The sequence below is a fragment of the Pyrus communis genome, chromosome 15 (assembly GCF_963583255.1).
Source record: "Pyrus communis chromosome 15, drPyrComm1.1, whole genome shotgun sequence".
NCBI lineage: Eukaryota > Viridiplantae > Streptophyta > Magnoliopsida > Rosales > Rosaceae > Pyrus > Pyrus communis.
The window spans coordinates 23,407,268-23,522,917 of record NC_084817.1 but is presented as its reverse complement, the minus strand read 5'-3'; the positions used below and the strand labels follow the sequence as shown (position 1 = coordinate 23,522,917).

Below are 115,650 nucleotides of genomic sequence, written 5' to 3'. Positions count from 1 at the left end.
ATAAGAAAATTATTTGTTTTTACACGTAAGACATCGATAAAATTATACTTAGAAAAGCACTTCAAATTTAATAATTTATAAACACGGAAAAACTAATTTATTTTGTATCGTGAGAAGGAAACAAAAAAAAAACTCCAGGTTTACAAGTAGATAGATATGAGTTTTGTTTTCTATATGAACTTTTAAATTGTTTTTGTATAAATCGTGAGGTGTTTTTTCTTATTTACTAACCCTGTCAATACGGGACTAAAAAAATAATGATGTTTTTGGGTCTTTAATTGATATGTATAAGTAATAAATGGGTACTAACTTAAACTTTTTTATGACAAGTCATATAATTTGCAAATTTGGTCTAAAAATTTGGTCAACGCATTACTCTTTGTTGAAGATTAGACTTGAATTGAAACAAATATTTAAAAATAACAACCCACATAGCTACTAGCTACTAATTAAGAATAAATTAACAACCAAACAAAAATTCGTAAAAATTGAAAAGAATAAACATGCACTTAGCATTTCGAACTTAGGATCTCTCGTTAATTTTAAACAACAAAAATCATTGATTCTAATTAAACTGCTTGATCATTTAGCCAAATTTTATATATTTACACTCTTATGAAAAGAAATTTGTAAAAATTGAAAAGTAAATAAGCACACATGGTGTTTTGAACTCAAGACCTCCTCATTAATTTCAAACAACAAAACCACCGGTTCTAGTTAAATTTATCTATCATTGATCCAAATTTTATAAATTTATAATCTTATGAAAATATATATAAATATATCATCCTAATAATTTTGGTGCCCCCAATTATGTTGGGCCCCGAACGGTCGCCCTGCCAGCACTGAGCCTGGGCCGGCCCTAAGCGATACATACCCTTTTATATCGAGGTTCACAATGTTAATATTGCAATCTATTTACATCTATTTAATTTTATGAGTGATGATGCTAGGTAGATTTAATTTGTAAACTAAATGACATGAAAGTTAGTGATTAGATTATTACTTAATTGCTGATAAACGTGCTCATTTTTTTATTGGTGACACCTCATTTAGTTTATTAATTTAATCTACAAATTTAGTCTCCGTACCATTACTCTAATTTTATTGCATGTTGTTTTTAGTGCTTGAAAAAAGTCATTGTACACTTCAGACTCTCTAAATTTAGAAATTCAAATACACTTACGAATAATGCACACAAACTTTTTTTGGATTATCAATGTTGTTTGTACCATACTTGACCAATCGCGAAACTACCAAGCACTGGTTAACTTCATACCTTCAAGGACCCACTGAGGGATTCATGCTGAGGCATCCCTACTGAAGCACAAGAGTTTCCCTCCACCCAGGAGGCCAATCACATCACAACACATGTCAACATCAGAATAAAGCTCTTAGAGTCCCACATCAACTGCGAACGAAAGCTGGATACTCTCCTCAACTTTAAAAGAAGACCATTCTCTTACAATTAAGGAGGAATGTCATTATTGTACTTAAACTAGTCATTAGAACCCACTCATGATGATTATGCTTAAACTTATGTAATTGTGTAAACCCTTCACTATCAATGAGAACTCCTGTACTCCGTGGACATAGCCAGACTTAGGGTGAACCACGTACATCTTGTGTTTGCTTCCATATCTCTATCTCTTTACATATTATCATCACTAGGTGACCGAAACAACTGAACAAGGGTTACAAATTTGACACTTTACGTTGTTCTGAAGTCTTCATTGATTTTGTGCATCAACAAATGTCATCTCCAATTTTATTAAAGCTAGCCTTGTTATGTGAGGATGATACAAAGATATAATTACACTAAGGGGTGAGAGAATAAATTGCTTTCGAACTTATGATTCACGAGATTCGAAAATGGGACATCTCACTAACAAATGAAGAGGATTACCACTACGCCGTAGTACTAAGTGACACCCTTATATTTGACGGTTAAGTGAAGGAATATGTGTTCATCAATTAAATAGGAGACATATATGAAATATGCATAATAAACACAGGAAATAAAGATAAAAGTGTTGAGAACGAGTCCCACAATGATGGGAGGAGAGATCTTGCATGGACTTATAAGAAGTTGGGCTACTCATATTGCCAATTGGTTTTATGGTGGAACCCCAACTTTTTTCATGGTATCAAAGCAAGTTGTTACACGTGTGAAGCCAAACGGTCATACGCGCTCCACATCACCTTATTATGTTGTCCACGTGTTAGGCTCGAAAATTCGCCACAAGTGAAGTGGCGTGCTAAGAATGAGTCCTACATTGATGATGGGAGGAAAGACGTTGCATAGGCTTATAAGAGGTTGGGCTACTCCTTATATTGCCAATTGGTTTTATAATAAATGCATCATTATTTCTAAACCTCCCACCTTCTTATGCTCCATCTACAAACGTCGTTTTTCGTTGTCGTTTTGAGAGTTAATGGCATACTTTTCCGGTATTTATCATCGTTTTGTATTGTCTTCATTTCCTTACATTTCCACTCTCCCTACTTTCATGCCATTCTTTTTCACCCCACACAACCACCTTCCCTCATCCCATCCCTCTATCTCATACTCACAATCCATCCCCCCCACAACCTTCGCTACCCACCCCCCAGCTGGAGTGCTGAAATTCCCTTGAGGTCTAGTGTGATGTGGCTTTAGCCAAAGCAAGGGTATTTCACATACCCTCTTAACTTCACTCCCTTTCAAATAGTTTGGATCATGTGGCTCTTTCTCAATGTAGCATGCCACTTATGGTGACCAATCCAATTGTAATATACTTCTTGTTGCAGATTTGTAATTTTTGTGCAACGGTGCATTGATCAAATTGACCACTCCGTCGCTTTCTTCGTTGTAGTTGCCAAAGTAGCCGCTGGCAAGACGTTTGCTCCCTTTTCCCTCTCATTCCCTTTCTTTCTATTTGAACGGTCACCGTTAAACCACGTCAACATTTTATATTAATTTTTTATAGAAAGAGAAAGAGAAAATAAAAAATGTGAAAGAAGAAGATAAAAAAGAATGAAAAGGGGAAGGAAGAAAATCCTAACCGTAGCTCTCGGCCTTTGGCCACGATGATTTGGTGAAAGGTCATGTCCTCAAACTATATTGCTAAAAATGGAGCGGAGTAGAACGAGCAAAATATTCATAAAACCGACCCGAAAGAACAAATTTTAAATCCCTCCAAACAAACAACAAACGGGAAACTAATGAGAAAGCCCAATTCCCAAAACGTCGGCACCCGCTACTCTGACCTCACTAATCCAACGGCCCCAAAACCTTCTTCAGAAAACTAGGAACTAATCCTGACCCTCCGATCCTTCCTTTGTTTCTTAAGGGCTTACACCACACAGTACGTCAGTGCCGGTTCCCCTCCCACTCCTTCTGCAGTCGACTCACACACTCGTCTCACTAATTCCGTCTCTCTCCTCAGTCTCTCTCTCTCTAGAATTCCAATCGCAGAAGCGGTTCTGCCTGATCGGCCTCACTCGTTTCGATCCGCGTTTCTTAGGTTCGTTTCTCTTCGCAGCTTTATCCTTTTTTGTTCGTTTAAATCAAATTTTCGCTTCGTTGGCTGTTTTGATTGGTGGAAGCGGCTTGTTTTTGTGTGAAAATTAAATTAAAATTTCAACTTTTAATTTTTCAGTTCTTGCGTTTAACATGAAATTCGACTATGAACCCCCCTTGATTTTCTTTTTTTTTTTTTTGTGCGGAATTTATTGTTTGTTCCTAGTTTGGATTTTGTTTGTTTGGATTTTTCTGCGTTGAAACCAGAGAGATTTTCTTGGGAAAAAAGGAAATTTCCTGGAAAATATCTTATCCTGAGATATTTTCTTTTGAAAATTCTTATTTATTTGTCCTCGTATTTTTCCGCTGAGTTTTTTTTTTTATTTTTTTTCAAAGAAAAAAGGAAGACGAAGACGACCCATCCATATCAGAAGGAAAAAGGGTATCTAATGCCAAAATCGAATCTTTTTTTAGGCGCACCTAATTTCATGGCTTTGCTAATGTGCGCCTGTTGCATACATTGCCCCCTCTTATTTTATTGAATCTCATTTAAAGTATAATCCCTAGTGTACTGGTAAAATTTTGTTAAAATAAGAAAAGAAGTGGGTTAATTTCATATTGAATTTTTAATTAGAATTAATTAATTAATTTAATTGGAGAGTTTATTCAGTTGGGGTCACACACAACTAAGGCTGATAAACCCTAGGAAGATAGTAGTGGTGTTACTCTTTACTAACCCTAATTCTTTTTTCCTTCTCTTTTTTTGTTCGTCTTTGTTGTTCGGTTTTAGGCTGAGTTGGGTTTTAAAGATTGGTAATGGCGGGCGAAAAGAAAATTGAGAAAGGTAATTATTGACCAACTCTTAGCCTTTAGTGGAATTTGGTTGAAGTTTGAGTAGACAATCATATTTGCAGGGTTTTATAGGTTTAAAGAAATTCTGGGTTTGTTTTAAATTATCAATTAAGTGTTGGGAGCAAATTATTTTCGAAAAGCCATTGGTATGTGCTGTCATGGAAGAAAATTTCATGAACTGTTTGTATTGGAGTGAAATTATATATTTTGACACTGTTGTTGTATTTGATTTGCATAGCTGTTATGAAATTATTTTCTGTTTAGTCCCGCGTTTTTTCCTCTTCTTGAGCTTGTCTTTGCAAGTCTGTGATGATTTTCTTGAAGTTCTATTCATATGATTGACCGGTTGATTTCAATTTTTGCCTACCTAATTGAAAATTTTCTTTTGGATTAATAGGTTTATCTTTTTTTTATAATTGCATGGGCAAAGATCTTATGTTTTTCTTGACTATCTGTTTCCAGGAGAGCCTGTATCCACTGTAGTGACGGCAGATCCTGTTACTGGATTGAGTGATCAAGAAGTGGTATGTAAAACCTTTCTTTTCATGATGTTTCAATTTTTAACGATTTCTCTTTTTGTCCCTACTTCAACCCCCCAAAAAAAAAAAAAAAGCCAAACAACAAATGTCTTGATTGGATTTTGTATTCCAATACCAATGTAGCATGTGTGTTTTTAATTGTATCCTTAAAGTTTGAATTTGCCGGTTGTGATGATTATGTGTTTGGTGCTGAAAACACTAAAACATTCTCTGTTGTATAGAGAAGTGCATAACTTGAGTGGGAAAGGTTTGGTTCTAGTAGTTTGATGTATTGTTGGCTTAAATGAGATTAGCTGCAACTAGAATTCTTAATCATTCATAGTAGAAGACCCGAACAAACCCAAATAGCTTTGTTCTTTTGATTTGGATTTTCTTACCTTCTGGTCTGGGTCAGAGTACAACCGACCTGCTTTGTTGCTTGATCCCTTGTTGGATGATCCAACTGATTGGACTGTACGTGTACATAAAAATAAAAATTAGTCCCATGTTGGTATTGGAAAACTTCAACTGTATGTGATACCCATTTTTTACTAGTCAGGTTGTTTCCTCATGATTCTTTGGTGCATCTCTGGTATGCCTCATGTGAATTTTCTGAACAATTTTTGTTGGCTGTCCATCTTCTCAAAGTGTTCTATTAAGCTTTTTATTGGATTGCTTTATCTCATTCAAAAAAGTACTTTTGTTTTCTACATTTTATTTGTTTGTTTGCTTATTTATTTGGTCATGAGTGAGTTTTAGGTAATGTGTTGAGGTTCGGTCTTGACTATAATATTCATAGTTCTGTTCTTCTCTATGTATCTCTCTTCCAGGTTTCTGGGAAAGACGGAATAGCATCTGATTCAAAGTCCATGTCTGCTTTATTGGATGCCACCTCTAGCATCAAAGGTGAGACCGATCAAGTCTCAGTTGGAGAGCATGGTGTTTACTATCCACCTACTAGCTGTTACAATTATTATTACCCAGGTTAGATGTCAAAATGGTTCTTTGTAATTGATCTGAATTTATTAGTGTAATAGAGTTCTACTAAAGCCGTGAATTTAGTGGAGTTTTTAGTGGCGAATTGTATTAGTTTTGATCACTTAACTTCTATAGAATGCTTAACTTGAGGTTCTAATTATATTTCAATTGTAACTTCTTACTTGGGAAGAAATAATTTCTTCTTTATGCATGTAAGCAGCGTAAGATCTTTGTTGTTATCATCTTTTGCACGTATAATTTTATTGCATTCTGATTATTTTTCAGTGGCGATTACCATTGAAGAATACAATTTGTTTTTTAAGGAAACCTTTGCTGCTGTACTAAAACTTACGTGTTCTGCAATCCATCTGTCTATTGTCACTAAAATAAACAAATACGTAGGAAGAGTGGTAAATGTCTATTCTTTAAGTGAGCTTGATTCCTGAATGTTTGTTTTGGATGTTTTGTTATTTGTAATGGTTGCAACTAGGCAATTAGCATGAGTATACAGTTCAAACGTGAAACCCACAATAAAGTTTTTGTTGTTGAAGAAGTGAAGCTGTATATTTCATCAAAACATGAAACCCTGTTATCAAATCGTGGAATAAAAAACGGGAACACATTCAGAAGAGTGTTTAATATAGTCTGGTTTGTCTAAATTGTGCTTTAGTCAAAGTACCTGTTATTTCTTCAACTTAGATCCATTTTGGTACTCAAATTTCGAATTTCTTGCGGGTGCAGGATATACTGGATCGTTTACACAGATGGATGATCATGGTTATATGCACGCTAATAGTTCACATACGGTATGGCTGTTTCAATCAGGCCTTGGATGCTTAAATTTATTCATCAATGTGACCACTTCTAATTGAGCATGCAGTAATTTTATTCTTTTCCTTGATGATGATCCAGGGTGCTCAGTCAGACAGTGGTTCAATGTTGTATTACCTTCCCAGCTATAACCCATATGCCCCAGGAACTCTAATGGGAATGGACGGGCAAGGTGTTGGCCAACAGCAGTATTATCCTTCCTCAGGATATATGCAACCACCTATTTCATACGGATCAGAAGCTGCGCCTAGTTATTCTTGGGACTCAACATTTGGTGGAGACGTCTCGACTGCAGCAAATGCTGGTTCTGGAAATGTTAAGGCTGGACCTGGGTCAACTGCTTTATCTAGGTCAAATGGTTTTACATCGACTAAAGCCAGTGGCCCTCTTGCAAGCAAGTTTTCCAAGCCTCTACCTCTGACACAACCTGGCAAGTCATTAAACAAGGTTCGGAAAAGAATTTCTGCAACTTTGGTTCAGGAATTTCTAAGTGTTAGAAAAGATTCCGGCATTTGCTTGAGCCATTAAATGGATGTTATGTGTTGCATTGCATGATAACTTTCCATATTTATTTGCTGATATATAACAAGAACCATCTAACTGTTAGTATAAATTTTATTCTATAGGTTCCTCATCTGGGCAATGATTTTTCAGCGGGTCTTTTGAAGGGCTACCCACCAGCAGGAAGATTCTCATCATTTACTAACCAGAAATATGGTTTGTTTCCTCCTACTGGTCAAACATACTACCAATCAAATGGTAGAATTCTGAATGGAAATGATAGATTCAAGTCAAGGGAAAAATATAACAGGAATGAAGATTTTGAATCTTCAGCTGAGTTGACACGTGGTCCAAGGTCCCGCAACAATAGTTCTCCATTAGACTCACCAATTGAGAAGGAAGAACTAGGAATCACTGTTCGTAGGGATAAATATAACTTACCAGATTTTCAGACAGATCATGAAAAAGCGAAGTTTTATGTCATCAAGTCTTACAGTGAAGATGATGTCCATAAGTCCATTAAATATGATGTTTGGGCCAGCACTCCCAACGGCAATAAGAAATTAGATGCAGCATTTCATGATGCAGAGTTGAAATTGAGGGAGACAAACACTCAGTGCCCCATCTTTCTCTTCTTCTCGGTGAGTTTGGTATATGCAATTTCTCTTGATTTTTGGGTTATAGGGTTTCATTATGTAGTATGCCCGGTCATGCACTGAGAATAAACTTTTATTATTGTTCTCAGGTAAACGGAAGCGGACAGTTTGTTGGTGTAGCTGAGATGATTGGACGGGTAGATTTTAATAAAGATATGGATTTCTGGCAAGTTGACAAGTGGAGTGGATTCTTTCCAGTAAAGTGGCATGTAATAAAGGACATACCGAACCCTCAGTTGCGGCACATTATCCTGGAAAACAATGACAACAGACCAGTAACTTTTACCCGGGACACTCAGGAGGTATAATTTTTATTTTTGATCTCATTGGCTGCTGCATTTTTTCGTGACACATTATAGCTTCATTTTCCTTGTTTGCTCTATTGGATGTTCTCTGTTTCATTGTTATGACATGATTGTAATTAAGACTCTTTTTCACATGTATTATAATGTTCAGATTGGACACAAGCAAGGTTTGGAAATGCTGAACATTTTTAAAAGTTACACAGCTAAAACATCTTTGCTAGATGACTTTACGTTCTATGAAAATCGGGAGAAGTCTCTGCAAGCCAAAAGGGGCAATAAACCCGCAACTTTGAAGATGGAAAATTACGATAATGGTGATATCACTGTAAGTTTTATTTTCTTTGATTAATGTATATTATAGTACGATATCTATTTTATTGAGTTTAAGAGCTGTGTTGGTTTTTGCAAACTACTTTTTTCTTGTGTATAGTGTTTACATATTGTACTTTTAGATACGACTTCCCTCAACTTTAATGAACGAAAAGTTGCGGCTAATTAAAGTTTGAATTTCCTTTTCCATTAACCTCCTTTTGCAGAAGCATATGAATGCTGGAGGGAGAAACATTGATGTCGAGTCTGGTGGGATGAGGATGGGTTCTCTCATCTCGCTCACGAAAAATATGTCCCTCAACGCCTGCCAGTGACGTGAATGGGTTCTCTCACATCGCCTTAGGTCTGGAAGGTTTTGATTCTTAGGATGTTTTTTTTGAGCTATATTTTTGTTTTCAATTTTTCTATCTAAGCTGGTTTGTGAGTTTAGTTTTTGTGCTTGGCTTATTTTTCTGTTGAGTCTTAAGTCGAATTTCTTGTGAGCAAATTGTCCTAGAAATCGATGTTTTTCTTTTCGCTCTATCATGAAAGATTGATTTTTTTTCAATACACAGTTTGTGTTGTTCCTTGCTTTTACTTTTGGAAGCAGCATAGGCCCACTCGATTTATTTAAGATTGCCCCAATCGTGCTTTGTCTTGTGCTCGGGTTTTTACGCTCCCATCGTGCTCTGTTGTGTGCTCGTGTGGTTACGCTGTTGCATTACCAAAAATTCACCTAACTTCTAGTCTCAATTTTGTGAAACCATGAGAATGCCGAAATCGTTCTTTGAAATGGTTGTGATCTACGTGGGAAGGAAGGAATTGGATTTACTGGATTTCTGGTAATGGTTAAATGGTGGGCAGCAAACGGCGCCGAACCATCATTGGTTCGGTGCTTTGGTCTCCGCCCTGGTATCAATCCTGACACCAACAAGGTGTATTTATACATTCAAAACGCAAAACCAAACCCTAATAGGACTTAGTGTTCAAATAGAAAAGGAATTAAACCATTAACAAATTTCCAAAGTAGTATTCCTAAAACCCAAAACGTTGCTTTGGTATAGTACGATGGTTTTTGGCAAAAATTGCCCTTATGTCACGAGTGAAGCTGATGTGTTTTGATCATTGCGTCGTTTTCTTCAAAAGACAAATTAGAAGCCCTATTTCCGACAACCAAACCTACATACCAGCAGCCTTGCTGCCAGTTTTGCGTCTTCCGCGCTACCCTTCAATCCACTCTGCCATCCGTTCTACATCAATCTTATTTGAGTTTGTTCCTCCTAGGTCTCTCCATACACAATGGTTTACTAGTTTGACTCTCATTCGGATGATGAATTTAGATTGTTTTGACATTTACCGGGAAGGGGTTGTGGCTGCGGATTATTTCACTGGCATCAATTTATCTTCTTCATCATTGGTTGTGACTCTCCGTCAGTGGTTCTTGCTTCTTTGCATTCGGATTTTGTTGGCTCGCCTAGTTTTTTATTTTTGAATTAGTGTGGATCATACGAGTTAGGCACGCTCTGATGTGATTTTTTTTCCCAAAACCATTCATTATTATAATCATGTTGCAATTAATTACAATTATTCCATAGTCTTCCAACTTCTTGATACTAGCTACGATCCTCAGGGCCTCAGTAAATTGGCAGCGGTTTATAGTCTTCCGTGACGGCGGCGCCAAGTTGCTTGTATGGAAGAAGCTGCTAAGAGCTCCCACTGCTCCGGCCTAGGATCCTCCGAGTTGGACATCTCCTTGCTGAAATGCCACCAGAGTCTAGAGACTACACACTTCACGTCGACGGCCATGAGAGCAAAGGCTTCAACTTTGGTGTGGGACTTAACAGTTCTGGTCGAGATGGGAATATCAGAAAACGAGGAAGATTTTAGTGCCCAACTTAGAAGTTGTTCGCCATAGAAGTCGGTTTTCTGAAGACATCCATTGCCTCCAGTGTTGCTAGACGACGATGCGTAGATCCATGCAATGCCTTGTGTGATGAATAACATCTTATCAAGTGGCTCCCCTTCTCGGACAATAAAACTATCCTCGGCATACATTACCTGCTTAAGGTTTCCACATACTGCTTGCAATACTTGTTCATCCAAATTATGAAGCAAAGGAACCTAATCAAGATTAAGATTCAATTCATATCATGCATAGGTTTAAGAAAAAAGAGAGGAATGAATTCAATAGGAGCATCAATATTAAACGCTTTTTTTTTTCTTCGATCATTTCCAAATTACAATTGAATTTCTTAAATGATCAAATTCTCATCATGGATATCTGATCTGATCATTATTTCTTTTGGTAAACTGTGTGTCAAAAGACCCTTAGAAAAACAACTAATTATTAACAAAATGGGTCTAAGGAAACCCCATCATCCTAAAAAATCAACCTATCCACAAAAGCAGGAGGCTCATAAAAAACATGGAGACCATTATTTCCTTGATAAATATTCAATATATCATAGATAATTGATTTTGATCACCTTAGCAATTGTTATTTGTTTTTCAATGATTTTTGCTGATTTCCCTCTTTATTTGATTCTTTTGATAATTAAGAAGAAGAGTTTAGACTAAATAATCATCGAATTGTTCAATGAAAAATTTCTTAGATTCTTCAGAATAAGCTATTAAACACTGAAAAAGAAGCAAATTTTACTAAAATCATTAGATAAGAAATGACAATTACTGAATAGATCAAAATAAAAAATCACCAAAATACCGATTAAAGATTGATGAAATACCAATCAGATATTAACGAAATATTGATAACTTATATCATTTTAGAAATTGGATTTGATCATCTATTAAGTTTTCCAGTAAAATAAATCTTCAATTTCTTATCTAAACAAAAGCAACTTACTTTCTTGATCGTATCCATGCAGAGATGGTGCTTTATGGATTTTCTGACACGCCAGTGTAGCATAGAGAATAAGTGCACCATATCAACATCTTCGTTTCCTTTCAATATTTGTTCTATGTTTTTCATGATTCCTGTCTTCATATGCTTATCACGGATACCATTTCTGTCCATCCACATATGTATATCTACCCTTTTCCTTTGCATCTTCATAGATAACACTGAATTTAGTCTTTTTTCCTCTGATTTCATAGTTGCCAACTGAAGGAATGTCTGCAATTCTTACACGAAAACACGTTCTTTTGTTATTCATAAAATGTTGGACTATTAGGGAATATGCATGCATGCATTAATGGGATTTAAGGCTGATTTAGAAGTGCTTTCAAAATGGCTAAAAGTGTTTTTGATGAAAATGTTTTTGGAGTCAATCTTGGAAAAGCATTTGAATTGCTCATACAAGAAACACATAACTGATCCTTTGCAGCAACCATTTCTGGTGGCTTTGAAACCCAAAAACATTTTTTTTTTTTAAAAGTGCTTTCAATTATTTAAAATGCACTTCCAAATTAGCTCTTAATGAAATTGAGTTTTATGTTGAAAGGCAAACAACACAAAATTAATAAAGTTCATATGAGTAGTTTGGCAATGGTTAGACAATAACCATGGTTTTTTTTTTTTTCCTAAATATAACGATATAATTATATTTTAACGATATATTCATATTAAGGGGTCGGAATTTGGACTAAGCAACACAATAGGTCTTTCATGATAATTTGGTTCGAACTCGTTATCGATAAAAGTCAAACTTAAAACCTTCCACTTACACTTAAAAAGAATATCACTAGTCCATATTATTGAATGAAAGATCATGTACTCATTCAATTAAACATTGAACACCAGTTGTTCTGTGTGACCCTAATACAATCAAGTGGTGTTACTTAGTCCACTTGTTAATTGTTATAATATAGATGTACGATACAATATATTTTTGTCATTTTAGGCATAATGCATAAATAAAAAGAAGATGTATTTTAATATGAGTAGATTAATAACACGTATGCTAATGAAACTGAGAAGTCTCAAGTATGAGAGTCGGAACCTGCCCGTGTTATAACTTGAAATTAATTACCTTTTTTCTAATAACACCATTATAGTAAACACGTCTTTTAACTTGAAAATGTCATAAAACCCTATTACGGTGTTCCTAAAACCCTACAATAAGTACCTAATACCATATACAATAAGAAAAAGATACGAAAAACAAACGTTGGACGGATTAATTTGTTACCAACCTGCACATTCCCAATAAGGTGTAGAAACAGTAGCAAACCCATGACACAAATAAGAATTGCAAGTCCGTTTTCCCACACATAAGTAGTTGTTTGAAGATTCTGACCAAAAGAACTGCAAAATTTCACTGCAAAATTTCATAAAGAATGTTTGAAATACTAATGTCAAAAGCTTATTATAAAGACTGCATACGTATATAATGAGTATAAGTTCCGTTCTCTCGGTCACCAAGCATAAAAAATTCGTAGTCATTCACTTTGTATTTAATAACAAAAGTTGAGATTGAAACATAAAAAACACATCGATTTATCATTCACTTTTAATATCAAATTCAAAAATGTATACTCAGGCTTCTATTAGTTACTTGATGAAAAATAAAATATTTATGTTGTAAGTAAATCTACGAACCTTAAATTTCGCAGAGCCCACCAAAAACAGTAAAAGATCCTTGGTGGAATGTTCATTGACTGCGTGGTACCAGACTCGAGGGCGCTACTAAACATTCCAAAATCAAATAGGGTTGCATTTGTTGGATTGGTAGGGCACTTTTCACCAAGGAAGGATATATTTCTTGAAGTTGTAGGAGTGGCGCCATCACATAAATATGTAGACATGCATGCTGGAGTCGTAGGATGATGCATACAAGCACGATGCCAACATGATATCTCTAGTTGAATAGAATAGAAGTACCAAAAGGCTCCTGTTATCTAAAACACCAGCAAGGTACGTAGTTAGTAATTAAAACAAGCACAAAAAGGCTAAGTTCTTGAAAAATAAAGGATTAATCACATTTTGCTCTTTTGTGTGATTTTGGACCAATAACAATTTGGTTCTTATTCATTAAAATTGGCAAAATGAATTAAAAACATATTAGACTAGCTATTGGTTTCTTGGTCCACTAAAACTATCAAGCTGACTACTATTTTTTTTTCTCTGATTGGTGTCATGTGTTGCCATATTTATGGGGTTAACTAGGGTTCTCTTTAGAAAGTTTCTTATATATTGTTCATAGGTTTTTTTTTAGGATTATTTTTTTGATACAATGATATTGGAGTCTAGAGTTTGACTAAGCTACATAGTGGACCAAAATTTGCTGTTGTTTATGAAAGTCGAACCTAAGACTTCTCACTTACAAAATGAAGATGAATGTTACTAGACAACATTTTTAAGAGAAAACTTTGAGCAAAGAAAAAAAAATACTAAAATAAAAGGAAAGATTAAAGAAATTATATATGAGAATTAATGTAATTGAAACTTACATGACTAGCAAGGATGTAGAGGAAGAAATTGAATGCCCCTTTAGCCCATTTTCCAGCCTTTGGCTTAAGTTTCTTAGAGGTCAAGTGAATCCGATACACCTTTGGTAGATATTGAAGGAGAAGAAACGCATTCAAAATCTTACTCCTTTTGTAAAAATACTCAGAGCCATTCAGATCTAGAAAGAACAACAATATTGCCACCTAAACAAATTGAAAGGATTTAAATTAGAGTCAAGGGTGTTATATATCGAAGAGAAATCATCTAGTTACACATTGGATAATATGATTTGTTTGTACCCTATATACTTTATCAATTCCGAAATTATCGAGTACCTGTGAACTTTATACCTTCAGAGATTCATGGAAGGATTCGTGTTGAGGCATCCCTGCCAAAGCACATGAGTTTTGCTCCAACCGAGAGGCCATTCACAACACGGTACGTGTCAACATCAGAATAAAGCTCATAAAGTTCCACATCAACCACGAACGAGAGTGAGCGACTCTCTTCAACTATAAAAGGAGACCATTCTCCTAGAATTACTCCCTAATGCTATTATTCCACTTAATCCATTATTAGAACTTACTACTAATGATTGTGCTTAAACCTTTGTGTTAGTAAATTTTACATTATTAATGAGAACTCTACCCTTGTGGACGTAGCCCAACTTGGGGTGAACCATGTATATCTTGTGTTGGTTTCCAAATCTCTATCTCAATCATGTATATCTTGTGTTTGTTTCCTTATCTCTATCTCTTTACATATTTACCTACACTTAGTGACCGAAACAACCTTGCGAAGGTCATAACTTGACACTTTACGTTGTTCCAAAGTTCATCCGTTTTGTGCATCACAATGAGCTAGCAATAATGTGGTTCAAAAGTTATAAAGAAAATTATGACAATATTAACGAAAAAAAAAAGTTTTTCGTCCTAATGTAGAGTGACATAAACAGTTAAAAACGGTGTGTCTTTAAATGGGCACATGTCATCTAAACTGCATGTTTTAGCCACTCACCGTCATATAGCAGAAACAGCCAATCGATAAAGTTTTTCTCGGGAAACATTTTACTTATCAAAATGTTTAGGTTTACCTGTGGGATGGGAAGAATGGCGAGAAAGTCAACTAAGATGGAGATGGCCACAGCAGTAGTGTTGGTACTAGTAACACGAACTTCATGTAAAATATGTATTATGAAGGTCATATCCGTGAGTGAACGTAAGAGGAGAGCTACAGTCATCAAACTCGTGTCCTTCCTTATGCATTTCTTCTCCTCAACAACGACCGGAATGTAAAAGAAGAAAGGATCGAGCGAGACTGCAATCACACATGAAATCACAAACATCTTAGACCATATTACGCCGAAGCGTCCCCGTGGATCAAGAATTTCCTTCACGGTTGCCCCTTTTCCCGTCTCGGTTGATGAACGCGAACGTCCTTCATCTATTCTCATGTAATTAGTTAATTGTCTCCCGATGCTGTTATTTTGAGAACCTGCAGTGCTGCATAAACAATAGAAAGACAAATAAAAGTATAAATATATATTTATCGCAAAAACAATTGCAGTCTCATCGAATTGGATAAAAAAGAATGCACGAACGAATTAATCCGTCGTAGAACTGTGCTGGGAACCAACAAAAGTGAGCTTAATGCAATTGAAATGAAAGTACACTTGTTCATATATATCGAATATATATACAAGTAAATTTTTTTTACAAGCCTATGAAATAGTCAGAAATATGTAAACAATGAAATACTCAGTTTCATATGATTACGTTGAAAGGAATCGAATTTTAAACCTATTCTTATTCAGTTGAAAAAAAAAAAAAAAAAAAAAAAGATGAAAAAAAGGAAGAAGCATATTAATTATTCGTCGACTAACCTCTCGGTTCCCCGTGTCCAGTTCTCAATATCTAACGCCACTGTGGGGGCAGCCATAAGCTCAAAGTACTAGCTCAAGCTGCTACACCGAATTAACGAGCTTAAGAATTCTTAAAAGGGTAATATTTATTGGGGTCTCAGGATCCCATACACTAACTTCTGAAGCGGATAAGGTCAACTGGTCAACCACGTTTCATTTCGAAACCCTTTAAACGACATTAAGCCAAACACCCGTTAGTATTTTTGCTATATCCAAACACCCCTCTTCTCTCACACCAGAAAATGACTAAACAAAACAGACATCTCCCATCATGACCAGCCACAGTACTCGTCCCTACCGAAAATGCAAAATAATGTATTATATAACGAACAACTTGCCTGTACAAAGATTCGATTCTTTTCAACGTAATCATATGGAACCAAGCATTTCACTGTTTACTTAGACTATTTCTTAGGCTTGTAAAATTTTTTTACTTGTATATATATTCGATATATATGAACAAATGTAATTCGTTGTTTGACCTATTCATTACAAATTGGAGTTAAAGACTTAGAATACTTGGATCTAATAGAAGATGTGACACAGAATCAAGCGTAATGACGTTATAAAATTCATATAGCCGACTCCAATTAGTGGGAAAAGACTTCGTTGTTATTGTATATAACGAACTCAAAGCATGTGATGCAGTATAGCATCTGGAAGATCTGTAATAAATTTGTGTTACTTCAAGACCAAGACTCCAATTTGTACAGCATCTGGAAGATAAGTAATAAATTTTTGTAGATACATCTTTTTCCCTATTTTTTCTCTATTTTGCCCTCACTTTTGAAACACATTATAGACAAAAGGAGGGCAAAATAGTAATTTTGTACATTTTGACAAAATGACAATCATATCCCTATTTTTCCTATTTTACCCTTTTTTTTTTTAGAAAATGACAATCATATACTTATTTTTCTAATTTTTACCCTCACTTTTGATACACAATATTTACATAAGAATGACAAAACAGTAATTATGTAATATTTTAAAAAATATGCACTTATTACTTATTAAAAGAAATTGTTCATACACACAAAGTGTGTGCTCTCTGTTAGGGGTGAGCAAACGGGTATAGGAACCGCGGGTAAGGGCGGGTAATTCAGGTTCGAGGTGGGTACGGGGCGAGTTCAAAATTTCTAAACACAAACGGGGCGGGGCGGTTTGGGTATATGAAATTATCGGGGCGGGGCGGGTCTTGAAATGGGAGGAAACGGGCCCCCGGCTCGGCCCGTTTCTTGTCCTCATCCCTAGTCTTCTCTATCTCTCCTCCCCGACTCCTTTCATTTCTCTCATACCTCGAGACCTTCTCCTAACTCATTCCCAGCCTTCCACCGTCCCAGCTCCGTACCCCACCACCATCATCGTCAGACCTCCATCTCTCTTAACTCGCTCCCAGCCTTCTGCCGTCCGCTGCCATCATCATTAGGCCTCAATCTATCCCGACTCATTATCTGGAAATCAGTCACTCTCTCTCTGACGAACTCAAAGGGACGAACGAAGTCAAACAACTCGAAATGACGTCTTCTCCGTCTGACTTAGACCCATATCTGCAGCGCACGACGTCTCATTCGTCCTCTTCAGTTTTAAGGTATTACATTTTAGGGATTTAGGTTTGAAAATTAAATTAAGGTTTCTAGATTTAGGGATTTTGTTGGGTTCTTGAACCTTGACCTCTGTAATGTTTCAATTTCAAATCTTTTATTGAATTGAATTTGAATCGACTGGGTTTGAAACTTTTGTTGAATTAAATTGAATTTAAGCATGAGAAGAGGCAGATCTGAGTTGGGTAGCGTTGAATCTCATTGTGCGTGGCTATTTGGAACTGGGTTTGGATCTAATGGTGAGGTGGCATGGGTGGAGATAGCATTGAGTGGCGGTGGTTCGGGCGCTGTTATTGAGTTGCAAAAGAATACGAAGGAGGCGTGTGGGCATGGATGGATACCTTAATCTCAATTGAATTTTTTTTCTGGTTTTGTTTGTGTTTAATTGCTTGTTTATGATAGTTATTGATAGATCTTGACATGCCCATTAATTTGATTGTTATTGTCAAAGCTGGCTTGATTGTATCAAATTCAAATCGATTGAATTGTATCCCAAAAAAGAAAAAAGAAAAAAAGAAAAAAAAGCAAAGGAATCGTTGACCCGACCTGAATCGGCTCGTTTCAACTAGGCCGGGTTAGGTTCGGTTCCTATATTAGAAAATGTTGCCCCCGGCCCGGCCCGGCCCGTTTCTCTTAAGCTCGGGTCCAGTTCGGTCCTTTCAAAATTGGGCCCGACCCGGCCCGTGCACACCCCTACTCTCTGCTAGTACTATTATTAAGAGAACCCTCCTTGTCACCTTTTTGCCCATTTTTCTATTTTGCCCTCACTTTTGATCCACAACACTTACATAAGGAGGGCAAAATAGTGATTTTGTATCTTTTGAGAAAATAACAATCATATCCCTATTTTTCCTATTTTACTCTCACTTTTGATACACAATATTTACATAAGATAAAACATATGCACTTATTAAGAGAAATTGTCCCACCATTATTTTTTTATACAGATAAGTGAAATCATGATGTTTTTTGGATAATTTGAATGAACATAAGCGGTTGCGTTTGAAGAGAATGTGAGAAGAGGTGGACGGTTGAAGAAGCTTTTGACGAGAGGCCAAATAAAAAATATATGCATGTATACTCCCAAGACCAAGACTCCAATTTGTATATGCACCATGCTAATTAATTAGTAATTAACCCGACAAGTTGGATATAATAAATACATTTTACCTGTTCATGCCAGCAGGGCAAGTTGTTTTAATTCTGGAGCAGCTGGTCAAGAAATGTACAAAGAATATTGACAATGTGAGCAGTAGCCCTCTTGTCCCCCATGGCTCACTGCTAGTATATTCCCCCTTCACCAACCAAAATAATTAGTTTACTCCTTACCAACACGAAAAATAAATTAGTTTGGTCAAATTGAAAAGATTAATGCTTGGGAGATCCAATAATTATATCATATTTGTGTACCATTACATGTGGCAGGAGATTCATAAAATTAATATATTTATTTAAATAAACTCATTAATTGATGTGGCATGTACAAATCACTTGTCACATGTGATGATGCACCAATGTGGCCTCCCAAACATTTTTCAATTGAAAATCATTTAGCCAATTGATTGTTGACCTGATCGTTTCATTGCGAATTGGTCTTGTCTATATTTTCTATGTCACAATTAGATACTAAAACGCTTTTTCGATTTGGATGAATTTATATAAGGATGATCTTTAAATGAAGATTTACAAAGTGAACAGTTCAAATCATGCGAAAATATTGTAGAGTCAACCCCAATGCGCGGTCACCATCGTATTAAATTTGTTTATGCTCAAAACTACTGGGTGGCCAACAAAAACCAGTACGATCAACCGTTTTTTGGGCTCGGAATATAAAGTTACTTTATGAACAAAAGAATTTAAGTGGTTCACCTAGATATATGGGTTACGTCCATTGTAGTGATCTGATATACATTTGTTGTGGATTAGAATAACACTTTACCATCTTGTATAGGCCCTAAGTGAGCCACAAAGGTCTTGGGTCTTTAATTTTCTCACTGCCCTATCATTTAATGGGCCGAAGACGTAGATACGACCTATAAGCTATTTCTCTATTATCTATATGACACGTGGAGAGAAGTGATATTTGCTCAAAGCTAATTGCATGGTTTTCCGGGTTGACTTGTACTGAGTGGTGTGCGCACTGATCCCCCAAGAGTGGTTGGAAAGTACTTTAGCCGAGAGTTATGCTTGACAACATTTACATCTCTTCATAGACTTTTTTTCCCATCGATGGCCAACACATGGCTTGGAGTTATGTTTGCACAAACCTATCCTTGGAACTTCGTGCTAGATAGTTATCAAATCTGCCAACCAGCTCGAACGATCAGAAAGTACTTTTAGGTTATGTGCTCATCTCTTCTTATTAGTAGACAATCCAAAACTATGAGTGATCGGTGGTGGCGGTCGACTTTTGTTCTTATGATTGGTGTTCTGTCATCTGGGTGATGGATTCTTTAGTGGATTTTTTTTACTTTTTTTTTGGCATTTTCAATTTTTTTGCAATGCGGGTCGGGTTTGGTACAACCCTGCATTCAAACGGTAAGCTAAAGCCCTTAAACCCTGATTTGCCAACGTTCGAAACTTTGCAATCCCAAAACCCTAGAGCCCAATTCACTGTTTGGGGCCGAAGAAATTACGAAGATAAAATCAATGTCAGAAAATCTTAAGCACCCACTCGAACTAGATAGCATCAGTAACTCCCAATCTCCCCAAAGGCCTCCAAAGGTCTCCAAAACCGCCGACGATCTCAGCGTCGGCGATCAGGAGTCACAGAAACCTCAACCGATGAGCCAACAGGCTCGAATCCAGCGGTATCTATTGGCAATCGAGTACATTGGTACTCGCTTTTCGGGCTCGCAGCAGCAGTCCAATTGCCGCACAGTTGTTGGAGTCCTTGAGGTGATTTCTGTGAAATTTAAGATTTGAGTGATAAATGCTACGTCTTTTTTCGTTACCAATGAAAATTTCATTGCTTTTGAATTGTATTGTCCTTTCATTTCCTCCGTCATGGGATCGTTGAGTTGCGGTGTACGAATTGTTCGAAATGTTCATTTTGTTGCAAATCAAGTGGTTGGTTGATTGATTTTTTTTGAATTTTGTAGGAGGCATTTCGTAAATTTATTGGCCAGCCGGTTTCGATATTCTGTTCCAGTCGAACTGTAAGTCTACTTGTGACTTCGTTGTATTTGGAATTTACTATCACTAGTTTTCTTCGACTTGTTATTTCGTAACTCGGAAGAAGTATAAGAGTGACAGTATTAAGTGTCACTTTGTGGTCTTTATTTTCTAGCAAGCATTATATTAACTGGGAGATGGGGTGGATGTATTCCCTTTTATTGTTGTAGGATGCAGGAGTCCATGCCTTGTCGAATGTTTGTCATGTAGATGTCGAGCGCATAAGCAAAAGGAAGCCTGGTGAAGTGGTATGTCATTTAAAAATAATGTGTTATAACAGTGATGCACTGCATATAATATGGGACAAGAGAAGTGAAGTAGTGCAGTTAAATTAGCATTCTTGGTTGTTCTGTTATGGAAGCCGTTTCATTCCCATGAGGTTGCAGTAAATTTGATGTTTATCAATGTGTTAAAAAAATCATATTCTGAAGCCAAAGACTAGGCCTTTGAGCCGCCCTCAAATTTCAAGGACCTTTTAGTTAAAGAAAGTGTGTCGGTGATAATTGTTGTCTTTTAATAGCCCTATGTTGGTATTCAGCGTGGGTAGACGAACATTTGTTGATTGCATACACAGAGACACCTACACTCAACCAATTTAAATTTCCTTTGTACTTTTTGGTAAAAGAATTATAAAGATATCATATTTGAACGGTTCTGGTTGCTATAAAAGTTACTTTTGTTTGTGTTTAAATGCAGTTAGAACCCCATGAACCTTCAGTTGTCAAAAGAGCTGTGAATCATTTCTTACAGGTGTGCTTTCTTTTAATTGTTCGAATCACAAAAATATCATTTTGGAGACTTAGTTGGACTGTATATGTGGATTGCAGATTTAAAACCAGAGCCAATTGAAATTTTATAGTTTTGTTCTAATGAGGAGATCCTGACACTTTGTTTTTGTTCCATCAGAAGAATGAAGGTGATGTAATGGTGATAGATGTTCGAAGTGTTCCAGCTGATTTTCATGCTCGATATAAAGCCCAAGAGCGCACGTAAGTACTCATGAATCTCGATTATGGAGAAAACAAATGCAATCTTATGTATGGGGACTCATATATATGTTAGTAACAGTATGCATGAAGATTTTTCCATGCTTATTTGACTAGATGGTAGTACATTCAAGTTAGTCTGGCAAATGTCAACAAGATTGCAGCTATCTATCATTTCACATGGTACGGTGGTATCCACCAATGAAACTTCTGTAGAATTGATCATAACCTTCCAATGGTTGGGTTACTGTACGCTAATTGCTGTTAGAATGTTTAACATGGCAGTTTTGTTTTGGATTGTGTCAGAATAATGTAGTTAGGCCCGATTCATGTATAATTAAATTCAGTGACTAGAACCATACATGATTTATTGTTTCACAGGCTTCGTTTAAATTTCTTCAGGTATTTCTACCGTCTTCTGTTTGGACCAGAGCCTTTGTCAACCTTTGAAAAAGACCGCGCATGGCATGTACCCGAGGAGCTGGATCTTTTTGCTATGCAGGTTCCTTAGCAGTTTTCCAAATATTATGTTTGCTCTAAATATATCTGGTCATTAATTTTCCGTCTAATGCAATTTCCTTGATTCAAATTGATGCAGGAAGCATGCAAAGTTTTGGTTGGACATCATGATTTTAGTTCCTTTAGGGCAGCGGGTTGTCAGGTTGTTCCTCACCTCCCAATTAGCTAGGATTTAATGTTCTTCCCCTTGTTTGCTTTTGACACTGATATTATATTATGAGGGTTTTGTTTCTTTTCAACCCAAAAAAAAAAAGTGTGTACTATGAGATGTATCTTTATTGGTTGAAGAAGCATCTATTATATTCCCATCTCTTTATGGTCTTTGGTATCCACTGTCTCTTGAGATATTCCTTTTCTTAATCTTCATTCAGATTGACGAAGCATCTGTGAGTTAAAGTTCACCAAAAGGTTGGCAAGAACTTATCTGCGAGTTTAAGTTGTTTTTGGTTCCTGCTATCATAGGCAAGACTGGAATAGAAACAGTCCTAAGTGTCCGTACTCCACGGTTAAACTCATTGAAGACTTGATTAGGTGATACGGATTTCTATTTCTAATTTAATGTTTTTAAATTATGTTATCTATAGGCAAAATCACCGATCAGAACGTTGGATGAACTTAATGTTTCTGAGGTAGTGTCAAGTCCTTATTTTCCATCAATAATGGAGAGGAAACAAAACAATTTGGTGGAGGAAGATCCTCATGCCCACGCTAACAAATCTGAGACTGATACATCCTCTAGTTTCAATGGAGGACTAGGATTTGGCATGAGAAAAAAGCACCGTTGCTTTGTGGTAACCGCACGAGCACGTTCTTTTCTGTACCACCAGGTTGAGCTCTTCTTCCTAAACCTCTTGCATATTATTTCCTTTTATTTCCTGTATGTGTTGGATGCTCTGTAATTACACACACACATATATATATGTGTGTGTGTATATATATATATATATTTTAAAGACAAAAGACTAATGCTCTAAAATTATGTAACTGTACACAATGTTAACTTGCTGTTTAAATATAAATGTTCTTTCTTCCTAAACGTCTTTTTCTAATTTTTTTTTATTAACACCTGCTGTTTATGTGATCTTGATTTCTGTTCACAGGGAGAGGGTAATGTTTCTCGAGTTTGCACTGTTTTTGGTTACTTTTTGAGTGTGTACTTTGCTAGTTTAAAAGTATTTCAGTGTTCAGGTCCCTAATGACCATACCACCATCCCCCGTAAAATAACTTAAAAAATATATCATTAGGAACTTCGGTGAAAATGAACAGGGATTCAGTTGCAGTATACGTATTAATAATGTTTTTGTTTATGTTGACTTGAAAATTTTTCTTCTCCTTTCTGAGTTTTCAAAATTTTCACGTTGTAAACCTCTCATGTAAATGATTTGTGCCCTCTTTAACAGTTGTCATGAGTTCTACAGAACCGTTTATAGTCCATCTACCTCCAGTTCAAGCAGTTACAATCTGTTTACTGATTGTCGAGATTTACGCAGGTTAGACTGCTTGTTGGTGTACTCAAATGTGTTGGCACCGGAGATTTAAGAATACCTGATGGTGGGCAGCATCGATTCTTCCATGCTTTTTATTCTTTGCAGTTTGATCCTTCTCTTGTAATGATCTAACCCCTTGTTCTGTCCTAATGAAATGGAATTTACAGTTGAGAGGATCTTGAATGCAAAGATGGTGACTGCTGCTAGTCCCATGGCGCCTGCTTGTGGTCTGTACCTTGGACAAGTGAAATACGATTTGCCATGAGATGAAGACGGCAACCCTGTCTGATGCTTGCGGTGGACTTCTGTGGACTCTTAGAGAAGATGTGTCTTCGGGGTTTGCATTAAGGGTAAACATTCTATGTTTGCACCAGTTCATGGGACTCTCGCGTGACTGCACCAAAGCCGACAGTTATCCTACAGTGGATGTTTGTTGATTCAACTTTCTGGGTTATACCGGGCGCCAATTTTCACAGCCCATGGTGCAGTCATTGTCGATCCAAATTTCTCAAAAAGTTCATGAACACCGAAGCATTTTTAAGCAGTAGATGTCAAGTTAATGGTTGTAAATCGATGACCATGTAAACGATGTTTTATTTTCCAAATTAAGGATTGCCTCATTGCCAATACTAATGCCTCCATTTTTTCGTAGTACCAAAGGCAAGCGGCTTGGATCTGATGACTGTAAGTGAAACTAAGTTGACTATAGCAATGCACTCTACACGTAATTCGTTTAAATTAACCTAGTGAGAATTCATAGACAACGAATGCCAACTTTAAACATTCTAATTACTCCTGTAGTTATTATGAAAATCGTACACAACCGAAGGCACGAGTTTTTCCCTCACCGTCCTAGAGTGCCAAAACGATGTCAGGTAAGTATATATATAATGGATACAAGATTTCGAGATGCTCCTTGAGACGGCCAATTTAGCACCTCTTGCTGCTGCTGCATCATTGGTAAATTAACAGGTCTCTGGCTTGCTCTTGGGTCACCCTCATAGGCAAGAACCACAATCCTTTTCCTTTCGGTCAACGAGGAATATGCCATCGAAAAATCTTGAGCTATTACTTCACAAACATAACTCGAAAGAAAGTAGAGAATGACTGGAACTGGAAGACAACTATCTAGAACATTTGTCACCATAGCTGAGTTTCCATCCTCCGCTCGATTTTCCATTACGCATCAGTAACAACTAAAACTGCACTGCCCAAGCATGCATGTACAGGGATATTTCAGTTACCTCATATGCCCAAAAGATAGGGACTTACTTCATGAGCATGTTAATAGCTGTGTGAAGAGGAATACCACCAGACTGTAGTACTGAGTGGCAGATAGACTTACTATTGTTAGGGAAGAGAGTCCCACAAAGGTACAATAGCATGGGATTTTCAAACTGCAGGCTTTCATATGCTTTTAACTTTCTTTTGCCTTTCTCGCGATTCCTGCGACTGAATTAGGCCAATAAGTGAGTAAATTTTTATATACTGCTTCGAAATTGACTAAATTTCAGATGCAAATTTCAAACCTCCTGAAAAACAAGAATTAAAATGCTCTCCTTTTGCAGTAGCAACTTTTGTTAAACTTCACAATTAGACTGTTAAAACGAATACAAAAAACGGTGTGTATCCATTGATACCTCGACTCTATTCCATGATAGAAAATTTTCATTTTCAATTTTGTTCGATATATGTTCAACCAGGACACCAACCATTATATCGCCAGCTATTCCGGTTGCCTACTTAAGTGAAAAAATTAATAATATTTTGAGCGTCTACTTTCTATTGATTTTATTAAATATTGAAGACAACTTACGAAAAGATTTTTCTTTGAAGTTGAATAAGCCGTTTTCTCCTCTTTTTTCTTTTGCATATATTGTAAATGAGTAAAAACTTAAGTAAAATCAACACATGGTTGATGCCAAAGAAACAAAAATGTTATACCTTAGGTTGTATATCTGCAACAATTCCTTCCTCATGGTGCACCGATGCACTCTCTTTCTTTGTATCAGTTTGGACTCCGGCGGAAGCATATGCTGTTATTGGTTGCAATTGCTTATTAGGCTCTTCTCTTGCCTTCTCAAACTGCTCTAGTGCTTCACCATCATCTTCGTCTTTCATCTCTGTGTCACTATCTTCCTCCTCCTTCCCCTCATCATCCTCTTTCTCTTGCTTATCCCCTGAAGGACCATACTGCTGTCTGCATACCCCCATTTTTGCATCCTCTCCTTTTTCTTCTACCTCCGCATTGATATTGGGCTCCAATGATCCATCCATATCCGAAGATGAAATCCCACCACGACTTTCCGCAAGTGAAGATTCCTAATGAGAGATCAATTTTATTAACCAAAAGGAGATTCAAAAGTAATAAGGTAAGAATCGTCTAACAATAATAGTAGTATTAGCAGCAGCAGCTTAGTAATAATGAAAATAAATACATAAATAATAGGTAATAAGAACTTATATTCACCAAGTTTGCAATTTAACTATCAAGGGCCTTTTTTTCACTAGTAAAAGGCTACTGTCCAAAACAGTCCTTTATTATGTTACTCTTCCTAATTTCGAATTCCTGTTACTCTTCCTAATTTCAATACTGTATGCAAATGAAAACACCCTCCATTGAGTACATTAGATCTGTAAACTTCAACGCTGAATCAAAATTGCAATTTTTTTTTTTTTGAACGAAGATCTTACAAGTTCATGACATCTCTTAAAATTTCTCGCGTAGTCTTTATATATTTATTAATTTACTTGATTACGTACTTAGCAATGCATCTGATTGCAGGAATTCAAAGGGAAAACCCACTTTAAAATCATTTTCTGAATGGATCCATTGGCTAAAAGTTTAAAACTTCCAGTTTACCTCTTGCTTGAGTTCTTGAACAAGACTATTATCACTAGCTCCATGGCTCTTTGCAATTCGATCATTCTCCTCACGCTCCCTTCTACAGCGCTTTAAAACACAGATAGGACATAAGCAATCCGCTTTATGATGCCTTCTGAAAACGGAAGAAATCTCAAAACATAAGAAAAGCTTTTCTAGTATCGCGCTATAAAAGTGAAGACTAAAATGTATCAACAAGGGGAAAAGGCGAAGCTGTAAAACACTCACCATTAGTTCCTCTTGGTTGTCCATTATACAACCCAGCTGCAGTCCAATACTTGGTGAAATTCTTCTTCACCCGCCTCATAAGATCCAAAATGTAGTCACCCTTACTGTTATAACAATTGTTCCAAATGTACTCCACATCTCTGAAAACATCCTCGGAATTATTATACTTGCGACCCTGTTCAAGATTACTGCATATTGTTCCAAAATCCATTGGTGTATCTATCACATCAAAATAATCCTGATTCCAGACAAACCCCAAGCCCACAAAACAAAACACAATGTCATTAATAAAAGCATGAAGAAAGGAAATTAGGTATGATGCAGTATTCATAGCATAACAGTCGGAAATCGAACCTCAAAGAGATGAAATGGAGCACACCAAAAAAAAAAAAAAAAAAACCAAGAAAAAGAAAAGGCATTGTTCAAGACTTCAAGTTCAAATTTTGTGCAATGTGTATCCGACAAGAGTCGCATGAAACAAATATAAACAAACAACTATTGAATAATCTTATCAATAGAGTTCCTAAAGACTAAGCACGTTTGATGGACTTGAGTCGCAAAATGAACTTCTACGAGCGTTGTGATCATCTCATTGAGGCACACAGACGTCTAGCAAATCATTGAGAGCATAGCCAAATCAATCAACCGACTTTTCAGTATGCATATGCTTTCTACATTATGGAGCATGGTTACACTTTGAAAGGATCCATACAAAATCATTTCTTGATTCTAGCTCCGAAGACCAACCCCTCATGCCCACATGTAACCACATCCCATTAAAAGCATATGCGTAAAACAATGGGCTATACAACTGAATTAAGCCTCAGGCTTATAAAATATAATTTACAATGTCTACTTCTTGGAAAAGGAATAGGTATTCCCAAAGCTTCAGGATTCATAGGGACATTAAAGGGTTCAGAAGCATCCATTTTCATCACCTTCTTTACCATCTGTGTAAGTGATAAGTGAAGACAAGTATAAGCACGTACACCAAAGCACACTTGAAACAGAAACCGACGACACTAAATTAAAGGTTTACATGACCCAAAAGAAACACGATTTATTTCAAAATTCTTAACATACCGTCGGTGCAGTATCTAATTCTTGCTTGTTATAACGAGAATCTTCACCAGCCTCCTTCGATTCTCTTTTATGTGGACTCTCAGTCCGTGCAGGAACAGGATCAATACTGTGGTTGACACTAGACCCCAACTCCTTTGATGTTTTAATCTTTACACTCCCAGTTTTCTTCGACGCGTTCCCAGAAGCACCAACGTTTACTTCATGCAATGATTTGGCACTATCCTCCATTTTCTCAGAAACCACACCTTGTCTTTCCAAACCAACTTGTTGGCCACTCTTATCTGTATCACTTTCTGTGTATGCATCAGAAGTAGGCTGAGAATCCATTGTTCTCAAAGTCCTAAGCTTCACTTTAACTCTTCCCACTGATTTCCCAACTCCCCTATCAATTGAGCCGTCAGGATTTAATATTGGCAAGATTGATATGCTGATCAGTCCTGGTCGACCATTCCAGACTCATACTTATTATAGTAATTACCATCTTCATCCATACTTGTACCATCCTCCAAATTTACAATTGCCCCACTTGAAATTGCCTCATTTCCTCCTGCTACAGACCCTTTGGGCTTTCCTTTTTTGTTCTTTCGCTTCCGCTTCATCTCCTAACCAAAAACTAATCTGTCCCTGCTCCACACTGCACATAACCATTCACCAAAGCTAATTAAGGTATAATTTCATTTAAGTACAGCTTCATTCTTTTTTAAGCAAAAATTAATTTAAAAAAAAAAGAAACCAGTCTCCTTTTATACAGACTAACAAAAACAAATCCAAGAAATTAAATTGCAATTGGAGAAACCAAAACATAAAAAAATTTCAACTTTTTCGGTGAATTAAAACTTTCAAATTACATGTAAAACGTCTCCAATTTAAACCAATCATAAACCATTGATAAAAACAACCCAAACAAACTTCAGTAACTTAAGAAAAAATGTGCTTTTTTTTTTCCCAGCAATTCTCTAACCCAAATTCAGTCAAAGCAACACAAAACCCTAAAAACAAGTAAATTAAACAATTGCAGAAAACCCTAGATTCATCAACAACCAAGGAACTAATAAAAATTCAAACTTTAGTCGAAAGAGGGAGAGAAAGATACTGTACCACTGCAGGAGCAGCTGATTATTTGAAGAAGTAAACCGTTTCGCAACTTTTCAAAAAACGGGTACAGCACGAGCGTTCCCGCGAGACCGAGGGGGGAGGGAGAGAGAGAGGCGGAGCGACAAGTGTATTGATACTGTTGGGCCCTCCAATTGGGCTAAAATGAGCCCATTTAATGGTTACTCCTAACCGAATCAGACTGATTGTTCAATACTTTTAACTTTTTATGTAAACGTTTCTATTCGAATTTAATAATATTTCACTTAAAAAAATTGTTCACTCCCGAGAGAGGATCCTCACTAGATCCTCCAATCATATTCATTCATCGTACATCATAGAATCAATTTTCGTCAATAACTGTTTATATTCAATTTTAAATAAAATAATTTACAATAATTTTTTACTACACGATGTGTGATTATGTAAATTCCAAATAGATATTATGTAAGAATTCTAAAGGATTTTGAAGACCTTTCATGTTAGTGTTTGTATTAATAGAATTTCTTTCCGTTTATAGTATTAAATAATCCAGGTGTCTAATTTCTATTGGTCGGGAACACCACTGACATAAGTGAGTTGGAGTTGCGGAACTCTAAAATCTCTCCTTAACGGCGTCGTGTGGTTTGGCGTCTTAATTTTTTTGTTTTTCTCTCTTCCTCCCGTCGCTGCAACCTTTTTCCCAGCCGCCGTCGCTTCAACCTTCTTTCAAGCCACTCCGCAGCCGTTTCCAAGCCGGTCATAGTGTTTGTCTCGGCTTCTGGCGGCCGAGTTGGCTGGTGAGTTGGGAAATTTGGATTTTCTAGAACAATTTTTCCGTTGCTAGTTTTGGTATTCCCTTAATTTCATACTGAAGAAGCTCATACTTGTTCTGTCAATTTGAGTGTTAAATTTGGAATCTTTCTTTTATCTTGATTGCTATTCAGTAAAATTAAAATTGTTTTTTTGTGTGGATGGTTTTGCAGTTTTTGCAGGAAAAAAAAATTGAATTTGAATCCTAGAGAGAAAAAAAAATGGTAATTGGATTTGATAGGTGATTCTTTTTGCATTGGGTGTAAATTTTGAAATGGGTTTATAGTTGGTGAACTGAAGTTGAACAAGCTCTCATAGCCTAACTCCAACCTCCTATATAATCCTTAATGATAGCATAATTTTGGTGGGGATGAAGTTGGAGGACTGAGAAAATGCTACCAATGTTTCTTACTTTTTTTCATTTGACATGGCATACTGTGCACAATTATTCGTTAAACGGTTATCGAGTAGGTTAAATGTTGAGATTGGCTTCTCTCTCTTGTTTTTTCCTACCCTTGGTGTGCCTTACTTTCATAGTTATAACTTAGGATATCCTTTAGGGTCAGTCGATCGAGTGCCTTCTAGTTTGGGACGAGAGGGTGGTCAAAAGTCTAATTGATATACAAAAGTTCTCATTCTTTGTGTCCATATATGATATCATGAATGTGTTGGAATAAATGTCCTCCGCATGAAGGATGAAGTTCTTCACGTTGGTTTAGTTTAGAAATCAGACAACGAGGATCTTGAAGGTCTCAACGTTTTGATTTCGTTTATTTTAGGGTGAACTGAGAAAATGAAGAAACAGTTCTCTCTAAGACATCAATGTTTATTTCATGATTGTAATGATTCTTGTGCTACCTTGTTAGCTAGGAAACTGTGCTGACATCTACTTTCGCCTAATGTGTGCAGCTGTACTCTTGGTGTTAATTGTCATCTTTTCTGCCATCTCCTTCTTTTGTTTATATGGTCCATTATTATATCATAATCAATCACAAGTGAAACTAGAGATGGTTTGTTGTGTTGTTGGTTTTGTGTTAGGTTATTATTGAAGCTAGTGGTGCCTGAGTTTTGATTCAACAAGGTAACTGAAAGATATATAAAGCTGTCTTTTTCTTTTAAGGTAGCTTGTCAGTTTTATTCAAGCATTAGGGCTTTTGGATTGATCCAGAGCTGCAGTAGCAATAGCAGTTTTAATTAGTGCATATAAAACCAAAAGAATTGGACAATCATGTTAATACTTCAGTTGGGGCTGAATTTCTGATATTGTGTGCTTTAAATAGGATAGAGAATGTAAAGTATCGTGCATCAGAGCTCAGAATTATAGCTACCTCTTTTGAGTTTTAATCTGGGAATTTATTTTGTATTTCGTATAAAACTTCCTATTGTTATTCTCTCATTTGTACGTTTTTTTTGTTATTAGTTGTGTAGAGCGGGTGGAAGAGTTCTAATGGAGGAACTTTTAGGGTTTACGGAAGAATCAAGAGATAATGAGGAGCTGGGTATATCGTCGTTGTCATCATCATCATCATCGTACAGCTACAAATTGGTTCCCTGGTTGAGCTGGGATGAATGGTTTTTTGTTGAAGAATCTCTCTTTTCTAATTCACCTGATATTGTGGCCTCCGCTTTGAGAAGAGTAAGAGAAACCCAACTTCATGTTTTCATTTTGCTTACCATGGAATGTTTTTCAAAGATAATGTTATGTTAGAAATTTCACGTGGATATGCCTCCTTGTTTTGTTAGTCTCTCTAGTAGTAAAGGAAATAATTGTTTGGACGGGCTCATAATTAAATTCTTAGCGTATTGTTGAATCTGTTTGAATCTTGTGTATGGTGGCTATGATTTTGAAAATAATGAACACAATTATTTTTTTGAAGAGGTTTTTCCTTCTTATTGAATTTTTTTGGAGGTTTCTGGCATTGACATAAATTCTTTTGATGTTTGAATTGTTGTTTGCAGATATCAACATGGAGAAGCAGAGGCTGTCTTCCTATTGTGATTGAAGTTACAGCATCAATTATTGAAATTCAGCAAAAAGATCCTCACTTTAGGTACCCTTTACTCCCAACTCCTCTGCGCCTGTTTGGATCAACTTCTTCTATCCTTTTTTACCCAGTGGGGGTAGGGATGGGGGAGGGGATTCTTCATGCTAAATGTTGTTTTCTTTGTGGTTTTGTTTGTATATCTATCTCATATATTGTTTTGAATTTCTTCAAAAGATTGTCCTACTTTGCCAACTTCGTGTATGTGTTTTTGACTTACAGAAAGGACCAGTCAAATGATGCTTTAGATAATTGCAGATCAGCTCAATCAAATGATGTTTCGCTCTCAGAGGAAATGCTGGCCATGTTATACTGTATGGCAATCATGAGGTGAGGTTCCTTTAATTTTTTGCTATTAAATCTCTCCATTCTTTTCTTTAATCCTTATCATTTTGTGATGGATCAATGCATAATTTAGTACGGTCCTAATAAGCACAGTGCAATAATTAGTAAAAACATGATCCTTGATCAGCTATACTGCTGAATAAACACACACACACACACACACACACACTCCTTCACTCCTTCACTCTCTCTTTGGGAGGTAGTTTGTAGTAGGTTTGACTGAGAGGTAGACTACTTTGTTCCATGTATGGGCAGCAAGCATGTTAAACTTGTAACTGAGCAAAAAATTAGTATGATACATAAGCTGGTTGCATCAAGTGTTGTCTTTTTTCATGTTTCTACAAATATTGCATAGCCTTTGACTTATCCCAGCTACAATACAGTTTAAGCTATACCTGGAACTGTGTCACTCAATAAGTCTTTAGAAGAAAACTTTTGACTAAATTCTTGTAGATGTATATGTTCTTAGTACCAGTCATCTGTCAGAGTCCTTAAGCATCCGGAATTTGGTCAGGAATTTTTTCTTGATACGTATTCACTGCTTGTTATCTTCAATTTAAAATATCTTGTGCTATGGGTTCTTGTAAGTATAGCATGCAGATTTTTTTTAAAGCTTTTTCCATCACATAACTGATATATCAACACAGTTTTTGAGGTTTTCATGGTTAGACAGAACGGAGAAATTCAGTATTTATAGGGGATTAATGTTTAAGCTCGTATTTATTTCTGCCTCCTTTTTCTGTTTATCATTGTTGCATGTGATGCTACATAAATAAATCACCTTCACACATGTTGTCTTGTTTCTGAAGGCTTGTGAATGGTGTGGTTGAGAAGACACGGAAAAAAACTGAGGTTTCAATTGCTGTGGCTGCCGATGCAATCGGCATTCCACGTACACTGATTGATATTCGTCATGGTGAGCAGCTTCAACTTTTATTTTGTAATCTTTTGTTAGTTGGTTAAGCTTTTAGGCCTTTCTGTTGGATAATCAACCATGCCCATTCGACTTATGTCTACCTTGCGCACAGGGCTTTTGGTATTTAAAGTAATTTTTAAACACTCATGATACTGCACATTGATCTTTTTTATTTTTATTTTTTACCATTTTATTGCTTTAATTTTCAGAGGGATCTCACCGCGAACTTCCCACACTTGTCGTTGTTCGTACTGCTTCACTTAAGGTACATATCATGCTTGGTAAATCAAAAAAATCCCACCTTCAAGTTCTTCAAATGCTTAATCATAATCTTTAGATTTTATGTTCCACTAATCTAGTTTATTTGGTGATGAATAATTATAAGAGAATCCTAGTAAGACTTCCCTTGATGTTTGATTTAACTACTTGTGGGTGCTGCACAGAATGTTGGTTTTATTGATAATATCTCTGAATTCTATTAAGTTGTGAAAACCGGCTTTCTTTTTCCATATAAACATAGGGAAATATTTTCTGATGAGACTAGATTCTTATTTCAGGTTTTCTACACTTGACGTTATTCCAGCCTATTTTGGCTGGAAAAACATCATGTTCTGCATTTCAATCGTACCAAAATGATATTATTATCTCTCTATGTTTCTAGTCACTTTCGTGGGCTAGAACTTTCAGATCTTGAATAGGGAAAGATTAATTGACCCAAAAAGAGAAGAAAAGATTAGGGAAGATTAAACTTGTTTCTGAAAACAAACCCTTTACGGTTAGTCTCTTAATTACCAGATATTACTAAGTCATTTTTGAGGATAAAAAGGACCCTTTACAGTTATCTTAACCCTTTATGGCTCCTCTGTTACAAGTTCATTTTAGTTTATGACAATTTGTTCCCCTTACCTTCTTTTTTTCCTACTGAAATACTTCAATGATTATATACAAGTTATGAAAAGGATGACTTGCTTTAAATTTGAGAAGTTAAACATTATCCATGGTTGGTGTTTTTAGGCCCTTGATTGGTTAAAGTGTTATTACTGGGAGCCTCAGAAGAAGAAAATTCCATTTCATGGTAATGAAACTGCTGAGATCAGAAATGAAATTAGGTCTAAATTCCATGAATTGGCCTTCTGTTTAAGAGTTAAGGAGACTCCTCAGCCCCATTCTTCAAAAGTCAAGAAAAAGCGTGGTATGGAAATTTATTTTCTTCAAGTTAGATTGATTATATGATATGATCTGCAATTAGTGATTAGCTTAATCACTATTAAAGGTTTTAATCTTGGGATTATCAGGCTTATTCCTGTTTTAGAGAAGTTTGTCATAATTGGCCAGCTGGCATGTTGAGTTGTACTTGTATAAGAGCACTAGCTCTCAGTATTGTAATCAGATCAGAATTTACAGAAAGAAATACAAACACAAAAATATATTGGAGCTCTGCTCCCTTCTACTTCATCTTCTCCATTTGCCATTACCATTGCTGCTTGCAGGTTGAGAGCAAAAACATCACAATCCCTACAAAATGTAGCTGCTGCACATAACATGAAAAGATATATATAGGATACAATATTTTCCAATGCTTTTGGATTGAGAGCAAATACGCATTACACCATATATATCTTTTCATGTTACGTGCAGCAGCTACATTTTGTAGGGATTGTGATGTTTTTGTCTGGTTAGGACTTTGTCTTCAGTTTTCACCCATTCTTTGTAAAGGAATAATCTTAGACCATAATTATTTTATGACAGAATATAAAATGTACGTAAAATTACAAATCTGTAATTTTCTCCAATGCTGAAATGCATTTTCAAAGTTTTTTTACTTTTATTTTTATTTTTTTGTTTGTTTTGGAAAAGATACATTTTGATGGAATGGGAATGGTTTATCATAGTTTGTATTTCAATCAGCAAGCTATCTCGCAATCACATGGGAAGGTCAGAAAACCATTGATTGTTACGTTGTGTTCCTAGGAAATGGAATTTACATAGCTAAGCTGTTGTAGAGAAGTCATTATCGGCATGTATCATGTGTACAATGTATACTCTCTACTGAGATATCTCCATGTAGTCCATCTGTATGTCATGTTTTGGGTTTGATTTAACATTTTTTATTTGTAATGCTACACCTGCATATTTCTCTTTTTATACTTGCATGTCTTATTCGTATTGTTGATTAAAATGTTCAGAAAATGTTCCTCACTCTCTCTTATAGTATGCTCTCACAGCGATCTTAATTCTGATGCGATGTCCATGATTAATGAACATTATTTCTCCATCGATTGGGCAAGTAGAGAGCAATCCCAATCTGTCATCTTATTTTTGAAGGATGTCTTTTGAACATATTGATGTTTTGTAAGTATGGTTATTAATTGAGGTGCTTCATATCCAGGTTCAAAAAAAGACCTTACGAAGATATTGAAAAGTCTTATTGGGATGTATTCTTCGTTCTCCTCAGAGGTTGTTTCTGTACTGTTGGAGTTCTTGTTGGAGGCTATAAATTCCTCAGACTCCTCAGATCTTCCAGTAAACACCCAAACTGGCCCAAGACTACTTATTTCGTTGAACGAGTGGAAGCTTGTGATAACAAAAATTTTAAATAAGGAACCGGAGTTGCTTCTGGCTCTTCTGAATGCAGTTCTTGATAAGATTGAGACTCAGGAAGCAGTGATGTATGAGACCGGTAATCCTGTGACCTATTCTTTGTATTATTTGTTCCATATTCAGATATAGACTGGTAGAAGTTATGCTGAGGTTGTGTATAGATTCAAATTATATTTGACAGGGTAACTAGGTTGCTTTTTTATCCTGAACATCGTTAAGTGATCTAGTCGGTAATAACAATCACATCAGAACAGTCTGATTTCTTGAGTTTAGGGAGTTTTTGAATTTGCATGGTGGGTAATTTCCTTCCCTAATTGTATCTGATATTCTCAGTTCATAGCATGAATTCAACGTCATTTGGTACAGCTAGACATACTCACCAAAACTTTAAATTATCCAAATGTTCTTATCTTGGTTGCTAAGTTTATGAATTTGTCTAGGACGGTTTCACACATCATCAGACCGTGGGGCAGAGATACTCCAAGTTGAACACCTCTCTTCTCTGTTTACTTGGCTCGTTGGAAATTTCGAAGGATTAAAGCCTCGCCAAGAAAAAGACTCTGCAGTCGTAATCAAAGTTTCTTCAGCAGAAAAAACTATCTCAAAAGCAATTCTGATGGAACTCCTACATAAATGTCTTATTGTATCAGCTTCTGCTAATAACAAGCTCGTGGATTCTGCCGCCCATCTTGCACAGCTGACAGGGGACAGCTTCCTAGTGGGAAAACTGCACAAATTCTCTTCGTTTGTTTCATCAAATTCGGATGGTACTGAAGAAGAAGCTGTTCGTATAAACTCAAATAATCAATTTAACGAGCAAGAAGAATCTATAAGTCATGCGGCAGAGAAGCTAGAGCTGATTAAGCGTCGCATAAGGAAGAGCAAAGCAGTTAAGACCGCAGATGCTGATGTCGGAAACACTAACAGATGGGTTCTGTCAAAATCATGGAACCCGTGTCCAATAGGAATGTTGCCTCGAGCTGTAGGGTCTTCGGGCTGCCTTCCTGTTCTGGACGTTAACAATGTCCCGGAAAAGGTTTCTGAATTACTAGGAAGAAAAGAGTTGTGGGAGTTGAACCAATGCAGCGTCAAGAGAAATAGTTCTGAAATGCAGCTACTAGATAACCCATGTGCTAAGAAGATGAGGGTGACATCGGATGGTTTTGCATCGGAAGGTGAGGATGTTCTATCACCAGAAGATGTCGACGGACATCTCATGATAGGCGGGGCGTGGAAGAAAGTCGGGGAAGAGGAGCTACTTGCCATCAAGTCTGCTGTGAGGATATTAATCTAGTCGCCTACTTTTTTCATGCAAGGAATAGAAGGATAGTTAAATTTTGGAAGCTCATTGTGGTGGCTTGCAGGTTGAGCTTCAAATCTGAGTTATAGTAGTGGGATTGGCCACTACAGCAGTTTTGGTTTATATTTTCCATTGATTTATGTTTTGTCAGAAGACGTGGCGCAAAATCGAGCGTAGTGACATTTTACGATTCACGCAGCCAATCACACTTAGTGGGATAAGGCTTTGTTGTTTGTATTTATTTTTTGTAATTTAATTAAGAGGCTGTTAGGTGATTATTTATCACTCTTAATCTTATGCTATTCAGACGACATGTAATTACTCGAATCTATGATTTATATTTTTTTTATCTTAGGATCAAACTTTATCCTTGTTACATTTTCACAAAAGGGAAAATCCGATAATAGCAAAAACAAAGGTAAAATGGAAAATACGAAAGCAATTGAGAAGCGATTTATGTGTATCCCGTTTTCTCTTAGCACATCCATGCATAGTGTGCGAAAATTATTTTCCCTTCTCATTACACCTTCTCCATTCAGCACCACCAATCCAACGTTCATTTCCGATCTACAACAATTCAAAGGTAGAACATTTGTTCAGTACAATACAACAACACCAACGCCTATTTTCTTTAAGAAATTTTTTATTGTGCTCAGAATATAAAATGGTATATTGCATGTTATTTATTATATAATTAAAGAAATATTTTATTTTTTAAGTACTTAGACCTATTGAAAAAATAATTCCCTCACTCCGTCCCATCCGGTTACATGCCAGCCGGCTGCAGAGTCGGTGGAAACATGTACAATGATTAACTAATGCGGTTTGAGTATTCACATGTTTTGAAGATGTCCCAGAACAGCAAAAAGGGCATGTGAATGCGAATAAGACTTCACGAGTATGCCCCACCGCACTGCAGAGACAACTTATATGACATGTGATTATAACGTAACGTGATATTTTGATTCCGTAATATAATATTTTATTAATTATTTAACATGACAAAATTATAAAGAAAAAATTAAAGAAAAATGTTTAAAAATATTGAGTTTTAACAATAAAAACAAAATAAAAGGTAAATTAAATAGTACTATGATTGATTTTTTAGTGTAAAAATATGATTTTTCCCAAAAATAAATAGCACCGGAAGTTTTTCGTTAAAATTCTTTTACATGTTACAAGTGTATACTATTTATATAAGGTGTTTTTTTGTCTCGATGACAGGGGAGGGACTGTGCGTGGGTCCCAAGCCTAGTGCCCATTGTTCTTTATTTTATGGAAAAGTAACATATATGTAAAGATTTTATGGTATTCTTTTTTTTTTTTTTTTTGAATTTTGATGATTTTAAAAGATAGAAATAAATAAGTACTATATTATTTAACTTAATAACATTTGATGATTATTTTAGATCATTGATTAATTTCAACGACTGATCTTGCTAGTAAGATAACATTTGTCTTAATAAAAGTTAAAAATTGTCCTAGTTTCTTGATTAAGTTTAATGAATTATTTTAGTTGTTATTTTTTGGGAGGAGGGAGAGTGAACTTTTCATAATAGGCTAGCAATAATATGGTTCAAATTTACCTTTAAAGAAAATCGAACCTAAAGCCTCCCAGTTATAAATAAATAGAAATACCACTAAATCGTTACTAAGTTGCTTTTTTTTTTATTTTTAAGAAACTGTTATTAGTACCCCACAAATCTCATTATACACTCCTCACAAGTATTTTTTCTTTCTAATTTAGAAATTTTAAAATATCAAAATAAAATTTTTGAAATAGCAAGAACAATTCTTTTTTTTTTATATATTATTATTTTCTTTTTGCATGCCCGATAGGTTGCTCCATATCTATAATTAATATAGGGCATATCATACCGCACAACGTTTATCATGTTTCAGCTTTATCTACAGGAGGAGGATTCTCCTCTTAATCTCTATCTCATTCTCTTTCCTCTTATTTGAACGATTACAACTAAATCACGTTAATATTTTATATTAATTTTTTTTATTAATATAATAAGATAAAAATTAATGTGTGAACGAAGAGAATGAAAAATATGAGAATAAAAAAGAAAAGAATCATACTCATTATCAATATAACTTTTTGATATCTCCAACCTGTAGACATCGATCAAAGTCCAATTTAATTTGATGGGTCTATTCAACAACCATCACGTGGTCCGTATTTAATTTGTAGCTTTATTTGATGTATCATGATTCATTTTTAGTACGAGTAAGGAAAACTGAGCGCACAAGGACGACCATGATCAAGAATTCCTAAGTAAATGATCCGGATCCTTTTCGCCTAGCTGGCCGGCTTTATATCTAGAGGAGAGTAGGTGGTGTCACGTCATGCTAGTTGTAGGGCTTTGTGGTTTGGAGGAAGATTTTCTACCTTTTTATTCCTGACTCCTTTCATCTTTTTCTTTTATATATTATTTTTTTATCTTATTATTTTTATAAAAAATTAATATAAGATGTTGACGTGATTTAATCGTAATTATTCAAATAGGAGGGCATGGAGAAGTAGAGAGATTATGAGGGTAAAAAATTCTCCTCCTTGGAGCTTTGCTTCGGATATACATCATTACATCATACATGAGGGACATATCTTATATATGACATATACTAATTTATGATATATAATATGTGTGTGTGTGTGTGTGAATATATATACACGCATACTAATTTATGATATTTAGGTATTTTATTATGAATTCAATAAGAACATTAATATTTCATGATATTTAGGTATTTGATTATGCATTTAAGAAAATCTATATTTTTTTAATTTCACATGTTAGTAACTTTACACACATGACATGTGAATGTTAAAAAGTAAAATAATTCTCATATTCATATTTTAATAAGTGCAAGAAATTCAATAATCACGATGAATCTAATTGCTATTACGTGTAAGTAAACATGTTCTAAATTTGAAGGACATACTAATTATTAGATTACAGTTACAAGAAACTTAATATTCTAAATAATTAAATTAATGACAGGACAAAAGTTGTCATATAGTACTACTATCTAGTAGTTTTCTTCTTCCGTTTGATTTTTCTTAAAATCGAATTTGAATCATATTATTATTAACTTATTATAAGGTTAAACACGATACCTCAGCGTAGATAATGTCGTAGTTGAAAAACAATGACAGAACAAAATGTAGATGTAGAGACTGATTTTTTTCAAAACTTTGTACAGTTTCTGGAATCTTCTTTCTTTCTTCGAATGAGATATTTGGACCCGATATATCTCCTGCTTATCTGCCTGCCTTTATATACGCGCGTTATACTTCCATCAGAGTCATCACCACATACAACAATAACTTAGAGAGAGAGAGAGAGAGAGAGAGAGAGAGAGAGATGAGGAATGCAGGAAGTGATGAGTTTGCTGGTGATGGGGAAATACAGGAGCAGCAGAAGCAGAGGTGGTATTCATCATCTGCATCAAAGTTGGTGCTGCCTCAACTGTGTTTAAATCACGTGTCGTTTGTTTGCAAGTCGGTGAGCAAATCAGTGAGGTTCTACGAGGATGTCTTAGGTTTTGTGCTCATCCAACGCCCTTCTTCCTTCAAGTTTGAAGGAGCTTGGTACGTGTTCTTTCATACTTCCATGCCCATCCTTTTTTCCAATTTAACACACTCACACGCTATGTCGATCACTCACCATTTAACCTATGTATATAAAAGGTAGTGCTATTCGGACATTCCTTTTTACTTTTCACTCACTTATCCTTATAATTTTTCACTGATGGATCGAATGCATTGAAAAAAAATCAATGGTAAAAATTAATAAAGTGTATAAAAAGTAAAATTAATGTGTAAATAATAGCACGTAGATGTATATTTCAAAAGGAAAAGGCTTATTGCTTTATGTGATACTAGAGCTCCATAGAAAAAAAGATTAATTAATCAGATTCAATACCTTGTTTAACAATCATAATTTAACAGTGTATTTTAGATTTTATTTTAGGAAAAGGATCCTCATCGGATTCTTTTCCTAAGGATTTTGTGATTGTGGTTGATTGTGACTATTCATCATATATTGTGAGATGAATTTTTGTTAAGTACTATTTATATTTAATTTTTAAATTTTAAAATAATTTCTAATAACATAATATACATGGTTAGATCACAAGATTCTTAAGAAAATGTTCTTACGAGTATCTTTTTCCATTATTTTAATTGTGTGTCATGTTTCATGCATAACACACATCACACCGACACCCTCCATCAATAATTCGCCGGACACATTGACCACGTGTCTATGCGTGTGACCACATGACAATTTGACCCACATGAAAAGAACAAAGAAAGGATAGATTTTTCAGGTTTCTCATGTTTGTCGTGAGAAAAATAAAGTGATTGATGGTACTGACAGGTTTAGGCCATAGTTTGACATTGGTCTTCATGTTTTTTATTAGCCTTCTTTTGTGGATAGGTTGATCTTTGAGAATGCTGTTAGGTTTACTTATACGCGTTTTGTTAATAGTTAGTTGTTTTTGTTAGGTCTTTTGACCCCCAATTTTACCTAAAAAAAGAAGAAAAAAAAAAGATTTTTATCGGTATATGAGGTATTATACTACGTTTTATTATATAAATGATGAAATAAAAATATGTGATGTACCATTTATATTTCGTCATAATGAAAATTTTCTCCACAAAAAAAGCACTCTAAGGCCGGTAAGCTTTTCAGCATACTCAAAATACGAACTATTTATTTTTATATAAATGTGTAAAATAATGTCTATCGTACTAAACGTGCCAAAAATAATTATGTATAAATCGAATTCAATTACGGTGTAGTTAATTAAATCATAGCTAAGATTAATGTTAATTAAATTATGATTAGGCTGTTCAACCATGGAGTGGGAATTCATCTGCTGGAGTCGGATACCATCAATGCCGCGGAAAAGAAATGCAGAAAGATAAACCCAAAGGACAACCACATCTCGTTCCAGTGCTCAGACATGGCGGTGGTGGTGCAGAAACTGGAGGAGATGAAGGTAGAGTACGTGACGGCGCAGGTAGAAGAAGGCGGAGTTACAGTTGATCAGCTCTTCTTCCATGACCCTGATGGCTACATGCTTGAAATTTGCAACTGTCATAATCTTCCAGTCCTTCCCATCTCCTCCTCATGCCCTCTCAACCTAATCACCAACTCCAACCCAAACCATGCATCGTCGTCTTCGTCATCATCGTCGTCCTTCTACGGTACTTTCTCAATTCGTTTTTTTGCCTTGCTCTTAGTAAACGAAAATATTAAATTGTGGCAATAGATCTTTAATTTTAATTCAATTGTAGCAATGGTCTTTTAACTAAAAATTCATTACCGTTGGTTCTTCAAATCATCAAAACGTGCAGCTATGGCCCCTCACTAAAAATCTCGTACGTCCCTCAACTTTAACCCAATTTAAGCAATGATTCCTCAATTTTAATCTAATTGTAGCAATGGTCTTTCTAACATAACTCATTTTAATAAAATTCTGACAAAATTGACAAAAAATAATCATCGTTACACGTTTTGATAAGTTGAGGGACATCAATTGTATCAATGTTTCTTCTAACATAATTTATTTTGACAAATTTCTAACGAAGTTAACGAAAAAGACCATTGCTCCAATTTTTTAGTCTTTCGATCTGGTGACCATTTGCACGAAGATCTGTGGTAACGTTCGTCGGACATGTATAAAATGCAGGGAAGCGAAGTTCGGAGAAACCGTGTTCTGGAGAAGCAGCAACGCTAATGATGGAGAGTTTGGTGATGGATGTGATGAACATTTCCATGTGATCGACATTTTTGTTTCCGAATTGATGCAACTTTATACGGCGGATATTGCGAAATTGTTGAATGTAGTGTGTGAAGAGGATGGCTACCGACCTAAGCTTAAGTGAAATAGGCCAGAAGAATGTGAACCTTTTCTAGTACCTAAGTTTGATAGTTTGATGAATTATTGTCAGATATTGGCCAATTGTACGATGCGATGATTATGCTTTTACTCTAAATAAAAGGATGTGATATCCACATATTTCATTTTCCTACTTATATATCTTTTTAATTTTTAACTTTCGGATCGTATGAATTGAAGAAGATTAACGGACAAAAAATATCAATGGGTGTGTAAGAAATAAAGTAAGATATGTGGATAGCACATCTCTAAATAAATTAGTTGAGTTCAACAACCAAAAAAAAAATGTGAATTATATATGAGATATTAGTCAATTTCTCTTCTAAATTTGTAAGGAGCTATTACTTTTCTTATAAACTTTAATTTTAACCAATTACCTCTTGAACGTTTATAATTGATGAATTTCCACCTGAACTTTAATTTTAATCGATTACACTCTTAATTTTCATAATTAGTCAATTCCTTCCATAAAGTTTAATTTTATAATTGTAGAAAGATAATTTTATTCCTAACATGGACAACATCACAACATAGTGTTTTTCTCTCTTCTGCCAATTTACTATATACACTTTTTGTTTGAATTTTAGGGTTTATGAGAAACTAAAGTTCAGGAAGAAAATTGATCACTAAAATAGTTCATGGAAGTGATCGGTTAAAATTAAAATTCAAGGGGAAAATTGATGTCGTTGTTTATAAAAATTCAGAAAGTAATTGACTAAAATAAAAGTTTACGAAGAAATTCGCAGCTCTTTGACAAATCTGAAGAAAAAATCGACAAATACCTCATTTACACATCATCCTCTGTCTATAATCTCAACTTATTTTGGGCATTACAAACAGATTATAAACAGAAGAATATCATGAAGAACATAACATTAAGGTTTCCGACACGAAGATTAACATAAAATCGTAATTAATCGAATTCTAGTTTCAAACGAAAAGCTAACCTAATTTACGAAATCAAGAGTTCAACGAGCTTTTCTGAATAAGTAATCCACTATTGTTCAGGAATGTTTCCATACAACATTTTGTTCATAACAATACAAATCTACAAATTTCTTAAGAAAAGCTTCCTTCGAATAGTACAACATAAATGCGCTTCTAATCCCGTCATCGACTCAACTAAGTTGCATATTCTGATTTAAGTGACCATCAACCAATTGATACTACTCCCTTTATGAGACAAACATCAATCGTCGATACAACAACAACAACAACCAAGCTTTATCTCACTAAGTGAGGTCGGCTATATGAATCCTAAACATCAATCTTATATACCGATAATTTTCAAGCAGAAGGGGATGTCATCAACTCCGGTAAGAACCGCCATTTTAAAAACTATGACGGAATTCTCTTCAAGTATACAGTAGACAGTAACTAATGCCGTGAAATGGTTAAATCAGTAGGGTTGGGAGTGGAGACCATTTTAGCACATCGGTAAACTGAGGTTTCATTCACTTACAGAGATAACAACGAAAACATCATCATGGGACCATTTCCTTCGCTCTGACTTCGGTGATGGATTAATTATGGCTCGCTCTGTGTTTACAAGACGATATCCAATCACAATTTCCTGTCTTTGACGACCCCTGAGCATAATATCGTAAAAGCTGAGTTCTTCCTGGTCATATAAATAGAGTTCTGCTGGTTTAATGCACATCTCATTTCCCTGTTCCAGCACAAAATAATTCAAAGCTCTAGTCATTTAGTTTTGAAGTTCAATCGCTAATTAAAACAGAAGCTTATATCACCGATTTATAATTAAAAGTGCTGAACACTATAGCTCATACGAAAATAAGTAAAGAAATATCCATGATCATATATAGTGTATATAATAAAAAATAAATAAATGAAGGGAGATACAATGGATACCACTATATTCATGATAGCTTCGATGCTAGATTTGTCCGAAATCAGTGTGTTTTTGAAATTGTAAGCGGTGAGGAGTGGAGGGAGACTGATTGAGGAATAACTTTTAAAAATACAGAGCAATTTATACTTGGCAAGTGGCACCGCTTCTACCGAAGCTAGCACAAATATTTCTGTCCTTACAAGCTCAGATTTCCATATGACAGATACTTCATAAGAATTAGCATTGCGAAGTTGAAAATGATAGTGCCCTGGATGAGAGGTTATTTATATGATATAATTATAAACCATTTTATCACACATTTATATAAAATAAAAGCATGAAACAGGGCACCGAAAGTACCTCTTCAGCAAATAGCTCCTCAAGGACGCGATTAATTTGCTTGTCTTCAGCCACCATTGCCAGCGCCATACTAACCAGTTCATTTGATAGCACATAATCACTGATTCTAGAAACTGAGACCAAGTTTCTAGTCCTAGAATCCAGAATTTCACTAATTATGATCGACTTGTCTGAAGCTTGCTGCATTTCACGGATCCAAGAGCTGTGTGAAAATGCTGATAATCGCAAAGAAGTTGCCTTTGTATCTTTGTCAGGCAGACGCTTTGACTGCAATCCAAAAGTAAAGAGGTAGCTTATATTAGTAGTCTAGTCACAACTCCAGAAATTCACACTATGAAATTTGGGATTCTGCTTTGGATAGCTTTAGTGATACAACACGCAGAATAGTGACAGACTTGAAATACGCAAAAGAGTAGAAGTGAAAATGGTGAAACATGCAGTGAACTAGTTTTATTATAACCACAACACAAAATTTACAAAACCGATCAAGTCCCAACATCTTCAATGATGTTGGATGGATGTATATCACTGATCACAGAGAGCCCTATTACATGCCTGTGGTAGGATGAAGTGATTGAAGTTACCTGTATATCTCGTATGAGGAGAAGAGTGGCAAGTGATCTTGAGTCAGAATGAACAACAGAGTCCTCTAGTGATTCATCTGCAAGAATTAATATCTGTGCACTTAAAGAGTTAGCAAATCAGCTAAAGAATAAATTTTACACAAGAAAATTTCAAAGATACTCATTTATGTCAGCCGAAGTAGCTCCTTGGGCCATTTAATTAACTTTGAAGGCAGCTGTGTCTTAATTTCAGTTAAGATACTCCGTATTGTTTCTTTTCAGGTGAATTTCTGGTGCAGCCCCACCCTTTATCCATTATTATTCTTAATAAAATGTGTTTCTTATTAAAAAAATCATGTAAAATAGTTCAAATAAGTTTGCATTGTGGCTCTGGGGAAAGAAGTTTTTCATGAAGCCTTTCATGTTAGATTACTAGGTTTAAGGGATTAGAAGTTCCCAATAAATTTTAAGAGTTAAGCCCCTTGGATATTCTGCTGGAAAGAAAAACTTAAACTAAAGAAAGGAGTAAAGATATACAGAAAAGGTAAACATATGCCTATCATAGAGATAGGTAGGTAGGTAGATAGAGAGAGAGAGAGAGAGAGAGAGAGAGAGAGAGAGAGAGAATCAAACATACAGAATCAAAAGTCTCCAAAGGAAGATTCTCTAAATGTCGTTTGATCACAGCATTTCCTTCTCTGTGGACAAGCTTAATGTTCTCCAATCTAGAAACATCCAGTCCACCATCTGTAAGTTTCTTATCTCTTTCTTGTTCAGGAACTTCATTGAACATCCAAAGTTCTGAACCTGGAGGCAGGAATGCCTCTAGAACCTGAGAAACGGAAATTCAACAAGTCAAGTTGGAGCTCAACCTGAGTTATATGCTTCAACCCAACTGACTAGTTTAAAATTACCATTTCATTTTCACAATTGTTTCCCTTTACTGTTCCATGACAAAAAAATTGGTAAAGGCAAAAGTAACTTTCTTAATCAAAAATTAGGAAGCAGTAGTCCACCAAAGGTACATCCAGTTAAGAGAGAGAGAGAGAGAGAGAGAGAGAGAGAGTATGTGATTGTTTTAGTCAGCCTGTCCAATCCAGCTAGGTTGTAGACTTGTAGATAATATTGATGACACAATATTAACTGATTACCATAATCATATCGTCTATATCCCGACGCCAGCCACAAAACAATATCTTCTCGGGGTACTTGGGGGGTTCAACTATCTTTGGACAGTAGCCTGCACAAACCTGCACGAAGGACACAACATGTGCTCAGGCATGTTAGATGTAATCATTTCTGATTTGGCATACATCATAGGAAAATATAATGTTGATTGCATGCCCTTGACTTAACAGAATTCTATAGTCATTTTTATAAAGCTGTGCTGGTCTCAGGACAAAAGAAAGGGAAGAATAATAATGAGAATACAGTGACTGTTCAGACCTAGTTAACAATCTGCTTTCCTGTTAATTCTAAAAAAATTCTTGTTCAGTTGTAATCCTGTATAATGGGGATTCATCAACCGGGAGTCCAAAATATTCTCTTCTACAATGGAGTTACTTGAGTACCTGCTGGGGCATCCATACTTCACTATTCAAAATTTCAAACAGAGAATGATATCTCATCCGCATAACAGTAACAGCAAAGTCAGAGAAATAGTTTTGCAACTTTCTAATCTTTAACATATATTGTTGCTACATAAAGAAAAGATAGATAACCTCTGGAAAGGGACAAGGAGCATAAGTGTCATCATCTTCCGCTATAACAAGAACTTCATCCCCTTCTTTCATAACATAGTTATCATCCGGATTTAAGATTATCTTTCCACCATCTACAGCAACCTTAATTCCACAAGGAATTGCATCAGGAAATGAAATAAGCACATTTTCAAAACGAAGACCATCCAGTTGAGGCCACCTTTTGATGTAAAACTCAGCATTCTCAAAACCCAATATGTCCTCCCATATCTGACCAAATAAAAAATGATATATTAGTAAAAAAAAATATTTTCTAAAACAAATTCTGAAGCATGTATGGTTTTTAGTTTTGCAAAAGAGATACTTTACAATCTGATGTTTTGAATAATGCAAGACAGAGTTATCCTATATGTCCTGTGAATTTCACTTGAGATATTTGATGGATAACTCTTTTCTTTCTCCTTTCATCCCCTCAAGTGCAATAAGGTTCGTTAAAATAGTTTTAATTGATTAAGTTAACCCCATCACGTTCAAAATGATTTATATAACAAGAAATGCTACAAACCTAGATGACTACACTAATACCCCCAGTCCAGCATAAGGCAACGCAGCAATTTCAACAACTCTAACAAGTTTAAATATAACTAAATACATAGTGTCAGCCTCAAGCTAGGGCTCGGGCCAGGTCATGTCGTTTCATGGCCATAAAATGGGTCACATTGGCTGGCTCATCGGGCCTCTGTCCATTTTTCTAGCCCTATTCGCCCCAGTGAACTTTTTCTCCTAGGCTATACTCAAATAGGAATAGAAATACATTTATTGAACTCAGGAATATAAATAGAGAAGAAAAGATCTAGTCTCTATGTACATGTTTTAAGAAGTGTAGCTTATTATCCGATAAACATATAGGTGGACTAAAGCTCTATTAGAGTTACCTGTGCAAGACCAGGTTGCAGAGCACACTGTATCATCAACCGTCCAATCACATCATGTGCTACAACTGTTTCAATGAGTTCTCCTCCAACAAGCTTCACCAAAGGCTCATTGTCAAGGTCACTCATCTCTACGACAACATGACCCCTCAAGCCCTCTTTCACCCCTGTAAGGCTGAGCACAACCCTCAAAGCACGTGCATCACTCTGGAAACATATTACAGCCAATGTAACTAAAGTCTGATGTGCATGTAAACATTTGAGAACTGTAAGAGGAGATCTGATATAGGAAATAACCTGATCCGCGTTTTCATCAGATGCCAATACAATGATAGCACGTGCTTTTGAAACTGAGACCTGCATATGAAAAAATATAACTCAATCTGAAGATTCTGAACTGCATCCATATGAGAGAGAGAGAGAGAGAGAGAGAGAGGAAATTAATATTGAACCTTCCAATGAAACAAAAGCTAAATCAGTAGTAGTAGTAGGGGTAAAAGAGTAAAGTGTCAAAGATACCTTCTTCAGGTCGGCCAGTATAAGAGGGCTGCCACTTCTGCATATAACTGAAGTCCCCATGAAGTCAAATTCAAGCTTTGCTATATCCAGCTCCATTTCCTCCTTGTCTCTTTCAGCAAGTACAACGACAACTCCACCACCAACACTCTTGTTTGCTATTGCTAGCTGCTTTAGAAGTGAGCCCTGCAGCATAAAATGCATCAACTTTAATTTCCCCTTCTTTCTTTGCTGTTTGACTCCTTAACTACAAAACTCCTACTGATGACCTCTTTTATAAGATCAAATGAGCTTAATTTCATAGAGGATAAGGATGGGGAGGTTCAGGGGCCTTCAAAGATCACATTTTAATTGTAAGACAAACATGTACTTACAAAGAAGCTTTCTGTTAAGTCAGTTAAAATGAAGTCCCTATTGACAACTATAATTACCCATACAGTAGTCTGTACTAACTACCAAAAGTACAAATCTAAAAACGCATTAAAGCAGCAAGATGGAGACGACACTTGAAGACTACCAACTATAGTCATGCAAACAGCTAAGTTCCTTTTTCCTTTTGGTCTGTGCAGAAAACTAAGTTGGTGTTCTCATATCAGTATAATTTTGAAGACATTTAAGTCAAATGAAATCCCATAACATTTGAATCACATCACAAATCTGAAATCAAAGTTGATACCTCAAAAAGACAAAAATTTAAAGGTAATGCAGGTTTGAGATATCACTTTGAAGTTCGAATGCAGCCCATGAAATTTAGATAAAGGTTGTATCCAATATAAAGATGCTCGAGAGCCTACCAATTTGTCACTCCATCCAAGAATGAGGATGTGGTCCCTTTCAATGACTTCACTCTTCCCCTTCCGCAGTGAATCAACCTTCTCTGATATAGCATCAGAAACAAGCCCAAGCATCATTGCAAATATTAGCATGCCTCCTGAACTAATAGAGACAGAAACTATCCTTGGCCCGATGCCTTCTGTGTCAGCATGGTTTCCAGAATCAGCAACAAAAGTCCATGAGAGCCAAAGAGCTTCAGCAAAGCTGTTTTGATTGACTGCATATAATGCCAATCCACCAAACCCTATAAGAAACATCGTTGCAAAGAGAAGAGCAAGCAGTTTGGCGTATGGATAGACGGAGAAACACACATCAACCATATATGCAATCCTCTTCTTTATGGGAACCTCCTCGTTGTTCTTCTTGATCCGTTTTGAGAGACTCCTTATTTGGGAAAGAAAATCAAGATGTTTGTACAATACAAATGGGATAGTAATTGTAAAGACCACAATATACAAAGCAACAGTTCTTCTTTCAGCACTAAAATGAAACAGTGATGGATTCTTCTCCACCAGAAAATCCTTAATGCTGTTATTTGAACCAATATTTTTAGGGTTACACCATTCCTGAAAGCAGCATAATCAACTGTTGAGATGCGAAACAAAGAATCAAAGGTCTACATAAAAGTCGTTGAAACCATAAAACGTACCTCAAGTTCTGCAACTCTCTGCCGGAGATAAACTGCATAAGGTACAGATAATATCCAAGTGAAAGTGAGCTGCAACAGAAGTTAATACAAAATTGTCAATATCATAATTTCAACAATCCAAAAGGACACCACTAGGAGCTCTCTGTTTTATAAAGATCTATTACAAAGGAGCGCAAAATAATTAACATAATTTTCTGTTCTTTTTTGTTTTGTTTAATACACCAATATATTTACACAAAGGCATGGAGGGATTTGAGCTAAGCCACACAATGGGCCAGCCATAATATTTTTTGGAATCGAACTCCCCATCTACGGCAACCAAACCCAAGACCTCTCAACGAGTGAAGAGGAATACCACTAGACTATACAAGTAAACATAACCTAATTTTCTGTTTACTTCTTAAACTTCAGAAGATTTGCTCATATTTGACGCAGCTAAACAACTTGAAAGTGTGACATAGACATAGGGAAACTGCTTCTCCCCTTAGAAAAACCAAGTGTTTTTGCATTTTCAGTTATCTCAATGGAGAAACTGCTGCCTGAACAACAGATGAAACGAAGCATACAACCGCAACAAGCACACAGACAAATATTCTAGATATAAAAGATCAAGAATGTTTTATTTAAATTATTAATAGAAAATGTGACGTGGAAATAGGGAAAGGTTGCTCCTATGTGACCGAAATGTCACGGGGAGTTGTGGAAACAGCCTCTTTGTAAAGCAAGGGTAAGATTGCGTATATAGCCGTTCCCTCGACTTTTGAGGGGAGGCTTGATGACTTGGGTTCGCCCTTTTTTTTATAGAAATTTTTAAATGATTTTTAGATTTTAGTTTAATTTTCCAATAACAAAAAATCCCCAAATGAGTGGTGAAAACCTAAACAAGTAGTCAATTTCAATTTTTATTCTCATTATATTTTCTTAATTCTATTCACCATGGTGTCTAAAGGGAACATTTACTAAAATCTGGGGGCATAGGAAAATAGCTTTGACCTAGAATATTTGTTTGATCTTTATTTCCTAAAATCTAGGGGAGGAATCTATAAATTTGGAAAATAGTATCAGAAAATTAAGTAGTTGAGCTGAGAATTTACTGACAGTTATGGAATAAAATGGCTTTACCACAACTAGTAACAAAGAACGCTTGAACTCCGCAGTCCGCCTTGAACTCGGCCGAGTCGACTCACTAGCAGAAGAGGCAGAAGTTAGATTCGGCACCACCTTCAATTTCTGCCTCTCAGCCTCCGGCTTCGGGACCAAGGCCGCAGGAGGAGGCTGAGAGGCGATCCGTCGCGGCGCGTCCACCAGCTTATTAGCATGCGCGGCACGGGAATCAGAGGAGGAGGAGGGGAGCTTCTTGCCGCGTTTGGAAGTGTTCTGAGGGACAACGAAGGAGGGGAAGACCCAATCGCGGTCGGAGAAGTCTCGCTGGTCGGCGGGCGCATTGGAGGAGGAGAAGGAGGCGGGGCGATCGGGCGGCGGCCACTGGCGGGAGGTGGGAGGGAGGGTGGAGATGCGTCGGACGGCGGGGAAGAGCGGGCCCGGGAAGATTGGGGTTGTGGGCTCCGCGTCGTCGGATGCGGTGGTGGTGATGACGGTTCGTGATTTCTTGAGCTGCGGAGGGCTCTCCGACTTTTTCGGCTTCGACGACGGGTCATCATTGCCATCCACCATTTTTCTCCTTCAGCTTCAGAATTGCAGCGACGGAATTGTGCTGGTGATGTGATTGGCGAGACCTCAACTTGGAATCGTCCGCGTCAGAATTTAATTTAACAATATTTTCAAAAATAATAAAATATTTAATTTTACTGAGCCAGAGTAGCATGGGCCACCTCCTAAAAAGTTCTCGTGTTACATTCCCAAAAGAATTCACCCAAAAAAAAAAAACTAGTTTGATTATACTCTTAACTTTTAACTTGATTTTATTCATCGATATTTCAACAGTGTTTCGGGAAGTTCTTCATTTAACGCGGTACCATGGTTGTACGACAAGATAAGGTAAGAGTGTCGAAAGAAAGCTTCGCGACAACATAGGCGGAGCCTCTAAGGACCAAAGTAGTTTCGGGGCAATCTTGACCACTACGTACGAAATTTATGGCGGCCTCAAAGCTAAAGTTGAAGAATCGTGAGACCTGACGAAGAAAATGAATTGTCTACACGAAAAAGTTGGGTCCACGTCATGTCATATTTTTTTGTAACAATCTTCTTTGTTTTGTTTTTGTGGTTTGGTGAAACTCGGGATGGGATTTTAAAATCGAGTTCAATGTTATTTGTAAAGCAACCTAATCAACTATTATTTGTAGCCCTTCTCTTTGCTTTCTTTTTATTGTCCAACTATTCAAACCAAATTCTTTGTACTTTCTTTTTGTAATTTCAAACTTTTTACTAATTACCTGTCCCTACCTCCCACTTAGTTGCGTTATACAATTCTTTTGATTCCCTCTATTAAATTTATCCCAACAACTCGGTCGGTTGGATTGAAACCTAAATTTTAATCCAGAAAATTTAGGTTTTATTGATTTAACCCAAACACAGTTTTCCGCTCCAACTATTCACTTTTCGGCAAAGAAATACCTTCGTAAGAGTTTTGCAGAAATGAACTTAGGTACTACAACTCCTGAAAACCCGCAAAGACGAGGTAACAACGGTGGCTTCGGAAAATGTCAACAAAGAAACGCTGGGGAGTTCCGGCAGCATTGAATTTTGGTACATTCAAAACCTACTCATGTTGTAACGTTAGTGTCGAACGAATTCAGACAGTTACAGTACAAGGCCGCAAGTGGGCGGAACCAAAACTTATGGCCGGCATGACTCTCGGCTAAAATACCAAGAGATGTTAAAACGAAGATGAAGAGGAATGAAATGACGAGTAATTTCACGAACTAGCTAGCACGGGTCATTTTTACTTTCGGCATTGCCTTCTTCATCTGACGAGCACGCTCTTTTGCTTCTCTCTTGCGAATACTATCTGCACTGAGCTTAGCCTCGGCCTCCTCCATCATCTTTTTCCGCTCTGCCTTCTTTCTTTGCAATGCTTCTTGCCTAGCATTTTGGAGTTCTTTGTAAGCCTCTTGAGCCGCCTTTGATCTGATTGCTTCAGTTTTGGATCGAACCTGCAACAATCAGATATAGAAAAAATAAGGCCAAATGGAAATTTTGTCGAAACTTGATTCCACAATATAACTGGAAGCTAACCCACCTGACTGCTTAGCTTGTAGCGCCCAATCAAATCAATATAATAAGGTACCAAAGCCACCAGTCGAGTCATATCAGCCATGTTACCGGCATCAGGTAGGGCAAACTTGAACAACAGCATCTTCTTTTGCGAGCCTGGATGTTGATCTGAAAAATGCATGTAGATGAAACCCTTTCCAAATTTCTGAAAAGCCTTTTCACCAAAAACCTGCAAATGCCAGACATATTAATGGGGAACTAAGCGTAAACAACTAATAAGGATGTACGGAATCAAGAAACAGGATGGATAATTCAGGCAGAATGGGACCTAAGAGGAATAATGTAAAAGGGCAGAAGCACGATGAAGTTGAATGTTCCGGTATGGTAACATAAGATTTTAAATATCCCAAGCAATTCGATCAAGTGATACATTGAACAGAAGAGAGAACTTACGATAAAAAGGACCAAAGAAACATGCAAGACCCCTTATTAACTCAAACAAATTTGAAGAAGAGCGAGACTTTGCTATGGCTACCATGATAGTGAAAACACAAGGGAAGTACCCAACATTAGAAGTAAAATTTAGATTAAAAATAAGAACGAGGTTTTACAAAACCATCAGGTCACAATGAAACAAGCACCCAGTTTGTGCCCCATTACACTGAAAGGTTGATTGAGATTTTTGAGTTCAGCCAACCTTTCATTTAATAATTTGTGAGAGTGATGCAAAAGTAATACAAATTTCTCAACCACCATAATCGATTCAGCAAAAAAAAAAAAAAAAAAAAAAAATTTGACCTTTATTAACATTAATTGCGCTATATATCCGTAAAAGATAAAACAATACCATCTATATATCTTCAGTGGTAGTTATGCACTCCCACATATAAATTACAAAATTTAGTACTAACACCTTTGTGATAAAAAATGTATGCACGAACAGGAAAGCGTGTCTTAAGCGGGGTTTAATCAGTATTGGTCAAACAGATAAAGCCCAAACAGATGAAGAAAAAAGGTTGAAAACCCTTAGACAATTAAAAAAAGCAAATACCAAATTGATAATGTAATGTAATTCCACATTTACAGTACTAAATCACTGGTCCTTTCGCTCCTTTCGCCTAACAAATTGAAACTTGGAACCTCTGTTTGGCCATCCTCATGGAATCAAAACAACTGTTATAAAAAGCATAAGTTGTTTGCTTTTCACTTTTGCAGTTTATATGGTGTTCGGCATTATCATCACAGAAAAATAATCTTATTCTCAAGATGAATACGTGCATATACAGCCTATCTACCACTACATTCAAACACAAATTAAATTACACAATCAAACACATTGCATATGATCACGAAAATTACGAAACACTATAAAGAAAACTCATTTCAAGTGCAAACTAATACATAAACACACAAACCAAATGCCATTTAAATGCAATCATAAAACAGATTAATCAACGAAAAGGAAAACCGAATTTTGTACCAATACGAAAATGAACTGACCTGTTCGAGCACAGCCTCAGTGATCAAATCACCAGCCACTTCCTTCGATTCGGAGATAACCGCCAGGTCCTCAGAAACCCACTTCCTTCCAGTAGGCGGAGACACTATCCCGGCAAACTTCTGCAAGTCCCCAACCTCCTTCTGCATTGCCTTGGCCGACTTCTTCCTTGCCAAGGCGAAAACCACGTGGTCCATCGCATCATCGTTCATATAAACCTCGATATTGATCTCGTCCCTACTGGGGACCACCAAGTTGAAAATCGAGGAGATCAAATCGTGGCGGCTTTTGAGCTCCATCGTCGCCAGAAGCCCCTGGCAGCACCTCCGCCCACTCGCGTAGAACTTGAACACGTTCTGACCTTCCTTCAACAGCAAGGGTGAGTCGTCGCCGTCTCCGACGCCCAGAAGACTGAAGTTCTTCTCGAAAATCGAGTCTTTGGTGGCGAATTTCGCCGCCCAAGCCAGGGCAATGTTCTCGTTCACCCGCTTCCCAGTGAAGTAGTTGATGATGAAGACGATCAGGAACCCTCCGCACGCGATCTCCACAACAAAGGATCTCGGAGCGGCGGGGGGCTTGGGAACGGCGGAGGGTTTGGGATCGGAATTGGAGGAGGGAGTGGCATTTTCGGTACTTGCAGGGTCGTCGAGGGGCGGTTTCTGCTGCGGTTGCTGGGGTTGGACGGGGAGGCCTTCGAACTCGTCTTCGTCCCAATAATCGAAGCTGGTGGAGGAAGGTTTGGGAAGATCGGTGGATGGAGAATCCGAATCGGGAATCGGGTTGGGATCCGTGTCGGGTACGGAGGGTTCAGGTGAGCGAGGTGGGTCGGGTTGGGAGGTGGTGGTGAGGGAAGGGCGGGTGCGAGTGGGAAGAGGGAGTGAGGAGTCGTCGGCGTCGGCGTCGGCGTCATCGATTTCGTCGCCATCGTCGAATCCTTCGAATTGCGAGTCGGCGGCGAGGACGGAGGAGGGAGAGAAGGACAGGTGGGAGAAGAGGAACAGGAGGATGAAGAGGGAGAGGAGAGAGAGGAGGCGCGTGTAAGAGAGTGACGCCATGCTTGCTTCTCCTGATACAGCTCTTGTTGCAGAGAGAGTACAGGAACGAAGGAAAGAAGCGTGTGTGTACTGAAAACCCCACACGCAACTGATATCAGTGAATGTGGCAGTTGGATACAACGTTGTGACCAACTGGGCAATTTTCATATTTTTTTAATAGAAGTGATTTCGCTACGACATTCTATTTTTTCGAAGACCATAAGTCTATTTCTGGCCACTATTTACCATTCTTTAGCATCAAAAATCGAAATCAAACATGTTGTCCCAACCATTGAGTTACCATGTGATGGTTGTGATCAGATGAGTAATTGTCTTTTTCTTTTTTTTCTTTTAATTTATTTATTTATTATTAACCAGAAACACATTACTTTTCTAATCCACCAACGTTACCAACGTTGTCGTTTGTAAACCTAAATAAAAATTAAAGTTGGAAAATTATTTAATCAAATGCATAATCATGATTTCAGTTATTACCTAAAGAATTGTCTATTTATCATCGTATTAGCTCTTTGGTAAATATGGTTCATGGTATGATTATTACGTTAGCAAGTAGTATGACTATTTTAAATTCTGATTAGGATACTTGAAGCAGCATTTCTGACACATTTTGTTTCTAGGAACTCACACGAAAATTTCCTAATAGGTCACCTATCCTGGGATTGCTCTCGCGCGAACTTACTTAACTTCGGAGTTCCGATAGAACCCAAAGTCAGTGAACTCCCAAAAGGCATCGTGCTAGGTAGAGATAGAAATATACATATAAGGCTTAAAGGATCTACTTCCTAAGCGATGTAGAATGTTACAATCCACGAACCGGAAGACAAAGTTACTAGATCAGTACAAATTTCAATAAGTAGTTATGGTGTCCTCATCCACCCTATTTTGTCTTAACCTTGAAACAGACTCTCACTCTGTCAAATTTTGAAGTGCAAGCAAAGAAAGCCCATGCCAACCAAACCCTACCCAATCATCATGAAATATATCTTCATGTCCTCGATTCCCTACACACCATTTTCCATCAGGACATATCCATGGAATCGGAAACCCAGCACTCCCTGCAGCTTCCTCAAGAAAACCCAGCGGGAGGAGCAGCTGCCCTAACCCCACTCCATGTTAACGATCACCACGCCAATGTCGACACTTCCCGACCCTTCAACTCCGTCAAAGAAGCCGTCGCCATCTTGGGCGAGCGCCTTCTTCTCAGAGAAATGTTTTCATCCCCTAAACCGCCATGCGCCAATAATATTGTCCAAAGCAGGCCTACTACTCCTCCGTCACCGAACTTGTCGCTGCCGAATTATGAAGAAAGCGAAGACGTAAAAAATAGTAGTGATGGTGATCGCGAGGAGAAAGTAGCAGTTATGGACACTCTAAAGAAGCTTGAGGCGGAGCTAGAGGAAACGAAGGTGGAGCTGAAGATGCTGAAGGAGAGAGAGTCGGAAACCGAGGTCGCGTTGGCGTCGCTGAACGCGGAGCTTCACAAGAACATGTCCAAGTTGGCTCGAGCAGAGGCAGATGCGGCGGCAAAGGCGAGTAACGTGCTGCAAGTGGCTACAACTACAAGATCATCACCAAATCTGAGAGAGAATGTTGAAGAGAGGAACAAGAGGGAGTGGATGATAAGGATGGAGGACTCTATGTCTTTGGCTCAAATATTGGGCATTGGAACTACTAAGAAACAAGGAGGAGCCGACTACGACCCTGTCGGAGCCGGCTACGACCACGTTGGAGGGAAAAGAGAGAAGAAACCAATGAAGAAGAAGCCTATTGTCCCTCTGGTGCAAGATTTACTTTGCTGGAGAAAAGGGTCGTCCACTGCTTTTCGTAACCCTCTTTATTCGTCTCCGCAATTTTACTACTAAATCTTGATTTAAATCGTGTTTAATTTCTTCGATATATCATCAATCCAAAAGGGGAAGAAAAATACTTGCATGGGGAATAGATATGATATCATGTAATATGTTGTATTGAAATTGCAAATGTTTGTTTGATATTGTTTTCAAATTTATATGTGATATAATTAAGCACTATTTGTTAATTCTGTTCTCGTTTCTAAGTTAGATTTTTGCCAAATACGAATTTGAAACACATTGTTGCTAGTCCATTGCGAGGTTAAGCCTATCATCTTTCCCTTAATATAGTAATATCATTTGTTAAAAATAAAAAATAAAAAAGTTAAACATTCACATTTGAAACTGAGCTTTGATACATCGGAGACCAGGGCATATTTGGATGTGCTTTTAAAATTACTGAAAGTTCTTTAGAGAAAATATTTTTGGGTTTCAAAAGCACTTAAAGTGTTTTCTACAAGAAACACCATTTATGTGCTTCTTCCAAGAAGCACTTTAAGTGTTTTCCCATGATTTACTTGCATATTTACTAATGATTGGTTCTAAAATCATTTTCACCAAAAACACTTTCAGTTATTTAAAAAATGCATCCAAACAAGCTCCAAATTCATTTGAAAAAAAGGGTTCATTTGTTTGAAGACCAAAGATTTAGAGATTTGGGCCGTTGAAGAAAGGGAAAGAGAGATCTGGGCTCTTGGTTTGTGTAAGGTGAACCAACGAAGACATTGCAAAAATTAAAGTAAGTGATATGAACCCTTGGTTTGTGTTAGGCGTCATTGTGGCTCTAAGAACATATTTAAATGGGATGTCAAAAGGTCCACATTAGCAATAACAGTAATAAAAGACACCACTAGTGTTTTTCAACCCAAATGACAATTCCTATGTGGCATGACATGAAAAGGCAACAAAGAAGTTGCTGTCAAATTTGACAGTAGGTTCAAATATATTTTTAGTAATTAATAAATACATTTTATAATTTTAATAGTTATCTTTTGTTTTAAAATACTAATAACAACTATAAATAATAAATAATAGTTTAAATTTGACATATCGATTGAAGAACAAAATTTATAAAAAGATTAATGTGCCACATAAGCCTTCAAATTTAAATTTTATGTTTAAAATTTGACATCTTATTTGGAGATGGTCTAAGTGGAATTAATTTCTTTTAATTTTTTATCATCCACATGGGACAACAGTGACACGTAGTGCCTAATCATTGTTCACATGTGTGCTAGGTCACGAGTTAATAGAGATTCAGAAAGTCTAATAGCAGTGTGAAAGTGTCCTACTATTTTCACTTTAGATATAAAACTGATCATATAAAAAAATGGAAATTGTTATTGATACGCTAAAAATCTTATTCTACACTTCAAACTTTATATATTCAAAAAAATAAATAAATAAGATTTTTAAAATGTTAATAACACTTCTAAAATACATTTACATATAAAAATTTGAAAAGCGCGATATTTCATGCGGTAAAGTGAGAATTACCTTTAAAATCATACTTGGCCAACAACCAAAAAAAAAAAAAAAAAAGAAAAAGAACACGTCTGTCACGTGGCAGCATACCATGAAACTTAGCAAAGTGTTTTCGAGCGGTCAATTTTTCGGGAGAACAGATGGCAGTAGGCTGGTAGCACTTGTTATCTTTCTCATCACCGTTGATTAAATTACTCGTGATTTTCTACGGATGGGATCGAAACAAATTTCCTAGTTTCCCATTTTACCCCTGAGACGGAAATAAAACAAAAGGAAACTCACCGGCGTTACTTCGAGCTTCTTCTCCTACGATGTACCTGTTTGGTTCCTGAGAAAATCCAAAAAGAAAGGAAAAGAAAAGAAGAACAGAGAAGAAATCACAGCGGTATCTTTTATTCGAGATGAGGGCGATGCTTCTCAATTCGCCGCCGTACTGCAGACTCCAACAACCACTTTCCACGGTCTTCCTCGATTTCCCTTCACTTCCAGAAACAAATCAATTCAATTGCTTCTTCTATTTTTTTCTTTTAATTTCTGACTTTTCACTTTTAATTTTCCTGCAGAGTTGTAGTTTATTGTTTGGAGGTTCAGGCTTCTGTGTATCTTTCAGTAGGGGGCGTAATCTGGTGCGGCCTAGCTCACGGGTTCGGTTACCTTCACCTTCACGCAGCCTTGGTCAGTTTCTTTTTTATTTCGAAATCTATCATTTTTATGCATTACATATATATCTGTATATGTGTTTGTAATCAATCAATTAATGTTTGGTTGATTTGTTATACTAATATTAGGGCTTCTGCTTTTAAAATGACTACTTTTAGAATCAATCTTTAGTAAAAATGCAAGTGAATTCTGAAAAACACTTGGAGTGCTTCTTGGAAAAAGCGTATAACTAGTGTTTTTTTTGCAGAAAACACTTTTAAGTGCTTTTGGAACCTAAAAAAAAATTTCACCAAAAGCGTTTTCAACCATTTTTTAAAGCACTTCCAAACGAGCTTTTAATGATTTCTTTTTCAGCTTTTCCCGGCTGTTCTATTTTGCTATAATGTTTGATTGAACTCAATTAACTACGCACGTTGGACTGAATCAACTGTAGAATTCAACATTGATATACTATGCACTTTTTGATGATTTTGTAATTCTGTGTACCTTGTGGAACTTGCAACATGAACTTTGTTGTTAATGGTTGCCATGCTTTTCTTGCTTTGTGGATGCTGGTGTGAGTCAATCCAGTGACGTCGCATGAATATTCCCAAATTGAGTGTTAGGTAATGACTGATGAATCTGATGATTAGTTAGTACGATAACCCAAAGATGGAATTGTTTGTTAGAAATTTTAGGGTATGGAACCCTTGTGAAGTCTTACGAGTAAGAAGACATCATGGGACGTCCACAGTTGCTCTTTAATTTGCAACGTTGACAACTTATTCTTCCGGATAAAAAAAATAGTCAAATCCAATATGTACGTTAAATAAGGACGTGAACTCCACGTTTGCCATATTCACTGGTTCATAATTTCCCTAGTTGGATGTTTGATGGTCATCTATATTTTATTGTTGTACAGTAATTAAGGTGGTTGCTACTCCGAATTCAGCGGTCGAATTGCCACTGACTGCAGAGAATGTTGAAAGTGTATTGGATGAAATCCGGCCATATCTCATTTCTGACGGAGGAAATGTGTCGTTACATGAGATTGACGGAAATGTAGTGTGGTTGAAGCTAGAGGGAGCATGTGGCTCCTGTCCAAGCTCTGTTGTGACAATGAAAATGGGTATTGAGCGTCGTTTAATGGAAAAGATCCCTGAAATAGTTGCAGTGGAAGCAATAGCTGATGAAGAAACAGGGCTTGAGCTGAATGAAGAAAATATAGAGAAGGTGATATTTCTTTTGAAGTCGTAAACACACCCATTTAGTAATAAAATTGGATATACTTTTTCATGTTATCTGCTTCACGCATAAAGTAGAAGGGCTTTCCTTTAGATGGTCCATTTAGGGTTTAGGTTTAAGAAAAAAGTATTCCTGAGTTTATTTGAATTTGATATAGAAAATTGAACCAGTACAATATATAAGAGAGTTGTTTAGCGGTGTTTGTTTCATTTGTCTCGTAATTTCTGGGGATTCTGAAATCCTTTTCCCTTTATCACTACCAATAAAGAAACCTTACTTTGTTTGCCTAGTTTAATTATTATACTGCTCCAGTGCCTGCTACCGACCTTAATTTTCTTCCTCGTCATTTCTTGGGTGGTCAAGTGCTTTTGCAGTGGGCTATTAGTAATTTACCTTGTTTCCTAGCCTGGTTATTAGTATAGTGATGATATCCAGTGTGTATCATGGACTTGCTCAAAGAAGCTCAAGACATTAAAACACGAAATCTTTGCCAGTAACTTGGATTTGTAGTCTTTCTTAAGGTCCACTGTGTATTTGAAGGCTAATACGAAAGATAACAATTTCGCATTGAGAATGAGTTCCAAGCATAATACCGGCCCAAGTTACCGAAAAGTTGAGGAAGTTTGGTTCTTGATTTAAGGTTTCCATCTTATGTATTTATATGTACAATTTTGTTTCAGGTACTTGAAGAAATTAGACCCTACTTGGTAGGGGCAGCAGGTGGATCTCTTGAACTTGTGACAATCGAGGATCCTATAGTGAAGGTGCGTATCACAGGTCCAGCTGCTGGGGTAATGATTGTCAGGGTGGCGGTCACGCAGAAGTTGAGGGAGAAAATCCCATCCATTGCAGCAGTTCAACTACTGTGACATTTTTGAGCTGAAGCAAACAGGTACACCAGATGATATTGCTGCATTTTTCTTCCAAAAACTCGCATCTATCTGCAAATCTTTACAAATAGGATAAACATGCACAGTTGATTACTGTGATGCAATAGTGGAGCAATACTTGAATTAGATGTAATCGTTGAGAGCTCCTTGTGTTCTTTCCATGTTCATTGAGATATTTCAGGGGGCCGCTGTCAAACTCCCGATATTCTTATTGATTCATGGCTGTATAGTTCCAGTTACTTGTTTTCTGATAATGAATTCAACCAGCTCTAGTATTAGTCACGGACTGGTTTTCGGGTGTCAAATGGAAAATGTTGGTCTGCAGATTTCCATTTAATTTGGAATATAACCTCGAAATGAGCTTCAAAAGATATACACTTCTCAAAATTTGATATGAGCACCGATTACTAAGGGCTTGTTTCGTGTCTAGAATTGGATAACCCACGAGATTTAATGCGTGTTGAAGGAATATACGAAAAAAGTTGATCCAAATTGAAAGTAAAAAGTTACATGAAAAAGGGTTTTCTGGGTTTTGTAAGAAAGTACACAATTTGATGAACAAATGAATATATCGAAGGCGAATTAACAGTCAAACAATGTATCTACAAACTCAGTAATACTGACATGGGTGGTGCTTACCACTCTTTTTTTACCTCCCACTAGTTTTTGGCATACGGATCAAATGAATTGAATAAGATCAAAGGACAAAAGTCAACATAGGGTGTGTGAGATAACAACGGATGCGTGGATAGCACTGCCCAGTCACATTGGCTTCCGTCATTAGTTGAATAGGTTTGGGTTGAGGTTTTACTTCACTCTATATTTGGTACAACGCATGAGAAAGGTAGCTACACACCTACACAGAAAGTAGTAACCTTGTGGTTGATAAATTATGTGATTCAATTGAAAAACTCTAATCATTCTGCTTATATCTAAAAAATAAAAAAGGAAAACGAATGAAAAAGGCTTGAAATTTTTGAAATTTAACGATAATGACAAAATAAATGGTAAAATGAATAGTAACATAATTGATTTTTTAATGTTAAAATGTGGTTTTTCGTTAAAGTAAATAGTATCGAGAGCTTTTTCGTTAAACTTCCAAATAAAAAGGGATTAACATATCGTTGACACATTCGAGAGTAACGGATGAACTTTGTATTCTTGCAACCCTAAAGATACATGCTCTTGTAACGTGTCCGAAACATTCGAAGCAAGACAGTCTTTCAAATGGTTAGAAAGGTCCATATATGCCAACTTCACATGAACCCAAAAGATTTAGGGTAAAGGTAAAATTTGAGCTTACCCTAAAAATTTACATGATTTGTTTGGGTTGAAAATTGACACAATTAGGAAGTAAAGAAAAGGATCAAAAGATGGAGTATTGCACTCATCAACCTTCGGTCGGAGTGAAGTCGTTATTATGGGAACAACCGGGTTAAAAAATAATAAAAAAAAACATCCCACATTAAAATAATCCTTCTAAAATTCCAGCTTTATCCCTCGTTCTTCTTTAAGCCACCCAGCACCAGCAGGAAAAGAAACGCCAAACAACCTAATTCGATGAGCACCCATCTCGGATTTCCCTCCCTCGACATGGGCATGCTGAGAACTCCCGTAGCACTGTCCCTTTTTATTTGAAATTTAATGAAAAATTTTTGATACTGTTTATTTTAATAAAAAATTATATTTTTACATTAAAAAGTTAATCATAGTACTATTTATTTTACCATTTATTTCGTGCTTATCGATAAAACTCAAAATTTTTAAACCATTTTCATTAGTTTTCCTTTTTTTATTTAGAGTAGTACTATTCGCTCATTACTTTTTACTTCTCGTATATCCTTATTAATTTTTTGTCTATTGATTTTCATTTATTCATTCGATCAGACAGTCAAAAATTAAAAGAGATGTGGGAAGTAAAAATGAATGTATGAATAGCACTATACTTTATTTATTGCAGACTTAATTCAGATAGGGGTAAAAGAGGTAGTTTATGTGTAAAAATTGAAGTATGGGTGCCTTCATAAATGTGAACTTTAACAGAGAATTTTCTACCCTCCTATTCTCATCCCCATCCATCCCCTCCTCTCACATTGATTTTTATCTTATTATCTCTATAAAAAAAATCAATATAAGATGTTGACGTGGCTTAACCGTGACCGTTCAAATAGGAGGGCATGAAAGGGTAGAGAATTCTCCTCCTTACTGAAAAGATATCGGTACTATTCATTTTAATGAAAAATCATATTTTTACACTAAAAAGTCAATCATGATACATTCATTTTATCCTTTATTTTATCTTTATAGTTAAAACTCAAAGTTTTCAATGTTTTTTTATTAGTTTTTCTTTCCTAATTTTATGGGGTGTTAATAGAACTCCTAATAAAAATCCAAATATTCGATTCCCAGCACACCCGACACGACACACCACCTCTCTCTCTGTCTCTCTCTCTCTCTTTCTTGTTCTCTCCTTCGCCTTCCGATCTGCTACAGCTGTATATAATTTCAGTAGTCACCGCCAACTCCCAGCGCCGACATTATCTTCAACCGCTTCTCCATCTACATCTCTGTATTCTGTAAAACGACGATCCAGCGAGCGAGCGTGCTTTCCCAACTCACTCCGAGTCCCGGCCGATAAAAAAATCGGCCCCTCATTTCGGGGGTATTTTGCACTCTTTCGAAAGTAATGATACACTCGAAGCGTGTGAGCAGATAAGAAGAAGAAAGAGGAGGTTTTTAGGGTTTTTGAATTTGGGGTTTTTCTCGGCCATGGCGACCGAGGGTCAGAGCCCCCCGATGAGCTGGAGAGACTCGTACAAGGGGATGTCCTCTGACAACATCAAGGGTTTGATTCTTGCTTTGTCTTCAAGTTTGTTTATCGGTGCTAGTTTCATTGTGAAGAAGAAGGGATTGAAAAAGGCCGGGGCTTCTGGCATCAGAGCAGGTTCGTAATTCAAATATGCTTGTCTGGGTCACTTATAAAGTTCAATTTCTCAACTTTTTATTATTCTGATGTGGGATTGTCAATGGAGCAATTGGGTGTTTGAGTTTGTGCTCGAATTGTTGCAAGTTTCAAAATTTACGGCGAATCGAGTGAAAAATGGAATATGGGTTAGAATGTAAACCAGTCCAGATTGGTGGGCAAGGCTGTTCTATTTAGTAGATTGAAGTTTATAAGTTAATTGAAGTATCACTTGAAATTACAATCACTTGGCTTCACATTTTTGTGTTACACTACAAATCTATGACTCAGTTGATTTGAATTGAAAATTTTATATATCTTTCATCCCGAAACCATTTATCAAATCAAGTATTGCAATATGGTCTCTAAGTGATTGTTAGCTTCTGATCTTGTGTAGAAGAATGTTTTGATAGAACATTTTCAGGATATTGACACTTATGATTCAAGTCCATTGATTATTAGTTTATGGGTGTTTTCTTCTTTTTATATGGCATGTTACTGATCATGTCATATATCTCCTTTTTACTTCTGTGGTATTTTAATGCATCACCTTAGCTGTTGTGATAAAAAAAATCCCAGTATCCGAACAACATATAGACAGCATTTGGTTTTTGTATGCTCTAGATAATTTCAGCTTTTCTTTCATGCCTTTGGTTCTTGTCTATTCTTTGTGCTTTATGCGTTTCCGTATTCCGTTTGTGCTTGACCGTGGATAATTGGGATGAATCATTTTACATGTTTGGCAGGAGTTGGAGGATATTCGTACCTATACGAGCCACTTTGGTGGGTGGGCATGATAACGAGTGAGTTGAATATTTCTCTTTTTCAGTTACGTGATCAATGAAAACCAATAATTTGTTTCTCTGTCGGACTATTATTTCTATTTATGTTACTGAAAGGTACTGAAGGTGTTTTGAATAGTATAGAAAAACAAATGACATTTTCTGACGTGTGTGTAGTACACTGAACATACAAAATGTGGATCATAGTGGACAAATGTTTGATGCAGTAAAACTGGTACACTTCTAGACAAGCTTCAAAATCAGGGAAAGAAAGGGCGTTGGGGAAATTTATTTTACAGGATCGTAATTCAGGGAAAGCCTTTTACACCATTAGACATGAATAAGTGGGCACACCTGTCATTGAAAATTACTTCATGATCTATAACTTTAAGTCTTTAAGGGTATACTTCTAGTTTTGGCTAACCTTGGGGAGGGAAATTCAAGCATTTTCAGAGAGCATTGACAGTAAAATCATTCCTTCCCGCCGGAAACAATAGACCAACGGAGGCAATGTGTAGACCAATGTCTGCAGTTTACTCATTAACCTCAGTGTGACTAGAATCCAATCAAAGCTTCGGGGTGGCTTAGCATGGTTTTCTAGTTTATTGTTGCAATAAAGTAGTTTATTTCTCAGGAAAATAAATAGGAACGACAGATTGTTCTCTATTATCTACTTGCAAATTTATAGCTGACCACAGAAACAAGCATTTTATAGTCCAAGGAACCAAATGGGTATTTATGTGTCTTATAGTCATGAACTTATTTTTGAAAAGAAAGATTCTGACTGACAATTGCCATTTTGACAGTGATTGTTGGGGAAATTGCTAATTTTGCGGCTTATGCATTTGCACCAGCTATACTAGTAACTCCTCTTGGTGCTCTCAGCATAATTATCAGGCATGATAAAAATTCATTCATCCATATGGTTGCTTCTTAGTGTTTAGTGCTGATCGCAATATTATCTTGCAGTGCTGTGCTTGCACATATTATTTTACGTGAGAGGCTTCATATCTTCGGTGTTCTTGGTTGCGCTTTGTGTGTTGTGGGTTCTACAACAATTGTTTTACACGCTCCTCAAGAACGTATGATTGAATCTGTTACAGAAGTTTGGGATCTTGCCATGGAACCAGGTAATTGGGTCATTTTCTGCATCTAATTGTTCTTTTATTGTATTTTATTCTTAATTCGTGTATTAATGTATTGTTGTTGCTCTTTTGGCTACATTAAAAGGAAAAGGGATAATTTCTGATAATCATACTTGTTCCTTGTAGGTTTTCTCTTGTATGCAGCTTTGGTCATAACTGCTGTGTTTATACTTATATTCCACTTTATCCCGCAATATGGCCATACACACATAATGGTCTACATTGGAGTTTGTTCCCTTGTTGGTTCCTTATCGGTATGTATTGCTGTATACTTCTGTAAATTTCAAGTGCTCGTGCTTTATCTGTGTCATGCCGTCCTCTTCTCAAATGTGTTTTTTCAAACTCTAAAGGTGTCCTTTGACAGGTCATGAGTGTTAAAGCACTTGGAATTGCTTTGAAGTTGACATTATCAGGCATGAATCAGCTAGTTTACCCCCAAACTTGGGTCTTCACTTTAGTTGTCATTTCTTGTGTGCTTACCCAAATGAATTATTTGAATAAGGTTAGTATTAGTCATTTTTCTGTCCTTGTGTTATTATTTATTATATTTATATTTGTTATTATTTTGATCTTCCAAATAAACACTTGGACATGCTTGAAGTTGTTGTCAAGCATGAACCAACTAGTTTATTCCTACACTTTGGTATACATTTCAGCTATCATAACTTTTGTGCTTACCCAAATAAATTAGTTATCTTAAGGATTACTTTTTGGCCAAACGCAAGTCTTAGTCTTTCAAAAATGCTTTTAGTTGACACTTTGTCCTCTCACCCAATAAAAATTTTCGGACAGAGAAAAAATGAAAGATAAAAAACTTAATGATAATGCCAACAATCAGAAAATGATCTAAGGATTATTGAGGAAGGCCTGAAATTGGAAAAAGTCTAATCATGAAGTTGTTACTTTCTTGGTTCTTCCACATTTGCATTCTTTTTTGTCCACAGCTAGCGTAACAATGCAGTATGTGTCACAGATTTTCATCAACGATATGCAGATATGCTTTATTGTGGCTAAACTGCAATAGATACATTGTGTGATTGTGGGTATTGGTTTCTTTGTAAGCAAGTGTTTTTGTAATTTCATACTCAACAAGTATTACTCCCTGATAACTGTTCCGGTTCTTTTGGATAGGAAACTGATGTTTCAATCCAACATTACAAACATAGAGAATTGGTTAAATGACCAGCAATCTAAATAACTATCATAGATGACGAGGTAGCCCAGTCCTAAGAAAATATACAAGAACTTAGGTATGGTAAGAGAATAATAATTCAAACATTGGTTGGAGTAGAAACTGGACGTTGGACTTTAACTTGCCATATAGGCCATTGAAAGTTTGGTTTTGATCATTTGACATCTCAGTTTAAGATACCCTTAACTCATTTAATGAGGAGTCGGGTTTTCACCTCCTATGTATTTTGATTAGTGTTTTCCTTTCCGTCGCAGGCACTTGATACTTTCAACACAGCTGTGGTATCTCCTATATACTATGTTATGTTCACATCACTAACTATTCTGGCTAGCGTTATCATGTTCAAGGTATGTTCTTTTTCACAGATTGTATTGGTACCCCCTCTATTTCTCTGTTTCTTTTTGGTTTGTAAATATAGTTTCTCTCATTATTTAGAGTTAGAACTCGTCTGTCATGAAATATATCTCATACAGGGGTTCATTTATGCTGCCCTCTCTATAAATTGAAATTATAAGCTAGTCCTCCTAATCTTTCTTTGTCTTTTTCAAAGAAAAAAGTTGTTCGTTATCTCTCTCTCTCTCTCTCTCTCTCTAGCCCATATAGTTTCTGTGTTTTTGTTTTGAATAATCCAGATTTCCTTTTCTTCTACCCGTGTTACAATATTTCACATGAATAGATTTCCATTTGCAACTTATCATGGGGCATTCTGTACTTTAAGGATTGGGACAGACAGAGTCCAACTCAGGTTATCACCGAAATGTGTGGGTTTGTGACCATCCTTGGAGGAACTTTTCTTCTTCACAGAACGAAGGATATGGTTGACGGTATGTTTCCTTAAATATTTTTGTCACTGATGGTTTACCGTCAATCTTAGATTGTTAACAAACGGACCTGTGGTTGGGTGTTTGGTATTTCACGAGAACAATTAATTTTTTTTAATGGATTCTGAACCTTGGATTGGTTATTTTATCAAATTTTGTAGGTTTGCCAACATCAATGTCCTCCGTGCGACTATCTAAGCATGCAGATGAAGATGGAATCGATGGTTCTGAAGGCATCCCTCTTAGACGGCAGAATAATTCCTTATAGCTGACATTTGCCTTCCCCACAAGCTTGGTTGCTTCTTTCTTGAGGACCTTGCTAAGCGAATCTGTATTCTATGGAGCATCGTATCTAGCCCACCTACCGAATCATATGTTTTTCGATACTTTCAGAGATTGGTAAGAGTTTCCTCCTTTTTTGTTACAGTTACAGCCCACTTCTTGAGAAAGATATTCGCCTAGATTGTAATTTTGCGCGAATCGGTTCTGTGGTGTATCTTGGCTAACACTTGCCATTCAATGAATTTCTGAAGAAAATCACAACCCCCTTTCCTCCCTGAACTTGTGTTTATTGTCTCTGCACTACTTGTTATTTGCGGTCCCAATGAACGTTGGATACCTTGGATAATGACGGTGTTCACGGTTGTATAGCGCCTTTCCTGGTGCAGAGGCTACCGCATGAAATTCCTTCTTATTTTTGGGTTGAAGCTTGAAACCGTGTGATCTTGCTCTCGTTTGTTTTAAGGGAGGCCTCTAAATACATCTCATCTCGTTCATTTCACGCTGCATTGAAAAAACATTACATTGTAAATTTTCCCTGTCACGTGAACTATAAATACGGAATCATATTGTGTTTCGTGAGTTTGATTTTACTTCATAAATACATATTGCCTCGTTATTTCTCTCTAAAACTCAAAAATTAATTATGTTAATTTTGTTATGTAAGTTTGATTTGGGTGCACCAAGCTAATTAATTTCTTTTTTATTTTTCTCATCTCTACAACTCGTCAACCCAAGAAAATTCCATTCTTAATTTCTTTCTTTTAAGCTTAATATTTTCTGATTGTTAAATGTTAACCCATAATAGAGATTTATAATCAAATTCATGGGCACATGTGGCATATCTTATTGGATGGTGAGTTCCACAAATGTTCCAGAGAGCGACTTTTAAGTTTTAGGTAGACGAGACGAGAGAGTAGCAAGTCAAAGTGCAACAAATTTTGAGTTTCAACTAGTAAAGTACTTTTGAGTTACAGTGGCAAAATGAAATCAAAATCAAATTCTAAAATGCGTGGTAAAAATAAGCCTAAAAACAATCCACATTTTGACAAATGTAAAAAGTTACCATCTAACAACGATTCATCCGGTAATTCGAGCCGCGCACAACAAACTTGTGTAGTTACATGAAACCGCAGAAATTTGAATAAACTTCGTGATGTTAAAGGTACCATGTACAGACTATATGCACTTGTTCAATATGCGTGTATTCCTGTATCAAAGCCTTTCAATTCCTGACCACATACACGCATATTGAACCATATGCATATTAATATTTCTATATCAACACATCAACATAGAACGTTTCTAGCATCGTTTATCGGGCAACAAAATTGTGCAAGTCATTTTCCCTTCCCACATTTTATTGCATTTAATGTGCCATAAGCTTTAGCACCTTGCGATGTTGTGGGACTCAAATCACAACCCCCTTTCCTCCCTGAACTTGTGTTTATTGTCTGTGTACTACTTGTTATTGCGGTCCCAATGAACGTTGGATACCTTGGATAATGACGGTGTTCACGGTTGTATAACGCCTTTCTTGGTGCAGAGGCTACCGCATGAAATTCCTTCTTATTTTTGGGTTGAAACTTGAAACCGTGTGATCTTGTTTTCGTTTGTTTTAAGGGAGGGAAGCCTCTAAATACATCTCACCTCGTTCATTTCACGCTGCATTGAAAACATTGCATTGTAAATTTTCCCTATCACGTGAACTATAAATACGGAATCATATTGCGTTTCGTGAGTTTGATTTTACTTCATAAATACATATTGCCTCGTTATTTTACTCTCTAAAATTCAAAAATTAATTATGTTAATTTTGTTATGTAAGTTTGATTTGGGTGCACCAAGCTAATTAATTTTTTTTTTTTTTTTCTCATCTCTACAACTCGTCAACCCAAAAAAATTCCGTTCTTAATTTCTTTCTTTTAAGCTTAATATTTTCTTATTGTTAAATGTTAACATGTAGTAGAGATTTATAATCAAATTCATGGGCACATATGGCATATCTTATTGGGTGGTGAGTCCCACAAATGTTCTAGAGAGCGACTTTTAAGTTTTAGGGAGACGAGACGAGAGAGTCGCAAGTCAAAGTGAAACAAATTTTGAGTTTTAACGAGTGAAGTGATGATTTTTGAGTTACAGTGGCAAAATGAAATTCTAAAATGCGTGGTAAAAATAAGCCTAAAAACAATCCACATTTTGACAAATGTAAAAAGTTGCTATCTAACGACGATTCATCCAGTAATCCGAGCCACGCACAACAAACTTGTGTAGTCACATGAAATCGCAGAAATTTGAATAAACTTCGTGATGTTAAAGGTACCATGTACAGACTATATGCACTTGTTCAATATGCGTGTATTCTTGTATCAAAGCCTTTCAATTCCAGACCACATACACGCATATTGACCCGTATGCATATTAATATTTCTATATCAACACATCAACATAGAACGTTTCTAGCATCGTTTATCGGGCAACAAAATTGTGCAAGTCATTTTCCCTTCCCACATTTTATTGCATTTAATGTGCCATAAGCTTTAGCACCTTGCGATAAGTCGTAACCGAACCAAGCGTTCGGCCTCGGCGGTATCTTCCTGGAAGATGAAGATACAGGTGGAGCTACACTTAATCATCTTGGGTGTGAATCTGAGGGTGCTTTTGCTTCAAAAGACTAGAGACAGAAGCACAGTGTTTCGAGTTGTAATTGCATTTCTCGCAGCACGCCTGCAGCTGTTCAATGAATTTCAGGCACCTGCAAAGTATAAGCACTAGTTACAAGGCAATAGTTAAAAGAAACTAAAAGAACATAATGCATAAGAATCATCATGAACGCATAACGTTTGACTTGGACAATTTATGCCAACAACGATCCTTTACTCCGACAACATCTAAGGTTCCTCGAACAATGTGATATCTCACACCGGGTAAATCCTTAACCCTTCCCCCTCTTACTAAGACTACAGAATGTTCTCGTAAATTATGGCCAATACTAGGTATATAAGTAGTGATTTCAAATCCAGAGGTTAAGCGTACTCTGGCAACTTTATGTAATGCAGAGTTTGGTTTTTTTGGGGGTGATAGTGGAAAAGTTGACAGATAAGTCACCCTTACTGCCAAGTTAAAGCAGAAGTAGGCCGCATGCAGTAGCAAACTTTTAGCCAAGGGGGTGCAACACCAAAATCAACTGTTACGAAAATGACAGCTTACACACTAGAAACGTGGAAGTACCAGTTCGGCTTTGACTGCATTCAAGTTTAAGTCACTCTTTTAAATGCCAGTAGAAGGTAACATCACTCATTGTTGTGGGACTCAAATGCCAAAACTTCAATAATTAGTTAGATATAAGTATAAATGATGGTCAAGTTCGCACATAATTAAGATCCGACATCAAACAACAACAATAAAACTTTATCTCACTAAGTGGGATCGGCTATATAATCCTAGAACGCTACTGAGATCGGTTTTGCACCTAACTCTAATCCTAATCCAACATATTAAAAATAAATACTTGCTGGACCAGATCATCACGGTTCTGGTTTGATAACTAGGAGAAGGCCTTACATCCAGAATAACTAGAAATGTCGTGACATTCCAACCATATTCGGACCATGTATTTTATGTGTCGGTTTGACACTGAAATAGTGAAAGGTGCATCAATCACAGAACTTTTGGCTATCAACGACCAGAGGTTTGCTTCTATGAATAAAACATACAGGAGGAAACATGTATGAAGAATAAAAGAGACAAGCTGGAAGAGAATTCCTTGAGTAAGGTCATAGCTAGTGAATGTAACCTCGTACTATGCACGTACCAGACACTCCTAAGCAACTGTTTCTAAAGACCACCTAAGATTTCATTACTATGTTGAAGAAAGAGACGGCGATTTCTCTTCTCGGTCATGTTTCCTTGTTTGATAAATCTCATATGCATAACATAGGGAAACAACTCCTAATCACTTTAGCTGGAGACCCTTAGGGCGCGTTTGTTAGGAAGGATTTGCTCGTCTAGCATAACTCACTGGAATCAAGGCATATTGAATGAAAAACCGGATTACAACTTCCGTATTTGTCCAAATTGAATGTAGAAGATGGAACAACGAGGAAGGAAAATTATCCCTTCTAATCGACAATATTCCTTCATGAGCAACCCATCTTCTACCCTCAACTTGGACTAAATTTTTGAAGCGTGTCAAAGTCCTATCCAATATGCCTTTGATCTAGCAATTATCCTATCCAACCCAATCATCCCTAACAAACACGCCCTTTTACTGTCTTATTGTATAAATAACAAACTGGAAGAGTAGAATGAACGGGAGTTGTAAAGCAAGCAGCCAAACGCAGTGGTAAACCCCTAACCAGCTACAAATCACAATGTAAAAAATTTATCGATATCCTCGTTAAATTATCTGTGACCAGCTTTTTTTTAAGTATATTTTTATCGAACTAAACCCTTCACTTCATTTGACTAGGATGTTGAAAAAAAATTTTCACAAAAGAACCTCAAAACTTACGGTGGAAAAACTCAGCGACCACTTTATCGATTTCCATTGTCAGAGATAAAAATGAGAAGTTACACCAATTCATCATTTTAGCTAAAAAGCCATAAGAAAGTGGCGGTGTTAGAAATGTCCCATTATTTTCTCGGCAAGCAAAGAATATTTTCTCGGTAACCAAACATGAGATACAGATAATAAAGGGGAGGAGGAAAAAGCGGACGTACGTACTTTTCAGGGAGGAAGTTGTTCTTGGAGAGGCATGCTTGAATGTAGCAGGCTTCTTTCTTGCACGGCTCCTTGCTTTCTTGCTGCACCATCTCCTCTCTCTCTCTCTCTCTCTCTCTCTCTCTCTCTATAACATTCGACCGTCGGAAATGTCCGCTCCTGTGCCCGGTTTCTTTTTCTTATATTTATTGGTCTCACCGACCGACCGACCGACCGACCAGTCTTCCCACGTGTGCGGCTTCTGTCATGGACCGGCTTATTCGTTTTCTTTTTGGGAACACTCGGACTCGAACCAGTTCGAATTTTGGAAAGTTTTGTATCCTCTACTTCCACAAAATTTTAACTTTACCTCCTTTATTATGTCTTACTTTAGATTTTGTATCATCTATGTCCCGTCAAGTGAATTGAGAAAAATATTAGTTTCGAGAACTTTTGATCTTTTTGACACGTTAATATTTTGGCCAAATTGGATAAATAGTTATTGTAGTGATAGAACATTCACAAGACAACTTCATTGTAAAAACAAACTAAATTTTAAGCTCTCTTAGTATAAACTGCTAACAAATTTAAACCCCACCTCATTTTTCTTTGTCGTCACAACTCACGACCCACCCACCATTCGCACCATTTCTATCTTTTACTATATTTTTAATTGGTTCAGTTTCAATTTGGGGTAGAAGTGCGGACCTATTTTAATTGGACACAATGAATTTATTTATTTCTTACATGGACACCAATCGTTGTAATGTGAGGTATTTTTCATCTCCACATGGAATTTACAAGGTATTTATTCATTACTTACATGTCGTAAGATTAAGTGCTACATAAAAAACAAGAACCGTTCTTTTGATGGTTAGACCGCTGAAGGGACCAATAGTGTACAAATTTTGAACTTTAGGGGTTATTTGATATTATAATTTTTTAGATTATCCTAAGTTAAAACTAAAGAGCAAAAAGGGTGTAAGATGTAATTAAACGTTGTCCAATTGTTTGTAGAACCAAATAATGCCAGGAGAATTCTTGCCCGAGGATCATGGAGATCATCCAATTACATTCGTTCATTGTACATAGTACGATAAACAATCATTGTAAAATTTTTATTTAAAATTAAATATAAACAAAGAACGTAACTAAGAGTATGTATCCTCTCTGTCCAAATAATGATTGCTGACGTGACGCGCAGTATATAAGATACCTTCTCCTCCCGGTTCTCCTAAAAACAGAAGCTCCTCCGTCCTCCGTCCTCCGTCCGCCGTCTCTCTCACAATCACAGACACAGCAAAAAATGAAAGCTGCGAAGCCATGGATAAACGCTTTCAGAGCAAAATCAAAGCAAGCCACGCTGCTTTGGCTCGAGGGCTTCTGAGAGGCCTGCTGCCTTCACCGCGTCCTCATCCTCTGCCACCGGTCTCTCTCTCTAGAAATAATTACTTCAATCGCACGCTTTAATTATTTTGATTAATTTCGGTTCAACTGCCCTTTCTTGTTGTTTGGTTGCCGAGAAAGCGGAGCAAGCAAGAGAAGAAAATTTGCTTTCTTTTGCTTATGTTTTAATTAGTTAATATTTTATTTATCATCTTTAATTTGTTATGGCAGGTCGAGAAAGCTTATGATACGAACAGGACAGTGTTTTCTATTAAACGGCTTCATTTTCTTAGGAAGGTAAATTTCTCTCTGTTTTTCTCATGAGTCATGAAAGTGAATACAGTTTAATGCTTCAAGGAATGGCTTTGAATTGTAGTTTTGTAAATCTGTGAAATTTCGTGTGCTTTTGCTCGTATTTTTCGACAGTTACAAAAATTTCCCTGGATTGTGATGTTTTAGACTAGTCATTTAGTCCATTTTCTGATTTTTCTGTGTTATTCGTAGTGGTATGGTTTGAGTAAACTGAGTAGTTTCAGGCCGTAAAATTTCCTAGAAGTTTTATCTTCTTAGAGATGCGAGCGAGTTGATTAATTTGCCAAAGCTGTAGGGTGCTCAATATAAGATGCATTTTATCAGGTTTTGTTAATCTTTCTGCGAATATGAAGAACTACTTGATAACCACTTTTTAATGATTATACTACGATTGAGAGCGATTGTGGCAATCTACTACTCCTCAAAGTATTTACAAAGATGAGCGACTGGTGTCCAAATTTTGATCTTGCGTTCTTTCTATGTCATCTGGTATGGATGAAAAATGTCAATTTAGGAAGGACAAAGGGAAGCAAATCGAGGTTCGCTGTACTAAATTAAGATGGACTTCGGTCAAGGGAAAATATTGTAACATATGTAGAAGCTATGAATAATGTTGATCAAAGTAGAGGGATAAGAATGATAGAAGAAGGTGCGCTTTATCTAATTGGTGAAGAGAATACTTTTTGAGTCTTTGACATCAAGGTGAAATAAACTGAATGAAGGAACTTGAATGTGATGACATAGACGATTCTTTTGCCTGATATTATCGAGGTTTAAATGAATCAGTTAAATTAACGATTTTTATGTCACAGTTTGGCTCAACTTTTCTATCCATATAAATGGCCTAGTTTTTTTTTTTCCTGCTGAAGGTAAATGTCGATGCTGTCAAGCTTTTAGATGCTTATATGGTCGCCTTAGTTTTCATGTCCCAGTATTACCTCTACATAGACATCATGTAAAGTAAAAGCTACTTATAAAAGTGCTTCCAGTGTTTTGCTGGACAAAGTGCATCCTAAATCTGCATGTGTTAGTATTGAAATTCAAATTCCCTAATCTGTCTCTTTGCAGTATAATTATCCTTAACTCAGTCCTCATCCCAACTCTACACTGGATATTACCTGATAGATGCCCAGAATATAGTTCTCAAGAACTCTGCTCATTTGGTGGTATATTGAAAATTTATTCCTTCTTGCAGCAGGGACTTGTACAACTCTTTTATGTGAGTGTGCAGCCAATTTAAGTTCCTCATTTGGTGCATGGATGGCATTCTACTGAATATTTCTTAGTAGGAAAATGGATGAATATGGATTTTTTGTGTAATGTTTTGCCTAAAATTAAGTTTTGTAATCTTTCGCGATGTGGCTAAAGAAAGTGTTTAGGGTATGCATCATGTAATATCTGGATGTTCAAATTCTTTGTTTCAGATTATATTTCTGTACTGGTATGTAATCTCAGTTAGTTTGTTATCTTATAAATATTTCTTTATCATTATAGATGCTCGAATTACTGAAGGGATTTAATCCCTTTCTCAACTCACAGAACATATAATTTTTGTTTATTTCATTTATTTATTTTTGCTTTGCAGGTAACTTGCTTCTACCCACTATACGTATTCAGCATTATCCTAAGCAACATCTGGTACTCAACAAATTACCCCCTTATGCTTCATTGTTTTACCTCTACATTATTTACTCGATTCTGTTTTAACAACCATTGGAATGAACTGAGCCCTGGTAAGGTTCACATCTATATCTTGCAGTGCAGAATGTTAAAAGTTCTGGAGGTCACCATGATCCTTTAGTTGTTAATATATGATAATTTGTTTAAAGTTCTGCATGTCTTGATATGCCTTTTCTTTTTCCAATTTCTACCATGTGATTATCCAAATCTACAATTTTATTTTAATTGAAGGCACAATGACATTGCTAAGTATGGATTTTATTCAATGGGGAGGTCCAGGCCAACCACATTGGATCCTGTCAGACAAAATGAGGTATTGGTCTTACAAAATAATGTTGGTCCGGAAAGGCCTGCTGGCCTGGGAGGGTAATTAGCTTATTCTTAAATACAGCTTACGTTTTTTATTATTGTTATTAATTTTTATATTTATTATTTCTGACATTTCTTGTTGAATAGATATTTATATATCTCATGAGTTGTGTATGCATCTGTTTAATTTGCAGGGTCATGATTGGTTAGGAGTGCAGATGTATTCAGTACTTCTTTTGAGTTGTTTCTTCCTAGAGGTATATATAACTTTTGTTCTGTATTTATTTGGGTGTATGGAATTATAGGTGGAACAGGAGTTAGATTTCATACTTATTAGACTTAGAGAACGATAGAGAAAAAGAGAGAGGAGCTTATTTTCAAATTGCAATATGCTCCATGGTTTATGTGTCACTTTATGAATGACAGGCTTGATGGCTTCTGCAGGTATATGTGACAGGATTTATACCGTGTGGTGGGGCGGCACTAAATTTTCTGCTTCTGTCCTGGATGTATGCTTATTACTGTTTCGAGTATGTGGTGCATATGCCTTTTTGGATTAATATGTTGCACTCACTAATTGCCTAGATAAGTGTGCTAATGCACCTTTTGAACTCCTGGGTGTATGCTGATTACTGTTTCGAGTATGTGGTGCATATACCTTTTTGGATTAATATGTTGCACTCACTAATTGCCTAGATAAGTGTGCTAATGCACCTTTTGAACTCTTTTAGGTACAAATGGAATTTTTCTGAAGTTCGTCTTGAAAAACGGTTTGGATTTCTTTGAATCCAATTGGGCATTTTTTGCTGGTTTTGGTAAATATACTTCCATTCCGGTTATTTTCAGTTCATATGCATTTTGTCCCCTTCAAGTGAACGATTATTTATCGTATGCAGTTTCCTGGGCCACATTATACACTGTTTATTTCCACGTTGAAAATTATGCTGATATAGATCTTCACTTAGAATTTTACTTTTGCAGCTTCCTCATGGCACATGCTTGTGTAATTATAATTACCAAATGCTGAGACACCTTTATCATGTGCCTTCACTTTTTTATTTTTGGTCAGTTCTGTTTTCACTTATTTGGAAATCAACATGTGATCAACTGTATTCGATGGTTGATTTTGTTTGGTTTGAAAGGAAAAAACGAAGAGATAAGTACTCGTTGTGTCTTATTATATGTGTATGGAATAGCTGCTGTGGGGCTGAATCATGGTGTTTAAAGTATAGGATGTTGATTAGGTTGTAAGCAAGACAAAAAGCAAAATAAAATAATAATGATGATAATAAATTAATAATATAAATAAAAGCCGAGACAGTTATAAATAAACCCTCTTGAAATGCAATATTTTGACTCCAAGAGCATGTGACATGGGAATATGTTCTAGATATTTAAGGCACGTAAACATTTCTGTATTACCTATATTTAACATTCGTCTACATGTTTGGAGGTTATTAACGTCCTTTACGGTTCTGCAGGGAGCCCTTGCGTTCTGCCTATACTCTTTTTCTCACCTCTTGTGAGCTATGGATTTATGGCAATTCTCTTTCCATTGGTATATTTTTCTTTTTACTTTATTAGCTATTGACTCTGCATAAAACTTAACCATGATCATCTTGTTATTCACATGTGGTAACCGTAGATGTTTTCAGTTTGTTTTGACAACAACGGGCTCAGAGGCTGAGCAAGTTATTTCTTCTCAAAGGACAAAATGGGAAGGTGCTGGGTTGGGAAAGCTTCCAATATTTAACGCTGCAGATAACTTATCGTAAGCTCCTCATTACTTATGAATATATGATCTCTGTGTTTCAAATATGTTAACTCATACTTGATTTTTGGGTTCCTTTTTTGGGATAATTCTAAAAGAAATACCGTAAGCCCCTCATCCGCCCTCATCTCTTTTGTTTTTTGTTCTTGCATTCTAGAGCTCTAGTATTTATATCTAATAACTTTATGCTTAAGCGCGAAAGGAGGGTGTAGGTTCTCAAATTAAAAACTGCTATATTAATCACATTATTGACAACATGTTCAATATTATACGGTTGGTCCTGAAATTGAGGAAGTAGCATTATTTGAGTTCTAATAAAGTGAAATTTCTATCTGTTTTGACTCTCGGTTGATCTTGTACAGGATGCGGGTTTTGTCTCTGTTTCCGCTGGAATCCCAGGAGTTACTTCAGAAAAAGAAAGATCGCTAAAGTTTGGCTTAGTGTTTACGCAATTGTAAAAAAGTAAGTAAAAAAATTTCTCTTTGGCCGTAAGGTTTCTATTGTGCTCCCATTCAATCAACAAAGTTGTAGATGTGTTGCGTTGCGTTGCAGTCTTTATCTGATTGATATGATAATAATTTCTTAATTTAAATGCAATGGTTCAAGATAGGGCGTCATCGGAAGGGTTTCATGGTTCCATTCTGTATGTTGTACATAGAAGAAATTAGGTGTTGATCAAACCTTATCAAATGTATAGAAAATATTATTTCATCAAAGACCGATTTCAGTGGTCAAATTTGACCAGCACATCGTGTTGCAACCCCATGTTCGTTTGCAATTCGGTTATAATGATTTCACCCGTTGTTATGGAACTTTGATATGCAATGCCATGTTCGTTTTTCGATTCCTCAGCAACTTACATTACATCTATGTTGTCCATGTGGTTTCGTGCAATTTTCACTTGTGGACTCGTGGTTTCGGTTTTTGAAATTGAAGTTGTGTAGCTTGCTCAAGATTTCAGTTAAGGAGCATCTGTTAAAACTTAAATCTTGGATGTTGGAGCTAACCCATAACTCTTTTACTAACACTGGAGCTAACCCATAACTCTTTTACTAACACTGTCCAGATGGTAGAGGATTTGAGTTTGGATGCTTTAAATCTCAATACCTCCGCTTAAATTCATGAACAAATTTTGATAATTCTATCACGTTTTGCTTTCATATTATAATTGGGTTTCATACCAGCTATAGTGGGGAGGGAAAGAACCAAACTTGGAACCTCGGATGCATCATAAAATCGACTAAACTACAAGCCTATTGCTTTAGTTAGTATAGCCTAAACTGTTGAGATGAGGAGTCGAACTTGAGTGTACATACGAGAGCAACTAGACTACCAATATCATTTTTTTTTTATTAATTTGGAATATTCTTCTTTGTTATAAGCGATATTACTACTTTGATCAGTACTCAAGAGAGTGGAGAATCCAAACCTGAGAGAGTGGGTTGAAATGAAAGATCTTATCCACCCAGGACTTTATATTAATTCGAAATATTAGTTTCCTTCCATATATACAAGGATTTTATATAATGTTATGAATTACGGATACTCTGAATTTTTTAACTATTATATCTTTGGTTAAAAGCATAAAAATTGGAATTAGATCCGCTCTGGACCTTAGTGTTCGGAGCCTAAGCCTACGGATCAAATCATCTATGCCGTTGATTGGTGTGTAAAAGAAACTAGAGTCGTTGGTTTTGTGTGGTGGGTCAGGAAAATGAGTTAATGGAGACCGTTGAATTCAATTTGTGCAACCCAGATGAATTGATCCTTAGGCTCCAGACACTAAGGTTCGGAGCAGATCCAATTCCATAAAAATTAAGGTATAACAGTTAAAATTTTTGAACCCTCCCACCATAGAATTTTTGTATGCATGATGCAATTATGCTAACATATATGGTGTGTTTGAATGTACTTTTAAAATGATTGAAAACATGTTTGGAAGTACTTTAAAGATGACTGAAAGTGTTTTTGAAAACAATTTAGAGTAAAAATGAAAATGCATTCTGAAAAAAACACTTGAAGTGTTGTTTCCTGCAAGAAGCACATCTAATATTTCTTTCAAAATGCACTGTTTTTAAAGTTAAAATACACTTTTTATTCACCCATTTAAAAGCACTTTCAAACGCATCTATCAGTACACGCTCTTTCTTCAGCCACGCGCCGTATAAGTACCCAATCTTACCAAAGCAGCACTTACGACACATATGATTGGAGCACGAGAAAGCGCGTGGAAGCATAATTGAAATACGATCTTATTCCCTCGACAAATGGATAAAGTAGTGCACCGCTGGTGGCTCTGTGACCGTTGATGATGATCGAGCAGACCAAACAAGACCCATCCTGACCGTCCATCCACTTCGTGCGAACAGTCATCCTGCTAATTGATAAACTTAAGCGTGTTGGGATTAAGTTAATCATTTTTTTCCAACTTTTTGTGAGCATACAAGTCAAACTAATATCCAATAACTTAAATCACTTAATTATGCTTAAGCCTTACAGCGCGGGAAATTAATTAATCCCAGTTTCTTAACCTTTTCCTGCGTAAATTGCGGGATTAGTGTAACGCTCAACGATGCTAATTACGCGTAAATTATTATTAAGTGAATATGCTTAGCATATGTATTTTTAACATTCTCTTATGAATTAGGTGAAAGATGAGTTTTGTCTCCTATGCCAATTGCCAACCCTAGGGTTTCACCAAGTGGGAATTGGATCATCTTTGGATCAATTCTCTCCCGATCCTCTCAATTTTGGCAATCAACTTTTAGCAGTCCACTCGAATGGAAGAGTGCACTGCTAATAGTTGGTTGCCAGAGTTGAGATTACACTTGCTGTTCATTATTTTTCAAATTACTAAGAACTATGTTTAATGTTTTAGGATATTGCATTAGTATTTTAACGGAGGAAAATATTGAGGAGACTACATGTGTATCATCTTATGTGACAAGTGAGGTATACATGTCATATCAATTAATGAATTTATGACATTGTATATTAATTGTATGCGTTAGTTGCTGCATGAGATTGTACATGGTACAAATATGTGATTTCCTTAGCATTTTTTTTTGGTGAATATTAATAGCACTTACTTACATGAAGAAGTATCTTTTCACTTCATCCATATTTACTAACACTGACGGGATAAAATAAATAAATTTTCCAATTTAATTCTTTTTTATGCCTAATTGTGTCTCCTACATTATAATTTGTAATTCAATACTTAAAAATCAAGGAGTAAACTGATCAAGAGAAAGTAGTTGGTCTCGTACTCATTCTTCATCTCTCATTCTCTCATATTCATGATTTTCATTTTTTTTTATACAACGATGTATTAACACTAAACGTGGGGAACAATTTGGTTTCAAACACGTCATCCACAAGACTCAAATCCAAAACCTTTCACCTACAAGTGAAGATGAATACTATATTATTGTAATATTAACTGCTATGACTTCCCATATTTGTTCTATCCAACTGTGTCTCCAGCGTTATAATATGACACTTTCTTTTGTATTTAGGTTTCTCAATTCTTATTTGAGGTTCGGTGTGATGTGGTACATGCCCAAGCGTGGCATGCGCTTCTGTTGGTCTTCGAAAACTAACAATCTTTTGCAGTACACATAAAAATTTCTCCTTAACCTCATTGTTTCCATCTCCTCCAAGCTAGTTGTGGGAGCCTCCAAATTTGATCATAATTATCTATCCTTTTCATTCATTTCTTAAACAATACACATACTGAATTTAGATCGAGTTCAATTAACATTATTCATCATTTTGCTTTGTGTACACTTTGGCGGTTAATTTTCTCGTGTTTTCAATTAAGAAAATCTCGTAAGTTCATAACAATGTGCCTAAACTTGATTAAGATCTCTAACACGTGCTTCATCTTCTCTTCTCTTTTCCTAGTTGATGGTTGATGCAATGCCGATGCAGCCCTCGTGCTTTTTTTGGGGATAATATGCTAACTACTTCTTGCCCACTAAATAAAAAGGAGGCAGATCAAGTAGGGGCCAACTAGAAATACACCAGAATTTAGTGGGGACAGATATAAATAGTAAAATATCTACAAGACCACAAAACGTAAAATTCTAACCGCTTTAAAGTGCATAAATATAATTGTTTTACTCTACTGCGATAAAGCGTCATCTGCTCTATCATATAATTATATATAAGATTATGGTAGAAAATGATTAAGCAACGAAAAAGAGGGAACTGTACAAGTCAACATAAAAGTCACCCTCAATATTCAAAAATCTGTCACTGATCTGTCTGGTGGCTGGCTTCAACCACAACGTTATTTATTTTTCCTTTTTTGTTGTTCTTTCTTTTTCTCAAATGCCTTTTTCTTTTCTTTTCCGGATACCCCTCAAAAAGATTACTTACAGCATTTGTTTTCTTCTAGAAACTTGTAAAATGTGATTAATTATAGTGTACATATTAAGATGGTTGAAGTAATAGGTCACAAATGTTTAAGGAATTGTTTTGCAAAATGAAACGACTAATAAAATTGTGTATTTTTATGATCGGAAAAAGGTATGTACGTTAGTTTAATTTGAGAACAAAAATATTGGAAACGTGTTTGGTATTAATATACTAAATTGAGAAAGTAAACAAAATCATATTTGGCAATAATGCTTTTGTAATATAAATTTATTGTGATGAGAATGGTGGTTGCAACGAAGGTGGTGATAGTGGCATTAGTGATGACTTGGTAGTGACTGCGGTGGTTGGGTATGAGTGGTGAAAATGTGATGTGTGTGTGGGGAGAAATAGGGGGTGGTGGCTAAGGCCATCTCCAACCGAAGGCTGGCTCCTCTAAGAAATTAATATTTTAATGAACAATGCAAAGTCATATTTCTTACCATCTCCAACCAAGGGCTAAAAGGCCATAGGGCTCGTTTTAGTTCTGTCACAAAAAATCATCTCCAACCAAGGGCTAAAGGGTCATAGGGTCAAACATAATTTATTATTTAAAAACTACAACTTAAATTCAAATCCAACAGCTAAGTGATGTAAGCATGACGTCAACTAGCCGTTGGATTTGAATTTTTTTGGCATATAAATAGGGTGGATATTGGGATATAATTCACACACCTTTGAATTCAATCTATTTCAATTCAATCTCTTTCAATTCAAGTTTGCAATGAATTCCAACTTTTGATACTCTTCGGATTCCAATTGGGGGTCCTCATCCAATTCCAAATTGTTTAATGTTATTTAATGTTGTTTAATATTGTTTAATGTTGTTTCATGTTACTTAATGTTATGTAATGTTTAATGGTTTGGGAAGTTATAGGGAAAAGAAAAAAAAAAAAAAAAAAAAAAAAAAAAAACCTGGCTAGCTGACGTTAGCTAGTTACCGTTGGTTTTCAAATTCTGGGTCAGCCGGTTGGTCCTTTGGCCCTTTTTGTCCAGTGGGACCCACGAGCCATTTGGTCTGGCCCTTAGTTGGAGGCAATTTTCGTACTATTTTCGGCCTTCTGACCCTCTGGACCCTTCGGTTGGAGAAGACCTAAGTGGTGGTGGTAGTAGCGATTACAAATTGGTGGGAGGTAAAAGCCAACTGACTTGCCTTCTCAGGTTTGTTTGTTTATTTAATCTCTCTCTTGTGTTCTTCTGTCTTGGATTGATTACATTTTATATGCTCTCTCTCTCTCTCTCTCTCTCTCTCTACACACACACACACACACACATATACATGCACATCAACTTAGTTGGCTGCTGGTTTCATCTCCTTGTCCTATATGTTTTGCAATTCTCTTCTTATTATTTCCCTAAGAAAAAGGTTAACTCGGGCATTGAGCTGCTCTATCTATCTGCATCTGGCAACTACTTTCCTTTCCATCTCATAAAGTGAAGAACCAGCAGCAGCTCACCATTTTTGTTGGCTTTAGATTTTTGCCATTTCAGAGGTAAAACTTAAACAGATATGCTCTATACAATGTGTGTCAAAGTTGGACAGAGAAAAGATTGTCAAGATTTCAGAGGGAGTCCAACGGCTTACTACTAATGAGTCAAATATCGATATTGTACCGAATTTAGGCTAACCTAGCAAATGCAGTTTTATTATAAAAGACATCAATGCAATCAGAATTAGAGTTATGTTTTATTGTGTATACTCTAGTGTTCCAAGGATGCAAGTGTCTCTCGCTTGGGATCCACCTAATGTGGACGGTTCTCGGATCCCTGCCACTGGAAATATAGGTGCAGGAGGAGTTCTTAGAGATAATATCGGTGATTGGATTGGCGGTTCTCTATCAACTTGAGCAAATGGCAGGCGGTTGATGCTAAAACTTGTAGCTGACAAGAGTATTTCAAGATTATGAGTGGAGATGAATTTAGTTTTGGTGGTTAATTTAATTAATAATATGACTTAAACCAGTTTTCATCTTCTTGTCAACATCATTGATTAGTGCAGACAACTTATGACACGTGAATGCGAGTTAGTGCTTGTCTAGCAGAAGAAGAACATGGTGGTACATGAAATTGCCAATTGGAGCTATAATATGAATCTTGGGTACCATTATTTTGAGAATCCTTCTAATTAAAATTGAACTTAGTTATTTGATGTTATGATGGAAGTATGTAGGACTCGAACTATCTGTAATAACTTTTTGTGCTAGTTTTTTTAGGTGATCCACCCCCTTACGTCACCAAAACAATAAAGTGACAAAGAGTCATGGTTGATTCTCTCGTTTAATTCTTTTTGCTTGTTTTCCATTTTCTCTTGTCATACAAATAAAGCATTTAAAAAACACTCAACACAAATAGATACATAAATAAATACTTCCTCCTATACAATCTCACTCACTCTTCTTGTTCCCCTTTAAGCCCCTTTGGACCAAACTAACAAATTACATATTAATCTTGGATTTCCTCCAAACCAATCTAGAAATTGATTTCAAAAAAAAAAAAGAAATTAAAAAATGACCAAAAATTAACAAACAAATGGTAGCTAGCTAGGAAACCTATCTTTTCATCAGACAGATATGCAACGTGATACCATCCATGCATGCACTCATCTCATCACGAATTCAACTTCCAAATCTGCAAAAACACAAACCCAACAAATCTCTAGTGTTCCTGCTCATCCTCTAATTAATTAATTAAATGAAAAATTGGAAGGAGGACTTCAATGATCAAGCGAGAGGTTTTTCGTGTTTCCGGCACATTGAAAAATTTATCTGATTAAGCTGCATTACAAAATTTAATTCAAATAAAAATAAATAAATAAACTAACCAAATATTATTCATATCATTGAGAACTGTTTGGGGCTTCATCTCCACTATCAGTAGTTTGAGGCTGATGTTGTTGTTGTTGATGATGATCCAACGGATGATGATGATTCTGCTGGTGTTGATCGGAATTCATATTCAAACCACCTCTAGAGTATGCATTAAGGGCCGCCAGCATGCCTAAATTCGACTCCGAAACTCCGAGGCCGAGATGCTGCGACGGTGGTTGTTGCATTAGCATGGAACCCAATTGGAGGGGACTCCCTCGGCCGCCGGCTGCTGCTGGCTGGAATTCAAGACTGCCTGGAAGATTGAACCTCGGCATGAAATGCATTGGCGCTTGCAATGTGCTCCCGTGACTAGCGGTTGACGACGGAAATGTCCACATTTGGGCAGCTTCTGAAGGACCAGCCCCAAATGTTGCGGTGGCCATAGAGGGTACACCGGGACCAGCGGTTACTGGCAGCATCCAGAATGTGTTGCCAGCACCGCTCGTTGGGGCAGGTGCCACTGCCCACATCGCAGTGGCTGGTAGGATGTTCGAAGGCCTCAAAACCCCTGAAGATCCTACTTCCGCTCCTTGCTGCTGCTGTTTCGGCAATTGTAACCCGCCGCTACTCGCGCCCTTAAATGCCTTATTCCTGGACGGCGATCCTCCTCCGTCACCGCTGCCGCTTTCGCCTTGCCCTTGATTGTCATCCTTGAACAAATCTTCTCTAAAACGTTTTCTCATATAATTCTCAGTCGACTCTCCACCGCCGCCTCCAGCACTGTCTCCGCCGCCGCTTGGAAGCGCTTCTGCAATTTGATCTGCTGTCATGAGAGGAGACTGATGCGGCTGATGATGATGCTGTTGATGTTGCTGTTGTTGATGCTGTTGATGAAACCCCAACAAACCCGAATGGGCAAAACCCTCGTCGTAGTGAGGATGGTGGGCGAGGGCCAAGGCGCCGGGAAAGGAGTGAGGGGCGGACTTGGAAAGCGGAGCAGAAAGCGTTGATCCGCTGCTGCGCAGGGAGATGTTCAAGGTGGAGAAATTGGCGGGGATGGTACCGGTTCCCGTGGTGGCGATGATGGCATGCTCGGCTTGCTGGAGGAGCCATTCAATGGTCTCGCCGTCGGACTTGTGGCCCAATTCTCTGGTCAACTGAAAGACCCTGGCGGCGCAGGTTGCCGGCATTCGTATGCGGCGGCCTCTGCCTTCTACTTTTGTGTGTCGGTCCTTGGTGGATCGTTTGGCCACTTGGGTCGCTGGTGCTGCCGGTGCTGAAGGAGCAGTAGTGGTGGCGGGTGAAATGGTCAACTGCTGTTGAGTTTGGTTATTTTTGGCGGAGTCGAGGAGGGAGGCGGGTCTGGTGGGTGGGTGAGGATCGGATCTGGTAGCGATGGCGAGGGAGGCGTCGACTAAGTGAGGGGGAGGGGCGGTGGAGGTGGAAGTGGAGGAGGGGGAGGAGGTGGAGGAGGAAGAGGAGAAAGATGAGGAGGAAGGAACAGAAGTTGGTGGGGTAGAATGGGAAGTGGTGGTGAGGCCAGCTTGAATTGAGATGGAGCCCACGAAAGGGGGTCCTCCTCCTCCCCCTCCTCCTCCTGAGGAAGATCTGATGCCATCAAAGGGGCCCACAAAGTGGGAAGAAGAAGAAGAAGAAGAGGAGGAAGAGTGGTGGTGTTGGAATTTTTGTTGAAGGTGAGGAAGAAGATGGTGGTGTTGGAGACTTGTGTTGTTGTTGTTGTTGTTAGAAGTGGAAGTGGAAGTGTTGTTGGTTTGCTGCTGCTGCTTCTTGTTGTTGTTGGGTTGGAAATTTGATAAGTCCATTTGGTAGGGAAGGGTTTGGACTTGGAGGAAGGGAGGGAGGAAGAGAGAGAGAGAGAGAGAGAGAGAGATGATATCTTTATTTTTGTGTGTTTTTTTTTCTTGGGTTTTAAGTTGCTGTTGGCTTATTGATCTTGATCTCTAACTCATCAGCCATCCACAATAGTACTTTTCATTTTTCTGTGTCTTTCTCTCTCTAGGGTTGGGTTGGACTCTGAAGAGAGAGAGAGAGAGAGAGAGAGAGAGAGAGAGAGAGAGGTGGGGGTGGAGTGAGAATCTCTTTAAAAATGTTGCAGGGATTGGATTGGGGTTGGACCAAGCTAAGACTAAGAGTAAAGTGCTTGTGGGGTTCTTGTCCTTCCCCTGACCCTGAGCACCACCAGAACTAGCACTTACTCTTAATTTAGAGAGAGAAAGAGAGAGATAGATAGTAGGTCAATTTAGCAGGTGGGGGACCGTCTGTGGTGGAGCTACTAGCTAGGAAGTAAAACAAGAGAAGGACGAGACCTTTCCGCCCTCCGTCCTCCTTCCTCCGCCCTCCGTCCTCCTTCCTCCGCCCTCCGCCCTCCGCCCTCCAGTCGTGGGGTCTGGTGAAATGAATGATAAGAATCCTCCTTTTTTACACTCACATTTATGCCTGCCCCGCCCCCTCCCGTCCCCAGTAATTATTTATCCAACATCTCTCTCTCCCTACAAACATTCTTTTATTTTCCATCTTCCCTTTTTCTCTCTGCTTCCGAAACAGTCACGGTAGAATTTTTTGGTGTCTCCATAACACAGGACGAAACACAACATATCATTATACAATTAAACGAAATTTTTTTCCTTCAATTGTCACTCTAATTGTATAATGTTATGTAGTGCTTCGGGCACAATGAAAAATCTCTCAAAACTCATGCCTCCAACACTGTTTTAAAAGCAGTATGGTCTTTTCACTGATCCTCAAGTGGCCCTTTTAGCAATAAGAGAGTTTCCCGCATTCGTAAACAAAAAAACTCTCACGATTTACCTTCTGGTGCGAATGGTAAATTACATATATCGGAGGGAGTGGGAGTGGGAGGGTGAGTCCAGTTTGTCCCAGTGGAGGGCAGGGCAGGAAGCAGCGAGACAGCGCAGGTAAGCATCAGATAAAAGCATCTAATGCACTTCCAGGACAGCTCATCCCCAACCCAAACCATCCCTCCGCACTGTTTTTTCCTTTCTTCTTTTCTCCCTTTTTGTTTAATTATTTATATTACATTTTCTTTGTCAATTGGTGCAGCGAGCATGCCATTGATTTCTAATATATATGTATCCGTGGAGGGTTGGAGGAAGGGGATAATATTTATAATATGATTAATGGTTTTGGTTATACTTACAAAATGCTGTGAACTAGCGACAAAGTATTTTGACGAGGAATTTGTTCATAATTTTATGAAGTCAAGTATTTGCAAATCTTTCTTACATGCCTTTGATCAACGTGAAGGCTAGAATAACATTCCTCATCTCATCTACCTAACATTTTATACTCCATTTCTAGATAACTTGTCTCAATCCTTTGGAACTTCGAAATCTCTTAGCCAAATGAATAAAACTGGCACCGCAATTCAAGGAAAATTAAAAATTGTTGTAAGGGTTTAAGTTTATATTTGCTATATATTGTCTGATATTTTTTTTTATATATTTCTTGTCGAATTAAAAATGATTAAGTTGATAAAGATAGAGATGTGGGTTGGATTTGTGTGGCTATTAAGGAATTAATTAAGCTACATGATTATCCGTTCAAATTAAAATAGTTAATCAAAGCGAAGGGGTCCAAGTTGGATTGCCTGGCTGATTAGTGGCAAGAAATTATCCCTTTATCTAATTGTAATATATTAAGAAAGTTGAAAAATGATCTGGGCACCCCAACAAAGTCTGAAGTTTTGGCACCGGAGCAGTTTATAGGTTCGATTGTCGCAAAAGACGAATTTGAACCATATTATAATGACCCGCTCATTATGAGGTTTAGTTCACTCCCTCCCCTAGTGATAGATAATATCGCTCGTGCAAAGAAAAAAATATTGAGAAGAGAAGTATTACTAAATTAAGAATTACAGTAAAAATAAACAAAAAAAATTAGAGAAAAATAAATTATATTCCTTTGAGCATATAATATATAGGTTAATTGGTGTATTTAAAAATCTTGCATCCATATCATAAATACTGTTGGTAATGATGCTTTATCATCATAACCTTGTAAAAAACCTTAATAGTCAAATTTATAACGTTAGTTAGGGATAATCGCACTGCTTTACTAATTAATTGGAATTAAATAACAAATGAATGAGACAACCACCTCAAAATTTAAGCATCCAATCAATACATGTGCAATGTGAGAGATTATTCAGTTTGTCCGAAACACATGACGAAACATCGCATGTCATAATACAATTGGAGGACAATTGAATTTTTTTTCTTCCTCTAATTGTATAAAAATATGCAATGTTCCATCTCGAATTACGGGCACACTAAATATCTCGAGCAATGGACCAATGGTGATTCAAGTTAAGTGGTATTAATCTGTTAGATGAGTAGGAAATAGGAAAATAGAGAATTTCCGCAGACTTTTTTTTACTTGGGTATTTTTTCTTAGGCACTAATTCAAAAGTTACGCAAGAAAATTAGCATAAATGATACAGAAACTCAATGCTATTATATCCATCCATGCAATGGCGAAAAGTGAACCCTCACCAAACTTAGCTAGATATATGTATGATTCGTTTACTAATTTGTAATGTAATAAAAAAGAGAACTCACGCAACTTTTAGTTTGATACATATATAATTTTAGCTCAATATATATATTGCAACTTTTATATAACGATATTGGGGATGGAATTTGGAAACGGTCATAAATGGAGCTACTATAATTATAAATTGATCGAACTCGCTTTTTATGAAAGTCGAACTTCAAACTACTAAATTGTAATACTAGTGACACCGTAACTCTCTTCCGATCAAACGAGACTGATCCCAGGTCGAAGAATCGATAACCCTAATGCATGGTCCTCGTGCCTTAAATGAATATCATATACTCTTAAAAAAGGTGCCAAAGTTAAAATTGAATAAAATAATTTATGAAATTTAGAACAGAAATATGATATATATATATATATATATATATATATATATATATAATAGAAGAAGAGGAAGAAGAAGAAAAAAAAGAGAAGGAAAATGGAAACTAAATTAAACTAATAAAATATGAGATCATTTAATCATTCAATTGTATGAAAAAGTATGATCGAAATGGATAAATGTATTACGAACTGTCTATCTATTTGCTACAGTTGATTGGCTAAATAATCATTGTTTTAATTGATTTTTTTTATATAAAGATTCAATCATAAAAACAAAATTATGTGAAATGGATAATATTATAAATATTACCATGTAAATATTATATCTGTAAAAAAAAATCAATAAAATATGAGATCATTTAGTTAATCAGCTTTATCAAGATAGACAATTCGTAATGCTTTTACTGAATTTTACCAAAAATTATTAAGAAAGTGAGAGTATGTGTGAGCTAAAATTTGAGTGTGTAGTTTGAGTTTTGGTAAAACTTGATCATCACTTGCTCAAGTTATTTGTTGTCACAGAGTTAATGAAGTTATTATATTATTTGAGTTAATACAAACTAATCAGGATTAGCTCAGGTTGGGAGAAAAAATAGAGTAAGAGTAGATCTTGAGCAAAGTTGTTTTATTCGACAACATTTACAAGGGGTGGGACTCACTTCATGAGAATCTCATCCGATTTAGAAAGTGTCGTCACACGAGCCAGGCATAACCAATATTTTCTCTTGGAGTAGTGATTTAGTGATCAAGTTCGATCCTTCAAATTTTAAAATGATGATGTTATTTATATACTTCTTTTTTTAATTTTTACACATGTTTTTTAATTTCTGATCTTGGATGAATGAATAAAAGAAGACCAAATAACATAAATTAACGAGATGTGTGTGGAAGGGAAAAATGGTTTTTGTGGATGGTTGATGGACAACCATGTATTATTAAGTGGATGGCCGATGTACAACTATGTAATTGGAACACGTTGCTGGGTGAAACACAGCGAATAAAATGGTACAAAAATTTAACCTATACTATGAAACACAATAGAAATTCCTACGGCTTGTTCATAAGTACTTTTAAAATAATTAAAAACAATTTTAGTGAAATGTTTTGGAATCAATACTTATAAAAATACAATGAATATTAAAAAAGTATTTGAAGTGTTTTTTGCAAGAAGTACAATTTCAAGTACTTTTAAAATCTAAAAATATATTCTCTAAAAACTCTTTCGGTTATTTTAAAACACTTCAGATTGAGCCCTAAATTAGTATATTACTTTCACTGTAGCGCTTGTGGTGGGGGGGGGGGGCGAAGGGACAGTGGTCACAGTGGGGAATTACTGTTCCTGCATTAAACTCCTTTGTTTGGTTCTCCGTATTTCTTGATGGAGACTCATCGAACTATTTTCTTTTCTTTTTCTCCTAAATTAATTCAATTTCCAAATTAATTACATCAAATTTTAGCAATTCAGTACCATAGTTAGTAATATTTCTTTTCACTCGGAAATAAAAGATTTTATGTTTGAATCTCGTAGATGAAAAATTATATACCAAATTAAACTGTCAATTATGTGACTTAATTAAACTCTTATTCTTTTTAATATAAAAATATCAATATACTAAAAAAAAAAAATTATTTCAGATTCCAAAAACGTTGTTCTCACAGCTCACAGGCTGAAGTCAGACGACCCCACTTGGGAGAGTACGACTTCCCAATTAAGGCCGTTGAATTATTGGTCTGTTTTTTTTTTCAGATTTTGTGCACCTCTGTCAGCCTAAATTTACCGTAATATCCCATCATTAAATTTTTCAGCGCTGATCTACATTTCTTTCTGTTCCCATTAACTTCCTCCTTTTAACCTTTTACTCCCCCACTCATTTACTTTCTCCCCTTTCCAAATAAAGTAAGAGGTTAAAAAACAAGGCAAAAGGCTGGCTATGCCTATTCCCACTTAAATTTGAATAAAAGTTTCACTCAAAATCCAAGTTAAGTTGGTAACTTTTTACGTCTAACGTGGTCCACCAACAACGTTATTGATATTGTCTTAATTTAATCACATATCATTAGAATTGAGTTTTATTGCAAAAGGTTTCGATAATATATTAATATTACAGGTGAAATCTATCATATATTAGTTTGTACTTTTTTTATCATATGTTTGATGTGAAAGCCTATTCTCTAACATTGCGTTGATAAGAAACTAAGGCAATAGTTTTGTCTCAAATATAGACGCGCTAATATTTGAGTGTCCCAAATTTATTGATCTGCTTAGAAAATAACCTCGCCAAACATATGACTCCATGATGTAGAATTAAAATGCCAAACTAAGAAGCGGATATCCTTAGTAACAGTACGCGATTTTTAAGGGTCGAGAATCAACCATGGATCGCATTATTGACAAGTTTCGAGTCTCCTTCCACTTGAACATGAAATATGCTTGATGCTTCATTGGCGTGCAAATTTGAAAGCATCTCGAACAATAACAACTTCAACAATGCGGATTGTGGTAGAGCCAAGTGTTGAGGCCCAAAAATTTCTTAGAAAATCAAAGTGCATTGGATGCCCATTGTTTTGTACAACCATATTATTGGCAAACTGATATTTGAGAAAGTTTTCGTACAAATTTTAAGTAACGCTCATATTGTGCCAAATAATGAAATATCTCTCAATCCACGTCATTTATATTTCTTTAAACTCTACATCTACTAAGGGCTAGTTTGATATTGTTGTACTTTGAAAAAAAATTGTTTTTGCTGTGTTGTAAGAATAAGGTCATTTTTGCTGCTTCATGTTTTCAATTTTTTTTCACCCAAAACTGTGAAAATAAGCTGTTTTTAAGTATTTACCAAACACTTTTTTGGACTCAGTTTTTTTTTATACCCATTTTTTATAAAAGCACCGCAGTACCAAATCAGTACTAAGTTTACATGCATGCAAGACATGATTTCATAGAGAATACTGAAGAAGTTAAAGTACGAAAAACTTACGTAGGTCTATAAAAACTGTGTGCAGAAATAATTTCTCATAGGTTATAGATATATACTAGAAATTTTATTAACTTGCATTAATTGCTTGTTCATTTATAGGTGAATCTATAGCAATCCCTATAATTATAGGTACGTTTTGTACCATGTACTACCATAGGTAGAAACTTTCATGTGTCCCTATCGGCATTGACGGGGCTCCACATGCATAACAGCTAAATATCACGTACGCCGTGTGTAGTATATTATATGTTATTATATAAGTGGTAAGAAATTTAATTTTTAAGTTATTAATTTTTTATCACACATATCTCACTATTTGTATAATGATACGTGGTGTACCACTCCATATTCCGGTCACATTAAAAAAATCTCTCATGCTCTCTAGTCAATAGGACCTATGTTCTTACATTCTCGAGATTTTTTTCAAAAAAAAAAGAAAAAGGAAAAAAAAAACAATTTATAGTATCTACATTAAGGGATGAGGTAGTGGACTAAGCCTCAGAATAGGCTAGCAATAATGTGGTTAAAATTTTGACGAGAATCGAACATAAGATCTCTCACTTACAAACGAAAATGAATACTACTAGACTGCTATACTAAGTGGCTTTTCGAGCATTTTTATTTCCTCCCCCTTAATCAAAATTTTATAATGTACATATATACACACAATCCTCTTTTATTGAAGAATCCATTGTGGTGTCACTTTTATAACATTTTATCTCATGGTCTGGGCGTATAAATTTTAATTCACCAGTGATAGATCATTTTTATAAAAAAAATTAAAGAAAACCAAAACCAAAATCAAAACCATTAAGACGTTCAATTATTGTGAAAAATTTGACGAATATGTTCTTCAAAGAAACACTAAAATAACTATTATTTAATCCAACGACCATATAATTTTTTAATTTACATGACATTTAAAAATCGACCTAAAAATAAATAGTTGGATTCATAAAATATATTTCTCAAATAAGCTTATTTCACATAATTTGATTTCAGAAACATCAATTTCTGAGGCCTCTTTTAATTTCGAATTTTACCATTTTTAAAAGAGCATCTTCAATAATATATAGTTTGGCGTGTGTGTGCCAATACCAAAATATATTCTGTACCTCAATCATTCAAGGATGTCCTACTTCAAGTGTAAAATTCATCTCTCTCAGAAGTTGTCCCAAATATGTGACAACAAATTACTTTGTCAAAATTATGTCATTCAACATTCGAAAAGGCACTAGACACTAGTTGGATGGCTGAGAAGAGCTTAGCACCTCGGAAATTAGGCAGAGATCTAAGCGGTTCTTGTAATTAAGCATGATATGACCGAGCACCGCGTAATCTCCACATCACATATAGAGACCAAGGCAAACTCATAAGTGAACGAACGTCCAAATACCACCACTGCATCAATAGGGCTAAAACCATATTAATAATGATATAACAACTGAATATCAACGTCATATTAACAATGTTATATTCATGTATTAGTATCAAATATCAATATCATATCAAACACATCTACCATATATCGATGTCATATAAACAAAGTGTTTTGAATATAATCACTTACTTCCTTTGGTTTCCACCGCTCTAATATAACAAAATTTGACTTTAGACGATTCTCATAACAGCACCAAGGCCTCCATTGGTGGCTTGTATTGGATTTGGGTTGCATATGCCATTACATTCAACGCATGTTGAAGCAAGAAATGGATTGAACGGGCACTACGTTCTAGTGAATTATTCAATACAAGCCACCAAACGAGGCAAGATTAACTAATCGAGTTCAAACGAGCGAGCCCAGATCATTAATGAATACCACGAAAGAATTGTGTGCCACGTGCAGGTCCCGTTTATATTGTTTTTTCTTTTCTTTTTTTTGTTTGGGCTGCAAGTTCAAACGAGCCGGCCCATATTTTGTTAATAATAATAAAGCCCACAAACGGCAAGATCTGTTTACTGTTCCTGGTAAATTGGTAATTTCCAGTGTTTTCGAGTTTATTGCGATGGTAGTACTTTTGGGCCGGCCTTGGCGAATCGCGACAGCGGCAACAGCACCCGTCACACCACCACCATCGCTCATCGGACCACCATCGCCCAGTGGCGACAGCATCTCTGCATCTGCAAATTTCCTCTCCTCCCGTCGTGATTCGAGAGTCCCGACTCCCAATCCGGCAATCCCGCCGACCAAACGCCCAAATCCCTCCCCTCCAACCGTGCAAAACCACACCTCTTCTCCCGCGCAAGGACGACGAACGCGAATTAAATCGAGGTATCCTTTTCCGTTCCCGTTTCCCTTCAATTTCCATCGACCATTAAAGCAAATTAAACAATCTACCAATCTAAAGCATTCACTATTTCAAAGAAAGCGGTTCATAGCAATGAGCAGGCCTTCGGCTTCGTGATGCAAACGTCGATAAGTTTCTTCTGTTGTTTATTTTTCTCCTCGACAGGATCAGAGCAATGAGCAAATGGAAACAGCCAGACTCTGGTTTCCCGGCGGACTCTTTGAGCCAGAATGAGCGGATTCTATACAGTGTGATCCATAGCAAGCAAGATATGGGAATTTGGACGCGGGACATGAAGAAAGAGACAAACCTCCCTGACAAGGTGTTTAACCCAACGTTGAAAACGCTTCAAGCCAAGAAAGTGATACAAGAAGTTGTAAACGTCCAAAGCAAGGGGAGAAAGCATTACATTGCTGCAGAATTCGAGCCCTCCAAGGAGTTAACCGGCGGGGCTTGGTACTCCGAGGGGAAACTCGACAAAGATTATATAAGCCTCGTGAAAGACCAGTTTGCGAAGATGATATATCAGCACAAGGTCGCTACGTTGGAGGGAATTGCAGACGCGATCAGAAAGACCAAAATATTCAAGACTGAGTTTACGAAACAGCAAACGGAGGAGATTGTGAGGGATTTGGTTCTGGACAGTCGAGTCGTGGGGGTGAAGAGCACTGGGATGGGGGAGTTTGCTTCTGTTCAAATCGGAAAAGTTTGCTATAAATGCAAAAGCAAGGGAGGTACCAGAGGGGAAACCAGAGCAGGCGCAATGGCTTCCATTCCGTGTGGAGTTTGTCCGCGGATAGTCAATGCACACCGGATGGCATTATTTCCCCATCGACCTGCGTCTACTTCGCAAAATGGTTGGATTATTTTTTAACTGATTGTATAACAATAACAAAGCTTTATCTCACTCAATAGAGTCGGCTGTATAAATCTTACAACGCTACTGCGCTAGATTTTGCGCCGAGTCTCTTTTAGTTATTTGGTTACTTGCGGAATGTCAAATTTGCCAAAGCAATTCTTGTTTTTACAACCACAACTTTCGGGCTCGGTAGTTGAGCATGTTCATTTTACTCCTAAGTTGCAGCTAAGTTGTACGGCTTAAGGTTCATGTCCTAAGCATCTTTAGATTAAAGATAAGAGAAAACAATGCAATTATTCTACAATGTAATGGAGCATTGAGTATGTCGAAAAATGAACGGTCATATTTGAACATTCACGAAGAAGAAGTTGAGAATCCACTATAAATATAAATAGATATGTTCTTTCCTTAATGTGTGATATACTTTCAGCAATTAAGATCTAGCTACTATAAAAAAGACGGGAGCATACGGCTACAAATCTGGGAGTATTCAGTACCACTAGGCATCATAGACACACCCCAAAAAAAATGACCTAGATGATGTGAGATTTTAAGGAGAAAGACTCATATGGTTTGGGTACATCGTCACATAACGTTCAGTGCAAACAAATAAAGACGTGTAAGTTTTTGTCCACGTGTCCTTATTTAATTGGCAAAAGATGCCACGTGGTTGATCACCCATTCCTATTTTTTTTATCAGATAGAAAACGACTCGAATAGTTCAATTCATCACGTGCTCAATCCACTCGAAGGATGATGTTATCATATGATTTTTATTTGTTGTGAATCTTTGGAACCATTGGTTTTGGCAAACATTTTGGAAAGGTAATTGAATTATTTTCCCATCAAACCCTGTCTACTTCACGAAATGGTTGGATTTCTGAATCGATTGTTGCAAAGCTTTTGGTTGTTTGGTTACTTGTGGAAGTAATGTTAATGGTACATTGCTTTGTCAAATTTCTCAAAGCAATTCTTGTTTTTACCACCTCTACTATGGGGTTCAGTAGTTGAGCTATTTTACCAAATCGATCAATGGTCTGGAACATGGATAACACATCGAGAAATATTTATTAAAACCAGAGTTGTAATTAGTTTAATGTAAAATAACACTTGTACGAAAGTAAAACAAATGCATGACGCATTGAGAAAATTGTTGACAATGTTAATTTTTCAGAAAATAAAGTGGGGGTTTGGAGCTTCGAATTTTGGCTTTCATTGATTTACCAAGTAGCAAAGTCGAAACTATAAAGGGGGTGTATTCAATTGAGAATTTGATAGATTTTAATAGATTTATAAATCTATGAATTTTTATGGAGTTTAACTGATTTGTAAAGATTATATATAAAATTTTGATTCAATTCCCTCGAAATCTCATGGGGAGATGTGAGATTTGTGGATGCGTAAAATACACTACAAAATCTCTCCAATTCCCCCTAAATCCTCAACTTTTCCAAATTCTTTGAATTCAAATTCTAATTGAATCCATCTGGAATGTTATATTCTTTAAAATTCTAATTGAATACACCCAGATTTCTAAGGATTTTTAAACTTATATGGGTACATTTTATTTCGTTGATTTGAGAATATATCCATGTCAAGTTTAATAGAAGAAATTTAATAATGTTATTAAGCCTAATATCTTTTTTTTTTTTTTTGGAAAAATATACCCATGTTTTGGTACAATAATTTTTTGGTTAGTTTTGATGAATGTACCCATGTGTGTGTGTACATATACGTACAAAGAGTATATTGGAGAGTATAATTTATCTTTAATAATTTTAATCCCATAAATATGGATTTTAATTTATAATCTCATTAACATAAACAACTACAAATTTTATTTTTAATTTAAAAATATAATAACCTACATATAAATACATTATTACATTAATGTCAGAGATTTCGATCAAAAACTAAAAACCACAAAAGTTTTAGTCCAAGAACATTGGTACGTAGTTAGGAACTTTATCCAAAGTGTCTCATTTTTATATCTACGGGGTACTATTTTAACACTATACGACTAGGGAAAGAACTTAGATGGAGTGGATACCCGATCTATTTAAGTTGCTCTCGATAACTATGCACAATAATTGCTCAATTGTATTACGTTCGTGACCGTTGTTTCACAGGCCATAAACGTTTTCTTTAACACCGACAGTATGTAGTAATATTTAAAGTGGAATTATAAGATTTGGTTTCCATAGGATATTTTAAGGCTTGTATTCTCATTGAATTTATTAAAAGACACGATTATTCCAGATACTTTTAAGAACGAATTGAGTGTCTATTATACTTATTTAAATCAACTAATTCTTCGTTTAATGGTGTTTATGTTTTAAGTTATAAGTTCGAATTTTCTAATTTTGTTGATTGGAGAAATATATATTTATGATCTAAACCTCACTTAGCATAATTTTTGTAACTCCAAGTTAAAGTGCAAATATGAGTCAGACTTGTTTACTTAGCGTGGTGTCTTTCACCTCCCACCAAAGTTTTTCTTTCGCATAGTTAAAGAGTATCTTCAAAAATCTCGTTGTAAGTAAATTTGAGTTTAGTCAAGTTGCTTATAACAGTATGTTACTCAATTTGATTTTTTTCCCCATAATTTCGATAAATTTACTGTAAAATATTGTTTATGTTAAAAAAAAAAAATTATCACATCGTAGAAAAAGAAAAAAACTTCAAGTCAAGCATTAGATTGGTCTCAATATAAATTCCACCATGTGCAAATATCATATCTTCATATAAAGTCTATAATTGGAAACATTCCACTTTTTAATCTTCATTTAAAGATCATTTGTTAAAAAATAAAAAAAAAACCTTTAAATCGGAGAGATTATTTAGTATTCAAACTGTTGATTTGTTTCATACAATTTGATGCATAAAAAATATATAATTTTTGTAAAAATAATATTCAAATATAAATTAAGAAATTAAACGATTTTAATTATAAAATTTATACAATAAAAATACGTATTATTCCCTAAAAAATTAGATTTAAATTCAACTTAGAATATCAAAAGGGTGTTAAAGGCTTAAGGGGTGGGGGCCGAAAACAACCAGGCAAAGCCAACCAGCATCTAAAATTCTAAAGAAGCCATTGCAACATCGTGACAACGACTCCAAGCTCGAAAACGAAATATGTGTGGTATCCTCTCTACCCAAAAACCAGCATGTCATAAGCCTTCTTGGAACGAGGCAAGATCACTCGAACAACAACAAGCTCATTGTCATGGAGTTCATGCCCAATGGCTCTCTCCATGACCTACTTCTTGCACCTACACCGCCACCGTGGCCTAAACGTCTAGAAATCTTCTTCCAAGTTGCCCGCGCGGTCCAATTTCTTCACGAAGGGAAGCCTACGGTGATCCACAGTGACATCAAGTCTGCAAATATTTTGTTCGATTCAGATTGGAATGCCAAGTTGGCGGATTTTGGACTTGCCGTGCTCTTTGACTCGCCGAGTCAGGTGAGTCCACCCGCTGCAGGTACTATTGGATACTTGGACCCTTGTTACACCACACCTAGCAAACTAAGTACCAAAAACGATGTGTTTAGTTTTAGTGTTGTGTTGCTTGAGATTATTAGCCGTAGGAAAGTCATCGATGTTTCACCAGCTTCGATAGTGGATTAGGCAGTAGCATTGATCGAAGAAAAACGAATCGACGAGATTTGTGATGCAAGGATAGGGCTTCCAATGGACATGTCAAGCACAATAAGGCACATTTTATATGTTGCAGCGAGGTGTGTATCGTCCAACGTAGAAAATGTTGAAAGTACAACACCAGTCCATAACTTAAAGCCCAGCTCATTATGAAGTCTTGATGTTCTAGATAAATTATACATGGGATTTTGCTAGAAAGCTCTAGCAAGCATGTCGGTGGATCACTAGCTAGAAGGATCTAGCTATTTGTACAATTGTGAGGTTGTCATACAAAGCCCATGTCGGTGGGCTGATTGTAGAAAAGCCTAGAACAATTCTAGGATGAAATAAGTCCATTCCACCGACTTAGAAAGTCGGTTTGGCAAGTCTATAAATATGTAATGGTGTAATGCAAGTAAACAAGTAACCAACCAAGCAAGCTTGTAAGCAAGCAAGCAAGTGAGAGTGAGAGGAAAGAATAGTCTTGTAAGAGTGTGAGTGCTCTAGAGTTTGTCTCTAGAAAGTGAGTGAGTGTCATAGCTTCTCAAGAGTGACTTTGATAGTTTGTGTTGTAATATTTTGTTTGTGTAATACAAGTAATTTGTTTACTTGTATTGTCTCTCCAACACTTGTGTTAGAGTTGTGTACTCTAAGTTTTTCACCCCAACAATTGGTATCAGAGCGGTACGATCAGGGACCGTCTCTATTAAAGCTTTTGAGAATCGTGAGAAGTTTAGTACTTCGCAAGATTATTCGTTAATCTTGTTCGGCTTATCGAAGCTCTGCCGACACGATGGGAGACCTTCAAGTTGTTGGAGGAATCAAGAAGTTGAACAACAAAAATTACAACACGTGGGCGACGTGTATGGAGTCTTAACTACAAGGCCAAGATCTTTGGGATGTCGTTGGCGGTAATGAAGTTACGCAGCCAGAAGAAGACACCAGCGGCGCTTTGAGGAAGTGGAAGATCAAGGCAGGTAAGGCCATGTTTGCCTTAAAAACCACAGTTGAAGATGACATGTTAGAGCACATACGGAAGGCCAAGACACCAAAAGAAGCATGGGACACCTTCGCCACACTCTTTTCAAAGAGGAACGATACAAGACTGCAGCTTCTCGAGAACGAGCTATTATCAGTGGCCCAAAGGGACATGACGATTGCGCAGTATTTCCACAAGGTAAAGTCTATTTGTCGTGAAATTTCTGAATTAGATCCTAGTGCTGCCATTGTAGAATCCAGAATAAAAAGAATAATTATCCATGGATTGAGACCCGAATATCGAGGCTTCGTTGCCGCTGTACAAGGATGGCCGACCCAACCATCACTTGTTGAGTTCGAGAATTTGCTTGCCGATCAAGAAGCTTTGGCAAAGCAAATGGGAGGGATCTCGTTAAAAGGTGAGGAAGAAGCGCTATACACCAAAAGTAAAGGCAGCTTTAAGCAGCGTGCTGGTGGTGGATCTAAAAGAAATGGTGACAAGGAAAAAGGTCATCAAGGAGGAGGGAGTTCTCGGCCAGGGGGAGCTCCGAAGTATCACGGCAACCGTGGTCATGACGTCCCGTGCAAACAACAAAGACGTGTAAATTTGTATCCGTGTGTCCTTATTTAACTGACAAAAGATGCCATGTGGCTGATCATCCAGTCTTGTTTTTTACCAGAGAGGAAATGACGGAAACAGTTCAGTTAATTGGTCACGTGCTCAATCCGCTCGAAGGATAATGTTATCATATGATTTTTATTTTGTGTGAATCTTTGAAGCCATTGGTTTTGCCAAACATTTTGGAAAGGTAATTGCATTATTTCCCCCATCAAACTATATATGTCTACTTCACGAAAGCTTTTGGTTGTTTGGTCAATTGTGGAAGTAATGTTCATGCCACATTGGTTTGTCAAATTTCTCAAAGCAATACTTGTTTTTACCACCACCACGACTTTGGGGTTCAGCAGTTGAGCTATATTACCAAATCGATCAATGGTCTGGACCATGGATAACACATCGAGAAAATTGTTGACAATGTGAATTTTTCAGAATATAGAATGAGGGTTTGGAGCTTCGAATTTTGGCTTTCATTGATTTACCAAGTAGCAAGTAGAAACTACAAATCTAAGCTCTAAATAATATTTTTTTCACGCTAAAGCAGTCAATCACATAAAAGCAAATTGATTAAAAGTAAGGTTTTTGAACCGAACTATCTCTTTGAGGTAAAATGGAATTAGTTAATTTTTGTATCTACCGGACACTATTTTGAGCAGTATACAACTAAGGAAAGAAATTAGATACATTGGATACACAGTCATAATAGTGTTTTTATCCAATAAAAAAATGTTACGTGAAGTAAAATTAACACAACATCAAACCATAGGTCAGTATACCTGATCAATCTAAGTTGCCCTCGATAATTACGCCCAATAATTTCTCAATTGTACTATGTTCAGGTGACCATTGTTTCATATGCCATAAACGTTTTCTTTAACACCGACGGTCCGACGGTATGTAGTAATATTTAAAGTGAAAGTATAAGATTTGGTTTCCATGGGATATTTTAAGGGTTGTATTCTCATTGATTTTATTAACAGACACGATTATTCCAGATAGAACGAATCAAGTGTCTATTATACTTATTTAAATCAACTAGTTCTTCGTTTAGGAGTGTTTATATTTTTATAGTTAGAAGTTATAAGTTCGAATTTTTTTCATTTTTTTGATTGAAAAAATATATATTTATGATCTAAACCTCACTAAGCATAATCTCTGTAACTCCAAGAAAATGTGCAAATATGAGTCAGACATGTTTAGTTATCGTATTGTGTCTTTCACGTTCCACCAAAGTTTTTCTTTCGCATAGTTAAAGATTATCTTCAAAAATCACATGGTAAGTAAATTTGGATTTAGTCAAGTTGACTAGAACAATGTGTTTTCCTTATGTACTCAATTCGATTTCCTTCCCTATAATTTCGATAAATTTAGTGTAAAATATTGTTTATATAAAATAAAAAAAATTATCACATCGTAGAAAAAGAAAAAAACTCCAAGTTAAGCATTAGATTGGTCTCAAAATCAATTCCACTATGTGCAGATATCATATCTTCATATAAAGTCTATAATATAATTTCAAATCGAAGAGATTATTTAGTGTTCAAACTATCGATTTGTTTCATGCATTTGGATACATAAACAATATATAATTTAAAAAGAAATAAATTTTCAAATATAAATTTAAAAATTAAATGATTTCAATTATGAAATTTATATAACGTATTATTTCCTTAAAAAATAGATTTAAATTCAACTTAGAATATCAAAAGGGTGTTAAAGGCTTAAGGGCTAGGGGCCGAAAACAACCAGGCAAAGCCAACCAGCATCTAAAATTTTAAAAATTTCTAATGAGCATTCTTTTGGAGCATCGAAATCTCATCCCTCCTCACAATCCCTTTTCTTTTGGAGCATCGAAATCTCATCCCTCGTCAGAGTTCCTTTGCTTTTTCTCAGCAGCACTACTCACTACCTTTTCCTTTTCTCAATAACTCTTTCTTTTTTATGGATAGGGATGGTCTATGCATCTCATTGTTCGAAAGCAAACGATCAGACAATCTGAATTATTCAAATTGAATTTAATGGTTATTGTTAACTCATTTTGCTGAATCATCCCATATAAATAAATGATTTAAATTTCTGAGTCCTTAAGCTAGACAACAAAGTCCAAAGAAGATTCACCTTTTCTATCTACTCATTCTTCTTTTGACGTCTCCCCACAGCCACTTTATTCGCTGGCATCTCCAAAAGCACTTCCAGCTTTTTCTCCTGCCAACTCTCACCTACATACATATCCAATCCATCAAACTTCATCACAATCAAACACTAAAACCATACATTTTTCGGGGTACCAAAGTTTAATTACTTCTTGGTTAAATGGTGGGCTTTGATTATGATGAGCTTGTAAACGCAACAGGAAGCTTCTCTCCGACTCGGCTCGTCGGTAAAGGTAGCCATGGAATGGTCTACAAAGCCATGCTACTCAACAAAATGGTTGCCCTAAAGAAGCCATTGCAACATCGTGACAACCACTACAAGCTCGAAAATGAAATATGTGTGTTATCGTCTCTACCCAAAAACCAGCATGTTATAAGCCTTCTTGGAACGAGCCAAGATCACTCGAACAAAAACAAGCTCATTGTCATGGAGTTCATGCCCAATGGCTCTCTCCATGACCTACTTCATCTTGCACCTACACCGCCACCCTGGCCTAAACGTGTGGAAATCGCCATCCAAGTCGCCCGCGCGGTCCAATTTCTTCATGAAGGGAAGCCTACAGTGATCCACAGAGATATCAAGTCTGAAAATATTTTGTTCGATTCAGATTGGCATGCCAAGTTGGCTGATTTTGGACTTGCCGTCCTATTTGACTCGCCGAGTCAGGTGAGTCCACCTGCTGCAGGTACTATTGGATACTTGGACCCTTGTTACACCACTCCTAGCAAACTAAGTACCAAAAACGATGTGTTTAGTTTTGGTGTTGTGTTGCTTGAGATTATTAGCTGCAGGAAAGTCATCGATATTTCTAAGTCACCAGCTTCGATAGTGGATTGGGCAGTAGCATTGATCGAAGAAGAACGAATCGACGAGATTTGTGATGCAAGGATAGGGCTTCCGATGGACATGTCAAACACAATAAGGCACATTTTATACGTTGCAGCGAGCTGTGTATCGTCCAACGTAGACAATCGTCCGACGATCGGAGAGATTGTTACGGAGATGGAAAACTGTGTTATCGAGCGAGTTAGGCTACCGATTTGGATTAGTATGTTGAGGAACTTGGTGAGGAGGAAGAAAAAAGATATAGCTAAAAAATGGCAGCAGGAAAAATGTGTAACAGTACTAGAACAAAGTGATGATGGTGTTCTTGGTGATCATGTCTCAAGTGGGAAGCTGTTGCTGTGGCAGGTTTTGGCTGATGCTGGAACGGAATAGGAGGAAGGATTCTTAAAGCTTGTTATGGTATAATGGGATGAGTCGACTCGCCACGACTCGGTTGAGTAAGCAACTCGGGCGGGTCAGTTGGAAGCAGCCTGCGGGCCTTTGCCTTTCCATGTAAGTGTCTGTGTGTGTGTGTGTATATATATATATATTATATTAGGTGTTTTAGAAAAACCTACCGGGCATGCAGTCCAAATAGAAGATTCCCAAATATTAGGTGGGCAGAGAATATCACGACGTTCGTGTCTATGTGCGTGTCATTCCAGGCTGATGGCACTGCTAGCTCTTCTTTTATTTTTATCCATTCTTTTCAAATAATGAGTACAAACTAATATATATGTTGATAATTATACATGGGGTTGTGTGTGTATGTATGTATACATGGTGATGAAAAGTTTAGGGAGAGATTGGTTTATTCTCGCGCACCCAACGAGAATGGCTGGCAGCGGAACTGAAATCTTAGTGGGGGGCGACACACAAGGCAGAGACCTTATCAACTGAGCCAACCCTCGTTTGCATGCATGTATGTATTCATGTATATATCTTCGTGTATGTCTACATACGCTAGACCTATGCTAGACCAGTGGAAAACCTATACTAGCTAGAGTAACATAAATCAAATTGAATTACAGAGAAAGAAACACAACAAAATTATGTACCAATAATCAGTGGTTCCAAGTACACTACCTCTCACCATGCACAAATATTTCTTCCATCGAAAGTTTTCGGAAATTCGTCGGGGTGAAATTGGGTTTCAGTAAAATTTGGGCTTCTGTGAAATTGGGTTTGGCCCAATACAGAAGTGGCCCGAAACCAAAAATTGTTTTGTCATTTCCGAAAATCTGGATCCCGGTACAATTGGTTCGGTTTCGGTACCCAATATTTTTCCCATACCGAAAAAATTGGTTTGGTTTTCGGTTTCATGATTCAGTTCACTTACAATTTCACAAGGGTTGTGTTATTTACATATCCGTTTTTACCTTCTACAGTTCTACCTACTCTTATCAATTTTTGTTCATCGATCTACTTCAACTCATTCAATTAAACGATAAAATTTAAGAGGAGTTTATGAGAGGTAAAAATGACACATGCCTTTTTACTTTCCACGCGCTCTTTTTAATTTTTGTCCATAGATTTTGTTCAATTCATAAAAGGAAAAGTAAAAAAAAAATGTGTGAAAGATACAAATATGTGTGGTGCCACCCCTTGGCAAATATTGTGTCTTTTTCGACAACTAAAAAGAAAGTGACCCATTGTTTGTAAGATTGCAAACTGTTACCAATTTGATTGGGAAGGAGACACAATGTAATTCCAAATATTTACGACGTGATGCTTCCAAAACGACTTAATCAATGGGGATTCTGGAAAGTCTGTTTAACACAGGGAACAAGAAGAAACACAAAATTAAAAATACGAGAGATTTATAAGTGAAGGGACACTTGAAATAAAAACTTCTCTCTACTTGTCTAATTACATGTGCCGGTTCTATGGGCACATTAAAAAATCTCCCTAAGAACCCAATGGGTTATGGATAGGGCTGGTTCGGTATGGGATACCAAACCAAAAATGGCATACCAAATCCTGAATCGAAAATTTTCGAGACAAGAATCCGACGACCGATCCCAAACCGAAATTTTGGGATTCTCAAAATATTTTCGGTATTTCAGGATTTCCCGAAACCGAACTTGCATCAAAATCCAAATCATCTAGATTGAAATTGAAATCATTTGAACCAACGTTAAAAACCTAAATTGAAATCGGAGAGAGAGTGACAGTGAATCGGTGGTCGAGAGAGATGGATAGAGTAAAGAGATAGTCAGAAGAACCCACATCCTCCTCTTAACTCGAGCCCCCAATTTGAAACCCTAAGCCCCAATTCAAAACCCTAACCTTAATTCGAAACCCCACACACACAGAGACTGGAGACTGGAGATAATCGGTGATGGGGGATGAAGCCGTGAGGTGTGGTGGTGGTCGGAGTGGAGAGAGTTCGTTGAAGTCAAATTGTGAGAGGGTAGGAGGCTGCTAAGCTTCAAATTCGAGAAGGAGAGATCAAATTCGAGAAGGAGAGACAGAGAGAGAGAGTCTAAGGTTGAGTGAACTTAGTCTGAGTCCTTCAAACGAAGCCAAACTCTTGGTGAGGATTAACGATGCTATCACTTGAGTTGCTGCCATTCTTGCAACATGTTTTTTAGTGAGGGATGAAAAGTCGAGAGAGAGAGAGAGAGAGAAAGAGAGAGAGAGAGAGAGAGATCAGGGAGGTTAGTCGAGAGAGAAAGGTGAGTCACTTGTGTGATGTGGTTGGATTTGAAGATGGTAAATAAGGAGGAGAGAGATCGAGAGAAATCGGCGAGGATGAGAGAGTAGGGTGAGGTGAGGTCGAGAGAGAGTGACTGAGGGATGGTTTTATTTGGATTCAACGGTTGAGATTAAACCTCAACCAAATCCAACGGTTGTTACAATTCCAAATATATATTTAAAATGAAATAATATATATATTTTTTATTTTGGTTCGGTTCGGAATTACTAAACGAATGAAAATGTGAGACCGATTCCCGTATCAAAACTTAAGGTTCAGTTCGGGATTGGGTAACGAAATTTTAAGGATTTTCGGTTTGGGATTTTTTGGGTTCGGTTTCGGGATTTTTTGGGTTCGGTTTGGAATTTTAGGCATTTTTTTTCCATCCCTAGTTATGGATGCATTTAGCAAGGTGGAAGTTCAAAGGGTATAATGCTCTATGATTTATCAATAGTACCTTTTTCTTATACTTCGCATACTATATGGTCTATGTTGACAAAGAGATGCAGAGATGTACACATACATTGTCTTACATTCAATTCTAATACATAATACTAATTTAATGACATATCAATTGGATCTAAAACGTACAAAATATTCTTCTTTTAAGTCTAAACTTTTATCTTTTGTGAGTGGAGAAACTAACCATACTTTTGTACCCCCTTCAAATCCCAATTTTACTTCCTACCTTATCAAGTAGCTTCTATTTTCTCTGACCAAAAAAAGTAACTTCTATTTTACAACTGGTTAACTTAAAAAAGAGTTTATTATCCTCCGCATAATGTAAGTTCCATCACCAATAGACATGCAAATAAGGTAATGTTAATTAATACTTTATTAATAATTTAATCATCAATAATCACGTCAACTAATTTATAAAATATTATTTAAATAGATGATTCTTCTAGCATTACCAATTAAAAAAATAAAGTAAACACCGCAAATCGAAAATCGCCAAAATAAAGAGAAATTACTTGGGGATTTCGCAGGATTTGACTCTCAGTGTAGGTGGTTTTTAAGGCTAGTTCTATTCACACACGTCTTTTTACCTTGCACACAGTCTTGTTAATTTTTGTCCATTGATATTCTACTTCTTCAATTCATTCGATCCGATTACCGGAAATTAAGAGAGATGTGTAAGACGTAAAAATGAGTGTGTGGATAGCACCACCCATTTTTTAATCATCATAAAGATTTAAGTAGGGTGTTACCAAAATATTTCAATTTTCCATAGGAACCTATCGAAAATCTAATTTATAACGTATACAATTTTATACAAGTATAACGTATACATATAAGTAAAAATTTGTGCAAAATTATCGAATAATAAACGTATGTATTTATTCAGAAAATATATATTTATTTAATTTAAAAACATTTCTCTTTTGATTACCAAATTGAAAAGAGAATTTTGAATTTTATCCAGTTGGGTTCGGCTCTGGCCTTTCAGCGGACCCGCCAAACAGACGTCAAGTGATGAACCGACAGAACCGGAGCTGCTAAAGCTTAAAGCTTTTTCTCCTTCGCGGTCTCGCCCTATTACGAAACCCTAATTCTAGCCCTAACCCTAACCCCCAATTCCAACCGTGAATTTCTAATAAAGACGTCGAATAGAAGAAGAAGAAAGAGATGGACTCCCAATTCCATCACAATTACTTCGAGAGGCGCCCAATCTTCCGATCCAAGACTCCCGCTGTCAAATGGTTCAAAGAATGGTATCTATTTTCCCTTTTCTTTGATTTTTAATTCGATTATTTGATTTGGTCTCCGATTAAATTTAGATGAAGACGAGCAAGTACAAGCTTTTCAACTTACTGGGTTTTGAATATTAGTGGAAATTCAGTTTTCATCGTCTCTGAAAAGTCCCTTCGATTCTTGGGTTTTGTGGTTCCAGATTATATTCGAAATAAAGTAAGGTACTCTTATGGACTCAATTGTAGGTGTTGATTGTTGGTAAGAAGTGAGAAGGGTGCATTGGGTTGGTTATCTGATAAATCAAATTTTTTTTTTTTTTTTTTTTTTTTTTTGGAACAAACGATTTTATCTATATGGGAGAGCGGGAGTATGCTTAGCCACAAAAGGGCAAGAATATGGTACAAATTCGCGGCGAGAATTGAACGTAAGACCTTTCACTTACAAGTGAAGAGGCATACTAAGTGGCTCCGATAAATCATAAATTGAAAGAAAAGTTTTGTTTAGCAAATTCAAATTGAAGGAAACATAAAATGTCAGTTGAAGATTTGGTTACTGGAAAGTTGAGTTAAACGGCCTAATTTGATGTTCATTTATATCGGTTTAATGTTTAGGACCACAAAAGTGAAGAAACAACAATAGTTTTGTTGAATCTCTAGTTTTTCACTTATAATCGTGATTAAGATTCACGAACAATATGTCTAGAAGTGAGTTGCCGGCTTCTGTGGCGGGGGCTTGTAGGACCTTATGGATGAAGCATTTACTTGGATAATTTGAAGTACTTAACCTACCTTGGTTAATGGTTGCTACAAAATTGTTGTTAGGGTTCCGCAAGATGTCGTAGCAACAGGTGGAAGGTGCTCTCTAATGAAATGGGTCACAGGTACTTCTTCTTCCCCATCATGTCCTGTACGATGATTCCTGAAAATACTTCTACACCACTTTACGTTGTAGTACGAGTTTCGTAGAAATGAGAAGGATAGTATAAATTATTAAGTGTGTATGAATATAAAGAAACAGAAAATGAAATTTCTTATCATAAAAAGGAAAAAAGAGATATGGAATTAGTATTGCCTTCTGTATGATATATGAAGTCTACATACTATTCGAGCTATGACTGATCTAATTCGTCATAGAAGTCTTATCTACTCTATTTTCCTTTATTTTCTTTGATTTGTATATAATATTATTATTATGAAGAAATATGACATTAAAATGTACATCAAGGCCATTTATGTGCATCATTGTATGCACGAGTGCTCTTATTCGGTTAGTGCCAATACATACGTTAAGCACTTTCACTCACTATACTTTCCCAAGGTTGATATTTATTAAAAATCAATAGGGATTAGTGTCTTGGCTCTTAACTGAGATCTTTCTGCTTTTGTAAGCCTATGGTTTGACTTCTAAAGTGTTTTTTAGGTTGTACTTTCTTGAGTTTGTGCTATCATGTGTCTGTAACATCTGATAAAATAGTTATTAAGTTCTTGATATGTCATTTAAGTGATGCATTAGGTTTATTAAAAAGCGTTAGTTTTACTTTTGGCTTGAGGCTTAATGAATCACAAATAGGCTTAAGAAGGCCATCTTGGATTGACATGATGGGCGAGCATGTTCTGTTGTATGTCTTTGTTCCTATGATATGAGTTTGGACTAATTTCTCATTTTTTCTGTTTTCAATAGCGGATACATTAAAGGCTTTGAATGAGAAATCAAAGAAAACGGTGGCTCCAGAGCCAGAGCCAGAACCAACAACCGAAGTGCTTTTTCTTTGCAGCTATGACGGCTGTGGGAAAACCTTTATTGATGCTGGTGCTTTGAGGAAGCATTCTCACGTCCATGGGGAGAAACAATATGTTTGTCACTATGAGGGTTGTGGAAAGGTATTGTTTCCGTCTGTATGTTCTTTTCCTTGTAGTGTTGTAGTGTTGTAGTGTCTGTTATACACGGATAGAGTAAAGCTATGGGTTACTATCATGTCAAACAAATGGAGAAGAATTGTCAGTTTCTTAATTTGGTAACTAAAAGCAAAAAACAAGAAGAAAGTATTTGTTTATGTAGTTGGTCTAATAATTTTTCCCGGCACTTGTAAAGTCTTTTCAGTCCCAAATGTGCAATTCCTATAGTTCTTGTTGCACTAGTGTGGGTACTTTAAAGCAAGGATATATTGGTACGTACACTATGGAACTCTGGGAAAAAAGGGTAAAGGGAAAATGAAAATCAATGGATTGATACTGATATTCCATTAAGACTTTCTGATATCTTAGTGAATTTGAAAAATAATATTTTGAATGCTGCAGAAATTTTTGGATAGTTCAAAGTTGAAAAGACACTTTCTTATTCATACGGGAGAAAGGGACTATGTATGCCCTCATGAAGGCTGTGGTAAGGTATCATCTTATCCATTACTAAACTGTTTTGTTTCAAGTTATCTGGGCATCTAATGTTGAAGTTTTGACGGTTTAGTTGTACTTTCCCCCTGACAAACTATATGATTAGATTATCTGTCTGAAGGATGCAATATATTATCTTCCCTGCTATGTTATGTTAAGTTAGTTTTGTGCACATTGGCAAGGTAATTAGGTGCTGCACGTTACAGTTCTAGCGAGGAGTTTATAACATATTCTCAACTTATCATTGATATGTGGTGAAATTTTTGTTTATTTTTTATTAGTTCAATTTTTGTAGCTCACATTCCTTTTTAGAATGAACTAGAGTTGTATGTCTAATATAAGCTAGACCACACCCTACAAGTGGTTGGGTTTCATATTGTTGTTTTAAACTGCCATTCTTCACATTTGATGTTCGATTTATTTAAAGGAAAATAGAATCTGGTAATTAATTGCAGTTCTGGGCATCCTTGACAAAGGCTTTTTAATATAATGATTATTGTCATACAAGTATTTAAATTTTACACTTCCAATCAAAAAAAAAAAAAAAAACTGTCACTATCAGGGAAGTATCACCGTAGCTGTTTTCTTGAACCATTCTGTGCTTTTCATAAATTTGATGTCTTTTATGGGCTTCATAAATTCCTTTTATTTGTGGGTGTGTAATATGCATGACAGATTTTGTCGTGTGGTAATCAATTTCAAATATGACTTGTGCAGGCCTTCTCCCTGGATTTCAACCTTAGATCGCACATGAAAACACATTCGCAAGAGAACTATCATATCTGTCCATACCCAGACTGTGGAAAGAGATATGCACATGAGTACAAGCTTAAAAACCACATTGTAGCTCATCATGAAAAGGTTTGCTAATCCTGCCTCACTTTTATTATTTATGAAATATTTTGATGCTATTGTCTTCATTTGTTTTTGGTACAAAGTATTGTGTGAATGTTTCATAGCTGCATCTCGAACTGGTATCGATTTGAAGTATGAGTGCATTTAGTATGAAGGCAATATGATTTTTTTTTCCATTAAATTTGCATTGAAAGAATAAAAATATAGTTTCGATGGGAGAATAATACTCTACATGCAAATGATTTTCAGAGTGAAATTGAAGTAAAATATTCTTCTTAAATAGTTGAGATTTATGATTTATCCTATTTTATAAGTTGACATGTGGATTTCACTAATGTAAGAAACTAGAGCTTCAAAAGTCTTGTTTAGCAATTTACATAAGCATTCAAATCCAATTCTGTTCTTCTGGATTCACCAGTCCAAAGACGAAATCAGTGAGTATCGAAAAAAAGGTACTGGTAAGTCACCTTTAATAGGTGGGTAGCAAATCTTCTTGATGTGAATGACAGAGAACAAAAAAGGTGCAGGTAAAGGCCCGTTTTCTGTACAAATCTAAAGCTTGTGTTGCTTTCGTGCAAAATATAAAAATTCTTTATGAATTCACAGGCACATTAAGGTCCTCGTTAGTTCTTACTAACAGAATTATCTGAAAAATGAGGCCAAAATATCTCCCTTCAGTTTGGACATTCATATAATCACTGATATTAGTGTCATGCATCTATTTTTCTGGATTTTCTTAACATAGGAAGTATGGCTTGATTCGCAATGTTAACACTGATTTTGCAGATGCCCATCGACGAGCCAGTTTCTGTGCCAAAATATGCCACCCCACCTGCAGAGAAGCAAATCAGAACTCCGAAGCCTCCTTATAGCAATGCATCATTGGATCGCCCTTATGCTTGCCCTTATGATGGGTGTAATAAGGCGTACATCCATGAATACAAGCTTAAGCTGCATCTTAGGAGAGAGCATCCTGGCCATGTGTCTGATGAGAATGCAGAGAATCCCGCTAATAATGCTCACAACGAGATGGATGAAGCCAGTGATCAAGATGTGTATGCTGGAAAACGTGTGAATGGCAAAAGCCAGAAACAAAACAGGCCCAAACCTAACTTGAAGTACCCGCCTGCAAAAGTTGCTCAGCGTAAAGGCTCAGCTCCATCTCCTGCACCTATGAACACAATGAAGAAACCCTGGCCGATCAAAGAAGATGTTTACGACGAAGAAGACAGTGAAGAAACAGAGGAGGACCGTGACAATGTCGAAGATGGTTGGAGGTACGGTGAAAACAATGACGACGATGATGAGGAAACAGAGGATGAAGACTAGATAGTAGATATTCGTGGAGGCTCATTTTCATTTTGTTTCCTTTTTTTTTTTTTTTTTTTGTCAATTTTCTTCTAAAAATGGAGTTGGAGGCACTTTGTATGTAAAACCCACCTACTGCCATTTCTTTTTGTTTCTTTTGTGTTATGTTCCTTTGGAAGGGACACTGATTAAGCCTTTGGAGAGTCCAATCGGATTGGATCTGCACTGATTCATATTTGATATGTTAAGTTGTCGGGTTATCATATGAATGAATAATTGAATAGATCCTTTATTTAAGTAATTTGCCAATTCGGTCCGTGAATTATTATATAGGTAAAAATTAAGTCTATAACTACTTTTCCTTTATGAACGATAACGTTATTGGTTATTGGATTAAATTGTTAAATGTTAGGAAGAAGGAAATTAGTTGGAATCAAAACCGCACTAGGATGCTTGATCATTATGTTCTTAAATTCGTTAAAAATTATTAATTTGAAGTTATTTAGTAAATTTTCTATGAATTTAAGCCATGTGATTTGAGTAAGAAACACTTTGAAGTGTGGATTGATATTTTATACAGAAATTTGAATTTAAGAACTTGCTTTTCCAAAAAAATAGTCTAAGGAGTTAATTTTAGGGGTTAATTAATAGATTTAAAGTTTATATGCAATGTTAAGAGCTCATAGGCGAGAAATGATAGTAGTACACTTTAAATTTTGTTAAGTTCAAGTCACATGACTTAAAATGACAAAGGTTTAGATATAATACTTACAGAAGGGAGGAAATAGACAATTTATAATAATTTAAAGACTTAATTTTTAGAAAAAGAATTTAGAGCTGAAATTTTCATTTATATTGCTAACTACATTTTACAC

The 115,650-nt window shown here is 36.4% G+C and overlaps 14 protein-coding genes and 2 pseudogenes across 18 annotated transcripts; 11 read left to right on the top strand and 5 right to left on the bottom strand.

Moving 5' to 3' along the window:
• Positions 1-3,350: 3,350 nt before the first annotated feature.
• On the top strand, positions 3,351-9,049 carry LOC137717533 (YTH domain-containing protein ECT4-like). 3 transcript variants are annotated; one of them, XM_068456928.1, is made up of 10 exons: positions 3,351-3,506; positions 4,293-4,346; positions 4,817-4,878; positions 5,703-5,778; positions 6,592-6,656; positions 6,763-7,128; positions 7,308-7,823; positions 7,928-8,140; positions 8,295-8,468; positions 8,680-9,049. In XM_068456928.1, the coding sequence occupies exons 2-10, from the start codon at positions 4,319-4,321 to the stop codon at positions 8,785-8,787; spliced, it is 1,608 nt and encodes a 535-aa protein (XP_068313029.1). In that variant the 5' UTR covers positions 3,351-3,506; positions 4,293-4,318; the 3' UTR covers positions 8,788-9,049. The 3 variants fall into 3 exon arrangements, with proteins under 3 accessions (XP_068313029.1, XP_068313028.1, XP_068313030.1); XM_068456927.1 differs by having other exon boundaries at positions 5,703-5,856; XM_068456929.1 differs by lacking the exon at positions 4,293-4,346 and having other exon boundaries at positions 3,437-3,506; positions 5,703-5,856.
• Positions 9,050-9,965: 916 nt separating this feature from the next.
• Positions 9,966-15,926, bottom strand: LOC137717994 (cyclic nucleotide-gated ion channel 1-like). The gene is made up of 7 exons (XM_068457522.1): positions 15,742-15,926; positions 14,953-15,361; positions 13,862-14,062; positions 13,011-13,309; positions 12,605-12,716; positions 11,316-11,585; positions 9,966-10,573 (listed from the first exon to the last, which is right to left on the bottom strand). Exons 1-7 carry the CDS (start codon positions 15,795-15,797, stop codon positions 10,106-10,108), a joined length of 1,815 nt encoding a protein of 604 aa, XP_068313623.1. The 5' UTR covers positions 15,798-15,926; the 3' UTR covers positions 9,966-10,105.
• Positions 15,927-19,988: 4,062 nt separating this feature from the next.
• Positions 19,989-24,993, top strand: LOC137717857 (uncharacterized). The gene is made up of 10 exons (XM_068457353.1): positions 19,989-20,282; positions 20,486-20,542; positions 20,729-20,806; positions 21,255-21,308; positions 21,465-21,547; positions 21,947-22,046; positions 22,143-22,205; positions 22,648-22,890; positions 23,555-23,615; positions 23,719-24,993. Exons 1-10 carry the CDS (start codon positions 20,034-20,036, stop codon positions 23,814-23,816), a joined length of 1,086 nt encoding a protein of 361 aa, XP_068313454.1. The 5' UTR covers positions 19,989-20,033; the 3' UTR covers positions 23,817-24,993.
• Positions 24,994-26,337: 1,344 nt separating this feature from the next.
• LOC137717858 (uncharacterized) lies at positions 26,338-28,921 on the bottom strand. Its single transcript, XM_068457354.1, has 4 exons — positions 28,845-28,921; positions 27,747-28,380; positions 26,664-26,901; positions 26,338-26,550 (listed from the first exon to the last, which is right to left on the bottom strand). The coding sequence occupies exons 2-4, from the start codon at positions 28,071-28,073 to the stop codon at positions 26,507-26,509; spliced, it is 609 nt and encodes a 202-aa protein (XP_068313455.1). The 5' UTR covers positions 28,074-28,380; positions 28,845-28,921; the 3' UTR covers positions 26,338-26,506.
• Positions 28,922-29,464: 543 nt separating this feature from the next.
• On the top strand, positions 29,465-37,196 carry LOC137716711 (uncharacterized). Of its 3 annotated transcripts, XM_068456083.1 has the most exons (10): positions 29,484-29,617; positions 30,669-30,711; positions 31,051-31,266; positions 31,590-31,681; positions 31,895-32,002; positions 32,827-32,933; positions 33,143-33,198; positions 33,948-34,125; positions 35,323-35,613; positions 35,975-37,196. In XM_068456083.1, exons 3-10 carry the CDS (start codon positions 31,078-31,080, stop codon positions 36,826-36,828), a joined length of 1,875 nt encoding a protein of 624 aa, XP_068312184.1. In that variant the 5' UTR covers positions 29,484-29,617; positions 30,669-30,711; positions 31,051-31,077; the 3' UTR covers positions 36,829-37,196. The 3 variants fall into 3 exon arrangements, with proteins under 3 accessions (XP_068312185.1, XP_068312183.1, XP_068312184.1); XM_068456084.1 differs by lacking the exon at positions 30,669-30,711 and having other exon boundaries at positions 29,465-29,617; positions 31,931-32,002; XM_068456082.1 differs by lacking the exon at positions 30,669-30,711 and having other exon boundaries at positions 29,465-29,617.
• A 2,869-nt stretch (positions 37,197-40,065) lies between these two features.
• Positions 40,066-42,882, top strand: LOC137717640 (glyoxylase I 4-like). Its single transcript, XM_068457060.1, has 3 exons — positions 40,066-40,435; positions 41,697-42,058; positions 42,544-42,882. Exons 1-3 carry the CDS (start codon positions 40,209-40,211, stop codon positions 42,633-42,635), a joined length of 681 nt encoding a protein of 226 aa, XP_068313161.1. The 5' UTR covers positions 40,066-40,208; the 3' UTR covers positions 42,636-42,882.
• Positions 42,883-43,729: 847 nt separating this feature from the next.
• On the bottom strand, positions 43,730-52,141 carry LOC137717708 (ion channel DMI1). The gene is made up of 12 exons (XM_068457159.1): positions 51,282-52,141; positions 50,160-50,228; positions 49,471-50,076; positions 48,680-48,862; positions 48,458-48,517; positions 48,164-48,367; positions 47,250-47,498; positions 46,680-46,778; positions 46,166-46,360; positions 45,550-45,642; positions 44,966-45,232; positions 43,730-44,422 (listed from the first exon to the last, which is right to left on the bottom strand). Exons 1-12 carry the CDS (start codon positions 51,831-51,833, stop codon positions 44,204-44,206), a joined length of 2,796 nt encoding a protein of 931 aa, XP_068313260.1. The 5' UTR covers positions 51,834-52,141; the 3' UTR covers positions 43,730-44,203.
• Positions 52,142-52,820: 679 nt separating this feature from the next.
• On the bottom strand, positions 52,821-56,030 carry LOC137717451 (uncharacterized protein At5g49945-like). The gene is made up of 3 exons (XM_068456829.1): positions 54,834-56,030; positions 53,359-53,562; positions 52,821-53,272 (listed from the first exon to the last, which is right to left on the bottom strand). The coding sequence occupies exons 1-3, from the start codon at positions 55,884-55,886 to the stop codon at positions 53,042-53,044; spliced, it is 1,488 nt and encodes a 495-aa protein (XP_068312930.1). The 5' UTR covers positions 55,887-56,030; the 3' UTR covers positions 52,821-53,041.
• Positions 56,031-56,917: 887 nt separating this feature from the next.
• Positions 56,918-57,748, top strand: LOC137717222 (uncharacterized). Its single transcript, XM_068456514.1, has one exon. The coding sequence runs from the start codon at positions 56,918-56,920 to the stop codon at positions 57,746-57,748; it is 831 nt and encodes a 276-aa protein (XP_068312615.1).
• A 1,763-nt stretch (positions 57,749-59,511) lies between these two features.
• LOC137717961 (nifU-like protein 2, chloroplastic) lies at positions 59,512-62,243 on the top strand. Its single transcript, XM_068457483.1, has 4 exons — positions 59,512-59,682; positions 59,785-59,896; positions 60,783-61,093; positions 61,786-62,243. Exons 1-4 carry the CDS (start codon positions 59,623-59,625, stop codon positions 61,972-61,974), a joined length of 672 nt encoding a protein of 223 aa, XP_068313584.1. The 5' UTR covers positions 59,512-59,622; the 3' UTR covers positions 61,975-62,243.
• Positions 62,244-64,405: 2,162 nt separating this feature from the next.
• Positions 64,406-69,458, top strand: LOC137717447 (probable magnesium transporter NIPA4). Its single transcript, XM_068456824.1, has 9 exons — positions 64,406-64,939; positions 65,704-65,760; positions 66,546-66,636; positions 66,709-66,869; positions 67,011-67,138; positions 67,249-67,386; positions 68,331-68,423; positions 68,795-68,900; positions 69,059-69,458. Exons 1-9 carry the CDS (start codon positions 64,765-64,767, stop codon positions 69,163-69,165), a joined length of 1,056 nt encoding a protein of 351 aa, XP_068312925.1. The 5' UTR covers positions 64,406-64,764; the 3' UTR covers positions 69,166-69,458.
• Positions 69,459-75,184: 5,726 nt separating this feature from the next.
• On the top strand, positions 75,185-79,340 carry LOC137718474 (protein EI24 homolog; annotated as a pseudogene).
• Positions 79,341-86,089: 6,749 nt separating this feature from the next.
• Positions 86,090-88,498, bottom strand: LOC137718149 (transcription factor TCP8-like). The gene is made up of 2 exons (XM_068457652.1): positions 86,577-88,498; positions 86,090-86,383 (listed from the first exon to the last, which is right to left on the bottom strand). Exon 1 carries the CDS (start codon positions 88,383-88,385, stop codon positions 86,592-86,594), a length of 1,794 nt encoding a protein of 597 aa, XP_068313753.1. The 5' UTR covers positions 88,386-88,498; the 3' UTR covers positions 86,090-86,383; positions 86,577-86,591.
• Positions 88,499-96,537: 8,039 nt separating this feature from the next.
• LOC137716838 (uncharacterized) lies at positions 96,538-97,697 on the top strand (annotated as a pseudogene).
• Positions 97,698-105,130: 7,433 nt separating this feature from the next.
• On the top strand, positions 105,131-106,581 carry LOC137716822 (serine/threonine-protein kinase-like protein At5g23170). Its single transcript, XM_068456192.1, has one exon. The coding sequence runs from the start codon at positions 105,164-105,166 to the stop codon at positions 106,220-106,222; it is 1,059 nt and encodes a 352-aa protein (XP_068312293.1). The 5' UTR covers positions 105,131-105,163; the 3' UTR covers positions 106,223-106,581.
• A 3,358-nt stretch (positions 106,582-109,939) lies between these two features.
• Positions 109,940-115,075, top strand: LOC137717904 (zinc finger transcription factor YY1-like). The gene is made up of 6 exons (XM_068457409.1): positions 109,940-110,242; positions 111,044-111,102; positions 111,903-112,102; positions 112,520-112,609; positions 113,330-113,473; positions 114,254-115,075. The coding sequence occupies exons 1-6, from the start codon at positions 110,157-110,159 to the stop codon at positions 114,794-114,796; spliced, it is 1,122 nt and encodes a 373-aa protein (XP_068313510.1). The 5' UTR covers positions 109,940-110,156; the 3' UTR covers positions 114,797-115,075.
• The last annotated feature ends 575 nt before the right edge of the window (positions 115,076-115,650 follow it).

Bases quoted from the DNA above. Each gene is read 5' to 3' on its own strand.
- LOC137717533 (XM_068456927.1), top strand. From the start codon at position 4,319: ATGGCGGGCGAAAAGAAAATTGAGAAAG. The intron at 4,879-5,702 runs GTATGTAAAACC...TCTCTCTTCCAG, and splicing joins GATTGAGTGATCAAGAAGTG to GTTTCTGGGAAAGACGGAAT. The intron at 5,857-6,591 runs GTTAGATGTCAA...TTGCGGGTGCAG, and splicing joins TTACAATTATTATTACCCAG to GATATACTGGATCGTTTACA.
- LOC137717994 (XM_068457522.1), bottom strand. From the start codon at position 15,797: ATGGCTGCCCCCACAGTGGCGTTAGATATTGAGAACTGGACACGGGGA. The intron at 15,362-15,741 runs GTTAGTCGACGA...TTGTTTATGCAG, and splicing joins TGGACACGGGGAACCGAGAG to CACTGCAGGTTCTCAAAATA. The intron at 12,717-13,010 runs GTTCGTAGATTT...GAAATTTTGCAG, and splicing joins TGGGCTCTGCGAAATTTAAG to TTCTTTTGGTCAGAATCTTC.
- LOC137717857 (XM_068457353.1), top strand. From the start codon at position 20,034: ATGTCAGAAAATCTTAAGCACCCACTCGAACTAGATAGCATCAGTAAC. The intron at 20,543-20,728 runs GTAAGTCTACTT...TTATTGTTGTAG, and splicing joins TATTCTGTTCCAGTCGAACT to GATGCAGGAGTCCATGCCTT. The intron at 21,309-21,464 runs GTGTGCTTTCTT...TTGTTCCATCAG, and splicing joins CTGTGAATCATTTCTTACAG to AAGAATGAAGGTGATGTAAT.
- LOC137717858 (XM_068457354.1), bottom strand. From the start codon at position 28,073: ATGGATTCTCAGCCTACTTCTGATGCATACACAGAAAGTGATACAGAT. The intron at 26,902-27,746 runs GTATGTTAAGAA...GTCTGGAATCAG, and splicing joins AATTAGATACTGCACCGACG to GATTATTTTGATGTGATAGA. The intron at 26,551-26,663 runs GTGAGTGTTTTA...TTCCGTTTTCAG, and splicing joins ACAACCAAGAGGAACTAATG to AAGGCATCATAAAGCGGATT.
- LOC137716711 (XM_068456082.1), top strand. From the start codon at position 31,078: ATGGAGGAACTTTTAGGGTTTACGGAAGAATCAAGAGATAATGAGGAG. The intron at 31,267-31,589 runs GTAAGAGAAACC...TGTTGTTTGCAG, and splicing joins TGGCCTCCGCTTTGAGAAGA to ATATCAACATGGAGAAGCAG. The intron at 34,126-35,322 runs GTATGGAAATTT...CTTCATATCCAG, and splicing joins AAAAGTCAAGAAAAAGCGTG to GTTCAAAAAAAGACCTTACG.
- LOC137717640 (XM_068457060.1), top strand. From the start codon at position 40,209: ATGAGGAATGCAGGAAGTGATGAGTTTGCTGGTGATGGGGAAATACAG. The intron at 40,436-41,696 runs GTACGTGTTCTT...AATTATGATTAG, and splicing joins TTCAAGTTTGAAGGAGCTTG to GCTGTTCAACCATGGAGTGG. The intron at 42,059-42,543 runs GTACTTTCTCAA...TATAAAATGCAG, and splicing joins ATCATCGTCGTCCTTCTACG to GGAAGCGAAGTTCGGAGAAA.
- LOC137717708 (XM_068457159.1), bottom strand. From the start codon at position 51,833: ATGGTGGATGGCAATGATGACCCGTCGTCGAAGCCGAAAAAGTCGGAG. The intron at 50,077-50,159 runs GTACGTTTTATG...TGCTGCTTTCAG, and splicing joins AGAGAGTTGCAGAACTTGAG to GAATGGTGTAACCCTAAAAA. The intron at 47,499-48,163 runs GTAACTCTAATA...TTATTTGGTCAG, and splicing joins TGCAACCTGGTCTTGCACAG to ATATGGGAGGACATATTGGG.
- LOC137717451 (XM_068456829.1), bottom strand. From the start codon at position 55,886: ATGGCGTCACTCTCTTACACGCGCCTCCTCTCTCTCCTCTCCCTCTTC. The intron at 53,563-54,833 runs GTCAGTTCATTT...TGGCATTTGCAG, and splicing joins CTGAGGCTGTGCTCGAACAG to GTTTTTGGTGAAAAGGCTTT. The intron at 53,273-53,358 runs GTGGGTTAGCTT...TGATTGTTGCAG, and splicing joins GCTACAAGCTAAGCAGTCAG to GTTCGATCCAAAACTGAAGC.
- LOC137717222 (XM_068456514.1), top strand. From the start codon at position 56,918: ATGGAATCGGAAACCCAGCACTCCCTGCAGCTTCCTCAAGAAAACCCA.
- LOC137717961 (XM_068457483.1), top strand. From the start codon at position 59,623: ATGAGGGCGATGCTTCTCAATTCGCCGCCGTACTGCAGACTCCAACAA. The intron at 59,683-59,784 runs GTCTTCCTCGAT...ATTTTCCTGCAG, and splicing joins TCCAACAACCACTTTCCACG to AGTTGTAGTTTATTGTTTGG. The intron at 61,094-61,785 runs GTGATATTTCTT...ATTTTGTTTCAG, and splicing joins ATGAAGAAAATATAGAGAAG to GTACTTGAAGAAATTAGACC.
- LOC137717447 (XM_068456824.1), top strand. From the start codon at position 64,765: ATGGCGACCGAGGGTCAGAGCCCCCCGATGAGCTGGAGAGACTCGTAC. The intron at 66,637-66,708 runs GCATGATAAAAA...ATTATCTTGCAG, and splicing joins GCTCTCAGCATAATTATCAG to TGCTGTGCTTGCACATATTA. The intron at 66,870-67,010 runs GTAATTGGGTCA...TGTTCCTTGTAG, and splicing joins GGATCTTGCCATGGAACCAG to GTTTTCTCTTGTATGCAGCT.
- LOC137718149 (XM_068457652.1), bottom strand. From the start codon at position 88,385: ATGGACTTATCAAATTTCCAACCCAACAACAACAAGAAGCAGCAGCAG.
- LOC137716822 (XM_068456192.1), top strand. From the start codon at position 105,164: ATGGTGGGCTTTGATTATGATGAGCTTGTAAACGCAACAGGAAGCTTC.
- LOC137717904 (XM_068457409.1), top strand. From the start codon at position 110,157: ATGGACTCCCAATTCCATCACAATTACTTCGAGAGGCGCCCAATCTTC. The intron at 111,103-111,902 runs GTACTTCTTCTT...TGTTTTCAATAG, and splicing joins TCTAATGAAATGGGTCACAG to CGGATACATTAAAGGCTTTG. The intron at 113,474-114,253 runs GTTTGCTAATCC...CTGATTTTGCAG, and splicing joins TTGTAGCTCATCATGAAAAG to ATGCCCATCGACGAGCCAGT.